This window comes from Zootoca vivipara, chromosome Z2 (assembly GCF_965207765.1).
Source record: "Zootoca vivipara chromosome Z2, rZooViv2.hap1.1, whole genome shotgun sequence".
Classification (NCBI taxonomy): Eukaryota; Metazoa; Chordata; class Lepidosauria; order Squamata; family Lacertidae; genus Zootoca; species Zootoca vivipara.
In genome coordinates, this window is record NC_142585.1 from 38,131,116 (window position 1) to 38,238,677 (window position 107,562).

The 107,562-nt window shown below is 44.7% G+C and overlaps 5 protein-coding genes and 1 long non-coding RNA gene across 21 annotated transcripts; 3 read left to right on the forward strand and 3 right to left on the reverse strand.

The window, feature by feature from the left end:
* Positions 1–3,723: 3,723 nt before the first annotated feature.
* LOC132591507 (uncharacterized) lies at positions 3,724–10,503 on the forward strand. 2 transcript variants are annotated; one of them, XR_009557008.2, is made up of 3 exons: positions 3,729–4,787; positions 5,192–5,322; positions 5,516–10,503. It is a non-coding gene; the product is annotated as an uncharacterized LOC132591507 (long non-coding RNA). The 2 variants fall into 2 exon arrangements; XR_015948701.1 differs by having other exon boundaries at positions 3,724–4,787; positions 5,192–10,503.
* A 2,875-nt stretch (positions 10,504–13,378) lies between these two features.
* On the forward strand, positions 13,379–51,420 carry GOLGA1 (golgin A1). Of its 14 annotated transcripts, none has more exons than XM_035112863.3 (25): positions 13,379–13,447; positions 14,002–14,107; positions 17,652–17,922; positions 18,651–18,741; positions 19,809–19,883; positions 21,083–21,180; positions 22,106–22,138; positions 23,713–23,841; positions 24,502–24,671; positions 26,004–26,115; positions 28,163–28,258; positions 28,659–28,784; positions 30,551–30,646; positions 34,796–34,891; positions 39,087–39,182; positions 40,538–40,693; positions 41,367–41,462; positions 42,961–43,041; positions 44,641–44,743; positions 44,999–45,159; positions 46,117–46,275; positions 46,799–46,858; positions 47,424–47,570; positions 48,916–49,002; positions 49,770–51,420. In XM_035112863.3, exons 3-25 carry the CDS (start codon positions 17,788–17,790, stop codon positions 49,848–49,850), a joined length of 2,484 nt encoding a protein of 827 aa, XP_034968754.1. In that variant the 5' UTR covers positions 13,379–13,447; positions 14,002–14,107; positions 17,652–17,787; the 3' UTR covers positions 49,851–51,420. The 14 variants fall into 14 exon arrangements, with proteins under 14 accessions (XP_034968754.1, XP_088520986.1, XP_088520987.1 ...); XM_088664860.1 differs by having other exon boundaries at positions 19,823–19,883; XM_088664861.1 differs by lacking the exon at positions 34,796–34,891.
* Positions 51,421–52,465: 1,045 nt separating this feature from the next.
* Positions 52,466–62,343, reverse strand: ARPC5L (actin related protein 2/3 complex subunit 5 like). The gene is made up of 4 exons (XM_088664870.1): positions 62,077–62,343; positions 55,468–55,539; positions 54,289–54,465; positions 52,466–53,107 (listed from the first exon to the last, which is right to left on the reverse strand). Exons 1-4 carry the CDS (start codon positions 62,239–62,241, stop codon positions 53,045–53,047), a joined length of 477 nt encoding a protein of 158 aa, XP_088520996.1. The 5' UTR covers positions 62,242–62,343; the 3' UTR covers positions 52,466–53,044.
* Positions 62,344–65,847: 3,504 nt separating this feature from the next.
* Positions 65,848–80,177, reverse strand: PPP6C (protein phosphatase 6 catalytic subunit). Its single transcript, XM_035113197.3, has 7 exons — positions 79,770–80,177; positions 74,954–75,049; positions 73,342–73,407; positions 69,812–69,953; positions 68,463–68,542; positions 68,118–68,327; positions 65,848–66,789 (listed from the first exon to the last, which is right to left on the reverse strand). Exons 1-7 carry the CDS (start codon positions 79,842–79,844, stop codon positions 66,541–66,543), a joined length of 918 nt encoding a protein of 305 aa, XP_034969088.1. The 5' UTR covers positions 79,845–80,177; the 3' UTR covers positions 65,848–66,540.
* On the forward strand, positions 80,172–90,941 carry RABEPK (Rab9 effector protein with kelch motifs). Of its 2 annotated transcripts, none has more exons than XM_035112874.3 (7): positions 80,172–80,898; positions 83,768–83,928; positions 85,029–85,181; positions 86,127–86,288; positions 86,570–86,719; positions 88,966–89,115; positions 90,657–90,941. In XM_035112874.3, exons 1-7 carry the CDS (start codon positions 80,825–80,827, stop codon positions 90,902–90,904), a joined length of 1,098 nt encoding a protein of 365 aa, XP_034968765.1. In that variant the 5' UTR covers positions 80,172–80,824; the 3' UTR covers positions 90,905–90,941. The 2 variants fall into 2 exon arrangements, with proteins under 2 accessions (XP_034968765.1, XP_088520995.1); XM_088664869.1 differs by having other exon boundaries at positions 80,364–80,620.
* A 1,481-nt stretch (positions 90,942–92,422) lies between these two features.
* HSPA5 (heat shock protein family A (Hsp70) member 5) lies at positions 92,423–98,964 on the reverse strand. The gene is made up of 9 exons (XM_035112873.3): positions 98,869–98,964; positions 97,567–97,728; positions 96,300–96,531; positions 95,814–95,951; positions 95,096–95,208; positions 94,599–94,989; positions 93,886–94,123; positions 93,528–93,695; positions 92,423–93,296 (listed from the first exon to the last, which is right to left on the reverse strand). The coding sequence occupies exons 2-9, from the start codon at positions 97,683–97,685 to the stop codon at positions 92,731–92,733; spliced, it is 1,965 nt and encodes a 654-aa protein (XP_034968764.1). The 5' UTR covers positions 97,686–97,728; positions 98,869–98,964; the 3' UTR covers positions 92,423–92,730.
* Between the last annotated feature and the right edge of the window lie 8,598 nt (positions 98,965–107,562).

The window sequence follows — 107,562 nt, forward strand, 5'->3', positions numbered from 1 at the left end:
CTTTTTAAAAAATATAATAAAATATTGGACAACACCGACAGCTTTTAAATTGGGAAGGGCTATGAATACACAGAAATCAAGTTTCAGACTCCAGTGCTATTCTCAGTGAGATGGGATCCCTGCTGAAATTCTAGCAAACATTAAATTGAAGTCAAGCGATGTGGTGTAACATTTTACCTAGAATGGCACATTCCCCACATTGCTAACAAACTTGCAATTAATAACATGCCTACTTTTTTCTTGTGTTTTATTTTTAAAAAACACTTCATTTGGAAACTAATAACATGCCTTCTTAGTGGTAAAAACAAGATAAATTTTTAATCTGTGGCAAATGCTTGTCTGTGGTTGAAATGTTTATTGAACTGTGATGCCAGTTGTAGGGAATATACAGCTGTATCTCTTAGAATCTCTCTCTCAAAGGGATTGAAGCACAAGCGTTTTACATGTACCTAACCTGTTCTCAGTGCTGCTAGTCCATAGTGCATGTGATGATGCTGTAGGGGAACCCCTGTAACGGTTCACAAAGCCACTGTTACATTTATTACATAACCACGTCTTTGGTGCCAGTCTATCTATGTTACGACTTGAGATTTTTACAACATTCCTGATCTGACCAGTGTGATGTGATGCTTTTGTTTTCTGATGCTGAGAAGATCAGGGGTCATTCTTGTTTACAAGGTTCTAAATGGCTCTCCCCCCCCCCTTTGCCAAGAGTTAACACACTGTTACACACCATCAGTGTGGAAACCCAATCTTTCTTTCCCTCTCCCTTTTCTTGTACAAAGCTTGTGTGTCTAATGCATCTGAATTACCAAGCCATAAACTCAACCATGGATGTTTTCCTTTCTCATCCCATCTGACATTTCTTTGTTGCCTGATATTTATAATCTGCGCTGTGGTTTGTACAGATGTGTTTTCCCAAGGGTTCAATGAAAGCTATCTCAGCAAGATAGTAACAGCTGGGCATGTGGCAACCTTTTGTAAATTTGGCGCATCTGCCACTCCCTTCTGTTTACTGCTTTTGGGAAGACAATTCCACTAAATAAAATTTTCAATCTAACACTGTGACTCTACAGACCTAACATAGCATCAAGGGAACAAAATACTGTAAAAAATGCTTTTTATGTTGTGTTTAAGTAACAAGGATATGACATTTCTGGGGTTTTGCTGTCAGTGTATTTAAGGCTTTCACGTTGGTTAATGTTTGCTTGAAATGTGAGTACACTCATCGGTTGTGAATTATTGTACATGAATTTTGTATCTGAGACCCACTCAAATTATATGTACTACCAATATACAATAAACATATTTGCTTAAAAGTGTGCCTTTCAGCCTTCAGGAATAGGTGGGCTACACATTTAAATGAATGAAACTCAAGCATTACTGTTTATCATTATAATTCTCAACCACATTGATGAATAATGTTATTTTCAATCATCTTTCAGAGCAGGAAGGCCCTTTTACACAGCCACTCTTTCCTGTTTTCAGTTTTCATGAAAATCTCATATTTTCTTTCTTTAAAGTTAGAATGTAATAAGAGCCCTGCTGAATCAAACTCAAAGCCCACATATAGTCTACAGCAGTGATTCTCAACCAGTGTGCCTCCAGATGTTTTGGGACTACAACTCCCATCATCCCTAGCTAGCAAGACCAGTGGTCAGGAATGATGGGAGTTGTAGTCCCAAAACATCTGGAGGCACACTGGTTGAGAAACACTGGTCTACAGTACTAGCATTCTCAGTGGCTAACAAGATTCCTATGGAACATCCATAAACAGGACATATGAACTGAAACTCTTTCCTCCTGTTCCCCAGAAACTGGTTTTGGGGGGCTACTACCAATATTTAGTAATTCTGGCTATTGGAAAATCAAGGCAGTTAATTTTTGTGAAAATTGTTTTTTTAAAGCCTTGGATTAGAGACCGAAGAACCCACCTGCATTAGCAGGTACTGTACACTGTGCCGTTTTTTCCTTCCTGTGTTGTAATACACTGGTCAACGACAGCAGATACAGTATCTTAAATTTGGTTCTAGAAATGAAAATAGCTTGGAAATTTCTACCGAGAAGTGGGCTAAACATGAAACTATATCAGGGAAGCAATCAAAAAGGTTTTTGGGGGGTGGGGTGGGGAATCAACAACTCCCCACCCACGACCAGCAGAAATGTTTTTTTCTTCTTGCGTGGCCGTCTTGGGACCAGAATCAGTCCGTTCTCTCTCCAGGCACAGTTTTGGGATGGGTTCACATCACAGCCTTGACTATCGGCCCTGCCGGCTGGGGCTGATGGGCGTTGGAACTGAGCAACATTTGGAGGGCCCAATGTTTCTGCCACCCCGGGGTAGACAACAGTCGGCAACTCACGTGCCCCAGTTTCCCAGGACATCGCGAATTCACAGATCCGGAAATGTCCCGCTTTCGTTTAGCTGGCGAGGAGACGGAGAGCCGCCGCCACTTTCCAAAGTGCGCGGGCAAATGCCGTTGCCCCGCCCTGCCTAGCGCATCGGAAGGGTTCCGATGCTGCAGCTTCCGTGAGCGGGGTGGGTGGGGGAAACCTTTCAGCAAAGGGGGCCGGGCTCGAAGCTGCGCTCTTGGCCAGCGATGAGCAGCGCCCCGTTGCGGGCGGAGTCCGGCGCGCTCAGCTCCATGCCGTTCATGTGTACCATCCTGCTGTGGGGAGGCGGGGAGCGGGAGGGTCTCGGAGGGGCTGCCTTGGCTGGGGGGCGGGCGACGAGGAAGGAGGGCGGCCGAGGCGGAGACTGCTGCACTGGAGCAGGGGAGGGAGATGGTGGTGCGGGGAGCAAGCGGGGCTGAAGTGCCACTGCATCCCGGCGGTGCGCCCTTGCCCGGCAGCAGGAAGGGAGGAAAGAGCCGAGCGGGGGGGGGGACTGCGTCCACGCCCCCTTCTTCACCTGCTGCTTCCCAGCGGCCAGATCTAGCCGTGGGATCCATCCAGCCGAGGGTGGCAAGCGGCTTTGCGTGGAAGCAACGCTTTGCAGGAGGGGCGTCTCCAAAGGAGGGGCCGATTGTGACATAATAAGGCACCATAATGATGCTACGTGGAAACAGGCTTCCAGCACAATGGCAGCGCTACCTAGCGGGGCTTTGAAGTGACAGTAAAACATCAAGATTCAGTACAGTACTGTCTCCCGAAGCAGACGGATTCCAACACCAACTTTTGGAATAATATTTAGCAGCTTTGCAGAGAGACTGGGTCTTAAAAAGGTTATGTATGTTAGAAAGGCAGTAATTCATCGATGATCAGAACCCTCAGAATTTGAGAGTGGGAAGTAAAAAAAATTATAATTTGGCATAATATTGGGATTAATTGATATGCATTTTTATAATTTGGAATAATTAATATGATATGATTGGATTGTAAGTGAAAAATTTTTAAAAAAATTATTTTAAATAAATAAATAAATAAAAAGGTTATGTATGGATTGGACCCTGGCTGGGACCTTCTGCCTGTGTAACTTCCCCTGAGCCCTTAGATGGCGGGACCTCTGCCCCAGCCCTTCTTGACAGGCGGGAGAGCTTGAAACTTGGGGGCTGATTTGGAAGGGATGTTAACTCATGAGAGAAAGAGAGAGAGTTACCCCTGTTACATCATATGTTAGACTTGGGGTGGGGAGGGAGGTGGTTTTCTTTTTTTGTACAGATCAGCACTTTTAAAAAAGTATTAACTGGATTACAATTTTTTTTAAAAGCTATTGAGTATGGCAAAGTGTAATACTGATTACATTTCTCTTTTATTTAATTAGTTGTACTGTATATTGTAAATAGACATAAAATAATCAAAACATTAATAAAATCAGCAGTTAAAATATACATATTTAAGAAACACATACAGTATTGAATACATTGAGGCTTGCATTGCAGGGGGCTGGACTAGATGGCACTCTGAGTCTCTTCCAACCAAAATGGAAAACTGTACAGGCTCCGTGTATTTGAATAAAGAGCAAAGCTTGATGGCGGAACACCTGCTTTGCATGCAGAAAGTCCCACGTTTGATCCATGGCACCGTATTGGTCTCCTTTTTGTGCTGCTTTAACATTTGCCACAAACACTTCCTATGCTGCTGTGTTCACATGCACTAAATATCTATGCTGGAGCCACCATCCCATTCATAAGATCAATGATCTATATCTTGCTTGAACTCCAAGGAGCTCAGGAGGGCATCTATAGCTTCCACCTGCCCTGTTATCCTTCCAACAATTCTGTGAAGGAGGTTCGTCTGAGAGTGGGTTAGTGACCCAAGATCTCTTAGTGACCACTACTGTATGGCTGAGTGGGGATTTGGTTTCTGGTCTCCCTGCTTGCTGCAGAACTGTAGCTTTTGTGCATTTCAGGGGGTTGGACTAGATGACCCCTAGGGCCCCTTCCAACCATTGCATAAACTCTGGTGTCTTTAATTAACCCCCTTTGAGGTTGCAGATGTTTGTGTTAGTCTTTTGAAGTGCTAACACAAGGCTTTGACCACGAGGGTGCTGCAACAGACTCGAGCCAGTTAGACTGATAGGGAGTGGCTAGTCCAAGGTTACCCAGTGCGTCTCATGGCTGAGCAGGAAATTGAGTCCTGCTCTCCCAGGTCCAAGCCCAGCACTCTAAACCACATGGACTCCTGGAATCTTGGCATGGTGGCCGTGTGTTCCATGTCACCAAGCAACGGAGGCTGTGACTGTTTGAACTGAGGTTCTGGCATCCTCAGCATGGAGAGGTTGGCAGAGGTTTGCTGTAGTGACTCTTGCTTATTTGGATCAGAATTTGGCGTCTGAAAGACGACTGGAGGTAGGTGAAAGTTGGCATTTCCAGGGGGCTTAGCTTTAGGACGTAGAATAATGGTATCAAAGGTCAAAGGAAACTTTTTGGGCGAATATTTTAGAAGGGAAGAATGAATGCTGTAACGGAAAAATTAGTCATCTACGGTATATTGTAGTTGGTTGAATTTTATTTTAAATAGCATTCTATATGCTGTTTGGCATTAAAGAAATATTATGCAAATATGGGAAAAGGTTAATTGATATTTCTACATAATGGATACTAACTTTGTACTGTTGTTTGAAAGGGAAAGGGAAAAACATTTCGTATAAGCCTCTCTGAGAGCCTTTTTGGCTGAAAAGAAGAGTACAAATGCAATGAAAGAATGAATGAGTTCTTCCTGTGGGCATCGCTGACCTTCATCTTTGTTTCAGGTCACCTTCCTTCCTGCGGAGCAGCTCTTGGAGGCCAAGTGCTTCCTAGCCAGTGACCTTGCTGTTGAGAGCACCTTTGAGCCTTTGGACATCTCCCACTTCCTGTAAGAGTTCAGTGTCAAAGCAGTGAGGTAGGATGCTGCCAGGGTAGGAGAGAAGAATCTCCGCCTTGAAGTAGGGGAGTCCACCTCATGCCATTGGGTGGCCATGACATGTTTGTTAAGAGGGGCCTCACAATGTCAGAACAAGAATCTCAGCCAAGGGTCCTGAGACAGCCCCACTTCCTGATACCATCTGAGTGACCCTCTCCTTCATCTCTGACAGGTGGAGGTGCTGCTGGAGGCCTTCCATAAGATCACGCTGAGGTCTACAACGGAGGGCAGAGAAGTGGCCGTCTTAGCTTATCATCACCTGGAGAAAGTGATTGAATACCTCCTCCAATTTCCTTTCATATACGGGGCGCTCAAGCTTCTACCAGCCAAAGAGAGATGTTGGGAATCTGCAGGGCTTGCTCAGAAAGTAACTCTCTCCCCAAGGAGGGAGGCCAGGCAGCTGGAGAACTTGGTCCCCACAGTGTCAGCAGCCAGTCTCCAAATCTCTTCCTCCCTCTGGATTCCCAGCTGATTTGCAGCCTCATGGTAACAGACAGAGGATCTGGAGGGCTTGCGTTGTGGTACCATAGCCAAGATTAGGTCCTTTTAACAGGAAGAGCAACACAGCGGAAGCCGAGAAGGCAGGGGCAGCAAGGGGTGAAATTGGTGCAGGTTTCCCCTCTCTTTTTGCCATCTGCAGAGATGCAGCAGCACAGAGGGGCTGATCCAGATCACTGAGGGATCCTTCTGGAGTGCAGGAGACCAGGAAAGACCAAGCCATTTCCTCTCTCTGTGGCATGGCAGCAAGCAGTAGAGTTCCTGATGGAGCCCGACCACCTGTGGAGGGGTCAGGTTTTGAGGCAAAGCGCCTTTCTGGCCCCCACACCACTGCCCAGAGAACCAAATGGTCCCCTCCGTGCAATAATGTGCCACCCCTGAGCCAAATGATCTAACTGTTGCTGTGCCTGCAAGAGAATATGGCAGGAGGTTTTGGCTTATATGTGCCAAATAAGGAACTCCATCTGATGGCAGAGCAATTGCATCAGAGCCCCTTAGAAGAGTTTGCCACTGCTGTGGTAAGGACGAATCCCCTGCTTTCTGGCTTCCCCCCAGGGTAAATATCAAGGGGTTCCTGTGTTCTGCAGAAAAGCAGGGAAAGTGACTTGCACCTCTCTCTCTTCCAGCAACACCTGACCAGTCAGTTGCACGCCATCCTCAGGATGGATGAATACAAGGTACCTGTGCTTTCTACAGCTGCTGATAGCTGTCAACTTCCTGCATGCCCAGGAATTCCTCAAGTGAATAGTGCATTGCAAAGGGACAAATGGAGTCATTTTTCCTTCGGCCTCTGGGGTTTCCCGGTCCAGCTTGGTTTTTCAAGGGAGACTATCCTTCAGATGGCTACTAGGGAGAAAAGATGAGGAAGGAATTCGATTCTGTTTGCATGTCAAGGCAGATCTGCATAATTCATAGTTTCTGGAAATATCAACTTCTGGGGGAGCCTTGTAAATGTGGTTTTCCAGTTTGGTTCTTGGTGTTTTGGCCATTGTTGGACACAATGGTGTCTGGCAGGTCGTGTGTGGTGAAGACCCACCACAGGGCCCGGGTGACAACCCTGGAGGTCATTGTTGAGACTGGCATCACCTTGAACCACTTTGAGAAAGAGTCCACAATGATCAGGAACGTCTGACCTTGGAATGAGCCAGCAAAATCAATGTGGAGACTTGACCACGGTGTGGGTGTCATTTCCCACTGTTGACTCGGCGCCTTGGGCATGGCCGATCAGGACTCTTGGCAGGTCTGGCAATCCTGGACCCACTCTTCTACTGCTGCATCAATGCCTGACCACCAGACGTAGCTCCTGGCCAAAGCTTTCATACAGACAATGCCTGGATGACTCACATGGAAAGCCTCCAGCACTCTGGTCTGCAGCTTAGCAGGGATCATGACCCAGTTTCCCTTTTGGACTGACAGTTCATGTTGCTGGGGACGAATGGGGACAACTGCACCAAGGCAACTCGCTGGCCACCCCTTTCATACCCAGCTGAAGATGCGGGAGATGGTACAATCCTTTGCCAAGTGCGTGGCAACATCTGTGGCATGGAGCATTGGCTGGAGCAGAGTCTCCAGTAGCATCACACCATGGGCTTGGGATGGGACGGTGTCAGTGTCTGCCAATGACAGGCGGCTTAGGGCATCTGTGTGGCCCAGTTTCCTACCAGGATGGTGGTGCAGCACGTAGTCATATGCGTTGAGAAAGATGGACCACCTTAGCATCCTGGATCTGGGCCGTCTGCTGATCAGGAGTGAAAAGGCCCAGCAAAGGTTTTTAGTCAGTCACGATCGTGAAGTGGCGGCCGTAGATGTAGTCATGGAACTTCTTCACTCCTGCCATTATAGCCAGGGCCTCCTTGTCAATCTGGGCATAATTGCGTTCCATAGATGACAAGGTCCTGGAGTAGAATGCAATAGGGGTCTTCTGCCCATCCAGCAACTGGTGGCTGAGGACCATGCCGATTCCATACGGGGAAGCATCAGGGGCAAACACAACGGGCTTGGTCTCATCAAAATGGTAAGGACGCTGTCAGATGAGAGCAGGTGTTTGACAGCATTGAAAGCAGCATCCTGAGCATGGCCCCAGTTCCAAGGGGCTTTCTTGTCCAATAGGCAGTGCAGGGCTCTGCTATTGCTGCCTTGTGGGGAAGAAAGGAGTGGTAGTAGTTTAGCAGGCCCAGGAAGGACTGCAGCTCTTGTTTCGGGGGGGGGGCAGCACTTTGGATGGCCTTGACCTTTGCCAGTGTGGGGTGGATGCCATCAGCATCAATCAGGAATCCAAGGAACTTGACTTTGGGCACCCCCAGCTGGCATTTTTCTTTCTTCACCTTAAGGCTGGCGTCTTGGAAACGGCGCAGGACTTCTCGAAGATGGGCCGCAAGTTCTGCCTTGGACTCCCCTGCGATGAGGACGGCATTAAAATAAGGAATGACGCCCAGGAGGTCTTTCAGGACATATTCCATGAGGTTTTGGAAGAGGTCTGGGGCCACACTGACACCAAACTGTAGTCTCTTGACGCGGAAAGCCCCGCGGTGGGTCACGATTGTCTGTGCCTCAGAGGTAGCCTCAACGACCAGGAGTCGTTGGTATGCCTGGGCCAAATCGAGCTTTGCAAAGACTTTTCCGCCGGCCAGCGATGCAAGGAGATGACACAACTGGAACAGGATACACATGGTGCTGCAGAGCCTTGCTGAGGGTGCACTTGTAATCAGCACAGATCCTCACATCCCCGTTTGCCTTAAGGGGAGTGACAATTGGGGTCTCCCATTGAACATGCAGGACTGGGTCAAGACCCCTTGTTCGATGAGGTGATCTAGCTCTGCATCGATCTTGGGTTTCAGGGCAAATGGCAGTCGCTGAAGTTCTGCCACAAAGCCACAACAAAGGCAGCAATGGATTCACCTGGTCTTATTTGTAGAAGGCATGCCGGCAGGCAATCTCTGATGACTGGAGAGCGAAGTGGGTCCTCAGATTCAGCGTTATTGCATCGAATGTTGTGTCACTCAGTTTGGCTGGGTCCACCGGAGCCTGGGCAATCTTGAACGTAGCAGGCCCACACACACTGAACAGTGTAGCCCGCTTCAGTTTGGAGTCAGTCACGTTATTGGTTGCAAGGAAGAACCCAAGCTGAGTGGCATCGGAGTCTCATTCCCCTGGAACCGTGGTGTCAAATTCCTTGATGTGGTCCTGGGTGGCCATGACATCTGCTCTGTGTGATCTGCCTTGTGGCTGCAGTCAGTTATTTCAGCTCAGCTGAGGCGACAGTTTTCCAGCAGTGGTTTCAGCTTGTGGAAGCTAGCCAGGGCTGCATACCTAGCCTTACATCCCACCTTTGTGACCAGTCAAGTGGCCTCCACTTTGTACTCCACCCGGCAGCTAAGCATCTGGTAAGGTCACTTTGTTTGCAGCTTTGCATAGGGTTATCCCATTTCATCTTCCCAACAATTCAGTAGATGTTAGTTATGTATGCCTAGCTGGGGCAGCCGGTGTCGCCAATGCCTGCCTGCCCAGGTTCCTGGTCCTTGCAGGACTCTCTGCAGTCCTCTTGAGTGGGGGGGAGCAGGCAACCCCCCAGCAGCAGTTTGGTTCCATTTCTCCGTTTTAAAAAGCCTCCTTGACCTCACTAATTCATTCACCAACAGCGGTGATCATTTCTGGGGCAACAAGAGGGTCCAACATTACTGATATTCAGTACCCTTCTAACAGAACCTCCTTTCTGTCTTTCCTGCATGAAACGATGAATCCATGCTGGAATATGGTGGCCTATTGACTGGAGCCTGGGAGGAGGCCTCTGGAAACAAGAAGACCCACACAAGAATGTCATCTGCCGGGAAAGGAGGCTCAGCAAAGACGCCGTCCACACCCTTATGGTGACTTTGGGGATTTTTCCAGAGTATTTAAAGAGTTATTACAGCAGGGTGAAAACGCAAGCAAGACTTGAAATATGAGCAACAGCTTCCTCAACCGTGTTCTACAGAAGAACTTATATAGTTTAGGGACCTTTTTAATGTCTTACATTTGAATGTTTTTTTTTAATCTTTTGTTGGACGCTGCCCAGAGTGGCTGGGGAAACCCAGCCAGCTGGGAGGGGTATAAATAAATTATTGTGGTGGTGGTGGTGGTGGTGGTGTTTGGGCAAGACTGAAAAATGTCCTAGAAAGAAAGTCCTTATGATCCCCCATTGTAGCAAGGCCAGTCAAGAAATGAAATGTGAACAAGAACTGGGGCACATATAAGGAACTCCTTGATCTTAGAGAAGGTACTATCAGGCTTAAAAAAGAGAGGAGGTTAAAATTGAATAGTATGGGTGAAATATGCTGCATTCAAGGGTAAATAACACTTTATCAATTTATGTAAGAATGTAAGAGAGTATATTATATTTCATTTTTAAATATTGTTTTCTTTCTTTTTTATATGCATCATTGTTCTCCCCCCCCTCACTCCCACCTTTTCCCTTGGTATCACTTTATTTCTTTATAATTGGAATTCGTTCATCAATTTTTTTATTAAAAAAAGAGTAAATATATAAACCATGGAAGGGGAGGATGGGAAGCAAATGCATAAAGTAACTTACAGTTTATGTTACCATTTGTTAATTTTTTTTGTAAAAAATAATAATCAATAAATAAGATTTTTTTAAAAAATAAATACTGTAAAAGAAAAATAGATGCTTGGTTGAGAACTCTTCCTTGAGACTCCTCCCCAGCACATTGACTCTAACCTAGTCCTGGGGATTTGCCAAATGTTTCTTCCTCTTAGCATGTTTCTCCCTTTCGTCCTGAGTTTGAGCATCTTCAAAGTCTATGGCACCTTTGGTAAAGGCTGTTCTCCAATTGGAGCACTCGCAGGCCAGTGTTTCTCACTTGTTGGTGTTTATAAGACTTTTTTTTAGATTTGCCTTGAGAGAGTCTTTAAACCTATTTTGTTGACCACCAGTATTACACTTTCCATTTTAAAGTTCGGAATAGAATAGTTGCTTTGGAAGACAATAATCAGGCATCCACACAACATGACTATTCCAACGAAGTTGATGCTGAAGAATCATTGCTTCGGCACTGGTGATCTTTGTTTCATCAATTCGCCTGTCTTCCCAAGTGAGATGTAAAATTTTTCAGAGACACCGTTGATGGAATCTTTCAAGGAGTTGGAGATGGCATTTATAAGTGGTCCATGTTTCACAAGCATACAGTAAGGTTGGTAGTACAACAGCTTTATAAACAAGCATTTTTGTCTCCCTGCAAATGTCCCGGTCCTCAAACTCTCTGCACTTCAATCAAGAGAAGTTGGAAGCTTTCCAAGTTGGTGGCCATCACTGCCTCCTGTGGCAGTGAGTTCCACAGTTTTAACTATGTGCTGCATGAAGAAGAGTTCTGGTGTTACGAGAGAAATGTTTTGTTATTTATTTTATTTTATTTTATTTATATTCCACTGTATCCCCGGAGATTTCAGGGCAGCTCACAGAATAAAACTAGAACACAAAATCACAAAATATATAATTATCCATCTGCAAGGATCTTCTGATGAGCAATTGTAACAAGTACTGTATAGCTATGGATCTTTGCCAAGGGTTTCGTTAGAAACACCCCTTCGTTTTTTTTTTTTTAAAGCAGGCAAATTGACTCTGCCACTGAATAGAAGATTAATATGTAAGGCAAAACATCCCATGAACCAGCACAAAAGAGGCAGTTTTATTGATTTTAGAAATATTGGAGGTGGTGGTGGGAGAGGGGAGGGAGACATGAGACTTTTGCAACTGCTGATCTATAAGAAGCAGCTCAGCCAGCAAAAGGAGCTGGAAATCAAGTTGATGAGTGCCTGAGATCCTGATGAGGTTGCTAAAACCCAGCTCTGGAGCTTGGATTTTTGCAGCTGAGCAGCTGAAAGCAGATGCATAAAGCATCAGATTATAAAACACATCCTGTTCATCTGAAATGTGGACAATTAAGAGCACCTTTGACTGAAGAAAATATCCTTTATAAAAAATACATATATTTAGTCTCACTAAAGAGGACATCTCTATTTTCATTGGAGAAATGTTGGAGGGTATGCAATAAATTAGATGGGCATCTGACTTGGTATAAGGCAGCCTACTGTGTCACTGGAAGGACAGATCGTGCTCACTGGAAGGACAGATCGTGAAGCTGAGGCTCCAATACTTTGGCCACCTCATGAGAAGAGAAGAATCCTTGGAAAAGACCTTGATGTTGGGAAAGATGGAGGGCACAAGGAGAAGGGGACGACAGAGGACGAGATGGTTGGACAGTGTTCTCGAAGCTACGAACATGAGTTTGACCGAACTGCGGGAGGCAGTGGAAGACAGGAGTGCCTGGCGTGCTCTGGTCCATGGGGTCACGAAGAGTCGGACACGACTAAACGACTAAACAACAACAACTGTGTTACTATGCAATGTATATAAATATGGGTTTTCTTAAAGAACTCGTTTGTTAGGGGTGCTGAGAATGATAGCTCTGTGATGGGTAAACCACAGTTCCCAGGATTGCAGGGTGGGGGGAGCTATGTGATTTAAATCTATGGTGTAATGCCCTCAGCAGTGAATTTTATATTTAGAAATGGGGAAGACACCTAGCGTTACATGGGAAAGGTATTGAGGTGTGAGGGATAATCAACCTGGAGCCCTCTCCAGATGTTGCATGTAATCCTTGGGGATTATGGGAGTTGGGACCCCAGCGACAGCAGCTGGAGAGCCACAGATTGACTACCCCTTTTGGGGGATTCGCTCCAAATTTATTTTATTTATCTGGAGTGTTTATAACCTGATGCTCATTGAATATTTCGAATCCAAGTTGGGAACGACAAAATTGACATACCGGTATACAGGTGAGAGAGATAACCATATAAAAATTTATTAGCCCTTTCACAAAAACAAATCAGCACTTTCCTCACAAAGCAGAGCAGCAATAAAAAAAGTCACAGTTTGCTTTTGCAGAGACTTGATGCGAGTTTACTTAAGTGTAGACAGCTACCCCTTTATTAAAAAGAAAAATCATTTTTTATATAACAGGTAACAGCAAAGAAGAAAATGGTGTTTCTTTCATTTTCTGTGCAGGCTGCGTACACGCCTCCCAGTTTAATCACCTTTATTGGGAACAGTAGTTTGCTAAGGGTGCTATTGGAATTGTAGGTTTGTGAGGGCAAACCACAGTTCCCAGAATACTTTGCGGGGTGAGCGTTGAGCGTGTGCTTTAAATGCATTGTGAGCGTACTCACGCAGTCCTTTGACAGCCTGCCTCCCGCTCTGTCCCGCCTCCTCGAACGTCGTCCTGAGACGAAAGTGGGAGGGGCGCAACGTGTGACGCAAGTACTGGCTCCATTTTTTCTTATCCGCCCTTTTTCAGTCACGAGAGGGCCTCTTCTTTAGCCACGCCTCTGACGTGAAGTTGGTCACGCCCTCCAACCTTATATCGTCTCCTTCGCTACACACACACACACACACACACACACACACACACAGAGAAATAAACAAACAGCACCTCTCTCTGCGCATGCGTCCCTATTCCCTTTCTGCCACGTCACTTCCGCCAGCCGGTGGTGACCGTGTTTCCGGGTCCGGCTGAGTGGTTGAGGCGTCGGTTCTGTCAGGAACCAGCCGGTGAGTTAAGAGAAAGGGTTTTATGTTTCTTGGAGTTTAAAGGGTGCGTGAAATGTCAGTGTATTGCGGCCGTTGGGGTGGGTTTTTGTTTTGTTTTCTGCTGGGTGGTAGTAGTGCTGGAAAGAAAGGTGAGGCGGTAAATACGGTAAATTAGGAATGTTTGGCGCGGCTATTAAGAGCCTTCTTCTTCCCCACTCATTTACCATATTTATTGCCTATAAAAGGACCAAACAAAAGATGCGAGAAAGTATTCGGGTTCCCCAACGCTGTTCTTCAGGCGGCATGCAAAAGGGTGCGAGGAGGGAAGAGGGGAAGAATCAAGCATGGCTATTCTTTATTTTTTTATGAATAATTCTTACATTTATGTGTCACTTTTTCCTCACAGCAGCTCAGGCTAGGCTGAGAGATAGTGATTGACCCAGGGTAACCCAGTGAGCTTTAATGGCTTTAACAGAGATGTGAACCTGGGTCTTGCCACTCTTAACCACTACAGCACATTGACTTTCACAGTAATGGGGGGGGGATACCTAATTCTCTTTCCCCCTCTTTCCAAGCCTTTCCCCACTAAAGCCTGATTTTGTACAATAAGTCTGAAGAAGACTTCTACGTAGCTCAAAACCACGCCACTGTTTTGCAGCATTTTAGTTGACCCAAATAAAGGTATGACTCCAGTGTCTTTTTGTTTCCCTTTTTTATGTTGTGACTTTTGTATCATCATTGTTAGTGTTAACATTGACTCCTTCTTGATGGGGCTTAATTTACAAACAGGGTATTGGTAACGTGTGTGTGTATTTGTGTAATTTCCCCTGAAAAGAATAAATCCAGATTTAATTATGGGGGGAGTGATGGGATACACACTAGCATTTCGATGCTAGCAACATTGTTTGGGCACTGCAGAAAAAGGAAAACACCTGGCATGCCTCAGAAGCTCTGACCCAGTAATAAAGCTATATTTGGAATCACCTACTTGGTGTTTTTTTGTTGTACTTTATTCAAGAGCAGGGACATCCAAGTTGTTCCATGTCTTCATATTTTGCTCACACAACAAAGTTTTGTGTTGGGTTAGACTAAACAAATCACAGCTGGTGCAAAGGTTATCCATTGAGGTTCATGACCAAGTGGGAATTTCAGACAAGATCTTTCCTAGCTGAAACATCCATACCATAATGCCCTTTGCTATCCTAAATGTACTTATAGCATAAGAAGAGCCTTTTAGGGTCAGACCCCAAAAGACCCATCTAGTTCAGCATTCTGTTTTCATAGTGGCCAGCTAGATGCCTATTATGGGAAACTTGCTAGCAAGACCTGAGAGTACTTGCTAGTGAGTAAGCCCCCTGGAATACAGGTGGGGCCGGATTGCAGTGTCTATCTGGTTGCACTGAACATGGGTATTATAGTAGCAATGTAAACAATGAGGGGTTTGGTATTCAAAGGTAAAATGGTTAAAGATAATGTTATGCAAATTTTGGAAGGCAAGAATCAAATTCATTTAAGATGCTTGAAGCAGCTTCAAATGTGTGTATTGACTTGTATCCTTATGTTGGGCTGCTTGCTCACTGCTTCATGAGATGGTTGGTTTTATTTTTAAGCTTTTCTCTTCTTGCTGTCTTCTACCCAAAGGGCCCCAAAATAACCAGTGGTAGTTTAAGGACAGTGAATAAGGCAGAGAAGCAGCCTTTGCCAATCTGGTGCCCTCCAGTTGTTTTGGACTGCAATTCCTGTACAACATGGCTGTGCTGGTGTGGTCTGAAGGAGTTGTGGTCCAGCACATCTGGATAGCACCAGGTTGGCAAAACAGTAGTTGCGATAAAGTATGGAGTAGAGCAGCACACCAGTACCAAACCAGGTTTTTAAAAGCCAGTTTAAAGGTTTGTTTTAAAGAAACCTAAAAGTCTCCACCTGACACTGAAAGGACGTTTAATTGCTACAGCTGAAAAGGCCTTTTTGGGTCACAGCCCAGCTCACTTCTAACAAGTAGAATCCAAAGAAGGTCTTAAGTGTCTGGGCAGGTCCATATATAGGAAAAAATAATCATTAAGGTAGCTGTGTTAGAATTTTAAACTAATACCAGCACACTGAGTTGTGTCAGAAAGATTGTCAAAAGATGTTTCATATGCCCAGTCCCAGACAGCAGTCTTTTCTGTAGGATATATAAGACAGAATATAAGACAGAATATAAGAATATAAGACAGAATATAAGACAGAAGCGCAACTCATTGTAGCTGCTTCTAAGGGGGTTTGCTTCTACTGCAATAAGCAACTGATAAGGGGTAAATACAGTAATAATTAGGGACCCAGGTGGTGCTGTGGGTTAAACCACAGAGTCTAGGGCTTGCTGATCAGAAGATCGGTGGTTCGAATCCCTGCAACGGGGTGAGCTCCCGTTACTCTGTCCCAGCTCCTGCCCACCTAAGCAGTTCGAAAGCACATCAAACTGCAAGTAGATAAATAGGGACCCCTCCGGCGTGAAGGTAAACAGCGTTTTCGTGCACTGCTCTGGTTCGCCAGAAGCAGCTTTGTCATGCTGGCCACATGACCCAGAAGCTGTCTGCGGACAAACGCCGGCTCCCTCGGCCTATAGAGCGAGATGAGCGCTGCAACCCCAGAGTCGGACACGACTGGACCTGATGGTCAGGGGCCCCTTTACCTTTACAATAATAATGACTGTGGTGCTTAGCACTAGGATCAGTGATAAGAGATCCCTTGTCTCCTGTCTTAGCACTTCGTGCGTACACTGGAGATAACAGATCTGTGTGCCTGCATATAGTGTGAGCATGGCTTGTTTTAAAATGATCCCACAAGCCAAATTTGACTTTTCCCCACCCCTTCAGTAACGGGTGATGGTGGGGAGTGCATTGTCATTACTGTAGTCTAATGTGAGTTGGTGGGAAATTGAATATAGCAAGAAATTCAAAGAGCATCATATCGGGGGCCAAATATGATCTCTTGGAGCCAGAATGTATAGAGTGCATCTGGCTATGTTCTCAACTATATGTAAATAACAGGCATGTGTAAGTTGAAAATGCTTTTCAAACATTAACTTAGAAATTGCATTAGAAAAGATAAAAAGTCAGACTCTATGCATAATTTATTAACATTGCCTGCCATTAGTCATTTGCTGCCACCATCCCACCAGTTTCTAGAACTAGAGAAGAGTGATGCCTGGTTGGCGATTGTGATTTCTGGGCACACAAACTGTGGCACCTCTTGCTAAGTGTTGGTTCAGAGTGGATCCTGTAAGTCATCCTTTTGGTGCAAGTTGAGGGTGTCATCATGAGGTTTGGTACCGAGAGGCAGAGTTAAATATGTGGGGAGGCTGAAGTTACTACCACAAATCAGCCTGCAATGTTCATGAAATACTTTCAAGGTCAGCATGTTGGACAGGTGGTGTCAGGTGTCCTATTGCTCCTGCAGGGCTGTCAGGAAATCCAGTGAATAATTCATGGTTGCTCAGGGAGATGGTGTTAGGTAGACAGAGAGGCCGAGCCAGGAGATGGTAATTCTCCTTCATGTGGCTTCAGTGAGACCTCTTCTTGGGTTCTTTTATCTTGTTTGGGGGCCTGCTTTGATGTTGCAACCTGTATTCTGCCTCCTGCATATGGCGCATGTCACTGGTAGGGTCCCTGTGACTTCCAACATACTTGAAGCCAACAAAATCAGAAGAGCCAAGTATTGGTATGGGCTGGAATTTCTAATGATGTTTTTAGTGATGTGTCTCATTCTGTCTTGATAACGTGAGCCACATCTTGTGGTTTAAATTTTACAGTCAACTTCAGAGCCTTATGAGTTTATTTTTATTGGGATACTTGTAAATATTGTAAAACATGACTCAGAAGCACATAATCTTTTGTATTAGTTTTAAGAAAAAGATGAAGGAACTGAAGACTTAAAAGGTCTGAAACCTGAGTGGATATGTGGTTCCCAGTGACAGTAGCTTCAAAAAGCATTAGTTACATTTTTTTAAAAAGATTTGACTAGTATTGTACGTATCTGTTCCAGTACTTTGGCTTGCATTGAGGTTGGGGTGGGTGGACAGATCAGAGTTGGAGAGCAATGTAGGTTTAGATTTCAAAGAGTTCAAAATTGTTCTAAGCATAGATTTTGATCTTGAACTAATTCTTGCAGATTGCCTAATGTGTGTTCACTCAACTGTATTGTCAGATTTGGTCATTACAAATGCCCCCTCCCCCTAATTTTGAAACAGCACTGGGCAATGAGCCCCTTGAGGGAGAGGAACTGATTGGATGGAAGATAAATCAGGCACAGACTGCTGTGTTCTTGTGCCTTGACTGTCTGAACTGCGGTGATCCTGCCTTTGAGGGCCTGCCTGGCTGTTGAAGATGTTTGCAAAACTAAAGAAGAAACTTGCGGAAGAGGCAGCTACTTCTCCACGGCCAGGAGGGGTTGCCAGAATGCCCAGATCGGTCAGCAAGGAGTCCATCACATCTGTAGGAGCAGATTCTGGGGATGACTTTGTAAGTGCCAAATGCTATCTAGTTTTTAAAGAGAACTATGTGTTGATTTGCTCAGTTTTATGTTGAAGTCTACAGAATACAAAAACAAACCTAAAAATGTTATGAATCTTTCTTTGGTGTGGTTTGGTCCTCTTGAATGTCGTAGTACCAATTCCTTTTGTCCAGGAGAAGAAATGGAGAAGAAAGTGCACCAGGTGGTAGCATTGATAGTGTGGGCTGAATCCAGCACCTCTTTACCATGCCAAATTTTCAATAAAGCAGTATGTCCACCTGTCAGTCCCCTGATGTAACTCTGACAAGTGTGTGATGTTGGCTGGTGAGCAGTGTGGAGTTCATTTCTGTGTTTGCAAGGGTATCAGGCAGCCAGTATGACAACTTCTATGCAACTTAGCATAAAAAGACAAAACTCACCAGCACCTCATGAAGATGGAGGAAGACCAATGCTGAGTTGAGAGGAATGAGCCTATCCAGCTAGTGTGATTGTCTAATAAAAGAAGAATTGAGAGCACCAATTTTGCTAGTGGAAGGGACAAAACATTGGCCGTGCTTTAAAAACTGTAGCATGATGTAAAAACTGCAGTGAAGTGCCATTCTCTCATCTCTTCCCCTGCTCCCTGTGGGCAGGCTCTTTTTTGTTGCTGTTGCTGAAATGGACAAGTGTGTTGGACTGTTCATTTCTGAATTTTTAAACGTGAGTATCCCAACTATATATCTCTTAATCCACCAAGCCCTCAGATGGAAGCAGCTCCAGGGAGGACCTCTCGTCTCAGCTCTTCCGGAGGAATGAACAAATCCGGAAGCTGGAAGTCAAGCTGTCTGGTAGGTGCCATGTTGGGGGTGAGGGGCTAGCCTGAGAACACAGGTGTTCCCTGCTGTATAGACAACATTCAGAAGTCATAACTGTTCAAAGTACTGTTCAAAGTACAGGGTGAACCAGAAGTGGCCCTCTAGGCCAGGTTATCCAGGCCTCTGGACTCTGTCCAGGCCATGCCTCTCAATGGCCTGCTCCACACTGTTGTTTAACATGGCCCAAATGTGTCATTGGATGTGATCATGCCTCTTGCTTGCATAAATAGAGGGTGGAAAGGGATTTATGTACCGTATGTGCAGAGACCCTCTGATATTTACATGGCCAAAAAGTAACCTGCTATAAAGAGTCACATCCATTGCTTTCCTCCACTTTTGCTTGTAGCACTGCCCACCACTGGCATGTCTCTCCCCACCTCACCCCCCAACAAAGGTTGCCTACAAAGCAATTAAGCCCTCAAGCTGAAAAATGTCCCTTATCCATTGCTAGAGTGAGCAGCACTCCCAGCCTGCCAAAATAAGCCCTTCCTGTTTTTAATTACACTTCTGTAGTCCACTGCTATAAGACTCCATTAATCCTTCCACTGTCTGCACTTGGATAGGCAGTCAAAAAATGACCATTGCTCTTCTAACATATGATGATAAAACTGCAGCCATTCTCTGAGCCAGAGGGGATGGTGTATGTGTGATTTTATAGAGCATCAAGGTCTGGGTTTACCCATACTCTGTGCAACAATACTAAGGGCTACCAAGAAAGGAATGGCCTGCTGGATCCACTCTGCTGGTCTTGGTAACTTGTCCTGCCCATTCAGCAATGTTTGATTCCCTATTCCTAGCAAAATTCAAACTGTTTCCTTCTGTCTGTACCTCTTCTTCATACTTCATGTGCAGGAGCAGTATTTTGTTTTGCCTGGTGTTGAGGTGTGGCCGTTTGCCTCACCTTCCTTAACAGAAATGATTTTCAAACAAAGGAAATCATTATTCCTCTTCACTCACCAGGTTTTTTTCCTCCCCTCCCTCCGGTTTCCCCCCTCCTGTCTGCCCATCTCTGGTCGGTGCTGCTGCCTCCTTCCCCCAAGATTACGCTGAACAGGTCCGAAACTTGCAGAAGATTAAGGAGAAGCTTGAGAACGCATTAGAGACCCATCAGGATTGTACGTACCCATCTTCTTTCCATTTCCCTTTAAAAAAGGAGCTTAGAAGCCTCAGGAAGTAAAACTGTTTTTTTGAACTCGAGCCAGCCAATAAAATTATTATTTGTGCTTGCTTGCAAATGAGAATGAAGGCACAGTTTGTAGGCCAGCATGGACTTTAGTCTGGCTGTTTGAAACAGGTTTATCTCACTAGCAAAATCCTGAGGGGAGGAGGCAGCGTGTGAGCCTGAATCTCATTCTTGAAATGGTAAGCTGTGGTTTGGCATACACTTGAGCAGGCCCCTCATTTGTGGGGAAGCAGATGAGGGGTGAGATTTGGGCCTAGGAGAGAGTCAGAACTTAATGTTATTCAGTATAGTGGCAGCCTGAAGTGTAGCTGGGACATTGAAAGAAGAGAAAGTGAAATGAGCAGAGAACTGTGAATGGTTCTTTATTCTGAGAAGTGCAATACATAGCAAAACATAGGCATCTCTCGTACAAAGCTCTCAGCTGCTATCTGTGGCTTCTGAAGTATCTATTCAAGGTTCAGAGGGTTTTGAATAAGCAGGGGGAACAACCGCCCCAAACCCTAGCTTGTGTCCTATCGAAGAGTTACCTCATTCTGTGGAGTAATGTTCTGCTGATGGGGCAGTACTAAAGGGCAGTGCTGGAACATATGCTTTCCATATAGAAGTTCCATATAGAAATTTCCCCCCACCCCTGCCCCAAAAATCTCCAGTTAAAACAATTTCAGGCAGTAGAGGGACTGCCCCACTAACCTCAGTCTACCCACAGCCAATACCTGGCTGCCTGTTTTCTGACTCACAACAGTCCAGGGGATGGCACTGCCTGTCAGATGCTTGCTGCTCCTTAATCTCAGTGTTGCCCTTGTAGAACTCTGCAGGGAGGGGGAAGAGGACAAAAGTAGAATTGGTTAGCTCCACCTGTCACTGGCTGTGCCTCCACCTACCATTGGACTCCCTGCCTTCTGCCCTACCAACCTCATTGGGCACCAGCCACTACTGATTTCAGGTAGCAGTCATTGGCAAGTAGCACTTTGCTGAGGGACTTGGGGACCTACTGCCAGTCAGAGCAGGCAGCATTGGAGTAACCTTGACTCACTGTTAGGCAGTAACTTGCACTCCTAAGATGGAATGAGTCTGGGCCTTGGGCACAGCAGCACCCAGGTGTTTCTCCGGCTCATGTGTTGTCACCCGCAGCCTTTGTGAAGAAGCTCCAAGAGCAGAATGAGGCTCATCAAGCCAGCACGGCCAAGATGGCAGAAGGCACGGTCTTGGCTCTGGAGAAGAAGGACCAGGTCAGTCAGGCTTATGAAGCCTTTGTTGCCATGTTTCCAAAAGTTCTGAGATGGGTGAGGAGAGGCACAAGCCTTCCTGGACAGCCCCACTCTGTCAGGTCCTCAGTTTTTTCAGGCTTAGCATGGTCATTGCAGGGAATGATGGGGTTTGTAGTCCCAACAAACATGGAGGGGGCACTTTCCCCTCTCATTCCTACCCTCCCATAAATAGTCTCTCAAGATTGTTATTATTTGTTGAATTTATTAGTAACTTTTTTTGCCCTGGCAACTCAAAGCCACTTACAATTACAGTGGTACCTCGGTTTTTGAGTGTCTCAGAAGCCAAATGTTTTGGTTTTTGAAAGCCGAAAACTTGGAAGTAATTGCTTCCATTTTCGAACATGCCTTGGAAGTCGAATGGATTCTGCTGCATGTTTTTCAATTTTCTCCATTTAACTTGCAGCCAGCCCTTTGCTGGCTTTCAAACATTTCGGAACTCGAACGATCTTCCGGACTGTTTTTGTCTGGTGCCTAAAGATATGTGCCAGGTGAGCCTCCCTGTGGGGAGAGCTTTCCACAAGCGAGGAGCCTTCACTGAAGATGGATTGATTGTATTTCTGTGCTGCTTTTCATTCAAATGAATCCCAAAGTGACTTACAAACAATAAATAACAGTAACATAATATAACACAGTAAAACATTACAAACACAGCATAAATCATATAAAATAATAAACAGCCATGCTCCTTCTCTCTGAGACTGTCCCTTTAAGGAAGGGAGCCTCTCTGTGATGCAATAACAGCACCAGTTGCTGTTGCTCCTTTGAACTGTGCAGGACAGATGGTGTAGGCTCTGAACTTTTCTGCTCCCTGGTTTGTTGCCAGCTTCTCCCTCATTATAGCCCCTCTGGCATGCAAATGTTGACCTGTCCTTTTCTTCCTTCCCAGGAATGGAGGGAGAAGCTGTCGCACCTTGAAAAGGCAAGTAGCTTACTTAGAGCTGCGCCCTGATATGTGCAAACAGACAGGGTCTCATTTTTGGAGGCTGTAATCTTTTCTTCCTCCCCTTCCCAAATAGACTTCAAATTTAGTTTCCAGCTGTGCTGCAGTCATCATAAGCAGCTTAGTCTCGGTGCCTCATGTCCCTTAGTCTAGACTGTTGAATCCTATAGACATTTCTTGATAGCAAAAGCATCATGTGGTCTTGCAGGGGTACCAGCAGAATGTTCCTGGAGAATATCAACTAGGGCAGAGGGTAAATTCTCTCTCCATAAGGCAGGAAGGTGGGAAACTGCCCCCCCCCCCGGGCTTCCAACTCCTCTCAGCCTCAACCAGCATGTCTGGTGACAGGGGGCAATAGGACTTGTAGTTTGCCAACATCTGAAGGGCCATGGGTTTCCTTCTGCTGGGCTAGGGGAATATTATTGTTATCCTTGAGAGAGAAGCAGAAAACCATTCCCTAGAAAACTTGAATAAGAGAAGCTTGTAAAAGGCTTCCAGATTTTTTCCTATATCCTTGAGGCCTAGAATCTTGAACAAAAAAGACTTCTAGTTACTTGAGCACCTATACTACTCGGGTAGTTTATGGAGAACAAGCAGTAGAATAATTACTGGACTAGAAGAATATTTTGATTACTTAGGTACAATTGTCAAACTTTTAAATGCCATCCCTGCTGAATGAAAGAGACTACTCTGCTTGTAACACCCCTCGACAATGGAGAGTGTGGCAATGCCCAGATGCCTTGAAAACAAGGTCGGCCTGCGACATCCCAACTTACACCTGGCAGCACCTCTCAATTTATCCTTGCCCCTGAGCAAGAGAACTCCCAAAGCTGCTGCTTCATTTTCTGCTGCAAGGGATGTGGCTTTAAGGATCTCGTTCCCAATGGTTGCAGCCAACTGAGTTCTAATCAGAGTAAACCCGTTGAAAATAATGGACTAGCAGTGGATGCAGCCTCCAGTTGAGGGGTGTTCTATTTGCCATCCTTGAGGGGACCTCTGGGAAATAACTAAGCCAAACCTCCTGTCACCTGGAACTGGTGTGTGTGCAGTACAACTGATATGAGTGCTGGATGGGACACATAGGAAGCTCCATCAGACTGGGTGTCTGTTCATAAAGCCTCAGCTGAGAAACTAGGATGGTGCCAGTGGGTCCCAGAAAAGCTCTTCATTGTGAGATTTCTGGGGCAATTTGTGGGTTGTTTGAGTCTTGGGTAAGAACCAGGAGGATGAGAGCTTTTTCTATAAATATTAGTAATTTGTATACATTGTTTTATTGCGTATTTTGTAGCATTTGTTGTTGCTGTTTCCGTTTTCTTTACACAGAATAGATAATTTCTATGACAGACCTTAGCTAGATTGCGTATGAACATCAAGACCCACCCCAAAATCCTTGTTGTGATTACTTTTTGATATATAGGGCCTTTGCAGATGGGCCTTCCTCCCACTAAGCAGAACACCGGACGATCTCCCCCATTTCAGAGCTTAATTGGCTTTTACACTGAAGCTGGGAAATCCCCCTAAATCCTCTTTTCTATGTGTTGGCTGCTCAACAGGAGAAGAAGCTCCTTTCAGCACAGCTACAGGAGATGAGAGAGAAGAGCTTGAACCTCTTCCAGAAAAGGGATGAGATTGATGAGTTGGAGGGCTTCCAGCAGCAGGAGCTGGCTAAAGTCAAGCACATGGTGAGTGATCCCAAGGGAGACCCATTTGGGGTAGGGCAGCTATACCCAGCCTAGGCCAGAACTTCAGGCCTTCCTCTGGGACATAATCCAGGAAGCCCATGCCTTTATATTCCACTGACCTGCCCCCCCGCTGGGCTTCCTCTTTTTCTTCTCTTATCTACCCTCGGGCTTATTGGACTCTGCCTTAACCCTTTAGTTTATTTACTACATTTACGTTCTACCTCTTTTTCACCGTGGAAATCAAAGGGGAGTACATGGGCAATCTCAGAGTAGGAATATCAGAAGCTTGTCCCGATTAGCTCAGTATTGTCTACACTGACCATCAGCAGCTCTCCTGGGTTTTAGGCAGGAGACTATTATCAGCCTGTCCTGGAGATGTCAAGGATTGAACATGCAAAACAAGTGCTTTCCCACTGATCTATGGTCCTTCCCTTAAGACACAGGGGTATAGGAAGCCATCCTACAACTCCCACCAGCCCCAGCAAGCAGGGCTCAGAGGGCAGGCATGATAGGAATTACAGTGCAACTACATCTGGATGGCATTAAACTGGCCAGCCCTGCCATACTCCAAGGTAGCATTGTGCTGAGAAGTTCCCTCTGCCTCTGAGAGTCAGCTGATTGATACATGGTTTTGTTGTTTGTTTTCTTTAAAACATGCAGCTTTTGAAGAAGGAAGAGTCACTGGCCCAGATGGAGCAGGAATTGGGATCCTCCACACAAGAGCTGCAGCGCACCCGAGAGGAGCTGCAGACCTTTCGCACTTTGTCCTCCCGCCAGGCAACAGAGTTACAGCAACTACGACAGCAGCATGCAAAGCTGGAAGCAGAGAGGTTGGGGAAAAGATATTCTGTTTGGACCTTCTGGGTGTCTTGTCCTGGACAGACTTTGTGTGTCTGTAAATTCTTATTTATTTAAAAGCATCTCCTCTTGGCTGCATGAGCGGTGGTAGCCCAGGCACTGCTGAATGTCAGTATTGACCAGTGGTATCGAAAAGTTTGGCAATGTACCCTTTTAGAGAAAACACAAAAACTCAGGGCAGCCAGGAGATAGTAGGTGAAAGACCCATTTTAACTATAACACCATGATGGCTCAATAAATTCTACCCATATTTTGGACTACAGCCTGGAAGACCAGGGCTCAAATCCCCATTTGGCCCTGAAGTTCAGTGGGCCAGTCAGTCACTCTCAGCCTCACCTACCTCACAGGATTGTGAGGATAAAGTGGGAAGAAGAAGCATGTGTGCCACCTTGAGCGTCTTGTAGGAAAGGCAGAATCTTTCTGTGATAATTTTAAGATACGCCAGCATAAAGGATAATGTTTTCTCCCTGTCCTTCATATATTCTAGACCAATGCTACTCAAAAGTGGTGGTCCAAGGACTGGTGCCGGTCCACGAGCCATTGGCTGCTGGTCAGTGGCAGCCCCATCACAGCCCAGGTTGGATGGGATGCTTCCAAAACCAAATATGGCACCAGATTCTAGCATGTTGGGAGGGGGAAATGGCTGGTCCACCACATCAGAATACTACTCTAGACTATGGACCTTTTGAGTTACCTCTTTACCTTGAAACCCTGTAGAAGAAATATGAACTTAAGCTGATGAGTTTGCATTGTTACTGAGCTGTCTTAAGCCTGTTATGTTAATGGTTCACTCTTTGCATCAGTATTGTTTGTTTCATTTTTAATCTGTATCTTCAAAACAGTTTAATGAACAATTTTTAAAAGCATTTCTAAAGTGCTTAATGTTTTTAAAATCTCTAAGCGGTGTACAATAGAAACAATATCATCAAAACAATGGGGCTGATGGGAGTTGGAGTCTAACAACAGTTGGCAGGCCCAGGTTTCTCACCCCTGCTCTAAGGGGAAGACCTAAAACCACTGCCATCTCCATAAGGTAGGCAGTGGGGGCTCCATTTCAGAGCAAATGAAATATGGATATGAAACCATTATCTCAGACCTAACACACAGAATTGAACTTCTTGCTCAGGGATGGTGACGTACGGCCGTCCAGACTCCCCAAATCCTTTGTTTCTGACCACTGGCCCTCTTGGCTGGGGCTGATAGAAGTTGGGGTCATAACAATATATGGAGGGGACTGTGTTGGCTATCCCTGATCTCTGGCCTTCAAGTTAAACTTCTCCTCCTCTCATTTCCTCCCCTCACAGGGATGAGCTCATTGATGCAGAGGAGAGTGCAGAAAGCAAGATCACGACCTTAGAGCAGCGGAGCCAGGAGCTCCAAGCGTACATTCAGCAACTGTCAGTAGATCTACAAAATGTAAGTGGGAGATTCTCTTCTCTTACCCACATATATCAGATGCCTCTCTTGCAAGCAGAGAGTATGGTTAAAGGCCTTCCTTTTCCCTTCAAATGAATTGAAGGATAGTAGAGAAATTAAATAATATTTTTATTATTTAATTTATATTATCGTTAGTTTCGGTAGTACAGTGGTGCCTCGCTTTACGAATGTCTTGCACAACGAAAAACTCGCTAGACGAAAGAGTTTTGCGTTGCGAGAGGCATTCGTGAGCCGACAGAATTTTCTATGACCGCCGCTTCGTCTTACGAAGCGCGGCCATAGAAAGCGGCAAAGGAAGATCAGCTGTCAGCGTGGGAAGCTGACAGCTAATCTTCCTTTGCCTCCGAAGCTGTGCTCAGTGTGGGGGGAGGCAGGCAGGAGGCGGCGGCAGGAAAAGGTCTTTTCCCCCGCCACCTCTCGCCCCGCAGCCCCGACACTGAGAGCAACTTCGGAGACCTCCGAAGTTGCACTCCGTGTGGGGGGAGGCAGGCGGGAGGCGGCAGCGATAGAAGGTCTTTTCCCACCGCCGGCTCTAGCCCCTCGACAGGCGGGATGCGGGGGAAACGCAGGATTTCTCCTGCGTCCCCCCCGCATCCCGTCCGACACACAACGGGGATCGTAGGGGCTTCTCAAGCCTCTACAATCCCCACTGTGTGACAGGCGGGATGCGGGGGAAACGCAGGATTTCTCCTGCGTCCCCCCCCGCATCCCGTCCGACACACAGTGGGGATCGTAGGGGCTTCTCAAGCCTCTACGATCCCCACTGTGTGTCGGGGGAGGCAGGCAAGACGCGACAGCGGGGGAACGTCTTCCCCCGCTGCTGCTTCTCGCCGCTTCTCGCCGGCATGGGGCTTGGCAGAGGTGGGGGAAAGGCGCAGGATCGTTCCTTCGCCTTTCCCCCACCCCGCCGGACAGAGCTGGATCTGACGAAGCTTCTGAAGCTTCGTCCGATCCGGCTCTGTCGTTGGCAGCAGCGGCGCTTGCTCTCTTGGCTCGGGGAAGCGCCTGCCTGCTTCCCCGAGCCAAGAGAACAAGTGCCACCGCTGCCACCAGTTCCCCCCGAGCCCATAGGAACGCATTAATTGACTTTTAATGCATTCCTATGGAAAACGGTGCCTCGCTAGACGAAATTTTCGTAGGACGAATTGAGTCCTGGAACGAATTAATTTCGTCTAGCGAGGCACCACTGTAGTACTATTATTATTATTATTATTATTTATTTATTTATTTATTTATTATATCATTTCTATACCGCTTTATATTTTTAAGGGGGGGAAATCTCAAAGCAGTTTACAACATGCATTGGAACTACATTAAAACAAACAATTAAACACATAACAATTAAAACAGTTAAAAACCAGTGAAAACAATAAAATCACAAGTTCAATTCAGGAGAAGGCTTGCCCAAGCAGGTGTGTCTTCAGGAGCTGGCAGAATGCAATGCTGATGGGAACCTCTCCTATTTCAGCAGCAGGGAGGGCACCTACTGAAAACATTTTTGTTTCAGCAAACTACACTGATACATAGAATGTTGACATGTGTTTTAATATGTTTTTTAGCTTATTGTTAATTTTAATTATCTTTAAAATGTTTTTAAACACTGTTCTTAACTTCATTATTGATATTTTATTGTTTAATTCTCTTTGTATACCACTTTGAGGGTTGTTTTCTTTAAGCAATCAAGTGGTTTTTAACTTTTATGGGGGGAATTCAGTAGGTGTCCAACTAAACTCTACTTAGAGTAAGCCTATTGAAACTAATGGCTCTAAGTTAGCCGTGTCCTTTAATTTCAGTTGGCCCACCCTTGAGTAGGACTAACGTTGTGTACAACCCATTGAAATTGCTTTTGTAGTTGGTTCTTTTAATTTCAATATCTTTTTTCTTTGTTCTTGGGTTTCTTTGCTTTTTCTTTGCATGGCTGCTCTAATTGTTTTTGTTTCCTCCATATTATCATTGTTGATCTTCTTGAGCCCCATTTGGTGTAAAAGTAGGGAAACCCAATAACTAAATAAAACATATATTTTAGGCTCAAGTATCTGCCGCCAGTTGTGAAAAGAGATTGGAAGCACTGCAGCGAGAACACAACTCTCTGAAACAGGAGTATGAACAGCATAAGCAAAAGGTATGGTCTGGATGTTATCACATGTGGGCATTAGAACATGAGAAAAGGGGTAAGCAGACCCCCAGGGTTTGGGCATTTCTTCAATGAAGAAGAGAATGCTATGTGATGATACAGATATTTCAGCAACTGGAAAAACTGGAAATTGATGTGCAGAGATTGTGGGGTCAGCAGCCTGGTGCCCATGGGTGCACGAATCAGTACCACCTATGGCTCTTGGGAAAGGTCTTAGTAAATATTCCCAACAGAAATCCCCATTGCACAAAAGTGAGAGATTGGTTCCTCTCCCTCTCAGTGCCTGGTTGCAAATGCGCAGCCTCTCCGACATCGATAGGCATGCCCGCTTCAATGTGCCCATGTTTATTTAGAATTCGTTGCAGAGCAAACATATGTCTCTCGACAGATGATTATTGAGGTGGAGGAGAAAAGCCAACTTGTGGGCCACTTGCAGGAGAAAGTGACCATCCTGGAGAAGCGCTTTGAAGGGAATCTCTCTGGTGACGAGCATGTCCAGGAGCTGCTCAGGGAGGTAAATGTGGGGTGTTTAGAAGGGGTTGCAAGAGTGTTGTGCTTTGAGGGCATCAAATCTTTTCTTGCAGTCCATTCTTCCATCATCCATGAAGATGTTCTTTAGGGCTGGGTACCGGCCTTGTGGAAGCTGCTGAGCTTTCACACTTCCAGTAAAATGCCATTTGTAGAGACAAGTGGAACTGGCCACAAATGTTGGCAGTGTGGAGTGCTCCTTTGTAGTGTCTCAGCCAGCCAGCCGTGCCCTCCTCTACAGTACTCCCTTCCACCCACTGCTGACAACTAGTATTCTATGCTCACTGAACTGGACTGTTTTGAGGGGTTTGTTTTTCTCCCCCTTAGGGTTCCCCCTGCTAAAGATTTTGTTGATGTTCCCCCGAGCCTACTGATACAACTCCCCTTTCGCTGAATAAGCAACAACACTCACCACCTGAAAATCAGTAATAGAAGGATGGATCTTTTAGGTCCTTCCTGCTGCATCATGGGCTAATGATACTTTCTGGTCAGAGCCTGCCTTTAAGGATTTTGATAGCATGGGCTCAGTTCATTCTGGATGTAGAGCATGGTCTTCTCGCACACGGGTAACTAAAGGGGGGGGGGCTGCCCATTCTGATGGGTCTTAAAACATCAATCAGATGTGAATTCAGCTTAGCAATCTCATTGTCCTCACTTGGTTTAGGTTTGGCATAGCCCTAATTTTTCCTTTGAGTGGGTAGTGAGTATTTACATGCCACCCAGGAATACTAAATACTATGAGAGGTTTGGCTGGCATTAGACCAGATTTTTGTTTTATGTCCAAGTGTGAAGAACCTTTGGCTCTCCAGGCATTTTCTGCACTACAACTCCCATCATCCACAGCCACTGACTGGGGTTGATGGACATTATAGTTGACCACTATCTGGAGGGCCCAAGGTTCTCTACCACTGTTTTATTTGTTTGCAGTTTTTGCACCCGCCCTTTAGCCCCTGAAACTCTCAGAGCAGCTTTAGAAAAGTCAGTACTAAGACAGGCTCTGACCTCAAGGCTCACAATCAAGAAAAGAGACGGCACATGAGAAAAAAGGAATGTGAAGGAGGAAGAAGCAAACAAGCTCAAGCACAAGTTATTCAGGTTGCAGTTCTTCAACTTACAGCCAGTGTCAATAGAGGTTCTGCTTGTCTTGCCCTTGGTAAAAAGTAGGCCCTTCCTTGAAGCTTTCCCCACCCACATCATTCAGATCCAGGGGCAGATCTGGTGACAGCATCAAGGCCAGGAAGACAGGACAGTTCCTGCTGCACAGTTCTTCCCTCACATAGCTGCCTACTTGACTTCTAGGAGCACAAGAACCTGCCTCATTTTGAGTGAGACTGTTGGTCCATCTGGCTCAGTGCTGTCTACACTGACTGGCAGAGGCTTTCCAGGATTTCCAGCAAGAGCATTTCCCAGCCCTAGCTGGAGATGCAATTTAGGATTGAACCTGGGACCTTCTGCAAGACAGATGCTCTGCCACCAAGCTACGGCCCTTTCCCTCCTTTGCTGCAGCATTTTCCAATTCTATTACAGTTTTGGCTGCAGACTTTTAATGATGTCATGTAGAAAAGTCTTGCTTAATGATTCTCTGTTTGTTTGCATGGTTGCTGTGTACTTTTATTAATTGATTTGCATTTTTGTGTATTCTTTTTTCCATTTTGTTGCCTGCTTGAAGGGCCACCAAGTTGTGAGACATCAACACATAAAAGCCATAGTAGCAATAATAATAGTAGTCATTGCATTTTCTCCCCGTTCTAGAAAAGTGCTCTGGAACAGAGACTGGAGGAGGCCAGGCAGCAGCTTTCAGCTGCACGGACAAGCCATGCAGAGAGTTTAAGTCTTCTGGAGACTCAGGTACACAGGGCAGGATTGCTTTCTGAAGCCTGGGATGGTGCTTGGTGGTTGGTGAATTTCAGCCTTCTCATACTTTCTGGGGTGGGGGGTTCCTCTTGGCTTGGTCAAGCCAGGGACTCTCTTCTCATGGTTTTCAGGACCATTGCTCTGCCCTGGAACGTGTGATGTAGTAGGAATAGAGTTTCTCTGAGCATGTGCTGAGTGCCTTTCCTTGGCTGCTGAGTATCTGCAACCAACCTTTTATATATTTGGAGGAGATGGCTTTCAGGGCAAGCGGCAGCCTTTCCAGGCCACAGCACCTGTTTAATAAAAATAATAATAAATATTTCTGATCTAGGACTTGGTTTCAGGAGGAAGGTGTGAGTGAAGCACATGTTCAGGGAATGCACGAAGTGCTGTGTGCCCTGGGCTGTATCACTTTGGACTGCTTGTGGGGGCAGGAATCACATCTTTTAAGCGCTCCCTCACCCCTAAAGGACGAGCTGTAGCTCAATAGGAGTGCATCTGCATTGAATTTAGAGGACCCCCAGTTCAGCCCCCAATATCTCCAGGTAAGGTTGGGAAAGCCCCAGTCCTGAAATCCTTGAGCCAGAGGCGTTGCAAGGTCAGGTGGTACCTGGTGCAGAATTTTTTTTGCCACCCCCTCCCCCCACATAAACGGCTCGAGGTAGACTTGGGAGGCTTGGGAGTCAGCGATGATACCTGGGGCAGTCCACCCCCCCACCCCCCTTCCTAACCCTTCCTACACCCCTGACTGTAAGACCCATTGGACGTAGTTGAACTTACTTCTGAGTAAACATATAGGATGGCACTTGCAAGCTGACCCAAGGGACGTGTTCCTGTAGATCACTCACATCAAGTAAAATGGATGTACAGTCGTACCTACCTCGACATCCGAACGACTCGACTTCCAAAGGTTTCGACTTCCGAAGTCGACAACCCCGGAAGTCTTTTCGCCGCGCATGCGGTTGGCGCATGCGCAGAAGCACAAAATAGCGCTTCACGCATGTGCAGAATGGGCGCTTCGACAACCGAAGACTTTGACAACCGAAGACGGCCATGGAACGGATTGTCTTCGTAAGTCGAGGTACCACTGTATAAGGAACTTACTACCGAGTAAGGAGTCGATCTTGAAAGTGGCCCAAATGCCATCCCCAAATCATCCCCCTCCCTGGCATTCCCCACAAAAAACAGAAATTGAGGGCTTCCGCTGAATTGGGTTGTGCCAGTTCTGGACCTGAGAGGGTGCAGCCCTAAGCGTGCTTACTCAGAAATAAGCCCTATCCAGCTTGGCTATCAAGCATCCTCGCAGTGGGATCCTATGCATGTTTCCTCCCTCACTGAGCATGACAAGGGTTACTCTCTAGCAAGGCTGCATGCAGCCACATCCCATGCGCATTGATCCACCAGTGAAGCCCTATTCAGTGCCATGGGATTTCTGCCCCAGTTGTGATGCTTACTTAGGATTGCAGCCTTGGGGTCCTCCCAGCTCCCTTGCCTGCCCGCCCCCTTCATTCCTAGTCCACATCCATCCCTCGCATATTCTGTGCCAGCCGCCTTGGACTATTTTCTTTTGATCAGCTGTCAGAGTGGGGATCTCCTAAGACAGTCCCTTCCAACCACTTCCAGCTGTTAGAGAAAACTAGGCTCAGAAAACAATGGTGGGTTGCGGTGGGGGGGGGGAGAGAGAGAAAGAGAAGCCTTACTTTTTTAACTTGAGAAAAGCTTGCAAAATAAATATTTGGACCAGGGCCATGGTCTTGTGGAGCTTTTGGGGGGGAGTATTGGGGGCCCTTCCCCCAAATCTTGAGTACACTTGAAACCCTCATGCTAAAACAAGAAATCAAGACTTCAAACCAGACGTGATTACTCAAAGTTATTAATATTATTAATTGCCTCTGAACTCAATGGGGTTTCTTCCTTGGAAAGAGGCTTTGGATTGTGGTTGTGGTCATTTGAATGGGACTTGCCCCTAAGTAAGGTTTGAGTATGGGAGAGGGTGGGTTACTCGTGCGTAAAGCCTTTAGTATGAATACTTATGGCTTGAGTCCAAGCGTGTTTATTCTGAAGTAACCCTGCGTGGATTGGGACTGCTTCCCACATAAATTGGCTGGAAATGGAAGCCATAGGCTGCAATCCGCTCAGATCAATGGCAGGAGGAGAACCAAGGCTCATTCAGCACCAGCAAGTTTGGGACGGGAGACTGTCAGGAAGCTGCTGTAGATATTATCATTATTATTTATAGAGAGTGTTTCTTTGCTGCTCTTTTCGCGCTGCCTGCTCACTCCTGTTCGGAGCAGCCGCCTTCTGCCCGAGCCGCTGCAGAGGTAAATGGAATGAGCTGGTTGGTGCCAGGAATGTGTGCCCCTTCCTCCGGGTGGGGCTGCCTGGAACCCCACCAGCTGAAAGTCATTACTGGCCGATTGGCAACTTGAGGAGCAGACAGAGAAGGCAGCGGTGGTGGCAACTCTCAATGGCAAGAAATACCTTCCCGTCCCAACAATTATCCAGGACTAGGGACAGACAGATACTCAGTTTCTTAAAGTGAGTGCTTTCTCCCCTTTAACTTAAAGTGAGGGCTTTCTTTTTTAAAAATGAAACAGACCAGGAGATACCAGTGAGATGGAGCCGGGTGCTGCCTTCACCCCATTTCATCCCGCCATCTTACCCCACCCCCCCACCCCCCGTCGAGCTTCCTGGCACCATTCATAACTTCACACTGAGGACTCCCATGCACGGGAGAAAACTCCTTATCCAATAGCGAGCCAGCCCGCACCTGCCGCTGCATTCCATTTCGAGCCCTTTTGCTCGTGGCTTACCAGACATGGGGGCGCCTCCCCCCCTTCTTGTCCCGCGATCAGTCGCTAGAGGAAGCAAATGGAGTGTCCCCCCTCTCTAGCACACGCCTCCTCTCTCTCCTTCCCTTCCAGGATACACTGTAGCTTTGCGCTCATCCACCCAGCCACGGCGAGAGAAGGCTTTCTGGTGCCATTTCCCGCGCATGCGCACCTACTCGCAAGGTCCCGACGCCAAAGGGGGGGTGACATTCGGCACCCCCACCTCCCTGCGACTCCCAAGCCTACAACAAGTGGCAAAGCGGCAGCAAAGCACTGCTCCTTTGCCGCTAGCTGTAGGCTTGGGCATCACGGGGGGGGGGGGGACTGAATGTCGCCCCCCTTCAGGTTGGTACCCAGGGCAGTCCACCTGCCCCCACACTCCCTTGCAACACCACTGCCTTGAGAACTGCTGGCAGTCAGTGCAAATAATGCTGCAGTTGGTGGACGTAGCTTGTTATTTAATTCAGCCATTTATACAGAACTGTGAGGACTAGAACCTTCTTTATTTTCAAGGGAAAGGCCTTAGCTTTGTGGTAGAGTACGCCTTGCATGCGGAAGGTCACAGGTGGTTCAATCCCCATCATCCTCCAGGTAGGGCACGAAGAAACTCTCTTCCTGAAACCCTGGAGAGCCAATCAGGGTAGACGGTACTGAACTAGATGGACCAATTGTCTGACTCTGCACTTCCCATCTCTCTCTATTATTATTAATAATAATATTAATATACTGCCCTATCCCTGCAGGTCTCAGGGCGGTTCACAAAATAAAATCAGAATATAATACCACAAAATATATAATCAAAATAAAAACAACAACAATCTAATAACACCCCTCAACACTTTTTTAAAAGGGCATAGGAAGTCAATCAAATCAAAGACCTGGTTAAAAATGAATGTTGTAGCCTGGTGCCTAAAGGTGTAAAATGAAGGCATCAGGCGTTTTATTTATTTTTATACCTATCTCTATACAGTATCTCTATGTAATTTTAAACTGGATTCTGTGGTTTTATGGGGGTGAGGGGAGAGGGGTGTTTAGGTCATAATAAACATTACTTCACTTGCTTCAAAATGTGGCTGGTCAGCCCCTCTGGATTTGGGGCTCCTCCTGCTTGTGCTGCCGAGTGAGGGCTTGGACCTCCACCCCAAAGTCCTACCGTAGCAGTACTGCTGGCCCTATTTTCTGTTGTGGTCCTTGGTGGAGGAAGGGAGACCCACAACATTCAAACATGGGCTCCTTCATGGTACAGCCAGTGAAAGCTGTACCCTCCAGTTCTCCTGGCTTTGGGTCATTGGTCCTGTCTGTTGCCTCCTAGATTGACAAACTGAACTGCCAGTTGGCTGAAAGACAGGTGTGCCTAAGCATAAGAGAGGAGCTTGTGTGGAGCCTTCAGGAAAGTAGTTCACCACAGGTAGGGGCCAATCACATCAGCTGGTCTATATCTCGTTCCTCTTCCCCAAATTGGGAGGCAGGCTGGCTGGCTGGGGTGGTGTATACATAGAATCAATTGTAGAGTTAGAAGGGATCCAGATGGTCATCTATTCCAACCTTTTGCAAAGCAAGAATCTTAACCAAAGCATCCATGACAGGTGACTGTCCATCCTTTGCCACTTTTTGTGTTTAATCATTATTTTAGGTATGAAAGGTGTGCTTTTTTGGGGAAAAAATTATGCAAGATCCCTCCCAGATGGGCAAGGTATGCTTTCCTAATTTGATGCAATTCGGATCAGCGGTTATGATGAAAGGCTGGGACATCCGGACATGCAGTGGGAACATTTATATATATATAGATTGGTTTAGAAAAGTACATGCATTGTCTCTTTTTTCAAGTTGTACAAGTCTTTCTTACATATCAGTTACATTAGTTGTGAGACATTTGTGTATAGTATAAGGTTGGGGGAGAGGAGAGGTAGGGTGGTGAGGCTTATATTCTTTTATATAGTGTACTTGTGGGGTTTTGTTTCAGCTGGGTAGGTTCTCTTTCTATTCGTTTATTACATTACCTTGGTAGGGAGAAGTATTGGGGGGCAGGGTGTGGTTGTCTGCAGTGGGGTTTGCTTGCATTTATGGGGAGGGGAGGGCTTGTTGGTTCAGATAAGCCAGATTGATTCATATGCTATCAGTGGATTCTTGTCGTTGTCTTGTTGGGCTGTGTATGTGGTAAAGGGGAGCCATACTGGGGTGAAGGCGTCCTCTTCTATTTGTCCCCATGTCAGTTTCAGTTTATTGGATAGCTTTTCTAGTAAGGCCGTTTCCCATACAATTTGATACTATTGGCCCATGTTTACTTCTGACAGGTCTCTCTAGTGTCTGGCTATGGGGCTTCTGGCTGCTGAGAGTGGGTGGGTTATGAGTTCTGTATAATGTGGGTGGACATTATAATATTGGAAGATGTTCAGTAGGGCCAGTTCTTGGCTGAGTTCTAATACCTGTTTAGTTATTTTCCATATCTCTTGTAGGACTGCTGTCCAAAAAGGGTTGGATTTTAGGGCATTCCTATCACATGTGGAGGTATGTGCCTGTGGAGGTGCAGCTTCTCCAGCTTCTTGGTGAGGTTCCAAAATGTATCAGCGCTAGTTTCCATGGTGTTAAGTACCACCTGTAGGTGAGTTTCAGAGTGAGTTCCCTTCTTTTGGCTGATATGGACTTAAAGACCACATTCTAGTCCATTGGGTGAGGTTAATTTCATAGCCTATGTTGTGCTCCCTTTGTTCTTTGATTGCATCAAGAGGGATTGTGGGATTTTGGTGAATTCCTTTTGGGTATGCAGGTGGGAGGTGGTAGTGTTGAAGCACATAGCCTCAGTTTTTGCAAAGTTTACTTGTAGGGCCAACACTATTGTTGAATGTGTTGAGTTCTTTGCTTATGATGATTGCTGTGTTTATGGGGTCTGGTGTTATGACCATCAGGTCATCTGCTAAGAGCCCTAGTTTGTAGGTTTTACCTTTTATTTCCACACCCTTGATATCTGGGGCTGCCCACAGTAAGATTGCTAGGGTTTCCAGGGCCAAGATGAATAGGAAGGGAGACAGTGGGCATCCTTATTTGTTGCCTCTTTAGATTGCTATAAGGGACCCAGGTGGCGCTGTGGTTAAACCACTGAGCCTAGGGCTTGCTGATCAGAAGGTCGGCGGTTCGAATCCCTGTGACGGGAGGAGCTCCCGTTGCTTGGTCCCAGCTCCTGCCAACCTAGCAGTTCGAAAGCACGTCAAAATGCAAGTAGATAAATAGGAACCGCTACAGCGGGAAGGTAAACGGCGTTTCCATGTGCTGCTTTGGTTTGCCAGAAGCGGCTTTGTCATGCTGGCCACATGACCTGGAAGCTATACGCCGACTCCCTCGGCCAATAATGCGAGATGAGCGCGCAACCCCAGAGTCGGTCACGACTGGACCTAATGGTCAGGGTTCCCTTTACCTTTTTTACCTTTAGATTGCTATAGTATTGGAGTCCATATTGTTAATTCTGCATTTTGCTGAGGTTTGGGGGTACATTTGTTTGAGGGTTTGTAGGAAGTTGGGGCCAAATTTCATGTTAGTTAATTCTGCTAATAGCTATTTCCTTTCTAAGCAATCAAAGGCTTTAAGGATGTCTAGGGACATGTCTAGGGATGTCAGTGGGAGTTTGGTCATTTTGCTGTGTTCTATCAGATTTAGTAGTTCCCTAATGGGGTTTGTTATATTGCGACTAGGGACAAAACCTGCTTGGTCCAGGATGAGTAGTTTGCATAGGAAGATTTTTAGGCTTTTAGCCAGGATTGATGTGAATATCTTGTAGTCTTGGTTTATCAATGAGATTGGGTGGTATGATTCTATTTTGAGGCTAACTTTGAGTGGTTTTGGGATAGAGACTGTTTTCGAAGAGGTCCAGCTTTGGGGGGTGGGGGCTCCTTTTATGATTTCACTAAATGTGGGTGGCTGTGTTCTGTGTTGTGTCAGTTGTTACAATGAGGCAAAACAGGAAACCCCGTTAGTACTTGATTCCTGCTTGTGGAAGATTTGGATACATGGGTGTAGGTTTTTTCTTTGGTTTAGGGCCTCTTGTGATATATCCTGAAAGGCCAGGATGGGTTCTTCCCCATATCAGAGATGGGTTGTATTTCTGAGGTTGTTCCATATTTCTTATTTCTTTTTGTAGCAGGTAAAGCGCACGATGATGTCTCATGGAGGAGTGTTGGCTTTCGGCATGGGTCTTAGAGCTCTGTGTGCCCTTTCCAGATCATCTACTTTGGGATTGTGGTTTTTAGCCAGCGTACGATGAGATTGGCTGGGTTTTTGTCCTTCATTTTCTCTGGGAAATTGCAGAAGTGGATCCACTGCAATCTTCAAGGGTTGCTAGTTTAATTCTCGCTTCCATGCTTTCTCTTGGTGGTGATCCTTATCAGCTAATTTATTTCTCAGACATGTGTTTTCCTCCTAGAATTGCTCTACTTGTTTTAGTTGCATCTGGTTTTCTTTTTCTAGAGTGGAGATGTGCCAGTGGGGGGTCTCCACTTTGGAGGTCAGGTTGCTGATTATTGTCTTCATGGGAGTAACTGTGTTCTTCAATAGTTCTGCTAGTTTCAGTTCCATTTCCTTCAGGTCCCTTTTTGTTGTTGGGCAGTTGTCATCCTGGGGGGGATGTTGTGACTTCCTTGTAATTCAGCACCTCCTTGGTTAGTGCCATCTTGATTGTCTTGGTGGCCTTTGTCTGGGATGTGCGCTGTGTTCTGTTGAAGTAGGGAGATGTTGTGGTTCGGTGTTTTGGTGGTAGTAGTTGTTGGGTGTTGTGGAATTATAGAGTTGTACATGCGTTGTTGATTGGTGGCTTTCTTCCCTGGTTGTTGCGTTGGGCACCTCTGGTTCCCCCCCCCCATTGTAGCGGTGGCACAGGGACCAGCCAGGCAGCGTAGTTAGTGCTGGTCGCCCTCAAGAGCTCCATGTGGCCTTGGCACTTGCCATCTTGCCTCGACAAAAGTCCCAGGTGTTCCCATCTTATACTTGTGCATCTGGTTATTCCTACTTAAGTGCAGAAGCTTACACTTGTACCTATTGAAATTCATTTTGTTAGTTTGGTCCCAGTTCCCCAATCTGTTAAAGTCACTTTGAATCCTGTCTTCTGTGGCATTAGCTACCCCATACAGTTTAGTGTGATATGCAAATTTGATGAGCATCTGCTCAATTCCTTCATCCAAGTCATTTATACACTGAACAACAACAGGTCCAGGACAGAACACTGCAACACCCCACTTGTCACTTTTTTCCAGGGTGTTGAAGAAGTTCCATTAGGGAACACTCATTGGGTTCAGTAATTTGTTTATGCATTTGAGGTGTCAGAAACCCAATGAAAGAATTATTTATTTATTTTATTTATTTACTGCCTTAATATCCCACATTTTCTCCAAGGAACTCAAGATGGCGTACATTATTCTCCCCCTCCTTATTTAATCTCCATAAGAACCCTGTGAGGTAGATTATTTTGAGAGGCAGTGACTGGCCCAAGATGACTTAGCAAGCTTCATGGCCAAGTGAGGATTTGAACCCCAGTCTCACAGGTCCTAGCCCAACACTTTACCTGCTATACCACATTGGCTTTCAAAGAAGGTTCTCTCTGTGTTTTTTTTTTGTAGGTGAAAGATCTAGAACATGCACTACAGATTTCTAATGAGACAGCAGCAAAAAGTAAAGAAGAGATGGAAGAGAAAGAGCTGCAGATCCAAAAACTGGTGAGTTTAGGGTGGCCTAGCCTTTGGCAGTGCTTTTCAGGATGTGAGGGGGAAGGAAAATACTTACAATAGCTCAATGTTCCTACTTGACTTGAGAGCTTTAGTAGAGACACGTGAGCAAGGCAGGCCTGTGGTCACTATAAGGCATCCATAGGCAACTCCAAGATCTTACTCTGACAGTGGAACTGGAACTGTTAGCAACACCACGTGATCTGCATTTGTAGGAAAATGATATTGTAGTGTGGCAGCACTCGCACTTTTGAACTCCCTGCTCACTGATGTCAGACACGTGCCTTCATTCAAATCTTTTTGACACCTGCTAAAAACCATTTTGTCAAGGCAAACCTATTCTAGACATGTAGTATATTGATATGTGTGATAATCTGCTTTTTAGCTTATTGCTGATTTTGATGGTCTTTTGAAGGTTTTAATTCCCCCGACCTGATGATTTCATTGTTTTATTCTTATTGTAAATTGCTTTGAGCATCACTTTTTTACAGTCAAATGGTATAAATTTTGTGAAATAATAAATGAACTACCAGGACCCCCATCAGATGTCTGCCCTAGATTCCCCATTTAGATTATTTTCACCAACACTTCCATATTCCACCATGCCCAGAGTGATGCATTGTGGGAAATGAAAATGGCACCTCCCAGATTGCAATGCTGCTGCTACTACTGCTGCCTCCCAGTTTGTAAATGCTCCAGGGCCCACTCATGTAAGAAGCGGCCCATCAGAGAGTTGGGTTTTTTGTTTTGTTTTTGCCCTTCCTGCATCCTATTCGAGTTGCAGAGAAAGGCATTGTGGGTTTTTCAGTTTGCTTGTTTTTCCTAAGGTTCTAGCCCTCAAGAATATAGGGGAGAATCTGGAAGTGTTTTGCAGGCTTTTCTCATCCCAAACTTTCTAGGAGAATGGTTTCCTGTTTATTTCTCAAGCCTCACAATAACATTCCCCTCACCCAGGGAACCTGTGGCCCTCCATATTTTAAATCACAAATCCCATCATTCCTGACTATTGACTGTGCCGGCCCATGACTGATGAGTGTTGGGAGTCTGACAACTTCTGCAGAAACACAGGCTTCACACCCCTTCCCTCCATTCCTCACTCTCTGCCTTATTGGTTCTGACCAAAGCAATTTACAGATCTAAAAACAGACCTGAAAAGAATTTAAGAATCAAGCATGTGAATGGGAGTAAGCCATTTGAATTAACATATATAGATATATGTTAAGACATATTCATATAATTTTATTTCATCACAGTTTTCTGTTCTGAGCAACCTGCAGAGTTGATGGAGTTTCAATACTAGATTCTTCCCCCACCCCACCCCTCTCTGTCACCCTGTCCTTTCTTAGCAGCGAACAGATCTGCAGCTGGAGAGAATCCAAGGGCAGGAAGGCCTCTCCACTGTGCAGCACCAGGGCACAGAGCAAGTTGGGAGGCTGCAGGAGCAGATGGCAACCTTGGAAGCTGCCCAGGAGACAGAAAGGATGGCTGCGCATCAGACGATGGTGAGTCCTGCTCTCTTTTTCAGAGCAACTGTCCATCTTCTCTAGCCACTTTTGTTCTTTTCTTTAATAAGATTTTATTAAAGCTTTTCATAATACAATATAATTTTTAAAAAAACAAAAACTGGAAGTGGAAGAGAAAGAAAGTTGCAAAGCCATCTCTCAAAGGTAGATCTTAACCCTTGTCTCACACAAAAAGGGGTGGACCCTCAACTAGGAGCTTCCTTTTCTTCTCCCAACCTCCCTCCATGAGAGATCTTCCTTTCCCTGCCCCATCAGCTTCATGTGCGTACAGTAGAGGACAAAAAACAACAACAGCAGCAGCAACAAGAAACCAGAAGCAAGAGGAAAGAAGAGAAAGAGAACAGGAATATAAAAATAACAAAAGAATGAAAAAAGTTTTTTTTTTTTTAAAAAAAGGAAAGACAGAGAAATAAAAAGGGCTTCCAATTATCCATCTGTATCTCTCTCTATATATATATCTTGAAATATTCCAAGTATTCATTCCAGGTTGGTACCCAGCTGTTTCTCCTCCTGCTAGGCGATATTTTCTGAGTCTGGATCAACAGTAGTCTTGCTCCAGTCCAACATAACTTTACTTCCAGTGTTGAGAAAGAATAAATCATTGATCTTTATTCCTACATGAGTCCAATGTTTTGTTCTGTTTTTCATTCAGAGCCAACTGGAAAAAGAAAACGAAGAATTGAAAGGCAGATGCAAAGACTTGGAAAGCTCCTTAAGGAAGCAAGAATCTGAATTGGAAAGGCTAAAGGTATCTGTGCTCTTAACATTCACATCCATCCAGCCTGTTGGAAACTTGTATCCTGCCTTTTTTGGGTTAAGCAAAAGCTATGCTACTAGTGCAGCAGAGAAGAGAGGGACCCTGAACCTAAACATGCTAGCTTTGACAGCCAGTTCAGTCAACTTGCAGATGTTTTAATGGGTTTTGTTTTGCAAATGTTGCTAGCAGATTGTTGCAAAGGCTGCCTCTGTGAGCCGGCATCCTTATATACCTGAGGTGGGGAGCTGTGGAGCATGGGTCTGAAAGCTGAATGCAGCCCTCAGTGCTCTGTCTGGCCCTCAGAACTGACCCCAGGCCTCACTCCACACTGCCCCACTTTGCCCCCTTTCAAATATTATTGCTGTGTAAGTGAGGGGGTTTTGTATGTTGATATAGCAGCTCAGGAGTAAAAGGTTAACTTCCCTCTCCCCAGCAGCATTGGCTATCAATATCAGTTCCTTGGAAAAACTAAAATACTTTTTAAAGCATTTGAAGGGATGAGGGGGAGAATGAGGTGTGTGTGTTAAGTGTGGCTACACCTACTGGTGACTTTGGCCCTGTCCACCACTGGCATGCAGCCCTCAGAGGGTGGGCAAAAGGTAATGTCACCTTGAAGGTCAGAACAGTAGTCTACCCTGAACTGAGATTTCTGCTTTCTGTTTCTATCGTCTTCCTTTGATTAAAATGGACTTTGATTGTGAGAAGGGTAAAAAGAGTAATGTATGGTATTGTGTTGTTTTGAATGTTTGTATGTGTTTGTTTGATATTTTTAAATGTGTGTTAATTGGAAAATTTAATAAATTGTTATAAAAAATAAAAAAATAAAATGGACTTTGATTGCATCCACGGTTACTTAGAGGAGGCCCATTGAAATTGACGGATATGACTTAACTGGGGTCTATTCTAGATCCAGCGGGTGGTGCAGTGGTCTAAACCACTGAGCCTCTTGGGCTTGCCGATCGGAAGGTCTTGCAGTTCGAATCCGTGTGACGGAGTGAGCTCCCATTGCTCTGTCCCTGTTTCCGCCAACCTAGCAATTTGAAAGCATACCAGTGCAAGTAGATAAATAGGTACCGCTGCGACAGGAAGGTAAATGGTGTTTCCATGCACTCTGGCACTTGTCATGGTGTTCTGTGCGGCAGTAGCGATATAGTCATGCTGGCCACATGACCCGGAAAGCTGTCTGTGGACAAATGCCGGCTTCCTTGGCCTGCAAGGCAAGATGAACGCCGCACCCCATAGTTGCCTTTGACTGGACTTAACTGTCAAGGGGTCCTTTACCTTTACCTATTTTTGAGTAGAACTTGGCTGGATACAACTCTCTGCCTTCCTTTCGTTTGGGATTTGGTAGTCAGTTTGCCAAGGTAAAGTAGGCAAGTATTGTGGTTGGGAATGTGGCCTTTTCCACACCACAGTGCATGGGTTTGGGGAGTTTTCTCTCATTCTGAATCCACCATTCTCTAACCCCAGGATTCTTACTGCTTTGCAGGCAGAATTGAGCAGAAGCGCTGAAACCACCCAAGCCCTGGAGGAGACGCGAGGGCAAAGGGAGCATCAACTGCAGCAGGAGGTGGGCTCACTCCTTTGGCACCCCACAGTGGGTGTAGCTGGCCTTGTCTTCAGGATTGGCCATGGCGGGAGGCTGCATCTGAGTTGTCTGCTTACTGGGTGTGACCTTCATCCCAGCCATTCATTATGTTGATATTGAGAGGTCAGATCAGAGCCAATGCAAAGAAATTAGTTCTGGCCCACCACAAATGACTGCAAATCAGGCAGTGATAGGGGACCATTTTGGAGATGGGCAGGTAGTCTCCATAATAGCTGACAATCTAAAATGGATGCTTTTGTCTTGACTTTACGGCCTGGGTTAACTTAACTGTTCCTGGTAACCAGTCATTTCAGTGACTAAGAAAAATCCCCTTCTGATAGAGTCCTCCCCCACCTCTTTGGTTTTGCACCTGCTCCCTGCTGTTTATGAAGTGGGGGTTGTGTTTGGACAGAGCTTTTATCCAAAGCAGTGGCTTTGGGGACCAGGGCTTGTTCTGCTATGAAGCCAGAACTTTTCACCATAGAAATCTGTCACACTTCTTCACGGAGGCTCTGGAGCAATTTTTACCTTTGATCCTTCTTCACCTGTTACATATTCCTCTAGCTCCAGCAGGGTGCTGTAGAAATTAAGTCTGGAAATGGTGGGTTCTTACCCCGCAGATTTAGGAAGATACAGAAGAGGTGTTGATTTACGTTTGGAGGTTCAGCAGAGTTAATGGTACAATCAGGATTAATCAAGACAAAGAGAATTTTGAGGAGAAACAGCTTAGAGAGGGGAAAGGGGTTCCAGATATTTGGGGGTAGGGGGCAGTGTAGGGGAAATAGATGCTTGGGTGAGCTTGTGAGAGGAGTGGGGGGAAACATAAGAACAACCTGCTGGATCAGGCCAGTGGCCCTTCTAGTCCAGCATCCTGTTTCCTTAGTGGCCAACAGATGCCTATGGGAAATCCACAAGCAGGACCCGAGCACAAGAGACCTCCCCCCTCCCATGGCTTCCAGCAACTGGTATTCAGGGACATTACTACCTGCACAGCCATCGGGGCCAGTAGCTATTGTTAGCCCTCTCCACAGGTGCCCTGTGTTGCTTGCATCTCACCCGTGAAAGTGTGAACAGCCTTTTGTCAAAAAGCACCATGTGTTGAGGTGAGATCAGGGGAGGAGGGGACCTTAACTGTTTTAGATCCGAAAGCAAAGACAGGAAATAGCCACAAAAGCTCATTGTGCAAATGTTTCAGCCAGCCTGGTGCCCTCCAGATGTTTCGGACCACAACTTCCATCAGCTCAGCCAGCACATTGGACTTGAAGTCCAAAACATCTGGAGGGCCCCAAGTTGGCAAGGGCTGACATTTGTCCAGTGTCATAGTAGGTAGCATACGTGGTTGTCTGGACACTTCTGCTTGTACATGCTGTTACACCAGATTTTGCACAATAAGGACACCATCTTTGGCTGCCATCCTCCTTTTATAATATAGCACTCCAGCGCCCAGTGTAAAACAGCCCTCGAGTGGTTCCAGTGATGTTAGATTATGATAAACATTCATTTTGGAATGTCTGAAAAGAATGACTGGGAGCTACATCCCATAACTGTCCATGGCCTCCCTTTCCCCCCCTGGTGGCTTAGCTTGTGGATCTGACTGTGCTGTTGAATGAGAAGGACCTGCTTATTGCAGAGAAAGCAGAGGCACTTCTGAAAGCAGAGGAAGAGCTGAAGCACTTAAGGCAAGGTAAGACCCAGCAAAGCTTCATTTACTTGCAGCAAGGAGGGTGATGTGGCTCTCCAAGTGCTGTTGGCCATGAATCTTTTGCTGGGTGTTGTTGGGCTAGTCGTTTCCCTCTCAGCCTAGCCTACCTTGCAGGGCTGTTGTGAGGATAAAATTGGGGGAACAGACTGAATGCTTCTTTGACTGAGTGCTTATTGATTAATGACTGCATCCCACCCTCTCTTCCCTGCCTCTAAACTGGTTTCCCTTTCCTTCTAGACTACGATGCACTTCTGCTGCAGATGGACCAGTTGCAGTCCAGCCTTGAGTTGTGCCAGCACCAGGCCATGGAGACAGAAGCTGCGGCAGAGAAACGGATGAGTGCTTTGCAAGAGCAGCTACAGTACCAGCAGGAGCGCCTCTTAGCCAGCGAGAAGCAAGTAAGCAGCTTCCCCCTCCTTGGGCAGGGCGAGCCCTTAGCCTTTCTAAAAGCAACACTGTGACTTTTCCTCTTGAATGTTCCTCTCTTCAGTGCTAGAACACTGCAGCAGTGGGGAACCTCCAGCCCATGGACCTCCCCATTTAGTACACTGGAGAATTTCAGATTTCAGCCAAACCATAATGTCATTAGGGGGGAAATGGGACACACACACACACACACACACACACACACACACACACACACACACACACACCAGTCTTGGTCTGCTGTCATCCACCCTCCTACCTACTTCCTTACAATTGGGGACAGGAAGGGCGGGAACAACTCAGTGTCGCCTCCTTAGTTTTTGTGTTGCCTTGGCAGAACTCAACAAAGGCAAAGGTGGAGCCAAAACTAGAATGTGTTGACTGTGGCTCCACCTACTGTGACAGATTTTAAAATCCCAACAATTTTGTTTTCTTTTTTAAAAAAAAACTGACAAGTTTCCAGCCTTATGGATGCAAAGATGCACTTGAGTTTGTGGGCAATGTCTGATGAAATCTCAGAAGCCAGAAGGGTTGCTATGTAAGATTTCCATGCCCTTTATAAATCCTTAACACTTCCCATGATTGTGGAAGCAAAACACATACGTGTATATGCAAAATAAACACAATTTATGCAGGTTTTCGGAATTTGGGTTACCTATCACAGGTGCGCTGCTTCTACCTTAAGCTTTCTTTAATCTGTTTTGGAGGTGCCAGCACAGCCTTTTGACCCATATTGGCTGCTTGTAGCTTGGTGCAGCTATTATTCCTGTGGTTTTGGTGCTTGCTTATCTCTTCTCACCCACCCTGCCCCTTCATATGTGGCCAGGAGAAACCTACTTGTCCCAAGTCTTTTCAGGTTGTACACTAGCTCTCTTTTTGTTGCCTCTCTGATCTTGCTAAATCCAGCCCCTGTTTTTACCTCATGCTAGGCTGCTACTTTAGAACTGACTTCTGCAGCCCTGAAAAAGCATCTGTGTCCCTCTGAAGATGGGGAAACAGAGCCAAACGGGGAGGTGGCTGCCACTGATATTGTCCAGCTCCAGAAGGAAAACAGAGACATGGAACAGCAAATCGCAGAGAAGAACAAGGTGTGGGTTTAACTGTTCATAAGCCTCTCTCCTACTTTCCCCCTGCTTCCGGTTGTTTCTGATATACCTTGGTTGTTGAACAGCTTGACTCCCAAACAAATTGGCTCCCGAACGCCGCAAACCCGGAAGTGAGTGTTCCGGTTTACGAACTTTTTTGGAAGCCAAACATCCAATGTGGCTTCCACAGCTTCCAACTGAGTGCAGGAAGCTCCTGCAGCCAATCGGAAGCCGTGCCTTGGTTTTTGAACAGTTCCGGGAGTCCAAGTCAAAACAATACCACCAGCACCCAGTTTAAAAGGCCATACATAGGTTGTTTAATTAGCCAAAAGCTTGGGAGAAGAAGGATGTTTTTGCCTGGCACCTAAAGATATGTAATGAAGGTGCCAGGCGAGCCTCCCTGGGGAGAGCATCCCAAAAGTGGGGAGCCATTGTGGAAAAGGCTTGATAGTTGAGGTGAAGTGGCTTTTACTGATGGCCAGACTTGTGAACTGACGTTCTCTCCCTACCCTTTCTCCTCTGGTAGACAATAAAGCAGCTGCAGCAGAGGATGGCAGAGCTGAAGAAAACCTTGCAGAAAGAATTGGTGAGTTCAGCTTATGCTGAATGGCAGTCTCTGTCATTATCATAGGGACTAGTTTGGTGTGTGTCACTGTGTGCGCGTGTGCATGCCATGATTTTAGCATGCAAAGGGGGGGGGAGTGCTGAATTTGGTGGCAGAAGTAGAATTCAGTTTCTTGAGGATGTCAATTTCCCCAAATTTTATTGTAAAGACAAGTTTCTAGCACTTATGGGGATGAATATATGCATCGGTAATACTACTGGTGTTTTGGAAGCCTGAGTGGTGACCTGAATTTTCTCAAGTGTTGTTGGGGACTAGCTAGCATAACTGGAACAAATGATCCAAATTAGTGAGCGCTTGCTGTGAATGAGCTGCCCAGTTTGCATAATTTATGGAGGTTACTATAGTCGCCCGGGGGGGGGGGGGCGGGCAGAATTTAATAGTGTGGCATATATGCAGCCCCAGCAGGGCCCTTTTGTTTCTTGCTCTCCAGAATGGCCTTGGGGGATGTGAGGCCTGGCTTCAGGAGTGTTGGACATGACGGCTTTGCCTGTCCCTTAAAGCTAGCACTGGCTTTTGCCCTTTTCAGAAAATGCGACCCGATGGTGAGGTCCCTGAAGTCCCCACTGCTGCCTTGACTGTAACAAACAACTCCGATCTGAATGACTCCCGAGAGATAAACTTTGAGTACCTTAAGCATGTGGTGCTAAAATTTATGTCCTGCCGGGAATCAGAGGTAAGAAAAACATGTTTTACTGACAATGCCATTTTAACTTGTCCTCATCCTCCTGCCCCGCCCTCCAGTTTCCTCCCTCTTTATTTTGCTTTTGGCTGTGAATCAACATGCCTCAGGTAATAAGTTCCATGTGACTTCCACTGAAGCTGAATCAAATGTGAAAACATAAGTTCAAATTCAGAATATTTTTGCCTGCCACCTTGATGAAGCATACATACAAAATTAACCACAGTAAGCTAGTACCTCAGGGATCTCAGCTTGGAACACAGAAGTCTAGTCCACTATTTTCTACTATATATTTTGGAATGTGGTTTGTCCATTTGTTCTCTATGGATTCAACCACCTCTCCAAATACCACATTTTTCCGTGTATAAGACACACCTATGTATAAGACTACCCCAATTTTTTAAACCCCAAATTAAGAAATTAAGTTGTTTAGCTTTTTTGGGGTGGGGATGGGGGAGGTCACTTTTGCCAATCGCTCACCTGCCTGCCCGCCACTGCCAATCGCTTGCCACAGCCACTGCCGATTGCACATTTTGCCGCAGCCGATCGTCTGCCCGCTCACCGCCACCAACAGCCCACTTGCCACAGCCGCCAATTGACTGCCCGCCTCGCCACAGCTGGTAATCGCCTGACCAGTTGCCGCAGTTACAGCCAATCACCAGCAGGCCTTGCCGCAGCCACCAATCACCCACCCAATCGCCGCTGCCAATCTCCTGCTTGCTGCTGCCATTAACTGCACATCCCCCTTCTGCATTCACTATCTGTGTATAAGACAACACCCAATTTTTGCCTAATTTTTTAAAAGCAAAAATCATCATCTTATGCATAGAAAAATACAAAACCATCTCCAAACACAGTACAAAGGTTACTGAGGTGGAGGCAGCAGTCCTTGTCAGTATTTGCCATTTCGAATCAAGATGAAGGGTTGAAACATCACTTTGGACTCTGTCCATTTTTTGGCATAGATTCAGTGCCTAACTCAGCAGGAGGGTTCCCAATGTGGGGGCAGTGGACTTTGTCACCATTTAGATGTCATTTTGACTCAAGATGGCAGATCAGATTAAACCTTAATAAGCATTAGGTTCCCCCACAACCCACACAAATTGATTTGAGACCAGGTCATTGTTCTCCAGGTCAGGTCAGAGCCCTGCGTTGCTGTGTGGATATGTTTTTGTGTGTGCACATAGCCCCCAAACTCACAGCAGCACCAGCATTTCCCACTAGTAGACACTAAGAGTGACAAGTATTCTTCTCTAGCTAGTTGGCTGTACCTCTGTGATCAGATCTGTAAGGGGTATACATAACAATCCATTGCGACTCACCAGCTATTGCATTTCAGGCATTCCACCTGATAAAAGCCATGTCTGTGTTGCTAAACTTCTCTCAAGAGGAAGAAAACATGCTCAAGGAAACCTTGGAGTATAAGGTAAGACTTTGCTTGAACTCTTACAAGTTCACTTGGGCATCTTCCGTCATTTGATGACCCCTATATCAAGGGATAGCTTGGATGCGTGAAGCAGGCATTGTGGGTCTATGTGCCAGAAATGGAGCTTTTGTTGCAGTCCTCCCATCACATGTGCTTTGTGAATCTTCTTTTTTGATTTGGGTCTCAGCCACATTGCCATTAGCATTACAGGGTGCATGCATCAAGTATATTTATTTAAGCTCAGTATATATTTAAGTATATTTAAGTTCAGCCCTTTTTCTAATGTGCTTGTGAATTGCTGCTGCTACATGGCAATGGGTCACCTAGTCCTAGGCCATATCAAGGGTATGCAGCTCTTCTTTGCACTTCTATCAACTCCAGAGTTGACTTCTTTCCATGTATACATACATACAGTACACTGTTCAGAAGTCCATGTCCTGGTGCCTCCTCTGTTCTTCCTGGCTGCTGATGGATTCTTGTATCTGTCCTCAAAGACCCATGCTTAATTTTGTCTGTATTGCATTATACTTAGATTGCCTCCCTGTCACTTTTCTGCATTAGCTTCACACCCCAGCCTGGCCTAGTAATAGCTTTTCAACCTATATATCTTTGTGGAATCTTTCAGGGTATCAACTTCTTGCTCCCCATTTTTGTTCTGCTGGGACTTTGCAGATGCATATAGCTTTATTCAGATTTTCCACCCTCATTTGTCCCTAATGTTTAGCTGCTCAGTTAACGGTGTGTCTTTTTTTGTGTCCTTCTGCCAGATGTCGTGGTTTGGGTCAAAACCATCTCCCAGGGGCAGCATCCGACCCTCCATCTCAAGTCCAAGGACTCCGTGGTCGTGAGTGCCCCTCCCTGACCCAAGGATGTGCTGCCTGCCTCCAGCTGCTTTTTTTTCTATGAAAAGGATGCTGCACCCACCAGCTGAGGTGGTGGTGTCTTTATTGCTGTCACCACAGTATTTTTGTACAAGAACTTTGAAAAATTGTTTACAAAGCTGTACTGTAAAAGGAGTGTCCTTTGCTGCAGCCTGACACCCCCTCTCCCTATTCCATCATTTAGTGATAACAAATGGCCCTAGCTTCTGAGGCCTTGTGGAACCCAAGCGGTTGTGTTTCTGGTGGCAGGAATTAGCAGCATGGGGCAGCTTCTGTCACAAACAGAAATCCGAGTGTCGTATGTCGAGGAACAAGTGCATGTGTCTGTGTTGCACTTACATCATTCCAGAAAGTGTAGAAAACCTTGCTGGGGTGGGGTGGGGATGGGGAGCAATTCTGCTCTCAGACTGATAACATCTCCCTTTCTTCTCAGAACTGCTTCACCAAGGCTGACTGAAACTGCTGGTGCATTCACAAACAGCCCCATCTGCTTCAGCCCAGGGCCAGCTTTATTTTTCTTAAAAGAAAAATGATTAAGTGGTCTTCACAAAGCTTTCATGTACTTGCCTTACCTTTCTAGACGAACATAGCAGGTTGCAGAGCAGAAGGAGGGTGGCGGCCTCTCATTTTTAAAGTAAAAACAGTAAGGTGACGAGGTTGCTTTGAGAGAACATTTTCTGTTTCACCTCTAGCTGAATTTGCTTGCAGGGAAGGGGGCGGCGGAGAGCTGCAGGTGCATCAGCCTCTGACATCATATCCTAGCTCCATTTCAGCAGCAACACTAGCAATCCATGTTGCTTCTTTTAACAGATGGGGAGCTCCTCACATAATCACAGTTAATTTTTTTTACACTATTTGAAGGTAGCAGTCAGTTTGGCTCATTAGAAAGAAGAAACGAAGTACATGACCTTGCTTAAGAATTCTTTTTTTCTTTAGTTATTAAACCAAACAAAAAAGCCCTCCACACCCACCCACCCCTATATTTTTTATTAACCAGTCTATGTAAAGATACTGTCTATTCTGTACAGAACATCAACCATGTTAAGAGAGCAGTTTTAATATTTTGCAGTTTTAATATTGCCACTGCATATTGCTAAGCTACAGTATATTTTTGTTTACAAAGTGCTTATTAAGAAGAAAAAATCAGCCATGGTGGAGTTGGTTTTTCTTAGCAAGAGCACAGCGTAAAATTTCTACTGGTTGATACTTTATTGTATTTTCCCAGAGTCACCTTTTTTTAAGGTATTGTAAGGAAACCCTCTTGGGCAGGACTCTATAGTAGCCTTAGTGTTGAATTCTTTTAAGGTATCAGAGCAGGAATGAGGTGTGTATATTCATTCAACGGTAGCAACCAATGCACTTTTTCTCCTTGTACAAAGAAAACACAAACCACCTTTGGAGTGTATGTAGAAAAAAGCTTTTATGGACACTTGGGAAGTCCATTCATTCTGTGTACATATGGACTGTATTATGTAATGGCTTGTAGAGTCCTAATTGTGGTGCAATACATTTTTAATTAAAACTTGAGGCAACTTAATTATCTTCGTGCTTCATGGTATATACTTAACGTAGCATTGGAGGTTCCAAGCCTTGCCTAGGGTTGCTTAATGGAAAAGTTTTTCACTGGGCATGTGGAATTAGTTCTCTCTTCTCTTTTTAAACATAGAAGAGGCAGGCTTTGTCTTCCTGACAATGTGAACAGTCCTCCTGCCATCTGTCTCCCCATTCAGGGTTAAAAACCCCACATCACCTTTCCTGCCAGGTGCCTATTTCAACTGCACTGCTTTACTTATTATCCCTACAGTCCACTTGCAAGTCTATTGTGCAGGTTCCTGAAAAGAATGGACTCCATTCTCAGCTTCACAGTCGAAGCAGCACTTCACCTTCTCAATTTCAAATTAAGAAGGTACTATACAGTACTGTGTTTTCTCTGGGCTGTAATACTTTACAATACAGTAACAGGGCAACCTTAAAGCAGGATTATAAAACCAAGCTGTCTTGCTTTTAACCAACCTCTAATGGCGCCACACTACCCTGCAAGAACAAAGGGTCCTACTTTGTGGGCTTCCTAAAGGCATCTTAGCAGCTGCTATTATGGAAACTAGGCTTTGATCTGCTCTAGGAAGACTTGTACAGTGTGTTATTTTGACAAAAGACTCCTCTGTCTACCACTATCTTTGGGGGGGGGAGATGGGCAACTAGTTAGCAGCTTGAGATTAGTGTCTGAATGTGGAAAATCTGGATTCTTATATATATATATATATATATATATATATATATATATATATATATAGCAGACTACTGCTGCCTTGCACCTTATCAATATCAATTTCAGCTTCCTCAAACCCAAATGGTGCATGACTGAAATACAAAAGCTAAGCTTCCTAGGCAAGAATGTATGGAGAACTAAGTAACATCCATGGGAAAAAATGAAAGCTCTACCACACAGTAGCAGTAGGTTATTTTTTTAAAAAAACAACAACAACCTGGCAGAGAGAATGTGTGTGGGTGTGCATAATGTATATGTTTGGATGTATAGGCAGAAAAGAGTACAGCCCACTCCCATTAAAATCCATTGCTAATTATTCTCACCATCCAAGAACTTTATTTTGAAAGAGCAGCAGGCACTTTACATGAAACCAACTTCATACTTAGCCCACCAAGTCTCAACTATGTACAAAAAGCTCTCTTGCATAATAAAACCCTTTTCCAACCCCCAAAACATGGTCTTCTCGTTTTGCATCTGACATCACAGCTCCCCACCCCGCCCCATTCGAAAATCCCAAATAATTGTTAAATTTAAATTAATGTCTCACTCACCCACACACACTTGGCTAGAGCAGTAGCTGCTCTGGAAGCAGGTGCTTGCACACAAACGGGCTGCCCCCACTTCCCTTCACAACACACTCCCCTCCCAGCTCCTGCCTTGATAGTCAGAAAACAAGAATACATAAAACTGCCCCACCACCACCACCACCTCTGTTTAAAAGGACACTGTTCCAAGAGAGGGAGGAAGGACACCCTCGCCTGCCACATACACACACAGTATTTCAGTAGATTGTGGTTCCTAGAAGAGTGGACCAAAGTGTCGGTGTAGCCAGTACTTCCTCCTGACTCCAGCAGAGTTCTTGGTTTCTCAATTCCAGAGAACATAAAGTCTTTTAAACAGTTTTTCGTGCAGTCAGGACTCTGACTATGGAGCCTAGGCCACCTACTGCTAATGCCTGCAATTGGAAGAAAAATAAATGTTATTTTATGGGCCAATTCAAATGAGGCAGTGAGTGACCCCAGCAAATGAGGCAGTGAGTGATAAGCATTTGTGCTCACCCAATCTGCAGAACTTCTAAAAAGGTCCACCACCTCGTCATGTAAGACCAGTTAGTTTTATGGGCTGACTAACCAGGCTGTATAAATCTCTCCTGTTTCTTTTTTCGTTTCTTTTTTTTTTTTTGGGTGGGGGGGGGAGAACCAATCAGTTTTCTGCTGACTTTAATGTTGCTTTTTTATGTGGAGTTCACTGATTCCCCCTTATTGTTAGCCCTTTGGCTCTATGAATCACTTTACCCCATGCCCCAGGCCAGGCAATAAGATAGGGAGAATGCTGTGCTTGAATAGACGAGGATGAGAGCTTCTGCTAGTCTTAATTCAGAGTCTTCTGTGTTTGTGGGATGGGGAAACCATAAGCAAGGCTTGCCTCCCTAACCCTAGAGTTGTAATGGCTTTAGGCAGGTGCAGCTTCTTACCCTCAGGTGGCTGAATTTGCTCTTGGAAGCTGTGAGAAACCGCAGCAGAAGGCAGGCTTCATTTCTTTGCACTTACAGCCCTGCAGAGTGGTGCAAGCAATGGTGCACAAGCTAGGCACTGTACCAAACCTCTCTTGGAAACACCTTGCTGCTCTGAGCCTGGCAGGTCACACAGAAACTCTTCTTTCTAAGCTATCTGATTTCACAAACTCCACACTCCCCGTCCCCGCAACATCAGCCCACTTTGGGCATAAGCTGTCGTTTCCATTGGAAACGAAAGCAAGCAGAAACAGGTTTCATGTTGTCATGAGAACACAAAAGTCGTCCGTCCCCAACCCGCCCACTGGTACATCTGCACCTCTTGAGAGGCAAGTATTGAGTATCTCTGCATTGCCAACCCTGGAAGAGTCACTAACAGAAAGGCTGGTACAACATTTATGTCTTTCTTGCCATCAACTCTAATTTTGTATGTTGCATTTTCATCCCTCCATAGTCTACATTTCTCAAGAGCCCCTCCCCTACCTCGCCCCAATCCTCATCCTCTTGCAGGCAAGAGTGTTTTGTACAGGTGGGCGGTGACAGGTCACTGACCCTTCAAAAATAGACCTGACCAGCTGAACCATGTGGAATAGGACCTCCAAGTTGGAAGAGAAATCACCTACCTTTTCATGCCACTGGAGTAGTATTGCACTGCTATTTTCTGTTGGCTTTTCAAATCCTTTATAAATGTACTTCATTAACAAGTCAATACCGTTGCTGTCTAAGGAGTTCACAGCCTGCTCAATCTCACTGCCTCTAAAGGAGGTCAGAACCTTCAGCACCACTTCCTGGGCCCGCTCCTGGAGAGACAGGCAACAAGAGAAGAATAAGACCGCAAATACAACCCAACTGATACCAGCTGTTTCCCAGGAACTCACTTAACAGCAAAGACAGGATCCAGAAACAAGTCTTTTCATATTACCAAAAAACACACTCGATCAGTCTTTCCCAAACAGGTCAATATTGACCTTATGGGGTCAATAGGGCAGTGAATGAAGATCTAGAGATCAAAAAAGGAGGGGTGGAAAATAAAACACATGGGCATGTATAGAGTGCATCTCCCTTGTCAATGAGAAACCACTGTGTTTTATAAGATTGTTCCACAGTACTACAGTATTATCTTTTACATTTTATGATACCTAGTAATGGTGATTAATGACTAATGGATGTTGATTAAAGGAGGAATGCTCAGAACCTTCTCTGACAAAAAAGATACCCTTAGCTTGGTGAACTTTTGATTGACTGCTGTTATATTGGTGGTAGCCACTGTTATTTTTCTAACAAAAAAGGGGCTGGAACTCACCATGAACTTAAAATGGCAATGGTGCCCACCTGAGAGGTGCCAGAACTAAGTTCTGGTGAGATCTGGCTGAAAAAAGCCCTGGTAGTAGCAAGACATTGGGAAGAACCATGCCCCTAATATGTTGGAGCTGTGGCATCAGGAAGGGGTGGAAGACTCCATTTATGAAGATATATGGAGTAGCTTCTTTACTTATACTGCCACAACTAAGCGTAACTGTAACACAATCTCTGGAAAGATGTTCTTGGAGGATTAAAAATGACACTTGTTCTTCCTCTTCAATGAGGATGTCAAGACTTTGGCAATGTGGGATTTGTTTATGTAATAATGACACTCTTGATGGCTTGTGTTGTTTTTTTAAAAAATAAGTCCAATACAAAAAAAGGGTGCCCTCACTAGTGGGAGACAGCCACCTACATTCTAGTGTTTGTACCCAGAAGGTCTCCAGATTCTAAGCATTTCTGATTATCACGACAATGACCGCCTCCAGGATTCAACTTACCTTTGCTGCATGGTTCTTTGTGTTGACAGGAGAATTCTGTAAAGCCGCGTGGAAAGCTCTGAGCATATCACCTGTGCAGCCACGTAAGTCAAGGAACTAAAGCAATTAAGCTGACCCACACAACACCCACAAAACCAGCACCCTGTACCAGGCCTGGAAATTTAACCAGGGTCTCTCAGCACTTGCTGCACAGTGCCACATTAGCTAGACCCAATGACATCAATTTGGGCACTGGCCAACCCTGAGGAAACCCAACCATTGCCAGGCAGCCTACAATTCCATCTAGTAAAGGAAATGCTGACGACCTGGCTTCTGCCACTACAATCCCTAATTCACCAGTTACAGAACCGAGCATCTGTTGAGTGCGTGTGAGGCAGGCAAAGATGCCCCACAAGGTACTTCACTTATCAAGCAAATAAAGGAAAAACATTGAAGCTGGAACCAGTCTTCCAAAATTAGAACTTGCTCCCCTCTCCCATGCGATGAACACTATTTAGTGCCTTTCATTTTTTGTTGCCCTGAAATTACTCCACAAGGAATCCATTAGAATCTCCTTCACACAAAGCATCACTGATTGCAAGGAAGGCCTCCTCCCATGCCAAGGTCAATCTCCTCTACACTTATTAAAAGAAAGTGCTCACATTGTAGTTGACAGGAAACCCTTTATCATCCAAAGCAGAAGTGACAGCCATCGGATCAGGGAAACCTGATGTCTCAGACATGCTTGGAACTTATCAGTATAACTCTCCCATTATTACAACAAATCTGATTTTGTTAATCTTTCTCCTTAAAGCTTCTTTAAAATGATAATAATAGTATGTTCCACTTATGCGGCTGCCAGGATACCGAGGAATCAGAAAAGACACCAAGGGAACAGTAGACAAAAAGGCTGCATTTATTATTAAATTTCCACAAACATACTAAAAATTAAAAGTTCCCCTTATTTATTTATGGTTGTCTTTACTTTACTTAGCTGAAATCAGTGAAGACTGAACTCACAGCAGCAGTGAGCTGGTGTTACCAGTGGCTGCAAGGCATTTAAACCAGGGGTCCCCAAACTTTTCTGGCTTCGGGCTGGAAGGCGGGGGAGCGCACAGCCGTGTATGCCCATGCGCAAGCGCAAACGCTATTTCTGGCACACTCCCGACCTGGAAAGCACCGAAAATAGCTTGTGTGCATGTGCAGAAGCCTCCTCCGACCCAGAAGTACACCGGAAACGATGCTTGCGCATGTGCACAAGCTATTTCCGTAGCTTTTCCGGGTTGGAAGTGGGTAGCCGCGCCGGTAAGAGTGGGCGGTGGGGGTCCCCAGGGGCCGCATAAAAGAGCCTCGCGAGCAGTATGTGGCCCCCCAGGCCGTAGTCTGGGGACCCCTGATTTAAACCCATACAAAGTTCAAACCTTTCACTAAAATGAATTAGGGCTGCTAAACTTGCAAAGACCCGTCTACACATACACAAACACATGTTTACACCACATACACAAAAAAAGAAATAAATAGCCTGCAACCAGTCTCATGGCTGGCACACGTATAAGAGGACTTCCAGCCTTGACACCAGTGAGCAAGTAGCAGCCTACATACCGGTAGCAACTAAGGCTATATTTTTTTGCCTCTCAGGGAAGTAGCCTCAAATGTCCTTTCAGCTAAATGGTGGTGGGAGATGGACTAGAGTGCACACACACACACTTTCCTCAAATATACCAAGCACCCCACATGAACACCACATACCCAAATTTAAAACTAGCTATAAGAAATTGAAGACTGCTCAACCTTCTTAGTTGGTCTTAGGCTTCTAACTAGAACATTTGCAGCTAGACAGTAGCAAGAAGGTGAAGTGATTTCTTCAATATGCATGAGGCAGTTGCTAAGGTGAGTCCCACTCCCTACCTATACAGTCTTCTCAACTACCTGATACCTGTTTCTTCTCAACACTCTTTTAACCAACACAGGATCTTTCAAATTTTCTTGTACTCACAAAAACAAGTAAAGCTACCATAGAAACATTTTGAGTAAGGTGCTAAAGGTCAGGTTTCAGATCACCAGTTTGGAAGATTAAACTCAAGTTTTTAAAATAGCAAATACACAACCGTACTCCTCGGCACCACAGTTCTAATTTACTGTCACATCCCAGTACACAGGCCAGTTTTGCTGTGAGACCAGGAATTCCTTCAATCCAATCACCAAAGTTATACACTGCAAATGAATTTGCAGGCAAGGGTGGAAAGGAAAACCTCTGGTTACAGTAAGTGGTAAAGAAATTTTTGTACAGACTAAATGAGACAGACATCCAAATACGCTAGCAGCACAGAAAAAGCCTGTGTGACCTATGCATGTTACATAATTCAAATTTAAAAGACATTGACCTCTTGATAAAAGCAACAATCTGGGTTATGTCCCTCGGAGGTTGGCAGCAGAGTTATTCTGATCATCTTTATACCAGTTTAACTCTATTCATTCAGCGAAAAGTTGCAGAAAACAGCAGGGAGTGGAATACTCTTTTCCTGCATGTCTCTCAATGGTTTGATTTAATTCACCAGTAATGGTGATTTCACAACTTGGCAAATCCTGGAAGAACAGCACCCAAAATGTCTTGTTTCATTCACTAAGGGATGAAGACTAGACCCTAAAGCACCCACAACACTCACTTAGTGTTAGAAACTCAAGATATATAAACTAGGCACCAAATGGGTCCTTAAACCAAGGTTTCTGTCTCCAAAACGGAATGTCTAGTTGCCATTTTTGGGCAAGACATCTTGAAAAGTCTTATTTTCCAGTTTTGGACGGACTATGATTATCAGTTAAACATCTGGCTAGTTCAGAGGACAACCTTGAGCTAGGTTAAAAGCTTTGAGAAGTTAAAGAAGAAAAGTCACTTGATCCAGGGACAGTCCACATTTGTATTGGCCTATTCCTACCTCTTTTCTTAATGATGATATGGACCATTCATAATGTAAGAATATTCTTCACAACTGTGAGCAGGGCAGTGGGATGGGCAGTGGGGTGGGGTAAATGAAGACAAGCTACAACAATTAATTATAACATTGTTCACTGCTTCAGCTCAGGCTGCACAGAAAAAGCATTTTGGTTCCTGAAATTCATTCTGATTGTGCAGATAAAATATAACTGATAGAATTCTACAGGATGTGGTATTGGTGTGTGAAAACAGTCAAGAGCCAATGATCCCACGGCATGCACTTCCAGGTGGTGGAGATGTCAGGTCGCAAGTGGCCAAGAGCCAGGTGCAAAATGCAGCTGGCCAATTTCAAACACTACAAAACTACCCTCACGTGCAGCAAACCCATGTTTTTCAAACTTCACACCTCTACATGGAATACCTTCTAAGCAGATCTGTCTGTAAAAGAACCCCATTCATATCTGGTGAAGAATACATTTGCATTGCAGATACGTAATCCTAAAGGTTACTGCACTGTAACCCTGCACTGCATCACTGTAGCCTCACACAAACCTAAGGCTGTACAGTCATACCTCATGATACGTCCACTTCATGTTGCGTCTTTTCAGGTTACGGACGAACCCGGAAGTTTCAAACTTTCAAAGCATCTCATCTTGAGAATCTCAAAGCATTTAACACTTCTGTTCATAATTCTGCCATTGTGAGTCACATCCCCTTCATCTCATAATGCTTATACAGTGGTACCTCGGATTACAGACGCTTCAGGTTACAAACTCCACTATCCCAGAAATAGTACCTCGGGTTAAGAACTTTGCTTCAGGATGAGAACAGAAATCGCGCGACGGCGGCAGAGGGAGGCCCCATTAGCTAAAGTGGTACCTCAGGTTAAGAACAGTTTCAGGTTAAGAACGGACCTCCAGAACGAATTAAGTTCTTAATCCGAGGTACCACTGTATTGTTTATTTTAATTCCTGAATCTATGGGGTTATTCTTACTGGAAAGATACACATGCCAACTACTGATAGCAAAAGCAAGCAAGCGGCTAGGACAAACCCAGCAGCAAATATACTGCTTGAACCCACGAAAGAGCTATTGATTCTGTAACATGCGGCCTTTCCTGTCCTTTGTAGTGCATCAGCTGTCACTGGCCTCCTTGGAATATTACTGACAGTACAAGGTCACACTTTAAATACATTATTTCAGTCTCTCAGCAAGCACTGTCCAAGACAGAGCTGCATCAATTCAGCTCTGGTTACATTTCCACATCCTTTTTTTGGAGCAAAAGCACACACTCATATTTTAACATATTTCTTTCTCTCCTGGAAATGACAGAAGCAATAGCTTCCTGACCTGTTGGTCTCTTAACTGGACTTTCTGCTCCTCATCCCAGAAAGCACAGGCTCCCATTTCACCATTAGACACAGGCAGGGCCACATTTGCCAATTCCGGCTGGCACAAACAAGCCCGCCCCTGTCACCAGCACCCTTCAGAGATCCAGTAAGGCAAGTGCCTTCTTGCCAAACCTGATTCCATGCATGACGGAAGCATGCCTCACGACCCTTACGCATGTTTTTAATTGCTTACACACTGTAGAAAGCCGCGGGGTAGGGCTAACCTCATACCACGGTGACCTGCCCTGCAACGTCACCTGGTCTCTACACACTCATAACCCTTCCCCAACAGAGCATATTCAGATGCACACACACCCATTTTTCAGACAGTGTTTCTGCAGGTATTTGCAGCTCCTCAGATCACTCACACAATTTGCCAGACCCAAGCTGCCTCTCCTTGTAATGACTAGACATGAATGGCTACAATCAGCAACCCTACAAGTACTGTAAAGCAACTTCCAGAAGGCTACAGGCACTAAGGACCAACCCTTAAGACAGTTCCTTCACTAGAGGCTGCTTCACCCTACCCTTGGCAATTTTCAAATGCCAGTTCCATCCATCCCCCTCCCTTTTCAACCTCTGACTTCTTAAAAAAGGATGAGCAGACCCTCTGATGGAAGCAAACATGGTTATTATGAAGTCCATTACTGTACTAGGACTCCCTCTCCCCACTAAATGAAAACATAGGAAGCTAAGGGTTGTGCACAACTAAGTTCTGCTCAGACCACTGAAATGAATGAACCAAGAGTGACATGCACATCAATTTCAATGGGTGTAGGACTAACACTGGATACAACTCTAGATATCTTATTAGACAAAAGGAGAGACAGTGTTCGGATGTGAAGCAAATTCTGACAGGATAGGCCAATTCCAAAAGGGGACAGTCAGAGATGAGGTGTTTAGGAGAATGAATACATTCTCAAGGCTTTCCAGAGTTTCACAGTAGGGTAAATGGCTAACTATGCACTTGCCTGATCTTGCAAAGTCTACATTCCTCCTCAGTGATAGTTGCTCAGAGAGAGAGATTGATAAGCAGTGAAGTGGGCGGAAATATTCTAGGGAGGGGGGAGAAATAGAAGAATGGTGCCTTCTCCATAAGAGCAGCTACAAGAAGAAATTCAACCAACTCCTTAGAATCTATCAGGGAAGGAAAGATCAGGCAAAGGAGGACAGTCTAATACAGTGGCCTTCAAACACTCAGTACCCATTACTGAGTCCATTATTCCCTGTACTGTCCACACTGACTTGCAGCAGATATCCAGGATTTCAAACTGGGTTCTGTCCTAGTCCTACCTGGAGATGTCAGGGGGAAAATATCGGACACTTTGCATGTAAACCAAAGACTCTACCACTGAGCTACAGTCCTTCCCCTATATGGTAAAAAAATGAGGTGCCCCCTCAATTCACATTGCACTTAAAGGAGAATCCCTGTTCTGGGTAAAATTGATGTTTTTTCACAGATTAATACAAAGACAATGGGAAGGAGGAAGAGAAGAAGTGGGAAAGATGAAAGCCCCCAGGCACATGGGGAGAAAAGGGTTTAAAAGAATGCCCCACGAAATACAGCAGGGAGGAGAATGGAGATGAGAAGCAATGGCCCATATGGGAGAAGAGGCGGAAAGGTGGGCAGCAGAGAAATGCCCCAATGCACACTGGGGAGAGGAGTAGTGGGAAATGAAGGCATTGAGGCACACAGAGACAAAAGTGGGCAAAAACAAAGGGATCTCCAAAAAAGTAAGGGTGTGGGGGGGATAGGGGGAGGTTGAAGAGAAGCAATGCCTAAGGCACACGGGGGGGGGGGGAGTAAGGCAGCTTCTTACGTTCCTTTTTTATTTAGCAGTCCTTGCTCAAACAACAGAACATTAACTTTGCATGCAGAAGGGCCCTAACTGGATCCTCAACAGCATCCCCAGGTAAGGATGGGAGAGATCCCCCTGCCTCAAACCCTATTAGAGAGCTGCTGCCAGTCCGTGTGGACAACACTGAACTAGGCAGACTGACGGTCTGACTCTGCATTAGGCAGCTTCCTGTGCTTCTATTTAAAAGCATATTTTTATTCAGCACCAACATTTCACTTTATCTCTAATGGGGGTGGACCACAGCTGAGAGGCACAGCACATGCTTTGCTCGCGAAAGGTCTCCAGTTCAATCCCCAACGGCATTTCTAGGGAGGGTTGGAAGACTGGAAGACAGACAGACAGACAGACACACACACACACCACCCGGCTGCCTGAAACCCTGGAAGGGAGCCTTTGCCAGTCGACATCGAGGGGCCTCCGGGGTCGCTTGGGCCGAGAAAGGATATTGCCGCAGCGCCGCCTCCACCTCCGGGCCGGCTCCTCCCTCCGCCTCCGCCGCGCCGGCCCCGCTCCCCGCATCGGCGCCGTCGGGCTCTTCCACGAAGCGGTTCTCGTCGAACTGATCGATGTCGAGGCGGCGGAAGCGCGAGGAGAGCGAGCTCCGCGCCATAGCTGAGCCGGATGGCAGCCGGGCACTCTCCCGAGGCGCCGCCGCCACAGCCACGCACGCCGCCGATGCTACACTTCCCTCCTCAGGACAGCACTGGCCGGAAAAGGAAACCCCACCCGCCCGCCTTGCCAGGGCGAGGGCGGGGCTGACTGACAGGCGCTGCCAACCCATCCCCTGGGCGGGGCCTTGCCTGCGGCGAGGGCGAAGGGCGGGAAAGAGCGAGGAGTCGAAGCTGCCGTTCGGTCTGTGTCGCTCCGCCTCCAGCCGGTCCTACCCACCTCCCCGCTCGGAGCAGCTCTTTCTCGCTCTCGCCCCCTTCCCTTCGATTTGGGATTCGAATTAAACGTGCACCTTTTAAATAAAGATGCGTATGCGTGTCCGCGGCCTCAGTTCATATACCACAGGCATGTCCAACAGGTTGATCGTGATCTATTGGTAGATCACTGGATGGCTGCGGTAGATCACTGGTAGATCATTGGCTTCCCGCAAAGAAGCTGAACAACTGTGGCTCCCCTAAAAAAAGCTCAACATTTTACCCTGGAAAACCATTTTATCCCTGAAACAACTCAACAACTTTGACCCTCCCCTCCCCCAAATGGGCCTTCCTCCTTCCTGAAAAAAGCTCAACAACTTTGACCTGGAAAAGGTGGTAGATCACTGCCAGTTTTTAACTCTGTGAGTAGATCGCAGTCTCTTGGGAGTTGGCGGTTTTGTTAACTTGCCTAATCTCTGCTCATGCACACGAAAGCTCATACCAAAATAAAAACTTAGTTGGTCTTTAAGGTGCTACTGAAGGAATTTTTTTTATTTTACTGCAGAAATGGCAGCTTCGCGGATTATACATGGGCTGTGTCCAGCTGGGTTTGACTCGAGGAAACTCTTGGCCCTCCAGATGTTTTGGCCTACAACTCCCATGATTCCTAGTTAACAGGACCAGTGGTGGGGGAAGATGGGAATTGTAGTCCAAAACATCTGGAGGGCCGAAGTTTGGGGATGCCTGCCCAAAAAGAAAAGTGCCCAACCTGGTGATGAAAAATTAAACAATGCAAGGAGAGAGCTGCAGCCCAATATAGGAGGAAATGTGGTAAGGGTTATTTAAATGAATTCCAATCTTCAGGGTTTGAGGAGCTGCATCCAAGGGTACTAAAAGAGCTTGCGGGTGTAATCTCAGTGTAATCTCTCTATAATCTTTGAGAACTCTTGGAGAACAGGTGAGGTCCCTGCAGACTGGACAGCAAATGTTGTCTCAATCTTCAAAAAGCAGGGGAAATAAGTCCCAGGTACTGTAACTGCCAACCGGTCAGCTTGACGTCAATACCAGGAAAGGTCCTACAATAGATAATTAATTATACAGTGGAACCTCGTTGAGTGTCCAGGATCCATTCCAGAGCCCCAGACACTCAATGAAAGAGACGCTCCAAAGAGCATTGATCTGCACGTGTGTGTGGAGCAGTTTAGCGCTTCTGCGCATGTGCGAAGCAGCAAACCCAGAAGTAACCCATTCCAGTACTTCCGGGTTTGCCTTGGATGTCTGCCAAAATGGACAATCGAGGGGAAGGATGTTCACAGAGGTATGACTGTACTGTACGGTCAATCTGTGAGCACGTAGAAAAAGGTGCTGTGATTACTAAGACACAGCATGAGTTTCTCAAAACAACTCATGTGATACAAATCTGTTTTTTATATATACAGTGGACCCTCTAGTTATGTACCACTCTGGATATGTAACTTTTGGGTTACGAATGCAGCAAACTCGGAAGTGAATACTTCTGGGTTTCGCCGTGTGCACAGGCACAGAAGCACTCCGAGTGCCACACATGTGTGCAGAAGCGCTCTATTGTGCCGCGCACGTGTGCAGAAGCAGCACCTCTGCCTACGGACTTTTCATGTTACGGATGGACCCCTGGAATGAATTTAATTCATATCCGGAGGGTCCACTGTAGTTACAAGCTTGGTGGTTCATGGGGATGTTGTGAACATAGTTTATATTGATTTCAGTAAGTGTTTTGACAATGTCCCCCATTATAGTCTTGTGAAGCTGGTAAAATGTGGACTGTACAAGGTAACTGTTAGGTGTATTTGTAACTGGTTGTTTGACTGAAACCAAAGAATGTTCACTGACATTTCCTCATCATCCTGGAAAAAATGTGTTAAATGGAGTTCTGCAGGGTTCTGTCCTGGGCCCATTCTTTTTCAACATCTTTATAAACAACCTTAAGAAAGGCTTTTAAATAAATTTTAAAATATATTGACACAGGAAATAGGATTAAAACAGCAGTCCACAATGCAGAGCAGGGTTCTACTGTTAAGAAGCTATGTATAAGCACATAGCCATGTATCCTTGTTACCAGGATCAATATCTCATCACTGTCTCATATACTGAATTGTTCACTTAAGCGGAAGTCATAGATATTTTCCACAGCTATTAGCTCATCAGTGTTGATGAGAGGCAAGCTGTGAAGTACAGCAGAGAAGCAAAAGGTCACACACATAAATAGTAGGCAGTGGTCAAGGCAACTATAAAAAACTGACTTGCGAGAGAGGAGTTGGTCCATCTGCAAAAATAGCTTGACCACATTTGTAGAATTAGTGGATTTGGTGGAGCTAAGGTAACTTTCTCATTTCAAAAAGATTTGTAAAAGTGATATAAAGTAAATATTTATACTGTGTGCTTGAATACTTGTATCTTGGTTGAATTTGAATGTGATACTAATGTGATACCAGGAAGGGCTATTAACAAGGAGAAAGTTTGAAATCCAAAAAGTGTGGGCATTCTTCAGTGAGAGCAAAAAGCACACCACATTATTGAAACAAAAGCAAACTCCAGCAAACAGGTGTTTCTACCAAATGTTTTAGACAAGCTCTCCAAATGAAAGCAACCCAGTTGTATTCTGGTGCCTGGAAGCAAACATTTCGGTGTATCAGAAATACCTGATTAAAAGGCAGTGTCAAGGGAACAGTTTATTTACTAGGTAACAGTACCAGCCACACTCCAAAGCTGAAATTTACATCAGGTGACAATAGGGCCCCGCACTTATACGGGACAGATGAACTGACATTAATGCAACTAATGCCTGTCTTAAGCATGCATGATGCAAGTCTCATTACCTTTCAGTAGTTCAACTCATTCAACTATATCACAACTTACAGTTTTGTAACCCCTAAAGGTTTTTAATTATATGGCCCACAGAAAGGTCTGACTTGGTTGCATAATATTACCACTGTACATATTACGCAACCAAGTCAGATGCTTTTGTGGGCCATCTAATTTAAAACATCTAGGAACACAAATGCGTGGAAATCATTTAGCTGAGGAAAAAGAAGTCCAGTATTAGCAGAATCCAAACATTCTATCAATCAAACTCGAACTCTGTTGTTGTTGCATTAGGGAATAGAATTGATTAGACCTATGCAATGCTAGCAGGGCCTTACAAAGTCTTATCAGGAAGGGTTATAGTTTGGCCCAAATGTGTACAGATGTGCTGACTGCTTGAGCTTCCAGAGTTCAAAACAATGTGTTTATGAGACCAGGTACTTGGTAAAACCATAACCACACATGTGAGATTTCTTTGTGAAAAGAAGGTGGGGAGAATGAAAAGACATGAATTCACATCAACAATGTAGGGCTTTATTGTGAATGCTTAACCTAGAGACTAAGTTATGACTTTATTAAAAAGACAAAGTATCTGAGAAAAATCAGAACAATTATTTCACTGTACAAATTCGTTTACCTGTACGAGGCTTTGCATTTTAGTTTAAATCCTAAAAAAATAAAGCAACGGGTGGAGGGAGATCAAGGGCAGCCATTAACACCATTTATTTATGCTGACTTGAAACAAAATATAAACCAGGACATTTTTTTACATCTTGGAAATGTACTCACTAGCAGGGCTTGGACAGTCCCATCATGCACACCAAATACAACTTTGCTGCTGAAATTTTTAAGAGCTTATTAATAAAAATAGCCCCCCCCCAAAGTCAACCCCTCTGAATGAAAGATCAGACTAGTTCTGATGATTTGCTGTTTAGATTTATTTCTTTAAAGGAAATTTAATGTCCCTATTAAGTACTACAAAACAGGTAGGTAGGTAGGTAGGTGGGTGGGTGCTCAGAGACATTTCATAAGCTGGCAAGTAAGGTAGTGTAGGGATAAGAGGAGGGAGAGAGATTTAAATATGCATCCCTATTGACAATATACAACACATTTAGATAATTTAAGAATATAAAAGGCAAGAGGCAGCATTTCAGCAGCAAAGTGCTAAAAGGGTATGTCACAAAAGAAAAGGGCAAAGCCACATCTCAGAGGAAATACGGTGTGGTTGTTCTTGGGGGGATCACACGTTCTGAGTCTGGAACTGCACGGAAGAGCTTTGGTTCCCTTGTATTTACATCTTTAAATACCATGATTGAGGCAATATTTCCACAGCGGTAGCAGTAGTTCGGAGCAGACCACACTGTGACCAACTTCTCATCAAACATAAATTTATAACCTTCGTGCACCAGCTGGTGGGCTCGGCAGATGAGCTTTAAGTTGTTGATATGGACAAACTAAGGTGTAAACAAAAAATAAAAAAGGAAGGAAGTTAAGGAAAATATTTACGGTAAAAATGTTGGAGGTAGTGTGTGTGTGTGTGTGTGCGCGCGCACGCACGCACACACACATTCTATTCCACTGACAAGGAGCCATGGCAACACTTTAGAAGCCCAGCACAAAGACACAGAGCAGAAGGAGGCGATGGTCTTTCTCTTGGCCAAATACTAAAGTCTCCTTTCAGATACTCTCTTGTTCTCTCCCCTTGAACTCTCAGTTTCTCCTTAAGTGGCACCCGTCCTGTGGAATGCCCTCCCACCAGATGTCAAAGAGGAAAACAACTATCAGACTTTTAGAGGACATCTGAAGGCAGCCCTGTTTAGCGAAGTTTTTAATATTTAAAAAATTATTGTATTTTAATATTTCTGCTGGAAGCGGCCCAGAGTGGCTGGGGAAACCCAGCCAGATGGGCGGGGCAGAAATAATGAATGAATGAATGAATGAATGAATAAATAAATAAATAAATAAATAAATAAATATTATTATGAGAGTTGATGCTTCTAAAATGTGATCCTGAAAGCCGAACACAATCTTTTAAGAATATGTTAACCAAACCATCTGAAGAAGTGTGCATGCACACAAAAGCTCATACTAATAACAAACTTAGTTGGTCTCTAAGGCGCTACTGGAAGGAATTTATTTATTTATTTTGTTTTAACCAAACCAGGCAGAGGTGACACAGCACTAAGGCATTTTCCATATGAAATTACATGAAGTGCACCCATTTTGATTACTGTAGCCGGACATCCTACACCAGTGTCGTATTTTCCAATAAAATGTCCCCAAACACAAGATTTACACTATATAGCAGTGTGTTGGAAGAGAACCTAGAAGATCAGAGTTTGAATACCCACTCAGCCATGAAGCTCACTGGGTGCCTTTGGGTGGGTCACAGCCTCTCACCTTAATCTACCTCATAGGGTTGTGGTGGGGATTAAATCAGGAGGGGGAGAACCACATATGTCAGTTACCTTGACCTCTTTGGAGAACAGGTGGGATATAATAAAAATAATAGTACTATTAGCACTTGTACCCCGGAAACATGAATAAGATGGAATGGGCACGCCCAGTCTTAACTTGTCTCATGCAAGTAACAGGATATCAAATGCAACGGTTGTGTGAACCAAAAACAGAATCATAAAACAAAACTGTTCCCAAAACGCAAGCCTATTCTCTGAGGCAAACACAGTCTTAAACTCCCCATCATTTCTCTTTCTCAGGCAATACTTTGATTGCAAGCCAGAATCACAGCTAGAGACATGGTTGTTAAACTGGGTTTTCTTACCTCATTTGTGACTTTTGCCCCAAACAGCCAGCCTGCACCTCGGGGACTTATGGCCCAGGTGTCCACATCTTCTGGGTCAGACCAAACAAGGTCACAAAAAGCTCCTTTGTGTGGGATCTCTTGGTTGCGCTCGATGGTCCGAATCTGGTCCAGTGTTTTTATGTCTGGAGACAGGCCCCCATGTACACAGAGGATTTGCTCATCTATTAACTTGAAGTAAAAAAAGACAGGAGGTAAAGATTTATTAGGACCACAATCCTGAAATTAAGAAAAAACCTTTGGTGAATGTATAATTAGAGAAATAGAGACAGAAAGTCACGTTGTTCACTTAAAAGAAACCCTTACCGCTGCTACTGTGAGCATGTCAAAAACTTTGGTGCAGTATCTCCAGGCATTAGCATTACCATATTTGGTTTGGCATTCATCTATTGGAGAAAGAAGCAGGGCAAAGAGGTGAAGAGAATAACGTTTAAGTGATTATAATTTCTCAGACTAACTAAACTAGACGGGTTGTAGGATCAACAGTGGAGATAGGAGCTCCCATGTTGACTGAAAACCCAGCATTATCTGTTCAGCTAATCAGTTATTTAATTTGGGTTGCCTCCAAAATTCATTATAATCACAATAACCTTATAAAACAGATTTAACTACTTTAAAGGTTTTATCCTAACTGGTTCACATTTCTTGAATAACTTGAAAAAATGTGTGATCATGGAGAAAGAAATGCCCAATGAGCAGATGAACATGGTTTTTACATCAATTGTAAGACTGTGACAGATATTTCTTTTTCAAAAAGTAAATTGAAGAGTATTGCATGCCCAGCATCACTCAGCGTGCCCAACAAACAACCTGCTCCATTTCGAGTCCAATACTCCATATTCTTCCTTCACACACACAGCTATAGATACAGGTCCAATCAGTTGTCCATATCAAAGACACAACATATTTTTTAAGCACTGTTCCGTTCCGTCCCCCAAGAATCCTGGGAACTATAGTTTACTCCTCAGAACAGCAATTCTTAGCAGCCTTAACAAACAACAGTTCCCAGGGTTCTTTGGGTGTGTGGATGCACTTCAAAATATATTGTGAGGAAAATTAACATAGAATCTCTATTTCTAGATCTTAGCACTATGCATCACTCCAAAATTCTAAGGACAGCTTCCTACATTATAAAGCAGAAGCTTATACTTGTTTTAATGACAAACCCCTTGTTCACAAGGCCTCTAAAAATGTTCCAAACTCTACAGGAAGGGTCAGGGACTTTTTCAGCCCAAGGAATGTATTCATACCTGGCAAAGTTGCAGGGGCCACATGCCAGTGATGGGTGGAATCAGAGGCAAAAGTAGGTGAAGCAATTAAGGTTGTTTGTTTGTTTGTTTACTTTTGTATAGGAGGCTAGTTTCTGCACACATTAACTTATCCCTCTCTAGCCTCCATCCAGGCAAGCAAGAGTTATTGTTAGCGTTAAAGGGCAGGCAAAAAGACTCAATAAGGATGTGAAGCAGGGAAGGTGAGCTGGATGGCCTGGGATGAGTCTTAAGGTCCAAACATGAGAAGCTTGGAGGCCACATCTGGCCCCTGAGCCAGAAGCTCAACACCCTTGTTCTACAGCTTTTAAGAAAACAAGCCAACTCATCACAGGCTTATGTTGATTATAATTGCGAAATTGAAGGTAGGGTAGGAAGAGAACTTACCATAAAATCCATATACTTGAGTTATCTGTCTGCTCTCATGATTCCCACGTAAAAGTGTGATGCGATCAGGCCATTTTGCTTTTAGGGCAAGAAGATAGGTAAACGTCTCAAGGCTATAATAGCCTCTGTCTACAAAGTCACCCTGAAAAGTTAAAACAACGTTTCACTATACTGCATGACATGAGACACTCAGGCTGCAATGTTACATGCACTTGAACTCTGAGGCACTTGTATTGGACTAAACATGCACAGGACTGGACTGCTGGCCTCTGCTTCCGAAAGTATATGTTATATACTGTATATCTATACATACACATACACACACATACATACATATACATACAGTGGATGCTCAGGTTGCGTACGTGATCCGTGCGGGAGGCACTTTCGCAACCTGCAGCGCCGCATCTGCGCATGCACGGGTCACGCTTCTGCGCATGCACAAAGCACGATTTATCACTTCTGCGCATGTGCGAGCACCGAAACCCAGAAGTAACCCATTCCGGTACTTTTGGGTTTGGCGTGGTTGCGCAATCCGAAAACGTGCAGACTGTGTGTGTGTGAGACTGTTTATCCACACTTTGTCTTTAAGGTCCCAGGGCACAACACAGGCACATAATTATACAATTAAAGAAAAAAGAAAAGGGGAATAGTAAAACAGCTTACATTCTATTATAAAAACAAGTAATCCCCTTTAGAGGAGTCAGTAGACCAGGTACTGTTTTTAAACTGGGGCAGCCCCCAAATTGTAAAATTTCCTCCCCAATAGGGCTGGGCAATATCTGGTTTTCAGCATTGTGATGTATCAGCAGCTAAATACTGTGATACTGTATAATAATATATCACAATGTCTAAAATGTATCTTGGCTGCTTCTTCCTCCCCACCTTAGGCGAGGAAGAAGCAGCTGAGATACATTGCCCAGCCCTACAGATGAGCAAGCCCCGATACCACTTCAGCTCACGTGGGGCGTAGGGGCTTCCTCAAAGGCACACGCAGGCAGGCAGAACAAGGGGGAAGACACAAGCAAGCACACAGAGAAAGAGAGAAAGGGAAAGCAGACACACAAAGGTGGGGTGGGGAGAAAGAAAAAAAGCAGGAAACTCGGGAAAGAAGAAGCTTTAAGTGGTGCAAGGTTTATTTATTTATTTTCTAAACTCAGAATAACCCCATGGGAGAATACCGATCCCAGCACCTACCAGCCTGCCTAGAAGCGAAATTTATGGCGGTGGCGCCAGAGGAAAGCTCCCAGTCTATGGCTGCTCTGTGGTTTGCTGCCCCCTGCAGGAGGCAGGGGAGAGCTGATCTGGCAGAACAACAGACAAAAGCGTTCTGGCTTTGCTTCATAAGGTTTATCATCGGGGCAAATATTTTGAACCAGCTGTCATGTAGATTTCAAACTGGTTTTCAACGATCTATCACAAAACCTCCCAGGCCTATTCCCCAGAGAGGTGCATTTGACTTCTTCACTATGAAGTTTTCAGCGAGTAAAGGTAAAGGGACCCCTGACCATTAGGTCCAGTCGTGACCGACTCTGGGGTTGCGCGCTCATCTCGCATTATTGGCCGAGGGAGCCTGCGTACAGCTTCCAGGTCATGTGGCCAGCATGACAAAGCCACTTCTGGTGAACCAGAGCAGAACATGGAAACACCGTTTACCTTCCCGCTGTAGCAGTACCTATTTATCTACTTGCACTTTGACGTGCTTTCGAACTGCTAGGTTGGCAGGAGCTGGGACCAAGCAACGGGAGCTCACCCCGTCACGGGGATTCGAACCGCTGACCTTCTGATCAGCAAGCCCTAGGCTCTGTGGTTTAACCCACAGCGCCACCTGCGCCAGTGAGTGCTGAACACTTATTTACCTTGGTGTTTGACAACTGAAATGTGCATTTTTGGATCTGGTTCCATTTCTGTGACCCCAATCTGTTTTAACTGTTTTTAATTCTGAATTTTAGCTTGCTGTCCTGGGACCTGCTGGTGAAGGGTGGGCAATGAATTTAAATAATGAATGATAACAGGGGGTGACAACGATTGAATCTAGGGCAGTAGTTCTCAAAGGGTGTGGTGCGCCACACTGGTGTGGCAGGAAAACTGAAGGACAATCAAACACCTAGACATTTCAGTGTTGTGTAGCATAGTATAGTTAGTATAGTATGAAAATATTTTATTTTAGTTGCAGGGTATGGATAGGTATCTTTTCAAAGCAAGAGCAAGAGCATCAAGTGATACTGAGGACAATGCTAACTGACCCCGTTTTCCCGAAAATAAGATATCCCCATAAAATAAGCCGTGGCAGGATTTCTAAGCAATATAAGCCATACCCCGCAAATAAGACATAGTGATAGGCACAGTTCTGGAGGCCGCCAAGGAAGAGGCTAGGCTGGACATGTAATAAAAAAATAAGACATCCCCTGAAAATAAGCCACCGTGTGTGTGTGTGTGTGTGTGTGTGTGTGTGTGTGTGTGTGTGTTTTAAGGAAAAATAAATATAAGACAGTGTCTTATTTTCGGAGAAACACAGTGAGATCCATAATCGGGCTGGAGAATAGTACTGACTATTCTTTCACAGTTCTCCTTGACATATTGTTGTGAACAGGGATTTTCAACTCTTACAAATATGAAAGATCATAAAAGAGAAAGGATTCTCTGTGCTGATGAGATGAGAGTTTGTCTCAAATTACACCTAATATAAATAAGATTACCCAGCAAAAGATTACCTCTCAATGAGTTTGTTTACATACTTAAGGTACTATGAGTCTCGTTTATAATTATATTTTGGGAGTGGTTCATGTTCTTATGTAGCTGCGTTGTTTTATACTTTCTGGATATCCTGTGATCATATTATGAAGTACTGTAGTTGTGTTCTATGTTAGAAACCAGGCACTGCTAGGAGTTATTTCTTTTTGTTTTCCAATATATTTCTTATCAATAAAAAAGATCTGTGTGGCATGAGCAAATTTTAATTATGATTCAGGACCTTTGATGCATTAAGCATGTGCTCTAACCCTGAGCTATGGCCCTTCCCAAGTTCCAGGATCATGACTGTTAAAAAACTGTACTTGCAGAAAACCACAAACTCTGCCCTTCTACTATGGCTCATATAAAATACATTTCAAATATTCTGTTCAGATTCAGAACCTTTCCTATCTCAAGTAACAGATTCATGCAAAGTAGGAATTCACACAAGAATGAAAGCTGCATCAATAATAATAAGATACCCCCTCACAAACAAATCTCTTTCTCATTGCCCTGAAAAGAATTTGAACCATTTTCTACTTCTACCAGTTTTGCACAGCGCTGAGCAAAGGTTTGAAATTTCAGGAACGTGAGCAATCAAGCACTTCAATTCAAGCCTTCATTAATTAGATTATATTTTCTGAGGCGGTAAGGGGGGAAAAAGCAGAGGCGAGACACAGGAAGCAAGGAAACAGGACCAAAATTAAAACATACACACAGCCCCCTGCTTTATCAAGTCACGGATGTACTACATTAAAAAACCTGCTAGTTATTTTTTGAATTTAATTTGTACATACCATAAATATATAGTTTGTGTCAGGAACCTGACCTCCAGTTCTGAACAATTCACATAAATCATAAAACTGGAACACAAAAACAAAATGAAGGAAGGTTTGTATCATTAATATTCTGTGCTAAACCAAGAGGATAACAAATTCAACAAAGAATGGCATAACTTTATAGAATGTATTAAGGAACACTGTAAAAATTGTAAAAACTTTAGCAGGATTGATATAGCACTTGTAATTTGAAACAACAAAGGAGAAAATGAAGTATAATAACTTGGATAAATGTAACTAGATGCAGTTAAAAAAGGAAGATAAATTATGGAAGCCAAGGGAGGGGTGGGGGAAGTCAGGGGGTTCAGGAAACCACATAAAGGTATTGATATGGACTATGGCTTAATGTAAACAAGTGCGTATGTAAAAAAAATTGGTTTTTTTGAAACTCTGAAAATAATTTTTTTAATAAAAATTCTGTGTTAAACCCTAATGACTTAAAACTCCCCCAAAATTTTGAAACTTTGTTTTTTTAAAAAAAAAACAGGTGGTTCTGAAAGGCATCTGAAAAAGACACAGGCTGGACAGACATAGGTGTGTTAAGGGATGTTCAAATGTTAGAATCCCACATTCAAACAACTAAAACGCTACTACTTGCTTGATCCTGGGGTTACCTAAACTATTTGATGCTGAATCAGTGCAAGGCAGACAACATCCGAACTATTCCTGATAAATATTCTGTGTTCTGTTTTAATTATGGGCCTTGGTACTCCTTTCAAAAACGAGTATTTGTTTTGTGGTTTCAATGGTGCGTTGGGAGGAAATAAGTACAGTATTCCACGCATCACTAAGTGATGCTCTCCCTATCATGCCCTCTCTCGACCAACATTTAGTTCTTGCAAAGTACACCTAGACTATCACTTCTAAAGTACTGCAAATGCACCACTCACAATGAAATACTGCCATAACTTTGTAGCACAGCATCAGTGCAAGAACTCAGTTTCTCTGTTTTTTTAATCTTGCAATGCAAGTCATAAGAAGCGCCATTGGTTTTATTACAAGAGAGCTGATCTAAAGGAAGCCTTTGATTTAATCCTGCAAGCTTCCTCTGGGCACAATGTCCATAACCTTTGAACAGAATTCCTTCTGTATTAGTGGCTTCAGGGATAATACTCCTGTTAATGTTAAGCAGTTCAGTTAACTGCAGTCTAAAGGGCAAGAACCAAAACCAATGAAACTTATGTAGCCTGGTTATTCAGAAAATGATTCAAGGAGTAGACTCAGATGGAATCTACACACATATAAAAAAAACGCTGTGAAAATACTTCTTAAAAAAGTTTTGAAAAATATATTGAATTTGCCATAGCTCACCATTGCCATCTACTGTCTTTACAACACACTTAAAATATTTCATTCGCAGCTATATAGCTGAGTCCCCATTCTGCAAAGCTACTTGTTTGGAGGTATAAAAAGGTATAAAAAGGGGAGGGATATTATGTTGCATTGCTGTTTCCATGTCCCCCTAGCGAATACTTGCACATTCTTTTACAATGCAAAAGATTGTTTGCAAGTGTCAATCCTTTATTATTGGAGGGTGTAGCATCAAAGGAACAGTCCATATTAACTCCACCTGTCCATGTATGTCGCCACAGACTGTAACTGGTGTAGACACTGGCTGCACATTAGATTCTTCTAGAAGAAGGTCACAGACGTAGTCACACAAGCGCTACAAAGAGAGAGTGAATTTTGGTCATTAATACAAGATTTCTCTGCATTATGGTCATCACAATGGCACATAGCCAGCTAACAAAGTGTATGAACATGTCAAACCGGAAACTGGTGAAAGGGTCAGCTTTGTAAACATGTACATTGAAGTTACTAACACACAGGAACTTTAAGCAGCTGTCTATAGACAACTGTGTTGTTGCTGTTGTTTTTCTTTAGTCATTTAGTCATGTCCCGACTCTTTGTCACCCCATGGACCAGAGCATGCCAGGCACTCCTGTCTTCCACTGCCTCCCGCAGTTTGGTCAAACTCATGTTAGTAGCTTGGAGAACACTGTCCAACTAACTAGACAACTGTAGTTTGTAAATAAAAAACTTCTACAAAACTGTCCTTCCAGTTTACCTGGTGGAAACTCTTACTTCCTCTAGGACATTAGGTGACACATCTCAGCAGTTAATCCAACTGTGATTTTATTTCCTGTTAATTAAAGGCTTCTGTTTTGTGTAAGAGCCAGTTATCCCAGATTTTATCTACTTTTCTCAGAACTCTCCAATTTCAATAGGTGGCAGAAGAAAGATAACAGTACTGTAGATGAAACATAAATTGACCTCTCAAAAACAATCAGGAAATCAAATGAAAAGGTTCCAAGAACTCGGGCCAGGAAGGAGATTAATTATGAATTCTTCAAACTGTTTTTTGCTTAAGGTAATGAGACAAATTCCAATTGAAATGATTTTCAAATCAAGGACACGGCCCTGTTTCGTTTATTCTTCATCAGCTATAGTTTCATGGTCAAAGTGTACTGTGTTTGACAGTACAGTACCCTCAAAAACAATGGCTTCACAATATGGGAACAGTGTTTCCGTGATAGTCCAAAATAAAATCCACAGCTATTTTATATCTTTCTACCAATATGCCCTGCTCCAATGCAAATCTGTCAAGGAACCCTGAGAAGAGTTTTCTTAGAGCACAGTATGTTAGCTTAGCATTTTTGCTACCGTAAAGTGGATAAGAGAAGGTATCACGAAAGAAAGAAAAAATGCACCCTACTCAAAGTACCCAACACAAGGGGATCACACAAAGACTTAACACACACACACACACACACACACACACACACACACACACACACACACAACCTAATCCCAAGCAGCAAACATAAAACACAATATTAACTACAAGCCCATTTCCTGGAGTTGGCTGCCAGGCAACCTGCCACCAAACTCCCACACAAAGAAAAAGGAACCTACACATCCCTGTCAGTCACTGCCTTGATACTCTGAAGATGAGGAGGGGGACAGTTTGCAGCTTCTCAGCTAATCCCATCAGAGGAAATATTTTTGAAGAGGTAATGTTGACTGGTGACGCTTTCTACACAGAGAAAATAAAAGCGTCAACTGCTTCAGAATCCTTTTATCAATTGATGAAAGGAGCAAGAGTCCCTTACTGCTCTCCACTAAGCTTTGGGTCTTTCTAAAGTAACTTACATCTAAATAAATCTCACTGAGCAAAGAGATATAGGACTGTACCAAAAATATTGATTAGACTGAAGAGTTGGAAGGTACCCCCAAGGGTCATCTACTTCAACCCCCTGCAATGGAAGAACACGCAGATGGCCCATATGGGGATCAAACCCACAACCTTGGCATTATCAGCACCACAATCTAGACCAGTGATGGCGAACCTATGACACGCGAGTCAGACGTGACACGCAGAGCCCTCACTGCTGGCACGCGCCCCATTGGCCCATTTGCTCTGTTGTTGTTGGTTCCCCCCATTTGTTATCCCGCTCCTCTGCGGATCCTTTTTTTTTTTGTTGTTGCTGGTAGCCAGATTGGTTTTTTAACCCGTTCTGTGCTGGGTTTTTTTGTGCTTTGGCAGACTATGTTGGTGCTGTGTGTTAGTTCCAGCGAAGGTATTATTCGTCATTTATTTCTGTTCTCTCCCCCCACAAAAAAGCGCAGCAGCTTTGGGGTACCCCCCCAAAAAAAGCAAAGCAACTTTTGCACCCCCCTAAAAAAACCTCCAAAACTTTGGTCAGCAGCTCCCCCCAAAAAGCTCAACAACTCTGGGCACTTTGTGATAAATAAGGGTTTTTTGGTTTGGTTTGGTTAAATAATTAGTTTTGGGTTTATTAAATACAGTTATACGGTATATTACAATTATACATTTTTGTTATTTAAACTATAAATATCGTGAAATTATGGTTTTTTTCTCGAAGTGACACACCACCCGAGTTATGCTCGGTTTTTTGGCGAATTTTGACACACCAAGCTCAAAAGGTTGCCCATTACTGATCTAGACAACAGAACTAAGTGCCAAATAGCATAGTTTGGTAGCTAGAGGTAGCAAGAGCTGGGGATGGGGAATGTTTCCTGGATGGGGAAGAGGTTCCTGGATGCCACCCGCCATCCACACATCCAATGCTCTGAACTGATGGGAGCTGTAGTCCAGCATCATCTGGAGGGCCAAAAATAACCCACCCTTTGGCCAACAGCTGAGGAGAACTGGGAACTGGGTTCCAGTTTACTTGCAGTTGAAGAAGGGGCAAAAAGCAATTGAAAAAACTCTGGTGTGACCACTCAGGAGAATCAACCTTAGCTTCTTGATGTGGCAAAAATAATTGACAAAGCAGGAAAGGCTCATACTATAGGGCCAGCTATATGCAAATGAGTACTTGGTGAGTCTGCAGCTAAGGAAATCAACACTGTACAGTGGTATCTCAGTTTACAAACGTAATCCGTTCCAGAAGTCCGTTCTTAAACCAAAACCGTTCTTAAACCGAGGCACGCTTTTCCTAATGAGGCTTCCCACACCGGTGCCCTTCCACCGTTCGGATTCCATTCTTAGACCGAGGTAAAGTTCACAAACCGGGACACTACTTCCGGTTTTGCGGAGTTCGTAAACCGAATTGTTCATAAACAGGACTGTTATTAAACCTAGGTACCACTGTACCTCTTTTGAACAACACTGTGAAACGAAGCATATATGATACGTCTGATTATATAAAACAGACACTCATTTGAAGGGTCCAGACTTACAGCGATTCTTTGAGTTACGTGATGAAGTATGACTTTTTCTGATGGATTCAAAATTTCCATGTGATCAGTTTAACAACTTTGCACAGTTGTGTATGGTAGACAACTTAGCAGATGGTTTCATGTGAACACTCTTAACACAAGCTTCCAAGGTAGTGATGTGAATATTTTTTACGTTGAAGGTAAGATTGAGGCAATGATTTTAAAAGTATAGTTATGGGCAAGCTGAGAAGATGGTAGCCTCACCAATATTCCAACACTGGAGACATTTCTGGAGGCTACTGACAAATAATTGATACCAGAAGTAAAATATTATACCACTGAGCACCTGCATGATTTAGTGACTAGCTTCAGAGATTACTTCTCTGTATCAAATCCTGAAAACTCATGGCCATGGAATCCTTTTGAATGTGATGTACACCTACATCTTCTTCACCAAATCTTTATTAGGCATTACAAGTATAAGGTAAAGGTAAAGGGACCCCTGACCATTAGGTCCAGTCGTGACCGACTCTGGGGTTGCGCGCTCATCTCGCATTATTGGCCAAGGGAGCCGCCGTATAGCTTCCAGGTCATGCATGACAAAGCCGCTTCTGGCGAACCAGAGCAGCACACAGAAACGTCGTTTACCTTCCCGCTGTAGCGGTTCCTATTTATCTACTTGCATTTTGACGTGCTTTCGAACTGCTAGGTTGGCAGGAGCTGGGACCAAGCAACGGGAGCTCACCCCGTCACAGGGATTCGAACCGCCGACCTGATCAGCAAGCCCTAGGCTCAGTGGTTTAACCCATCATAAAACATGATGTACAACTAACAACTGTATCAGCAGAAGAGCAAGATCCACTTGTTGACATGACTTGTGAGGATTACAATCATTTTTCAAAGAATGTAGACTGGACCAATTCTGGGTGAAGGTTTTTGCTGATTATAAGGAGTAGGTTGAAAAAGCTTTGAAACATCTAGAAATTAGCTTGTTGAACTAGATTTGAGAATAAAAGTAGGCAATATTGAACTGAATGTGGAAGGAAATTTTGGGGGCCAAAAGAGGCATGATTTCTCCCATCACATTTAGGTTTAGTGTTTTGTTGGGAGCCGCCCCAAGTGGCTGGGGCAACCAAGCCAGATGAGCGGCAAGGAAGCAAGCAAGCAAATAAAATTAAGGTTTAGTAGCTGCTAGACATGTCAAATTTGTTCACTTGTACTATTGTTGTTGTTTAGTCATTTAGTCGTGTCCGACTCGTTGTGACCCCATGGACCATAGCACGTCACTTGTACTATACAGTACGTTAATAAAATAAAATTGTCTCCCCCCCCATAACTAAGTCTTTCTCATTTTTTGTTGTAATATCACAAATTTTACGGTTATTTTTAAGTATACCTAAAATGATTTGCTTATTTTTTTTTAAAGTGCTTTGGACAGGTAACTACCATAGTTATCAAAAAAATTCAAAAGTAGGGGGTCCATGGCTTGGCTTTTTAAAAAATAGGGGTCCCCAGTAAATAGCTAATTGGGGAGCCACTGATTAAAGCGTTTCAGCGGGTGCCCGTGTTGCCGCTATGCGCTTGGGGGGGGGGGCTTACGTGAAAGCGGAAGCTCAAGGAGAGCCCTTCGTGGAGAGGGGGAAGGGGTCTCCACCCGCCCCCTGCCCCTCCTAGGGCCCAGCCTCCCCTCCTCCTCTTACCTTGAGGTCATTCTCGGGCAGATACTTGCAAAGCCGCGCAATCTCCACATACTTGTCCAAGTCCAGGGGCGCCATTTTGGGAGGGCAGCTTTATCGGGGGAGAAGGTGGGAGGTAGGAAAAGAGAAAAAAGAGAGAGAAAGAGAGAGAGAGAAGAGGGGGAGGGTGCGAGGTAAGAGAGAGAGGGGACTGGAAGCGAGGACGCGGCACTTCCTGATGGTGAAGCGGGAAACCCACTCCCTCGAATTTCCGGATGGAAAAGGGCGAATGTCCCTTAAAATAAACAAGTAAATAAGCGAAAGCCAAAAGTAAGAAGGACGCAAGAACGCCTCCTTTTCTCTTCCTCTCTCTCCCTCCCCTCCCACGGCGGGAGGGAAGCCAGACCGGAAACGAGGAGACCCACTTCCGCCGGAGGTTCGAAACTCGACGTCGGGTGACTGATTTCCGGTATGGTTGGAGACGACTACCGGCCTCTTCCTCCTACAGCGCTCTGAGGTGCATCTCAACCCCATTGCATTCTGGGATTCGTAGTCTGGCGCAAAACCAATGGCTCAACGCCACAGGGAAGCCGGCCCTGCTTTGGGACAGACCAGGAGGGGCTTGAGAGGGAAGGAAATGAGGCTTTTTTGCAGTCGCTCTCCAGGCAAAAAACAATCGATAGCCTTTTAAGCTATGGAGAGAGGTTATTGTTTTTGTTTGTTACTCTGTTGTGTATTTTTGTGTATTTATACTGTGAACAGCTCTGTGATCCTCGACTGGCTTGTGTGATGAAATGGGAAGAGATCTGCACATGCTCAGAAACGCTCTCACGTGGCCCTATCTCTTTTTTTAAAAAAAATAAGCGGGGAGAAAGGTATGCTGCACCGCAGAATGAATTGAGGAGAGAGAATATGCAATTTAAAAGTGTGCAGCAGCGGGGGGGGGGGGTGTTACCGTGAAGCGCTGTCCGCTTGCACAGTAGCCACGCTGAGGGCGGAGCTGCTGGTCGTCTAGCAACGGACCCGGGGGCGGGGCGTCGGCTTTTTTTGATCTCGCTCCTCTCCCTCGGCCTGCATCCATGGGGCCGGAGCCGGGCTCACGGACGGCGCTGCTGGAGCTGAAGCCGGGAGGAAACCCGGAGGAAGGCAACTGGTGCGTTCTCGAGGCGGGGCATCAGTGCACGTGGGATGCAATATGAGGGAGTTGACGTGCAAAGTAAAACAGGGTGCGGGGAGGAGGTCAGTGCTGAACTGAGGCGTGGGCCCCCTGGATCCGCTTCAGCCTAGCTGGAAGGGGAAGCCATCGATCAGGGAGCTCTCCCTCCTGTGTCCCCCAGCAGAGGGGAATAGCCTAATGCAAAGGGAGTATTAACTTGCGGAAGGTGACATGCAATATGCAGTCAAACTCTGCCTGCGGCCAGAGGCTTAAATTAATAATAGCCCTTCCTTTACAAGGTTCTGCCTTCGATTTTTACTCCTGCCTCCAATTTTGCTTTCCTAGGTTGAATCTTAGACCGTAGGCTCCGCGAGGCAGGGCCCTGATCTCCTGCAGCCCTGTCAAATGGTCTGCATGCATCAGTGAGAATTCTTGCATTACTAATGAAAATGAATAAGTAAATACTTAAAAAAAGAAAGAATCGTTGTGTTTTGTAAAATAATCCAATAAAAGGGGGAAGACAACACCTACAATGTTCTAATGCTGCTTTTGACAGGTTTTTATATCAATTGTATTGCCATGTTTATTTTATATCTCATCTTTTATTCCAAGCTGCTCAAGGTGGCCCTCATAGTTCTCCTTCTTCCCGCTTTATGCTCAAAACAACCCTGTGAGGTAGGTTAGGCTGAGAGTGAAGTGGCTGACTCTAGGACACCCAGTGAGCTTCATGGCTAAGTGCAGATTTGGAATCTGGTTTCCCAGACCCCTAGTCCAACACTCTAACCACAACACCACACTTACATTTTGAATTGTAGTGTGGGGTATGGATCTTGTTTATCACTGTACGGAGTGGCAGCTCTAGTAATTTATTTATTGGTAGTATTACCTTATGGTTGTGTTGCAGCTCTTTCTTTTGGAATATGCAAACCTCAGTAAAGAACTAAATTTTAAAAAAGTTGTGCACATCAACCTCCCCCAACTGGTGCCCTCCAGATGATTTAAAGAACAATTCTTGTTATCCTCAAAAGAACATGACTGTACATCAGATTGCAGAAATCTGGTGTACCAGAGGGTGGGGATGCTATCCTGTATACTACTGTATATTACTGTATATTCCTGCGTATAAGACTACTTTTTAACCCAGGAAAATCTTCTCAAAAGTCGGGGGTCGTCTTATACGCCGCGTCGTATTTCTTATATGGCGAGTATATCCCAAATTCTATACAGTAGTTCCTCTACTTACGAATTTAATGTGTTCCGAATGCACATTCGTAAGTAGAAAAAAATTGTAAGTTGAATCCCATAGGAATGCATTGGGAGAAAAAAATTGTAAGTCGAAGCAACCCAATCTAAAAATTCGTAAGTAGAAAACATCCTATCTAAACTGCATCCAAGATGCCGAACGGAGCTCCATTCGTAAGTAGAAACATTTGTAAGTAGAGTTATTCGTAAGTAGAGGTTCCACTGTATTTTAACTGGAAAAGTTGGGGGTCGTCTTATACTCCCAGTCGTCTTATATGCCGGAATATACAGTATTTATTCATTTGCCTATTATAGTTATATCCCAGTTTCTCCCAAGTTGGGATTCAACATTTTGAAGCAGCATTATAAAATACAAAGTAATAAAAAACAAACTAGTTAGGAACAATAGTTTAAAATACATCAGAGCACATTTTGAGCCAGTAATTGAAATCCTGTTTGTCTTGACAAACAGCATCTCCTGGTCAGCATCTCCTGTACCTTAAGTTCCCAAAGGCCTTAGCCTGCTGGTGGAAGGATAACAAGGAGGGAGCTCATCTGACCTCTCTTGGGAGGGAATCCTATATAGGGGAGCAGCCACAGAAGGGACTCTCCTGTCACCAACCAAATGGGCTTCTGGTGTTGACAGAACAGAGAGAAGACAGTCTATGCCAAGAAGGTGCATTTCAGATCTTTTGGATGACAATGACTATGTTAGCTGGAGCTGTAGTCCCAAATACAGTGGTACCTCGGGTTTCAAACGCTTTGGGTTACAAACTCCACGAACCCGGAAGTAGTACCTTGGGTTGAGAACTTTGCCCCGGGATGAGAATGGAAATTGCGCACCGGCACCGGGAGGCCCTATCAGCAAAAGTGTGCCTCAGTTAAGAATGGTTTTGGGTTAAGAATGGACCTCCGGAATGAATGAAGTTCATAACCTGAGGTACCTGGAGGGCATCCATTTGGCAAACACTGCATAGCCTCTTCTGGTATGTGACCTCATGTAGGTAAAACAGCACCATCCACCCACAACAGGCTTGGAAGAGCTTGAAGTTTTTCAAAAGTTTAAAACTAACTTTTTTGAGGGGAGGGGGGGGGAGTGATTGGACCCAGATAAGGCAAAACAGCTCACTTAGGGCGAAATGTACACACTGAGCAAGGAATAATGACTGGCTTCTGAGAAGCAGGGAAGAGAAAAATTGGTGGTGGAATGGAGTATCCTGGAAGAGAGGCTGTCTGGCAGGGTCCATACTGCAGCATTTTGTTTCACTCCCCTCTTGTATCAATAAGGTTAGGGTATTCACAGTATATTGCACATACACCCTCAATCATCCATAGAACAGCCCAGCAAGGTTACCCAGCCTTGTTCTAACCCCATGTCGTAGATGGAGAGGCTGAGAGTGACTTCCCTGAGACTCTCTGACTGAGTTCATAGCCCTGGGTTACCCTGGCTCCCAGCTCATCCTAGTAGCTGCTACTCCATTTATTCATGTTTGTTTGGTGGTGTTTACTCCTGGGTAAGTGTGCATAGATAGCATTGCAGGCTTAAAGAGACATGCTCCATCTTCTGCTCCACATGGAACAGCAGCCTTGCTGAGATCCCTTTTTGCTTATTTCTCCATGCCAGGTATGCCCTTCTCCCACCTGGGGACAGTCCCTGTGCCCGTGTGGGGCAAAACTCCTTGTACCTACCACCTGCAGAGCCAGGCAGCAGGAAAGGGAAAGTCATCCTTGTCGGGGGAGCAGACCCAAGTGGCAGTTTTGCCGACTGCTACGTCATGGATCTTGGTAAGGGCTAGAGTGTCATTAGAGCAGGAAGGAAGCATATGATATGTGGCAGAATTCAGCTTCCCAAGCAAACTGCTTTTGTTTTTTGTTTGTAAAAAAAGCAAGTTTCTGGTCCTCATGGCTGCAATGCAGTAATTTTAGAACCTGGATTCATGGGGTTCTTTCTCCCTCTTTAGATGATGATCTGTATTACTTCACCAGGTTTCCAAATGTGGTAAAGGAGCCCTGTGGCATTTTGGTGCCCTGGACTTCTTCCAAAAAGCTCCGCCCTGATGGTGCCATTGCCATAGGGAAAGAGACCACGGGCCAAACTTGGCTCACCAGTCCACTCCATTTGGCCCACCACCCTTTAGGTGCCCACCCACCCTTTAGGTAAAGGTAAAGGGACCCCTGACTGTTAGGTCCAGTTGCGGACGACTCAGGGGTTATGGCGCTCATCTCGCTTTAGTGGCCGAGGGAGCTGGGGTACAGCTTCTGGGTCTTGTGGCCAGCATGACTAAGCCGCTTCTGTCGAACCACCGGAGCCATACCTATTTATCTATTTGCACTTGATGTGCTTTCAAACTGCTAGGTTGGCAGGAGCTGGGACCGAGCAACGGGAGCTCACCCCGTCGCGGGGATTCAAATCACCGACCTTCTGATCGGCAAGCCCTAGGCTCTGTGGTTTAACCCACAGCGCCACCCTTTACCTGACAGCAATTGCAGAGAGTGCTGCTGCTTTTAGGTCCTGCTTGTGGGCTTTACATTGGGGCATCTTGCTGGCCTCTGAGCAGGGGCAGACTTTGGCAATATTTGGTAATATGGTGCACTGAGTTATGACAAAATTTGGCACACCAAAATGGACCATCTAAATTTGGCTCTCCCTCTTTTGGCGCCCTATGTATGGGAAGCACCCACACTGCCCGAAATCAGGCACTGCTGTGAGAACAGGATGCTGGACTAGATGAGCCCCCTTTGGCCTGATCCTACTACATAGCTGCCAAGTTATCCCTTTTTTTAAGGGATATTCCATTATGCTGAATAGGCTTCCTCGCGAGAAAAGGGAAAACTTGGCAGCTATGTCCTACTATCGGGCTCTTACGTGTCTTTCTGGCTCCCAGATGCACACTGCTGGATGGCACCTGCCTGGAGGGGTCTTTTGCCGCGGTATGAGCATGCCACCTTCATTCCCACAAGCTGGCCCACGAGCCTCTGGGTGTTTGGAGGAGCCAGTGAAACTGGGAATAGGAATTGTGTGCAAGTTCTGGACCTCCGTGAGTATTAGTTATTTCCATTTTATTTTATTACTTCTTGGAGGTTTTTTTAAAAAGATTTCAAACATGCAGCTGTCCAATTTCTAAATTTATTCATATCCAATATTTGCATCCCACTATCCCACCAAGGAGCTCAGAGCAGCAAATATAGCTCTCCTGAGAATGCTTATCCTCACAACCACCCAGTAAGTAAGCTAGGAGAGAGTGATTGGTCCAAGATCACTTGGCCTTAGTCAGGGGGTTGAACCCTAGTTTCTCAGGACTTCGTCTAACAATCTTACCACTACACCACACTGGCTATCTGTTAGGTGATGAAAATAACAATACAGTAAAACTTATTTCAGAGTGGTAGCTGAGTTAGCATACTGCAGCAAAAACAACAGTGTCTTGTATCACCGTCTATATCTAATAAATTTATTGTGGCATCAGCTTTTGCACATTACAATCTGGCTTCTTTAGATGCATGAAGTATTATCCTGAGTTACTGCACTGGTGGAATTGTGAGAGCAGAAGGAAATAATATGTGGAGGTGGTTATAATTGTGTTTTAATAGTGGCCATTGACAGACACACAAAATGGTTGTTTATAACATCCTAACATCCAAGCCTTTGGTCAGCAAACTGGCACATGTAATTTGATTTTAAAACCCCAAAATGTTTCAGTTCAGTCCCTAACTTATAGCACTAAATCTCTTGAGGAACTACAGTTCAGTAGTTTCAAGTTCTAGTTTCTCTTTGACATTCCTTTGAATCAAAGTACCACTAAACTAGCCTTGCATTTAAGCACTTGCCTGGTAACCAAAGGGGACTAGGAATTGCATTTCTTTCTTACACATGTGACGTGTAATTCGCACCCACCCCCATTTTCTGTGCCTGTAATTTACTTGTGTGCAATCCCCAATTTTTCAATATTGTAGCTTACAAATATTTTTGTTTTCCACATTAGAAGCTGGAACTTGGATGAGCCCTAAGGTGATCGGCACTCCACCATCCCCTCGGACTTATCATACATCCTCAGCAGTGATTGGGGACCGTTTATATGTATTTGGAGGAGGCGATAAAGGAGTGGATCCAGTCAAAGACCAGCAGCTTCACATCTTTGACTCTGGTAAGCTTCCTCTGCTCTTGTGCAGATATTTCCCAAACCAAAGGTTTAGCTGATTCAGCAGCAGATGGAGCAAAGTAGGAGTTAAATCCTGTTAGTCCTACTTAGAGAAAATCCAACGAAATGGATAGACATGACTAATGTAGGCCTTTTAATTGCAATGGGTCTACTCTTACGTAAAACATAGCTAAATGCAACCCTAAGTGTGGGAAGCAGGGAGCAAAGCCCTTGAGGTACCATAGCTGTTGCTTCATCTTAATACATTTCTCTCTCGCCACCTGTAGCCACTCTGACATGGCTGCAACCAGAAGTTCGGGGTGACCCTCCTGCTCCCCGACATGGCCATGCCGTGGTGGCTGTCAAAAACAGACTCTACATACATGGCGGATTGGCTGGTGATACCTTTTTTGATGATCTCTTCTGCTTTGATACAAGTAAGTACTCAGTGCAAACTTGCTGGAAAGGAATTCTTATCTTCCCACCTTGCCTTAAAAAAAAAAAGCATAGATCTTTAGCTTTTAGAAGCTACACATTATAAAGCCTTAAAGGCTAAGAATGTGAGAAATACTGTAGGATCCTGATTACAGTTTCCACCTGCAGGCTGTGTTACTACAGAATTGTGGTACAGCCTTAAGAGGTGGTGTGGGGTAGTGGGTAGTGTTTGACAAGATCCAGAAAGATGGATGAGTGGCAGATGAAAATGATAGACTATGCAGATTTAGCTAGACTGACTTGCAAGATCCGCGACCAAGGAGAGACAAGGTTCCAAAAAGACTGGAGTAAATATGTGGACTACATGGAGAAAAACTGTAGAACTTTAAAAACACTTGCAGGATTGAAATAAATCCTACGAACTAACTGAAAAAATGACAATAAGGAACTGCAAAAAAGGAGTTAACAAGAAAACCGCATGAAGGGAGGGAGGGAAGTCACAGCTCGGCAGAGCAAGGCGAAAGAGGGAAATTTAAGATGTATTGTATAAAAGATTTGTTTTTTCTTTGTTTTGTTTTTTGTTAAAATTGAATAAAAATTATTTGGGGGGAAAAAGACAAGATCCAGAAAGATGAGGAATCAGGTCCCCACTCAGGTGGTTGGAGGGTGGATGGCAGTTAATGGATTGAGGTTGAATCCTGACAAGACAGAAGTACTGTTCTTGGGGGACAAGGGGCGGGCTGGTGTGGAGGACTTCCTGGTCCTGAATGGGGTTACTGTGCCCCTGAAGGACCAGGTGTGCAGCCTGGGAGTCATTTTGGACTCACAGCTGTCCATGGAGGCACAGGTCAACTCTCTATCCAGGGCAGCTGTCTACCAGCTCCATCTGGTACGCAGGCTGAAACCCTACCTGCCCACGGACTGTCTCGCCAGAGTAGTGCATGCTCTAGGTATTTCCCGCTTGGACTACTGCAATGCGCTCTACGTGGGGCTACCTGTGAAGGAGACCCGGAAACTACAACTAATCCAGAATGCGGCAGCTAGACTGGTGACTGGGGGTGGCCGCCGAGACCACATAACACCGGTCCTGAAAGACCTACATTGGCTCCCAGTACGTTTCCGAGCACAATTCAAATTGTTGGTGCTGACCTTTAAAGCCCTAAATGGCCTCGGCCCAGTATACCTGAAGGAGCGTCTCCTCCCCCATCGTTCTGCCAAACACTGAGGTCCAGTGCCGAGGGCCTTCTGGTGGTTCCCTCACTGCGAGAAGCAAAGCTACAGGGAACCAGGCAGAGGGCCTTCTTGGTAGTGGCACCCACCCTGTGGAACACCCTTCCATCAGATGTCAAAGAGATAAATAACTACCTGACATTTAGAAGGGAAGTTTTTTAAAAAGTGATTATTTAAAATTACAATTTAACAAACAAACAAACGCAAAACTAAACAATCGCAATGTGAATAAATCATAGCAAATATACATTTCTCCTGTTACTTTAACTTTACTTAAATACTTCCCATACTTCTCATTATACAATGTTTTGCTTCCTTTGTTCCACAGGTTTATATTTTGTGTTGTCTTTTCTTTCCTTCTATTTTTTGTTCTTATCAAGCTTATCTTTTGCAAACATCATTCTATTTCTGCTAGCAAAGAGTTGCTTGGATAATATAATTTTAAGTAACTTTTGTATATAACCCATTCTCTTGATACCTTTTGTGTTCAGGGAAGTTTTTTAATGTGTGACATTTTAATGTATTTTAATTTTTTGTTGGAAGCCACCGAGAGTGGCTGGGGAAACCCAGCCAGATGGGCGGGGTACAAATAATAATAATAATCTCACTGGGTGACCTTAGGTTAGGCATAATCTCTCAGTCTAACCTACTGTGCAGGGTTGTGAGGATACAAGGGATGAAAGGGGAGGATAACCGTGTATGCTGCCATAAGTTCCTTTATGGAAAGGCAGACATTAATGTGAAAAATAAATTCTATATCCCATTCAGCCTTTCTTTGATTCCTATTTTCCAGGCATTTCCCATCTGTTTAAGCCATCTCCCCCAATAATATTTGCTGTCATTACAACTAGAAACTTAACTTTGAAGTAACTGTCCCAAACCCTTTACCAAATTCATTTTCCTGTTGCAGAATCACTGGATGTGAATGCAGCCCTCTTATGTTTCAAGCTTAATTTGCTTAAGGCTTAAGCTTTGTACCTGATGAGCACTGATCTGGATTGGTTTAATGTGCTTGCAGCTGAAATGAAGTGGGAGACCCTGTCGGCTACTGGATCTGTACCAGCAGGGCGGGCAGCCCACTCAGCAGCTGTGTTTCAAGGCCATTTGTATATATTTGGTGGAATGGACCCAACAGGAGCACTGGACACAATGTATAAATATCACATAGGTGGGTGTTTCTTATGATGATGTCTTTGGTTAACTTCCATTGGGAACATTATACTGGGGAGTCCTCTTTGCGTATGTGCCATCGCCAGCAATTTTGAGATGGCAGCCCCAGCCATATAACTTCCCTGTATGGCAAAATTGACTTATCTGAAGCTAGTAGTGGGCTGAAGCTGATGGGAGCTGTAATCCAAAACAAAGAGTGCTTATGTGGCCTGTGATTATGTAGCATGACCCCCCCCCCAGATTATAAATACTGTCACCACATACTAAAGGGAGTAGGAGTAGAACAGGCATCCCCAAACTTCGGCCCTCCAGATGTTTTGGACTACAATTCCCATCTTCCCTGACCACTGGTCCTGTTAGCTAGGGATCATTGGAGTTGTAGGCCAAAACATCTGGAGGGCCGCAGTTTGGGGATGCCTGGAGTAGAAGATCAGAGGTAGAGCTCACCTGTTGCATGAAAAAGGTCCCAGGCTCAGTCCCTTGAGTGTGCAGTTTTTAACAAGATGGAGAGGGAGGAGCATCAGGGAACAGGTGATATTGAAACAGATCTGCTTGCAACCCTGAAAAGCTGTGGTCAATTCAGAGTAGGCACACCTGGGCTATGTGTGCAAAAGAAATCTGATATGGAATAAGGCAGCTTCATGTTTATCAAGAGCATCTATAGCTCAGTGAAAGAGCAGGTGTTTTGCATGCAGAAGGGTCCCAGGTTTAATCCCAAATCTCCAGTTAAAAGGATCTTTTGCAGCAGGTGATAGGAAAGGGGCTTCTCTCTCCTCTCTCACTAGTGGAAACCTTGAGGAGCTGCTCTCAGTCAGTATTAGGCAGTAGTGGGCTAGATCAGGAACAATAATAATTTAATAATTTAGTAGTAGTAAATTAGTAGTAGGTGGGTGTTTCTTATGATGATGTCTTTGGTTAACTTCCATTGGGAACATTATACTGGGGAGTCCTCTTTGCGTACTACATAATAGTAATTTTATTATTTTTACCCAACACATCTAAACTTGTGGCTCTGCAATATGTTGCTGAACCCCCGCCCTTGGCCATGCTGGTTGGAGCTGATGAAAGTTAGGAATCCAGCAGCAGCTGCCAGGCCATGAGTTTCTTACTCCTGGTCTAGATGGGAATAGTTTGAAAGGTGCCCAAGAGCCACTAGGTGTTTCAGTGTTCCACAACACCCACAAGGCCTTTCTGGTCTAAATAGCCCCATACTGTTCTCAGTCAGGAGCCTGCAAACAGGAATTGTGTGAAACTGCAGTCTCCCCTTTTTGATTCCCAACAACTGGTTTGCCATATTCTCCATGAATCTTTCTTTGCTTTTAAAACCATACAAGCTGGCAGCCACCACTATTCCCATGTATGTCACTTAAAATGTTAAGAGGGAAGAGATCCCCAATATTTTCACTCCCTGTGTAGAAGCTTCAGGTCTAATTTTCCAGCTCTTTAAGATTGACGAATAGTGATGTTTTAATTTATAAGCAGCTGCTGCAATTCCTCGCTCCTTTTTTGCATAGTTTTCTATTTGTTTTTTAACTGCAGAAAAGGGACATTGGACAAAGTTGGAGTTTAAAACTCCTGTGCCTTCTGCTCGTCTGGACCAGTCTATGTGTGTTGTTCCGTGGAAAGTGTCTTCCAATGAGGACAGCAACAGGAAGGAAGGAGCTAGAGGCTCTAATGGAGACAATCTATCTCAAGGCTGCCCAGATGAACATTTGTGCTTAGTGTTTGGTGGAATGGATATTAAAGGGGAAATCTACAAAGACACTGCTGTAACTCTTCTTAAGTAAAATGTTTTAAATAAATGTAGTTGTTTAATAATCTAAATCTGCCACCCTCCTTGTAATGCAAGACAATCCACATTTTGTGTCAGAGGACTACAAATGAAGTGTGTGTGCATTTTTCTGCCTCTTGAAAGTTTCAGTGTGTCCAATGGCTGGAATGGCTGGGAAAGGAATACCAGTGAGTTGGCCTCCTTTAATGTAATCATTTCCTTAAATCAAATTTGGGTGGTTGACTGCTTCGTAGTAGTACATGGAAGTGAAATAAGACCCTCAGAAAATGAAATTGTAGTTTCTACAGGTTAAAGGTAAAGGTACCCCTGACCATTAGGTCCAGTCACGGATGACTAGGGTTGTGGCGCTCACCTCGCTCTATAGGCCAAGGGAGCCAGCGTTTGTCCAGACAGCTTCCGGGTCATGTGGCCAGCATAACTAAGCTGCTTCTGGCAAACCAGAGCAGTGCACAGAAACACAGTTTACCTTCCCGCCAGAGTGGTACTTATTTATCTACTTGCACTTTGATGTGCTTTTGGTGGGCAGGAGCTAGGTCTGAACAATGGGAGCTCACCCCGTCACGGGGATTTGAGCAGCCAACCTTCTGACTGGTAAGCCCAAGAGGCTCAGTGGTTTAGAACACAGTGCCACCCACATCCCTAGTTTCTACAGGTACTGAACCCCAAATAGTGCTCTCCTGCCAACAATGGGATGAATCAGGATGTGTTAGATGAAGCTAGTAAGAATTCGTGCTGGAGGATTCAGGATTGGACAATTTCCCATATAACAGATTTACTGCACATAAACAGTTCAGTACAGATAGGCAAGTACCATTAACTCCTAAGGGCACACAGCTTTTGCAAATGGGCAGCAGATTGCAATTAACACACAGGTTATTGGCTAAGTGGTTTCATTGCATTAGCTTATGTTGACAAAAGAGCCAGACAGCTTGAATATTAAATAAGCAACACATCATGGCTCTCGCACAGTTAGTTATGGCAACTAAAACAGTAGGTGGGCTGCTTTTTGTGTGATCAAGCAAACAAACTTCAGAGTTGAGCAGCTGATAAAGCTAGGGATTAAGTTATCCAAAATCATCTCCCTTGTGTACTTGGTCCAGCCTTTCTTAGCTTCTCTCTTGTATATTTCTGAGCCTGAAATTACTTAAATTATTCAGAGATCCAGCTTGATATATTCTGACCTGGCACAATAATGCACATCACTTTTAATCTAGAAACAAAAGTTGTAAACATTAAGGACCACTAGATGACCCTGAGGGTATCTTCCAACTGTACAATTCTAATTCTAATGTTACAGTGGCTCGTCCACATATGCCAAGTCATCACCCAATTGCCTGCTACCAACTAGCAGACATGCATGGGAATAATTCTTTGTCCAATTGTATTCTGCTCTGAGGAAGGTGGTGTCTGAGGGGTTCAGACCAAGAAGCATGCAGACAGAACCACAGCTCTGGTCCTGGTGTGTTCTTGGTTGCTATAAATATTTGTGTTACAAAGATCAAATAGACCCAGATCCAGTGTAAGTAACAAATTTATTGTTGTCACTTGGAGGGTAGAAAAGTTCTCCACATAACACACACAACCCAACTTGTTAAATAGAATGGTTTCAATACTTCACCCGCTCCCTTGTCAGGTTGCCCACCCCCCTGCTGGACATTTATCAACTGCTAACGAAAAGCAGTATACAGCCACTTTTGGGCTAGCATTTCCAACTCCACTCAATGTGAAGATTCTGATCACATTCCAAATCTAGAGTTCAAATAGTTTAAACAAAAGTTCAAAGTCCAATATTTACAGCATCAACATCTAGGAAACTGAGGTCTACAATTCATCCTTATCTCCTCCTGCTGCTTCTTCCTCAGTAGGGGGTGGGCCTGCGCTACCATATAACTTGCCCACAATTGGTTGCACCACCTCTTCCAGTTCCTTCTTTTGGGCTTTGAATTCCTCGATGTCACTATCTTGGTGACTCTCTAGCCACTCAATCTTCTCCTCTACAGCCTTCTCTATTGTTTCTTTGTCTTCAGATGACAACTTGCCACCGAGCTTCTCCTTATCTCCAATCTGGTTTTTCAGTGAGTAGGCATAACTTTCCAGCTCATTCCTAGCATCGATCCGTTCTTTCAGCTTTTTGTCTTCCTCAGCAAACTTTTCTGCATCATTGACCATCCTCTCAATTTCTTCTGGAGTAAGACGATTCTGGTCATTGGTGATGGTGATCTTATTTTTGTTGCCTGTGCCCTTGTCCTCAGCCGTAACACGAAGGATTCCGTTCACATCTATTTCAAAGGTAACTTCAATCTGAGGGACGCCACGGGGAGCAGGAGGGATTCCAGTCAGATCGAAAGTTCCCAAGAGATGATTATCCTTTGTAAGAGGACGTTCTCCTGCGGGGGGAAAATTTCATTTCACATGAAGTCGCTCAGATTATACTCTGGTAATCATGCAAGTACAATATTATTGTTGTTTTTTAAAGGCGTCTCACTTGTGTTTCTATTAAATGTGGAAACATGCATTGCAAAATTAAGCCGTGTTGGAGTCACCTTTTACTCTTTAATGCCCAGAAGACAGAATACTGTAAAAGTTTCCAAGCCAAATGGTGTTGGTCGGCCACTTACCTTCATAAACCTTAATTGTCACAGTTGGCTGGTTATCTGAAGCTGTGGAGAAGATCTGTGATTTCTTAGTGGGGACAACAGTGTTCCTTGGGATAAGTTTGGTCATTACTCCACCAACAGTCTCAATGCCCAAGGTCAGAGGACACACATCAAGCAGCACCAGATCCCCTAAGAATGAAAAGGAGGTTTTAAGCGATGAAGCACCACCATAATTTATCTAGCTGTAGTGACAAAATTGACAGCCAGCAAAGACAAAGATCTTCCATTCCAAACAGTTATGAGGCTGACTGGAAGCTTTTCACTTGTACAGGCTACTCTGCCCAACACCTCATGCAGCATTTAAGTCACTCAGACTTACCAGTATCTTGATCCCCAGAGAGTACGCCAGCCTGCACAGCAGCACCATAAGCTACAGCTTCATCAGGGTTGATTCCACGAGAGGGTTCCTTGCCATTGAAAAATTCTTTCACAAGCTGCTGTATTTTGGGGATACGAGTAGAGCCACCAACAAGCACAATTTCATCAATGTCAGACTTCTTTAGATCTGCATCCTCTAGGACTTTCTGGACAGGTTTCATGGTGGAACGGAAGAGATCCTACAAGCAGAATTTAAAATCACTTAATTGATGTGGAAAGGCAATCACAGAACAAGGCCACAAGATGATAAAGTCACCAAATTATCAGATACATCCCGCCCCCAATATGCCCATGTGTGATGCTATTTGAGATCAGATGGGCCTACTCTTAACATCTCATTTGTCTTTAACAGGAGAATCCACAAAGATCAGTCATTGCTAAGAGGACAAGCAATTTTGACTCAAGCCATTAGGAAACCAATTTATTCTCTGCTGTTGGTGCAGTTTGACCAGCATAGTGTCTTGGGAGTGGGATAACGTTTCACACAGGAGGGCACCACCTTACTTTTCTCATGACACGCATGTACTACATGTAAATATTATGTTAATATAATTAACTTCTCTCTCCCAATTTTATGTTTTGTGTACAGCAATTGCTCCAAATAGTAGAGCCATTTTATTAGAGACAACCCATTTTAAAAATCAAGATACCTACCATGTTCAGTTCTTCAAATTTTGCTCTTGTCAAGGTTTCAGAGAAGTCTTCTCCTTCAAAGAAGGATTCAATTTCAATTCTAGATTGGTGTTGAGAAGAAAGTGCTCTTTTGGCCTTTTCAACTTCTCGGCGAAGCTTCTGAACAGCTCTGTTGTCCTTCCGAACATCCTTTCCAGTTTTCTTCTTGTAGAGCTTGATGAAGTGTTCCATTACACGCTGGTCAAAGTCTTCCCCACCCAGGTGAGTGTCTCCATTGGTTGCCACAACTTCAAAGACACCATTATCAATTGTGAGGAGGGAGACATCAAAAGTTCCACCACCCAAGTCAAAGACAAGGATGTTCTTCTCGCCCTCCCTCTTGTCTAGGCCATAAGCAATAGCAGCAGCAGTCCTGTAAGAAAGAGCAACTCGTTAGTTTGGTAAATGAGAAAGGTAAATGTGAGAAAAGCCCGCACAAACCCCAAATACTGTCAGAAGACCATTAAAACCCTACTTACGGCTCATTGATTATTCTCATGACATTCAGCCCCGCAATAGTACCAGCATCCTTTGTAGCCTGACGCTGGGCATCGTTGAAGTAAGCTGGCACAGTGACAACAGCATGGGTGACCTGGAGAAGAATGAGAATATTTCTGATAGCTGTTTCCAAATTAACATCTAATATACCGTAGGTTTTTTTTGGGGGGGGAGGGAGCCCGATTGTCTAGAATGCACCTTTCAAGACTATTTAGAGGAGTGGATTGCCTGTCGCCCTCTAGATGCTGCTGGGCTCTCATCAGCCCCATTCAGCATTGTCAACTGTCAGGGATATTGGAAATTGGAATTCAAACACATCCAGAAGGCTACAGATTGGCCTTCTCAGCTTGGAGAACAATTCTACACACCCACACCCACCCATTTTATGTCCCACACCCATTTTATGTTCCGGGGAACCAAGAAGGCATGGACTCCTCATTTACAAGCAGCCAGGCCTGCTAGGAGACATCAAAACTCAGTGGTAGAGCACTTGCATTGCATGCAGAATAGTACATGTTCAATCCAGTTTAGAATGATCTCTAGATCAGAAAGGCATCTCAGACCTGCTTTTAGCTAGAGTAAGCAGTAAAGGATTATTAGACCAACCACTGGCCAGTCTCCATACACAGTAGATTCATGAAGGCTCCCCTCAGCGCCTATTCTATTTGCTTGTGTGCTTCAGCTGAAACATCATCTTACCTTCTTTCCCAAGTAGGCCTCAGCAGTCTCCTTCATTTTAGTCAGAACCATTGCTGAAATTTCTTCTGGGGCAAAGGTCTTCATTTGGCCACCTCCAATATCAACCTGAATATGGGGCTTGGACTTCTTTTCAATGACCTGTAAAGACAGGGACAAGTGGACATGGTTACAAACCAAAAGCACCACATCTACAATATTAATATTATGCTGGATTTAAAGAGGTTCCGTTGAGGAAGCAGCAAGACCAAACAACCTGCCCATCAGGTTGCCAGATGCAGAATAACCCATGCTTGGACGCTGGTATCTTGAGCAGAGTGAAAGCAGAGCCATAGGTTGTGTAGACTGGAGAAAAACTTCATACATAGCTTAGTGACCTAGTGTCTCTAGGACAGTGATAAGGTTGGGGACAGGCTGGGTTCAAATTTCACACCAAAAGGTGTTCAATGTACTTTATAAACCATAACATAAAAGGCACAAAATGAGTACCTTGAAAGGTAGGTATTTTATATCCTGCTGCACAGAAGGATCATTCCATGTTCTACCAATGAGGCGCTTGGCATCAAATACAGTATTCTCAGGGTTTGAAGTCAGCTGGTTCTTTGCTGCATCACCTATAAGACGTTCCCCCTCTGGTGTGAAGGCCACATAGGAGGGTGTGATTCTGTTACCCTGGTCATTAGCAATTATCTCCACACGCCCATTCTTGAACACACCAACACTGTAAAAGAGAATGGAAGCTACTTTTTAAAATACAGTCATACCTCATGTTACGTCTGCTGCAGGTTACGTCTTTTCGGGTTGCGCTCCACCTCAAACCCGGAAGTACCGGAATGGGTTACTTCCAGGTTCAGCGTGCACGCATGTGCAGAAGCACTAAATTGGGCTTTGTGCATAAGCGCCGAATCACAACCCGCGCGTGCGCATGGGTTGCAAACGTGCATCCTGCATGGGATCCACTGTATATGTATTATTTAAAGCCTTCTGGGTGGTTCACAAAATATAGGTAAAGGTAAAGGGACCCCTGACCATTAGGTCCAGTCATGACCGACTCTGGGGTTGCGGTGCTCATCTCGCTGAGGGAGCCGGTGTACAGCTTCCAGGTCATGTGGCCAGCATGACTAAGGTGCTTCTGGCGAACCAGAGCAGCGCACGGAAACGCCATTTACCTTCCCGCTGGAGCGGTACCTATTTATCTACTTGCACTTTGACGTGCTTTCGAACTGCTAGGTTGGCAGGAGTAGGGACCAAGCAACGGGAGCAACGGGTTTAACCCACAGCGCCACCCGCGTCCCGTCACAAAATATAACACACCTAAAATACAGTACATTAAAATGCATTAACACAACCAAGGAAAAATGAACACCAACATTAAAAAAAACAGTATTTACATAAAACCAACACCAAACAGGATAAAATCAAGCACATCGAGCCAAAAATCTGATCCCTATGAAGAGGTGCAGCAAGCAAGCTAGTTGTATCCTCTGGGCTAAACAGAGGATGTTTCTGGCCAGTACTCAAGCTTTAAATATACTGAATCAAAACAGTTTGAGTTGAATAGCTATTGTATTGTTACTCCCCTGACTTGTACCAAGTGCATTAAAATAGCAGTACAATACAATTTGTTTGCTTACACTAGTGCAGAATCACGGTTCAACACTGCATCAAATCTTGGCCATATTTTGGTGCAGTGGCCATAAGCTATTTAAGACATCCAGAAGCCAGTCAATCAAATAGGCACCCTTCTTTTACTTACCAAGAATATGTGGTTCCCAGATCAATTCCAACCACAGTCCCCACATCTTCCTTTTTGTCATCGTCATCAGCAGCAAATACACTGCCAATGAGCAACAGGCAGACAAGCGCACACTTCATTCTGCCCTTGTACCAAGTATTCACAATCAGAGAGAAAAAAACCCTGTAATAAGTAAAATCAATCATCAATGGCAATACTATGAGCAAAAAGACAATACCTTGAGGCCCGTTTAATGGAAATGGGGGCAGATTTAGAGTATTACTGCTCCCACACATCCTTAGCAAAGGCTGGGAGAGCCAATCAGGACTAAAGGCTACCAAGACCCACAGCCTGCAAACATGCAGGCAGCTCAAAGAAAACACCCCACCCCAAATCCTATACAAAGGAGGGCCAGGAAACTTTTCTGTTTAAGGAAAAACCAGCAAAGGGGTTAAGAAAATTTGTAGCTGTCCTGATACTTAAACATGAATGTGAACCCACACACTCTGCTAAATTCTACAGACATCCATTGAGAAAAATCATGTGGAAAGGCAGTATGTAAAAACTGCAAAACCTAACACATAAAAAAAAAGGCTACCAACCTCTTAACATTAGTTCAGACAATCCCAACATTAAAGGCAAAGAGTAAGTTGATAATCCAGTGCCAGAGATACCCTGCTCCCCCCTCCCATTTTTTGGTAAATGGAGTCACTGTAAAACGAGTAGCCTCAAATCACATAATTAACATTGTTCACTGCAACCACAGCTGTTTTGCCTTCACCAATCTAATAAGGAAACCATCATAAAAAGTGTGAGAAGGGAGTAGTCGCTTTCCCCATCACCAGGAACCCAGCCATTACCATTTACACCAAACCGATAGATTATCAATATACAAAACCAACACCATATGGACACATCTAACAAGTTTTGCTTTTTGCATAAATCCCCTCTCCCCGATAAGAAGCAAGGGGGAACGAAAAAGAATACCCCACACAAACATCTGTTCCTATTCTGAGATATAAACCCCTTTTATTCATTAATGCATGCCAAATACTGTAATCATTGCAATCGCCACCCCACCACCACCAAGGGGGGAATATGGATCTGGCAGGAAATGGGAATAAAAATGGCGCGCTTTGGACCGTGAGCCGCAATAGGTTTTTTCTCAATGGGAACCTGGATAAATGAGAACGAAGTGGCATTCTGAGGGCAAGGGGGACCCCACAAGGCCCGATAGATTTGAAGAAGCCGCCCTCCCCTTCTCGTTAGGCCCCGGCTCCCACCTCCTCCTCCGCTCAAGCACTAGGCCACCCCGAGCCTTACCTGTATTAGATAACAGGCCCTCGCGGTCGCCTCACGCGCTATCCGACGAACACAACAACCGGAACTGTGATTTTCTCACTCAAAGCTCACCGCTCTGGCCCAGATGTCCCCCTCGGCTGTTATATACCTTCCCGTGGCCTTGCGTGGAGTCCCACTATTGGCCCATTTTCTCTTGCTGGAGCCTCCCGATTGGTCGCTTGCCACCAAGCTGGCCGGAGCCGATAGGTCCGCTCCGTCCGTGACGTTAGGCCCCCGTAGCGCACCGCTCCGTCTGGTTGTGACGCTTTCCTTCCCCACCCCTTCTCTTTCCTCTCGGCCGTCCTCGAGCCTCATTGGGCCGTTCTACCGGTGTCGCGGTCCAATCAAGGGCTGCTGCATGAGCCAAGCGGATCGAGCTCATTGGCTGGAATGGGCGTCATGTTGAAAAATCTCTAGGCAGGGAGGGATGGCTCTTTCTGGAAGTTTCTATGGTTACGAGGCCTAGCAGCATGTTATAGAAAAGGAATGGGTTGCTGCGACTATGGCTGCCACAATGTCTCCGTAGGCAGTACTGAAGGCTGCTTTGCACTGGTTAAAGTGTCAAACTAGGACTAGATCCTGAAGCTGAGGCTCCAATACTTTAGCCACCTCATGAGAAGAGAAGACTCCCTGGAAAAGACCCAACAACAAAGGACGGGGGGAGATGCCAGCTGGTATATTCTGTAGGCCACACAGCTCACAGGCTGAGGATAGACGCATCATTCTGCTTCAGCCTATGTTGGAATTACGTTGGAACCTCGTTTTCCTCCTTGAGTTTCCCAGACAAATTTTGTTGTTGTTGTTGTTGTTTAGTCGTTTAGCTGTGTCCGACTCTTCGTGACCCCATGGACTAGAGCACGCCAGGCACTCCCGTCTTCCACTGCCTCCCGCAGTTTGGTCAGACTTATGTTCGTAGCTTCGAGAACACTGTCCAACCATCTCGTCCTCTGTTGTCCCCTTCTCCTAGTGCCCTCCATCTTTCCCAGCATCAGGGTCTTTTCCAGGGAGTCTCCTCTTCTCATGAGGTAGCCAAAGTATTGGAGCCTCAGCTTCAGGCTCTGTCCTTCCAGTGAGCACTCAGGGCTGATTTCCTTAAGAATGGATAGGTTTGATCTTTTTGCAGTCCATGGGACTCTCAAAAGTCTCCTCCAGCACCCAGACAAAATATGGAGTATATAATTAAGCAGACAAACTGTGTTATATGGTGTCATAACACAGTTCATTCCATGTAGGAGAAAACGGGGAGGCTAAATACAGACTCTTCAACCCAAGTAGTTAATGGTACTAGTAAGACAGTAGATTTGCCCTACAACAATACTAGCACCATTCCCTTGTAACCAACAGACTGCTGCTGTTTTTTGTTGGTGTTATAAGAATTTTGAGGTCATATATATATATATATATATATAATAATTGTTCATAAAACATGTACATGAATGTACAGAAACATGTCTGAAGCAGCACAGGAAAACAGGCCTGACTGACACCATTTTGACTCTCTCTGACCAGGTGTTCCTCTGCAAGGAAGAAGTGGGGTGGGGGGAACCTTCTCATTGTCTCAGGTATCTGAAGAAGTGTGCATGCACACGAAAGCTCATACCAAAATAAAAACTTAGTTGGTCTTTAAGGTGCTACTGAAGGAATTTTTTTATTTTACTTCGATCCAGACCAACACGGCTACCTACCTGTAATCAGGAATTAAAGTGATAACCCTGGCATCCTGATACCTGAGTGCCAGACAAAAGGGTGTGATTAACTTGGCTGGGAAACAGGGAAATGTAAATATCTCTCAATTTTGTTGATTAGGTTTTGGGGGCAGGGGGCAGGGTCCAGACTGCTCATATTACTGCCACCAGACCTCCCCGTTCATGATGTACCTATGATGAATCTAGGGAGAGCGGTCTTGGGCTACACCCCTTCTGTGACATATGGATGATGCTTCTGGGGGGTGGGCTGAAACCAATTTCAATTTTCTTTTTAAGGGCAAGACACCTCTGTTTGGGGTCCCTTCCTTGTTCTCCTGCGTGAGAGGAAGGACCCTGTTGCAACAGCGAAATAAAAGTGCCTTGCTTCGTACGTCCTGGTTTGGTCTCTGTTATTTGGTGGGCAGGAGACGCTTAAATTCGTCTGTTTGCCTGGATCCTTGGGCTCTCCCTGTGTCAGGATCCATTTCTCTGGGTTCATAGGAACCAGCTTACATTTTACTTCAGTTGGGTTCCAGCAATTTCCACATGCCTGCAAATTCAGGTTCCACGATCAACAGTGATTGGGAGGCTTCCAGCAACAGTTGCAGTACTTGGGACTTTCTGATTAGAGAAAAGGCCAGGAAGAGGTGATAGGTTTATGTTGAACGTGTGAAGGAAAAACTTAAACTCGTAGTAGCAGAGTTTCCAAAAATAGACCAGAGGCAATATTTTATCCAGCAGAGCTTGTGCTGAAGGCAAATGAGCATAATGGTCACAAATCCAAATACTGTACATTCAATATTGGCACAGTCCATAAAAATCCAGTTGCAACATTCACAAAAACTTAAAAACTTAAGACTAAACCTAACACTAAGCATTCTATGTACAGAACACGACACCAGAAGGAAGAGAGAGAGAGAGACACACACACAGAGAGTATAGTCAGCATGACCTTAATTGGAAGAGAGAATAGAACTAGTTCCCAGAAGGTATAACCCAAACAATTATTAACCCTTCTGCTTGCTTCTCACACAGAGTAGCTTCTAGAATCCTCGTGTATTAAAAAGAATAGGAAAGATTTCTATACATCAGATCTATACTTTCTGCACTAAGAAATGCAAACTGACAGTTTATAACATTATGCATGGCATGTAGAAAGTGAATAGAGAGTGCTTTTCTCCGTTTCTTGTAATGCCAGAATTTGTGGGCATCCGATGAAGCTGAATGTTGGAAGATTCAGGAAATAAAAGAAATTGACTTCTTTCTTATGGAACTCACTCCCACATGCGGCAGTGATGGCCACCAACTTAAATGGCTTATTAGACAATTTCATGGAGGAAAAGGCTATCCATGGCATGATGGACATTCTCTGCTTCTAGTTCTTAATTCCAGTTGCTGGAAACGGCAGAAGGGGAGAGTGCTTGGAAACGGCAGAAGGGGAGAGTGCTCCTGTGCTCAGGTCCTGCTTGAAGGTTTCCCATTGAGGCATCTGGTTGGCCACTGTGAGAAGGGGGTGCTGGACTAAATTAGCCACTTGGCTGATCTAGCAAGCTCTTCTTATGTTTTTACTTTTCACCAGAATACTACAAACAGACCTGTTCCCCATCCCACCCAAAATGGACTTATTGCAATAAGAAAAGTGACAGGAAAATTAAATGGAAAGTGTGGGCTTACATTTGCTTGACTCAGTGTTGCTTAGTGTCCCTGCAAATAAATCAAAATGCATGTTCAATAAATAGCCTAGATCAGGCATAGGCAAACTCGGCCCTCCAGATGTTTTGGGACTACAATTCCCATAATCCCTAGCTAACAGGACCAGTGGTAAGGGATGGTGGGAATTGTAGTCCCAAAACATCTGGAGGGCCAAGTTTGCCTTTGCCAGGCCTAGGTTGTTTAACCTGCCTGCAAACTTCCAAATCAATGTGAGTGCTCAATTAACAGGTTGTCTGAAAGTGGCATAACTGTTCATGAGAATGGCAGCCTCATAAAAACAGTGCAATAGCTTGAAGGTATAAGGTGTTGGGAAATATTCAAAATTGCATAAGCTTTCGTGACTAGGAAAAAAAACCAACTTGCAATTTCCCCCTTAGTCACAGGAGTAGCAACTCCAGTTGTAGGCGTGCCCCTGCTTCTGACATTAATTTATGCAAAAGAAAAACTCTTCAAACCATGATATCAAGTACTAGCTTGACTGGGTCCATATTTGCTGGCAACAAACTGTTTTTATGGGTAAGATAATCTTTCTGCTTTATGTCACTGCATAGAGGTAGATAAGACAAGGAAGATGATCCTCCACACACACACACATGCAGTAGTCACAGATGATTTTTTTACACAAAGCATTCACAGGCACGTCCAAAGTCCGTTTTGGAGGCCAAATTCAGCCCCCGGCCAGTTTTATCCAGCCCCTGGGGCAGTTTATTCATTGGGGTCAAATCCTTAAAAAAAGCTCAACAACTTCAATCTTTTAAAAAGCTCAGCAACTTTGGGGTAGAATCGGGGGGGGGGAGGTTGGCCCTCACGCATGTTCACTTCATCAAATCTGGCCCTCTTTGAAAAAAATTTTGGGCACCCCTGGCATATAATGTCCAGCTGAGAGTCCCCATGAGAAAAACAGACATAACCATCCACTGAAAGGATATTGTTTAGGTAGAGCGTTTGAATCTTAAACACACTTAGTTTTGGACACTGTAGGTGGTATCCAATTACGGTCGCTTTGCTCTTTGTTTATTTGCACAAAATTTGTGGGGAGGTTAGACAACAGTCACACCATCTTTTCTAGAATATCCATTCTGATTGTTTGCATAAAGGCTGCCTCAAGCAATTATTATCCGTCACTTTCCAGTCCATTTTCCTGTCACTTATTATAAAAATTCTGATGGGATGGGGGAAGCAGGTTTGTTGCACAAAAGCACCAAATCAACTTCAGTTGCACAACCTGGATTTAAGGCTAGTGTGGTGCAGTGGTTAGAGTGTTGAATTAGGACCTGGTAGACCAGGGTTCAAATCCCCCTCAGCCATGAAGCTCACTGGGTGACCTTGGGCTATTCACTTTCTCTTAGCTTAACCTACCTCACAGCATTGTTGTGAGAATAGAACAAGGAGTGGGGAAACCATGTATGCCACTTTGAGCTCCTTAAAGAAAAAGTGGAATATAAATCAAATAAATATACAGTATAAATTTGCCAGTATGTGATTGCATCCCACCTGAAAACAGCAACCGTCTGGAAGCCTAAGCCATCCTCAGAGTAAACCTATTGAAGTCAGTGGACATTGATTTCAATTGGTCTTTTCTGACTTAAGTCGAATACCACCCAGTGGGAGTGGGACTAATACCTGAATAAATGTACATAGTATGAGTCACCCCACCGTTTCATAGTGTTGCACCATATCCTGCCATTCAACTTCCTAGCATTCATCCAGGATGAGGATCAGGGAGCTGTCCTAGGGTTACTTGAGCACAGACTTCCTCAACTTCCTCAGCTGCCTTCAGGAAGAACCTGTGAAGCCTGTGAAGCCTGTATACATATAAAATATAACAAGACCTGTACCAAGAGGATTATATGACTCTAAGATTCTATAATTATATGATTATAAGAGAGGTTAAATTCAGCTTAACGCCACTAATGTGCACATCTTCCTCCTAGCTCAGTGATGGCGAACCTGTGACACGCGTGTCAGACGTGACACGCAGAGCCCTCACTGTTGGTTTTCCCCCATTCGTTCTCCCGCTCCTCCTACAGCTTGTCTCTGCTAGAGCTTGTCTCCGCTGTTAAAACCCGGATCCTTTGTTGTTGTTGTTGTTGTTGTTGTTGTTGTTTCTGGTAGCCAGAGATTGGTTTTTAACCCTTTCTGTGCTGTTTTTTTCTGGCACTTTGGCAGACTATGATTGGGTGTAACAGTGTTCATTTTTTAACCCGTTCTGTGCTGGGTTTTTTGGTGCTGCATGTTAGTGCCAGCAAAGGTATTATTCGTCATTTATTTCTGTTCTCTCCCCCCCCCCCAAAAGCAGCTTTGGGGCACCTCCCCCCAAAAAGCAAAGCAACTTTTGCACCCCCCCCAAAAAACCCTCCAAAACTTTGGTTAGCAGCTCCCCCCAAAAAGCTCAACAGCTCTGGGCACTTTGTGATAAAGAAGGGTTTTTTGGTTTGGTTTGGTTAAATAATTAGTTTTTGGTTTATTAAATACAGTTATATATTACAGTTATACATTTTTGTTATTTAAACTAAAAATATCGTGAAATTATGGTTTTTTTTATCGAAGTGACACACCACCCGAGTTATGCTTGGTTTTTTGGCGAATTTTGACACACCAAGCTCAAAAGGTTGCCCATCACTGTCCTAGCTGCTGCTGTTAACTCTCTGCAGGATAAAACAGAGGTGATTCTACCTTTGAAAAAAACAACAGTGTATATACATATATAATTAAATAGGTTTAACAGTCATTCCATCTTCCCAAGGCATAAGTGTAACCAGAATTTATGGGGGGCAGGGAGGCTTCACGTTGGAGGGGGAGAGAACCTCATTTAATTATTTGTATTGTTTTACTTGATCTGCGGGGGCAGCTGCCCCCTGCCCCCTCTTGGATGCACCCAAGACCAAGGAATCCTGAGAGCTACAGTTCTGCAGTGACAGGGATCTTTAATGGAGATGTATCGGTATTCTCACAAACTACAATTCCCATAATTCGCTGGAAGAAAGCATGACGGTTAAAACATGTATAAGCCTGATGTGTCACTATGCAGTCCTCATACAAATTACTTCTGCTCAACAGGATACGAGAGTTACGCTCTATTCCGGGGTCCCACACACTACTGTCATTCAAGGGGAAATCAGAGCTGCAAACAACAGCTGGATGTTGCAATTTAACACCAAACTACTGGCTGTTGTGAAATGTGCCATGTGGTACAGTGGTACCTCGGTTTATGAACACAATTGGTTCTGGAAGTCTGTTCATAAACTGAAGCGTTCATAAACTGAAGCGAACTACCCCATTGGAAGTAATGGGAAGTTAATTAATCCGTTCCAGATGGGTCCGCAGCGTTCATAAACCGAAAATTCATAAATCAAGGTGTTCATAAACCGAGGTTCCACTGTAATTCCTTCTGTGAACAGATTTGTTGCTTAACAATAAAAACGCATGAGACAAACCATGGTATCCAGACCAAAGTCCCCCTTAGTCTAGCATCCTGCATTCCCACAGTGGCTACCCAGATATATATGGGGAGCCCAGAAGGCGAATATGGGCACAACATATTCCTGCTGTTTTCCAGCATGTCTCCCTGATTATTTAACTTATATGCAGAATTCATCATGCGAAAAAAGGCTGGACTGGATGAATCCCAAGCCGGAATTAAGATTGTCGGAAGAAATATCAACAACCTCAGATATGCTGATGACACAACCTTGATGGCAGAAAGTGAGGAGGAATTAAATAACCTTTTAATGAGGGTGAAAGAGGAGAGTGCAAGATATGGTCTGAAGCTCAACATCAAAAAAAAACTAAGATCATGGCCACTGGTCCCATCACCTCCTGGCAAATAGAAGGGGAAGAAATGGAGGCAGTGAGAGATTTTACTTTCTTGGGTTCCATGATCACTGCAGATGGTGACAGCAGTCACGAAATTAAAAGACGCCTGCTTCGCGGGAGAAAAGCAATGACAAACCTAGACAGCATCTTTAAAAGCAGAGACATCACCTTGCCAACAAAAGTCCGTATAGTTAAAGCTATGGTTTTCCCAGTAGTGATTTATGGAAGTGAGAGCTGGACCATAAAGAAGGCTGATCGCCGAAGAATTGATGCTTTTGAATGATGGTGCTGGAGGAGAGACTCTTGAGAGTTCCATGGACTGCAAGAAGATCAAACCTATCCATTCTTAAGGAAATCAGCCCTGAGTGCTCACTGGAAGGACAGATCCTGAAGCTGGCCACCTCATGAGAAGAGAAGACTCCCTGGAAAAGACCCTGATGTTGGGAAAGATTGCGGGCACAATGAGAAGGGGACGACAGAGGACGAGATGGTTGGACAGTGTTCTTGAAGCTACGAACATGAGTCTGACCAAACTGTGGGAGGCAGTGGAAGACAGGAGTGCCTGGCATGCTCTGGTCCATGTGGTCACAAAGAGTTGGACACAACTAAACGACTAAACAATAATTCATATGCATATCTGAACCCTTGCTTTAAACTTTCAAAGGAGCCTTCCTTGCCAATTTGATGCCTTCCAGATGCTCTGAACTACAACTCCCATCAGCCTCAGACAGTATGACAGCCAGTTGTCCAACAAAACCTTGGGGAAGGCACCTAGTGGTCAAAGCCTGTTTTAAGAAATCCCAGTCAGATAATGTGACTGGGTAATTATTTTGGGCAAGGGGAAAGTTGATTTGGGGTAAGAAAGAGAGAATGGGATGGGAGGTTCTGGGTACCATCTGCTCTGGTCCCACCCACCACTATTGCCAGCTCTGTAGATTACAGCCCCAAATGGGAAAAGGGGTGTGTACACAATCCCTCTCTAACACACCATGTTATATCTCCAGCCTTATGGCTAGTGCCACTGAAAGGCCTTAATGATACTACAAACACAATAACTGCAGAACCAATTCAGATTAATGAGCTTTGCTCTTCTTTGCCTGGAAAGAAAACTTGTTCTACACAGACTTTAAACTACCTGTTTGATGTGTGCAGAACTCTGTGAATACATCACAAAATAATTATTTTTCACTCAGGCATATGGTGCCGAGCCTCAGAGCTGAGGACGCAGTACTGTACTGTATGCTTATTTTTCTGTCAGTTGTATTTCAAAGTGCTAGCCCCTCCTACCAGCCCAACATCTTCAAAAGCCAGGACTGAAGCCAAGAGAGAAAATGTGCCTTTGCAGGCACTAATAAAATGCTACTGTATATAAAGCAAGTATCAAGATGGGAGCTGTTGAGGGGTGGGTGTTGGGGTCCACTAATTGAGCCCAAGCTGCCTTGGTCACTGAAAAGCCAACAAA

Coding starts and splice junctions, on each gene's coding strand:
- ARPC5L (XM_088664870.1), bottom strand. CDS start 62,241: ATGGCGCGGAGCTCGCTCTCCTCGCGCTTCCGCCGCCTCGACATCGAT. Junction 54,466..55,467: donor CAAAGAACCATGCAGCAAAG/GTAAGTTGAATC, acceptor CTGTCTCTCCAG/GAGCGGGCCCAGGAAGTGGT. Junction 53,108..54,288: donor TACTCCAGTGGCATGAAAAG/GTAGGTGATTTC, acceptor TTCCAATTGCAG/GCATTAGCAGTAGGTGGCCT.
- PPP6C (XM_035113197.3), bottom strand. CDS start 79,844: ATGGCGCCCCTGGACTTGGACAAGTATGTGGAGATTGCGCGGCTTTGC. Junction 75,050..79,769: donor TGCCCGAGAATGACCTCAAG/GTAAGAGGAGGA, acceptor CTCTCTTTGTAG/CGCTTGTGTGACTACGTCTG. Junction 68,328..68,462: donor ACATGCTCACAGTAGCAGCG/GTAAGGGTTTCT, acceptor TTTTACTTCAAG/TTAATAGATGAGCAAATCCT.
- HSPA5 (XM_035112873.3), bottom strand. CDS start 97,685: ATGAAGTGTGCGCTTGTCTGCCTGTTGCTCATTGGCAGTGTATTTGCT. Junction 96,532..97,566: donor CTGGGAACCACATATTCTTG/GTAAGTAAAAGA, acceptor TCTCTTTTACAG/TGTTGGTGTGTTCAAGAATG. Junction 93,696..93,885: donor CTCTGGGGATCAAGATACTG/GTAAGTCTGAGT, acceptor TTTCATTCTTAG/GGGATCTGGTGCTGCTTGAT.
- RABEPK (XM_088664869.1), top strand. CDS start 80,535: ATGAAATGGGAAGAGATCTGCACATGCTCAGAAACGCTCTCACGTGGC. Junction 86,289..86,569: donor GCTTCACATCTTTGACTCTG/GTAAGCTTCCTC, acceptor CGCCACCTGTAG/CCACTCTGACATGGCTGCAA. Junction 89,116..90,656: donor AATGTATAAATATCACATAG/GTGGGTGTTTCT, acceptor TTTTAACTGCAG/AAAAGGGACATTGGACAAAG.
- GOLGA1 (XM_035112863.3), top strand. CDS start 17,788: ATGTTTGCAAAACTAAAGAAGAAACTTGCGGAAGAGGCAGCTACTTCT. Junction 19,884..21,082: donor ATTAGAGACCCATCAGGATT/GTACGTACCCAT, acceptor TGTCACCCGCAG/CCTTTGTGAAGAAGCTCCAA. Junction 44,744..44,998: donor GCTGAAGCACTTAAGGCAAG/GTAAGACCCAGC, acceptor CTTTCCTTCTAG/ACTACGATGCACTTCTGCTG.